We start from the raw sequence: 144,179 nt of genomic DNA on the forward strand, positions 1-144,179 counted from the left end.
TGGGATTGGAATGAAAACTGACCTTTTCCAGTCCTGTGGTCCTTGCTGAGTTACCTGCTGCTGCTGTTGCTGCTGCTAAGTCACTTCAGTCGTATCTGACCCTCTGTGACCCCCATAGACGGCAGCCCACCAGGCTCCCCCGTCCCTGGGATTCTCCAGGCAAGAACACTGGAGTGGGTTGCCACTTCAAAAAAAATGACTATTAACTTTTTAGTACTTTTCTTCCAGGCTTTTCCCTCCTAAATATGGTGTTTTTGTTTGGTATATATGGTTGAAATCATAGAACCTTAAAGCTTAAGAAAATTATTACAATTTGGGAAGCAAGCTTAAAAACAGAATAAGGATAAATGAAGATTTCAAGGTTTAGAAAAGCACCCAGTATAGAGTTAGGACTCCTTCCTAGCAAGCCATGGCACTCACTGTCTTATGACACTCCTTTTGGTGGCGTGTTCTTTCTTATCTGTCCACATGGAAATGTGCCGTTTGTCTAAATGCATAAACTCCAAGGACATGGCCACACATTATACTATTTTGTTTTTTCCTCCATGCCGTGTAGAGTGCTACAAACACAGTAGGTCCTCAGTAAAGAATTTCTGAATGCTTATTACTGATTTCAGACCATCTTCAAAGTTAACACTCCTCAGACTCTCCATTAAGGGTAATCTAACCCAGGACCTGCAGGACCCAGTCTTGTCAGGGATTTACATTCTGTGACCTTTGGTTCAGCAATCAAAGATAATTTAAAGTCATCTGGGAGGCTTCCCTGGTGGCTCAGTGGTGAAGAAACTGCCTGTCAATGCAGGAGACACGGGTTCGATCCATGGGATGGGAAAATCCCACATGCCTCAGAGCAACTAAGCCCATGCGCCACAACTAGTGAGCCCGTATTCTGGAGCCCAGCAACTGCAACTACTGAGCACTCACACCAGGACTCCTGAAGCCCACATGCCCTAGAACTCATTCTCCAGCAACAAAAGAAGGCACCACAATGACAATGTACTGGAACTAGAGTAGCCCCCACTCATAGCAACTAGAGAAAAGCCTATGTATCAGTGAAAACCCAGCACAGCCCATAAATAAAAAAATGATTAATTGATTTAAAATGAAAGTCATCTGAATCTTTACTTCCATTACTTGAATGCTATAGGAAATTCAACTTGTAACCCATAATAACACTTCTTAAAACCTCCTTTGCCCCATTCTCTTCACTTCAGTACATCTCAAGTCCATGGCTGATTTAAAGCCCCCGTCTCAAAATCTTCACCAAAAATTCTCTCTCAACCTCATCCCCTGTGGTTCTTGGTTTCACGTTTCTTCCTCTTTAACTTCAATTTCTTCTTTCTTTCAGCCAAAAATTACAGCCATTTATATCATTTTGGTGTTCTCTTATTTCTTTTCCCTACTCTTGTTTCTTCAGCTCAGCCCCTCTCTCCTCAGGCTCTGATTTTGCATCAGGAAAGCTCAGGAATGGAGCTGTACACTCAGCCCCTCTCTCGGAAGGAGACCCAGAAGTTAGGACCGGGGGACAAGGAGGCAGAGAAGGTGGGAGAAGCCATAAGTGTTTATAATGTACTGTCTTTTCTGTTATTCTCATCACATGATGAAATTCTCACATATTATTTACTTGGGGTGGACTACACGAAAGTTCTTTGGGAAAATATGTAGCATGTTGTAAAGGGAAAATGATGAAATTTTCTTTGATAAAGGAGGTCACTACCAACTCACCCTCTCCTCTTTAGGATGTCACCTTGAAAGTATATGATAGGCCTGAAAAGTAGGGTCTGATCTTTTGGTCTTAAAAAACAGTCACAGGATCTGATCCTTGAAACTGCAAACATTCCTCTGGGATTAGCTCAGAGGTCTCTCATGGGTATAATAGGGTAATTACAAGTTATATCATCTTGTCTCTCAGAGATAAGTTTTCATTTTTCTCTTTTCTACTTTCTGCATATACCTGTGTGAAAATCTCTCCAAACTTGGTATTCACTGTTGTGATATCTGATATGCATATTGTCTCTGATAATGCTTACTCAACAGTAAAATTACATTCTCTCTTCTTTACTGGCATAGAGCATGGGTTCCCAACCAGTGCCAGTCCCTGGCCTCTTAGGAACTAGGTCACACAGAAAGAGGCGAGCTGCAGACGACTGAGGGAAGCTTCATCCGTGTTTACAGCCACTCCCCACAGCTCCTTACTCACATTACTGCCTGAGTCCTGCCTCTCATAAGATCAGCATCAGATTCTCAGAGGAGCAAACCCTACTGCACTTGAATCATCCCCAAACCAACGCTCACTTCCCCACCTTTCATGGAAAAACTATCTTTCACAAAACTGGTGCTTGATGCCAAAAAGATTGGGGATTGCTGGTATGAAGAGGTCTTTTGTTGGAGTCTTTGCTACCTTTCCCCAGCACTACGATATAGCCCTCCAAACAACCATGATATCTATTTAACTATAATTCTTATTTGATCTCTTCCTCCAGTTCAGTTAATACCCAAAGTGCACTCTTGCCGAGTGAGAGCAAACTTAGGTAATACCCAACACTACTTGACATGAGTCAACAGGTACCAACAGATAATCACCAAAACTTTTTGGTCTCCCCAGCTATCTCTGTGTGCATTCTTGACAGAGTTTGCTATAAGACTCCAAAGGACAGGAGGACAGTAGAACCGAGTTCAGAAAGTGTGACTGAATATTCCAGGATAAGGGATATGGAGCTACCACTCATTTAGTTCTGAAGCCACAAAACTAGGATTCTGCCTTAGTTTTCTTTCCCTCAAACAAAACATCTGATCGACTCCACACTCAACCCACATGCCCAATGCATTCAGTTCTTCCATTTTCACTACTTCTACCCTCGTTCAAGGCACTATGCACTAGCCTTCTAACTGAACTTCCTATTTCTACTCTTGCTTGTCTCTACAGCAGCTGGTGTAACCATTTATAAAAATATAAGCCATAACATGCTATTGCTAACTTTTTAATGGTTTTTCATATTTAAATTAACCCCCAACTCCTCACCTGAAAAGCCCCAAGCCTAATCTTACATATTTTTGCTTCCGCCACACTTGCTTGCTTTCTGTTCCCCCAACGCACCAAGCTTGTCTAAAATGTACTTCCCCCTGGTTTTCACATGGTTCTTTTTAAGGACTCAGTTCAGTTCAGTTCAGTCACTCAGTCGTGTCCGACTCTTTGAGACCCCATGGACTGCAACATGCAGGCCTCCCTGTTTATCACCAACTCCCAGAGTTCACTCTAAGTCATGTCCATCGAGTCAGTGATGCCACCCAACCATCTCATTGAAGGACTCAGTTGAACTTTTACCTACTTAGAGAGGACTTACCTATTTATTTGAAAGTAAACGCCCAGTTGTTCTCCATCACAATGTTGTGTTTTGTCAGCATGACACTTTTCTAGTTGTTTCTTGAATATATGTGTGTGTTTTCAATTGCTCAAACTTTTGTTGAATGAATGAATGGTGAGCCTTACTCTTCTGTTTCCTAGATGGGAGAGGAAACACTGAGCAAGAATTAAGAGTCTAAGAATTTTATATCAGATTTTTCTTTAACTTCCTCACAACAGCTATTTTATCTACTTCAAATTCTCCATCATTATTGACCCTTACTACAGAATGGCCTGGGGATTTAGGCAACTAACTCCATATGAAGGTTTAAAGAAATAAAAACACCAAAGAATGGATACATGGCAGTGACTTTAAACAGGAAAGGAAAGTCTGCCAATTCCTATAGCTTCCTATAAAGAAGAAGCAGTCAAAGTAGGAGCTGATAAACAACCCGGGACTAACATTGGAAATGCCCATGGAACTCTCTGGTGCCCACCACCTGAAGTCTCTGAACTCAGACCTCACCTTCCTACTGCCTCACACAACATAATCCTGCTCACATCCGCGCTGAACAGTCTCCATCACCACCACTCTCTGAACCAAATCCTTCAGATTCAGACACAGCTCTCCAATTCCTTTTCTTTTCTTTTTCCTTTTCCCCCTTTGCTGGGAGGCAGTGGGGCATTGTGTCTTAGTTACTGTCTATGGGATCTAGTTCAGACTGAACCCAGGCCCCCTGCATTAGGAACTCAGAGTCTTGCCCACTGGACCACCAGGGAAGTCCCTCCAATTCCTTTTTGAGAAGTCAGTCCTTAAAACATTTAATCCACTAAGAACTTTCTTCTCTGACTTCCTTGTTTCAAAAGGAAAATCCAGTAGGAGTTCATTGGTCTTTCTTTGTTTTTCTTTACCATTACTTGTACATTTGGGTTTTGCTTTGTTTTGCTTTATTTTTACTTTTAAATATTCGTTGGAAGAATGGACGCTGAAGCTGAAGCTCCAATATTTTGGCCACCTGATGCGAAGAGCCAATTCACTGGAAAAACCCTGATGCCAGGAAAGATTGGGGGCAGGAGGAGAAGGGGATGACAGAAGATGAGATAATCAGATAGCATCATTGACACAATGGACATGGGTTTGCGCAAACGCCAGGAGATGGTGAAGGACAGGGAAGCCTGGTGCACTGCAGTCCATGGGGTGCAGAGAGTGAGACACAACTGATGAACTGAACTGCAACAATTTTTACTTTTACTCTTGTCTTAATCTTAGAACCCTATATAGCATCAAACACAAGATACCAGTAAGAGTTTTTGTTTTGGTTTGTTTGGATTAATTGAACAGATTCACATTCTGGCTGCAATTTGTACTCCGAAGGGAAAAAACATGAAGATAAAACTAAAAGGAGAGGGAAGAAGGAAGTGTGACAAGAAGAGGGGCTTGAATATATAAGGAAAGGAAGCAGGGGTAAAAAAGAGGAAAGAGACCCCCAAAATCAGCTTTCATTGTGAAGACTTGATCACAGTCTCTAACACATCATCAGTCTGCTAAAATGGAAGTTGACAGGAAATAGGCATCATCAGGGAAAGGGCCACAGACCAACTGACACTCCTGTGTTAAATTTTTCCACTGCTTTGCCTTATTTGCAGTTACCTCTCAGTCTTAAAGTCAAGCAGATTCTGATTTGTTCCTCATGCAAGTATGGCTTTCTCAACAGATTGATAGTAATAATCATCTGTGGACATCTAACCAGATGAGCCTTCCTCTCTCACCTCTTTCTTTTTACAAATAAAAATTTAGTGTGGGATATACATAAGTTTCGGAGAAGGCAATGGCACCCCACTCCAGTACTCTTGCCTGGAAAATCCCATGGGCGGAGGAGCCTGGTAGGCTGCAGTCCATGGGGTCGTGAAGAGTTGGACACGACTGAGCGACTTCACCTTCACTTTTCACTTTCATGCATTGGAGAAGGAAACGGCAACCCACTCCAATGTTCTTGCCTGGAGAATCCCAGGGATGGGGGAGCCTGGTAGGCTGCCATCTGTGGGGTGGCAGAGAGTCAGACACGACTGAAGCGACGCAGCAGCAGCAGCAGCATACATAAGTTTCGGTGGGAAAACATGAACTCTCAGTAACTTTCATATAGTCATAATAAAAGCAGTTTCTGTCATTCCTATCCAGAAATTAACTCACTCTGAAACCACTCACTGGGTCTATCATTTTATGTGACAGGTAGATCATGATTATTCACTGCTATTTCCTAGCACCTAGCGCAGTGTCTGGTACATGTCATGCATGTAGTAAGTTTTTGTATATTTTCTGATAGAGTAAAAGAATAAATGGTAGTTCTAATCTCTGGTACAGCCCTGGGTGATCTTAATCAAAGACACAGACATATGGGAAATACAGGATGGTGTTTTTGAAAAGGACATAAATAACTGAGGAAGAAGAGTACCAGAGATTTCCTGCTCTGTTTATCTAAAATTCATTCCATGAACAGAAACTGAATGCCTTCTATGTGACAGGAAGTGTGTTATACCCTGAGGTACAAATATAGACACAGACCCTGGCTCCAATGTGTGCATTTTCATTATCCCATCATAGCCTCTAATCACATTCTCTTAGATACTAGGCTGTAACTGTCACTATTTATGACCAACCTATATAGCATATTGAAAAGCAGAGACATTACTTTGCCAAAAAGGTCCGTTTAGTCAAGGCTATGGTTTTTCCAGTGGTCATGTATGGATGTGAGAGTTGGACTGTGAAGAAAGCTGAGCGCGGAAGAATTGATGCTTTTGAACTGTGGTGCTGGAGAAGACTCTTGAGAGTCCCTTGGGCTGCAAGGACATCCAACCAGTCCATTCTAAAGGAGATCAGCCCTGGGTGTTCTTTGGAAGGAATGATGCTAAAGCTGAAACTCCAGTACTTTGGCCACCTCATGAGAAGAGTTGACTCATTGGAAAAGACTCTGATGCTGGGAGGGATTGGGGGCAGGAGGAGAAGGGGACGACAGAGGACAAGATGGCTGGATGGCATCACCGACTCAATGGACGTGAGTCTGAGTGAACCCCGGGAGTTGGTGATGGACAGGGAGGCCTGGCGTGCAGTTCATGGGGTCGCAAAGAGTCGGACATGACTGAGCGACTGAACTGAACTGAACTGAACTGTCACTATATCTGTCTTGACACTATACTGAAAGTTCTGTTAGGAACCAGCCCATCACACAGCAAGCACTAAATAACAGCTGGTAAAGCATCTAATGGAGATTGTAGCTTCCCAAGGGAAAAGGACATAATTAACCATATAAAGTCAGGATTCTTAGTTGTGAGAAAGAAAAGCTGACTCTGTCTGAGAGAGCAGTAAAAGAGCATGTTGAAGATACTGGGTGGCTCTCAGAATTATCGGAGGGTAAAGAGAATCATAACAGAAGTTAGGCCTCCAGAAATGATGCACACAACCAGCAGAACCAGACCATTGAGGAAACCATTTCCATTGCAGCTCCCCATCAACACCACTTCTGCATCAGAAATTCAGTCTTGCAACCCTTGAGAAACTGCTGCTGCTGCCAGGGCTGCCAACAAAGTCAGCCACCTCTAGAGCTACTCTATCAAATGCCAAAGAACCAGAGAGCATCTCTTGTTCACAAAAAGGCAGGCTGAGCCTGGATTGTGAAATGCTTGGACAGATGGGCAGACATCAAAACAGCTTATTCCTAAACCAGATTCCCCAATTAAATGGGGGCAGTGTTAGTCACTGTCATGTTTGACACTTCGTGACCCCATGGACTGTAGCATGCCGGGCTCCTCTGTCCATGGAATTCTCCAGGCAAGAATACTAGAGTGGGTAGCCATTCCCTTCTCCAGATGATCTTCCCCACCCAGGGACTGAACCTGGGTCTCCCACATTGCAGGCAGATTCTTTACCACCTGAACCACCAGGGAAAACTAAATCTACAGTGCTTGCTTTTGGTATTTGCATATATGGTTGAACCAACAGATGAAAGTCTGTAAATTCAGAACAGATTGCCCCAGTTAACCTCTACGATTAGTCATGTCTACAGTTCAGTTAGTAGAGTCACTCAATCATGTCCAACTATTTGCGACCCCATTAACCACAGCACACCAGGCCTCCCTGTCCACCCTGTCCATCACCAACTCCCGGAGTTTACCCAAACTCATGTCCATTGAGTTGGTGATGCCATCCAAACATCTGATCCTCTGTCGTCCCCTTCTTCTCCTGCCCTCAATCTTTCCGAGCATCAGGGTCTTGTCCAATGAATTAGCTCTTCGCATGAGGTGGTCAAAGTTTTGGAATTTCAGCTTCAATATCAGTCCTTCCGATGAACACCCAAAACTGATCTCCTTTAGGATGGACGGGTTGGATCTCCTTGCAGTCCAAGGGACTCTCAAGAGTCTTCTCCAACACCACAGTTCAAAAGCATCAGTTCTTTGGAGCTCAGCTTTCTTTATACTCCAATGTTCACATCCACACATGACTAATGGAAAAACCATAGCCTTGACTAGATGGACCTTTCTTGACATAGTAATGTCTCTGCTTTTTAATATGCTGTCTAGGTTGGTCATAACTTTCCTTCCAAGGGGTAAGCATCTTTTAATTTCATGGCTGCAATCACCATCTGCAGTGATTTTGGAGCCCCCCCAAATAAAGTCAGCTACTGTTTCCATGGTTTCCCCAACTATTTGCCATGAAGTGATGGGACTGGATGCCATGATCTTCGTTTTCTGAATGTTGAGCTTTAAGCCAACTTTTTCACTCTCTTCTTTCACTTTCATCAAGAGGCTCTTTAGTTCTTCTTCACTTTCTGCCATAAGGGTGGTGTCATCTGCATATTTGAGGATATTGATATTTCTCTTGGTAGTCTTGATTCCAGCTTGTGCTTCCTCCACCTCAGCATTTCTCATGATGTACTCTGCATATAAGTTAAATAAGCAGGGTGACAATACAACCTTGCTGTACTCCTTTTCCTATTTGGAACCAGTCTGTTTTTCCATGTCCAGTTCTAACTGTTGCTTCCTGACCTGCATACAGATTTCTCAGGAGGCAGGTCAGGTGGTCTGGTATTCCCATCTCTTTCAGATTTTCCACAGCTTATTGTGATCCACACAGTCAAAGGCTTTGGCATAGTCAATAAAGCAGAATAGATGGTTTTCCAGAACTCTTTTGCTTTTTTGATGATCCAGCAGATTTTAGCAATTTGATCTCTGTTCCTCTGCCTTTTCTAAAACCAGCTTGAACATCTGGAAGTTCAGGGTTCATATATTGCTAAAGCCTGGCTTGGAGAATTTTGAGCATTACTTTATTAGCGTGTGAGATGAGTGCAATTGTGCGGTAGTTTGAGCATCCTTTGGCATTGCCTTTCTTTGGGATTGGAATGAAAACTGGTCTTTTCCAGTCCTGTGGCCACTGCTGAGTTTTCCAAATTTGCTGGCACATTGAGTGCAGCACTTTCACAGCATCATCTTTCAGTCTTTGAAATAGCTCAACTGGAATGACATCACCTCCACTAGCTTTGTTCACAGTGATGCTTTCTAAGGCCCACTTAACTTCACATTCCAAGATGTCTGGCTCTAGGTGAGTGATCACACCATTGTGATTATCCTGGTTGTGAAGATCTTTTTTGTACAGTTCTTCTGTGTATTCTTGCCACCTGTTCTTAATATCTTCTGCTTCTGTTAGGTCCATACCATTTCTGTCCTTTACTGAGCCCATCTTTGCATAAAATGTTCCCTTGGTATCTCTAATTTTCTTGAAGAAATCTCTAGTCTTTCCCATTCTATTGTTTTCCTCTATTTCTTTTCCTATTTTTTTTTTTTTTCCTATTTCCTCTCCACGTCCAAGGTAAGGAGTGGTGCCTCCACTTTACTGGAGCAGCCGTGAAGAGATACTCCACGTCCAAGGTAAGAGAAACCCAAGTAAGACAGTAGGCACTAAGAGCGGGAATCAGAGGGCACACAGACTGAAACCACAATCACAAAAAACTAGCCAATCTCATCACATGGTCCACAGCCTTGTCTAACTCATTGAAACTAAGCCATGCTGTGTGGGGCTACCCAAGGCAGATGAGTCATGGTGGAGAAGTCTGACAGGATGTGATCCACTGGAGAAGGGAATGGCAAACCACTTTGGTATTCTTGCCTTGAGAACCTCATGAACAGTATGAAAGGGCAAAAAGGTAGAAAACTGAAAGAGGAACTCCCCAGGTCGGCAGGTGCCTAATATGCTACTGGAGATCAGTGGAGAAATAACTCCAGAAAGAATGAAAGGATGGGGTCAAAGCAAAAACAACACCCAGTGGAGGATGTGACTGATGATAGAAGCAAGGTCCGATGCTGCAAAGAGCAATATTGCATAGGAACCTGGAATGTTAGGTCCATGAATCAAGGCAAATTGGAAGTGGTCAAACAGGAAATAGCAAGAGTGAACATTGACATTCTAGGAATCAGCAAACTAAAATGGACTGGAATGGGTGAATTTAACTCAGATGACCATTATATCTACTACTGTGGGCAGGAATCCCTTAGAAGAAATGGACTAGCCATATAATCAACAAAAGAGTCCAAAATTCAGTACTTGGATGCAATCTCCGTAACGACAGAATGATCCCTGTTCGTTTCCAGGGCAAACCATTCAGTTCAGTTCAGTCGCTCAGTCGTGTCTGACTCTTTGTGACCCCATGAACTGCAGCACGTCAGGCCTCCCTGTCCATCACCACCTTCTGGAGTTTACCCAAACCCATGTCCATTGAGTTGTTGATGCCATCCATTCATCTCATCCTCTGTCATCCCCTTCTCCTCCTGCCCTCAATCTTTCTCAGCATCAGGGTCTTTTCCAATGAGTTAGCTCTTGGCATCAGGTGACCAAAATATTGGAGTTTCAGCTTCAACATCAATCCTTCCAATGAATACCCAGGACTGATCTCCTTTAGGATGGACTGGTTGGATCTCCTTGCTGTCCAAGGGACTCTCAAGTCTTCTCCAACACCACAGTTCAATAGCATCAATTCTTCAGCGCTCAGCTTTCTTTATAGGCCAACTCTCACATCCATACATGACTACTGGAAAAACCATAGCCTTGACTAGACAGACCTTTGTTGACAAAGTAATGTCTCTGCTTTTTAATATGCTGTCTAGGTTGGTCATACTATCACGGTAATCCAAGTCTATGCCCTGACCAGTAATGCTGAAGAAGCTGAAGTTGAACAGTTCTTTGAAGATCTACAAGACCTTTTAGAACTAACACCCAACAAAAGATTTCCTTTTCATTATAGGGGACTGGAATGCAAAAGTAAGAAGACAAGAAACACCTGGAGTAAGAGGCAAATTGGGCCTTGGAGTACAGAATGAAGCAGGGCAAAGGCTGATAGAGTTTTGGCAAGCGAATGCACTGGTCATAGCAAATACCCTCTTCCAACAACACAAGAGACAACTCTACACATGGACATCACCAGATGGCCAACACCGAAATCAGATTGATTATATTCTTTGCAGCCAAAGATGGAGAAGCTCTATATAGTCAGCAAAAACAAGACCAGAACTGACTGTGGCTCAGATCATGAACTCCTTATTGCCAAATTCAGACTTAAATTGAAGAAAGTGGGGAAAACCACTAGACCATTCAAGTATGACCTAAATCAAATCCCTTATGATTATACAGTAGAAGTGAGAAATATATTTAAGGGACTAGCTCTGACAGAATGCCTGGTGAACTATGGACAGAGGTTTGTGACATTGTACAGGAGACAGGGATCAAGACCATCCCCAAGAAAAAGAAATGCAAAAAAGCAAAATGGCTGTCTGAAGAGGCCTTACAAATAGCTGTGAAAAGAACAGAAGCAAAAAGCAAAGGAGAAATGGAAAGATATACTCATTTGAATGCAGAGTTCCAACCCCAGGGTTAGTAGAAGGAAAGAAATCATAAAAATTAGGGGAGAAATAAATGCAAAAGAAACAAAAGAGACCATAGCAAAAATCAACAAAGCCAAAAGCTGGTTCTTTGAAAGGATAAATAAAATTGACAAACCATTAGCCAGATTCATCAAGAAACAAAGGGAGAAAAATCAAATCAATAAAATTAGAAATGAAAATGGAGAGATCACAACAGACAACACAGAAATACAAAGGATCACAAGAGGCTACTATCAGCATATATATGCCAATAAAATGGACAACGTGGAAGAAATGGACAAATTCTTAGAAAAGTACAACTTTCCAAAACTGAACCAGGAAGAAATAGAAAATCTTAACAGACCCATCACAAGCACGGAAATTGAAACTGTAATCAGAAATCTTCCAGCAAACAAAAGCCCAGGTCCAGATGACTTCACAGCTGAATTCTACCAAAAATTTCGAGAAGAGCTAACACCTATCCTACTGAAACTCTTCCAGAAAATTGCAGAGGAAGGTAAACTTCCAAACTCATTTTATGAGGCCACCATCACCCTAATACCAAAAGCTGACAAAGATGCCACAAAAAAAGAAAACTACAGGCCAATATCACTGATGAACATAGATGCAAAAATCCTTAACAAAATTCTAGCAATCAGAATCCAACAACACATTAAAAAGATCATACACCATAACTAAGTGGGCTTTATCCCAGGGATGCAAGGATTCTTCAATATCCGCAAATCAATCAATGTAATTCACCACATTAACAAATTGAAAAATAAAAGCCATATGATTATCTCAATAGGTGCAGAGAAGGCCTTTGACAAAATTCAACATCCATTTATGATAAAAACTCTCCAGAAAGCAGGAACAGAAGGAACATAGCTCAACATAATAAAAGCTATATATGACAAACCCACAGCAAACATTATCCTCAATGGTGAAAAATTGAAAGCATTTCCCCTAAAGTCAGGAACAAGACAAGGGTGCCCACTTTCACCACTACTATTCAACATAGTTCTGGAAGTTTTGGCCACAGCAATCAGAGCAGAAAAAGAAAGAAAAGGAATCCAGACTGGAAAAGAAGAAGTAAAACTCTCACTCTTTGCAGATGACATGATCCTCTACATAGAAAACCCTAAAGACTCCACCAGAAAATTACTAGAGCTAATCAATGAATATAGTAAAGTTGCAGGATATAAAATCAACACACAGAAATCCCTTGCGTTCCTATACACTAAATAATGAGAAAGTAGAAAAAGAAATTAAGGAAACAATTCCATTCACCATTGCAACGAAAAGAATAAAATACTTAGGAATATATCTACCTAAAGAAACTAAAGACCTATATATATAAAACTATAAAACACTGGTGAAAGAAATCAAAGAGGACACTAATAGATGGAGAAATATACCATGTTCATGGATTGGAAGAATCAATATAGTGAAAATGAGTATACTACCCAAAGCAATCTACAGATTCAATGCAATCACTATCAAGCTACCAGCGGTATTTTTCACAGAGCTAGAACAAATAATTTCACAATTCGTATGGAAATACAAAAAACCTCAAATAGCCAAAGCAATCTTGAGAAAGAAGAATGGAACTGGAGGAATCAACTTACCTGACTTCAGGCTCTACTACAAAGCCACAGTCATCAAGACAGTATGGTACTAGCACAAAGACAGACATATAGATCAATGGAACAAAATAGAAAGCCCAGAGGTAAATCCACACACCTATGGACACCTTTCTTCGACAAAGGAGGCAAGAATATACAATGGAGTAAAGACAATCTCTTTAACAAGTGGTGCTGGGAAAACTGGACCACTTGTAAAAGAATGAAACTAGAACACTTTCTAACACCATATACAAAAGTAAACTCAAAATGGATTAACGATCTAAACATAAGACCAGAAACTATAAAACTCCTAGAGGAGAACATAGGCAAAACACTTGCCGACATAAATCACAGCAGGATCCTCTATGACCCACCTCCCAGAATACTGGAAATAAAAGCAAAAATAAACAAATGGGACCTAATTAAAATTAAAAGCTTCTGCACAACAAAGGAAACTATAAGCAAGGTGAAAAGACAGCCTTCGGAATGGGAGAAAATAATAGCAAATGAAGCAACTGACAAACAACTAATCTCAGAAATATACAAGCAACTCCTGCAGCTCAATTCCAGAAAAATAAACGACCCAATCAAAAAATGGGCCAAAGAACTAAACAGATATTTCTCCAAGGAAGACATATGAATGGCTAACAAACACATGAAAAAGATGCTCAACATCACTCATTATCAGAGAAATGCAAATCAAAACCACAATGAGGTACCACTTCACACCAGTCAGAATGTCTGCGATCCAAAAATCTGCAAGCAATAAATGCTGGAGAGGGTGTGGAGAAAAGGGAACCCTCTTACACTGTTGGTGGGAATGCAGACTAGCACAGCCACTATGGAGAACAGTGTGGAGATTCCTTTAAAAACTGGAAATAGAGCTGCCTTATGACCCAGCAATCCCACTGCTGGGCATACACACCAAGGAAACCAGAATCAAAAGAGACACGTGTACCCCAATGTTCATCGCAACACTGTTTATAATAGCCAGGACATGGAAGCAACCTAGATGTCCATCAGCAGATGAATGGATAAGAAAGCTGTGGTACATATACACAATGGAGTATTACTCAGCCATTAAAAAGAATACATTTGAATCAGTTCTAATGAGGTGGATGAAACTGGAGCTGATTATACAGAGTGAAGCAAGCCAGAAAGAAAACACCAATACAGTATACTAACACATATATATGGAATTTAGAAAGATGTAATGATAACCCTGTATGCGAGGCAGCAAAAGAGACACAGATGTATAGAACAATCTTTTGGACTCTGTGGGAGAGGGCGAAGGTGGGATGATTTAGGAGAATGGCATTGAAACATGTATAATATCATATAAGAAACGAATCACCCTTCTAGGTTAGATGCAGGATACAGGATGCTTGGGGCTGGTGCACTGGGATGACCCAGAGAGATGGTATGGGGAGGGAGGTGGGACAGGGATTGGGAACACGTGTACATCCATGGCAGATTCATGTCAACGTATGGCAAAACCAATACAGTATTGTAAAGTAAAATAAAGAAAAAAAAATGAATGCAGAGTTCCAGAGAATAACAAGGAAAGATAAGAAACCCTTCCTCAGTGATCAATGCAAAGAAATAGAAGTCATGTCTACAATGATAGACTGAACCTGAGATCAGAAAGTATACAATCTCTTATAACATATTTTGGGCAATTTAACTGCAATATCAAGGCTTTTATGTCATGAAATCCGGTTCAGGTACCAAAAGAACCAAAAACATTTAGATCTGCAACATTTATAGTGTTGTGGTTGGGATGTGGCTGGATCTTATGTGCCCTGGATCCTTCTCAACTGAGGGTTTCCCACCCAAATCAGGACTCAATTTTTGTCATTCTCTTGCATTAGCCACGGGTTACTACAGGTTATTTCACAGTTCTTAGCAGAAACAAAATGCAGACTTTAGGAGTACTGCAAGTCAAAACACGTGAGTAGCACCAGCTCCTAAGGCTGAAGAGACACTTAGGCAAAAATTATTCAAAGCAGGTTATTCCATCCCAACTGGGACAGCAGACGCCTTCTCCAAAGAGAGAACGGACTAGGTTAGAAGGGTGCAAACTAGGTCTTGCTGGCTATACTTTCCTCTGAATAGCTACCAATTTTCCGTGTCTCCCTGCCGCCATCCCCTCCATCTCCGCCCCAGAGTCCACTTTAATAACCGTTTTAGGCACGGAAGTTGTCTAGAGAAGCCGGGAAACTGTGAAAGAAGATGGGGTATAATTTGGGGTATAGAGATCATGGATGTTTTACGTATAAATGAGTGAAGTCGCTCAGTCGTGTCCGACTCTTTGAGACCCCATGGACTCACCACGCTCCTCCATCCATGGAATTTTCTAGGCAAAAGTCCTGGAGTGGGTTGCCATTTCCTTCTCCAGGGGATCTTCCCGACCCAGGGATCGAACCCCGGTCTCTGGCATTGCGAGCAGACGCTTTACCGTCTGAGCTACCAGGGATTCATAAACGAATTTGTCTTTTCCACCCCTCGCCCCATCTTAGGCTAGATCACTCAGAAAAACAACAACAACAAAAAAAACCATCTGACGGCCCAGGACCCGTCAAAGGGGATTCCATCTACTCCAGCTTCTTTCCTGGACCTCCCTTTACGCCGCCCTCGCCCAAGGCGTCTCTCTGTCACTGGAAGCCGCAAGCATTCCCCGCACCCCACCAGAAAACTACTCTTCAAAGACTTCCTTCCGAGCCCAGAAAAGCCCGGTGCGCTCGCTATCAGGAGAGGCAGCAGGTGCTCGCTTTTTTCCAAAAAAACACGAACCTGCCATTTCCGGGGGGGGGGGGCGAAGGAACCTGATGAAGCGTTCTGGGGATCGTAGACGCGCGCGGGAAGGGGAGGGGGCGAGGAGAGCCCCGCGCGCCCAATCGCAAGCCCCGCCCTGTCCCCGCCCCTCTGCCTCGGCCCCGCCCCGGCGCCTCAGCCCCGTGCTGCGGCCCGCCGCCTCAGCCCGCCCCGCGACCTCAACCCCGCCCCGCCCCCACGCCTCGGCCCCGCCCCGCCCCACCTCCTGGGCCGGCACGCGACGCCCCCTCCCGGCCAGGTTCCAGCGCCCGATTTGGTGTTTGGGGGGAGGCGGCGGGAGGGGTGGTGTGCGCGGCGGAAGGGGAAGGGGAACAGGCTCTCAGCCGTGCCGCCGCCGCCCGGTGAGGAGCCGCGAGGCCTCGGTGTCCCGCCTCGGAACAATGGGACTCGGCGCGCGAGGTTTCCTGACGTTGCTGGCCCTGGGGGTCGTGCTGGGGGTGGCGCTGCTGAAGGTCTTCACGGACAGCGCGGACCCCGAGGGTGAGTGGCCGCGGGGCCGCCCCCGGCCCGCGAGCCTCCCGGCTGGCTGTGGCCTCGCGGAAAGTTGTGCGAGTGTGGGGACGAGCGCGCGGCGGCCGTGCGCGGGCCTGAGGCGGCGGGGGGCCGCCAGCTGAAGGGACGTCTGGCCCTCCGCTCAGCTCCGGGGTGCGCCGCGGTCGCGGCCGGAGGGCGGCGAGTCACCTGTTGCGCTACCGATGATCGGCCTGCAGCGCGGTTGTTACAGCCTTTCCCCAAAGTTAACGTTTCTCGGGGAGGTTAGAGTTCCTCTCAGGCTTCCTTTTGTAAACGGTTAGGGGGACTGGAAAATATGTCTACCGACTCCTGGAGCAGACGTGTTAGTTGCGAACCTTTCAGCGTTTTCCGGCGTTTCATCGCCTCGTGTAAAATCAAACCGGTTATGCATGTATAGTCTTAAGGACCCCAGACGCCTCAAGTTTGCACTTTGGGGCTCATGTGGCAGGTTGGGAGCTTCGGGGGCATGCGACCAGCCCTCCCGGGCGCAGGTGATGCTCGCGCCCTTGTGGATGGCCGCTCCCGCCCTTCGTGTACCGTAAACAGCGGCCGAGGCGCATCGACTCTGCGGCCTTGAACAGCTGCGCGGATGTTAGGAGTTCAGGATACCTCCAGTAGAGTCATGACAGAATGATTTTGACCTTTCGCTTCTAGGGGAAGGGAGGTGTCCCTTTAGGCCGTTGGCCTTTGGGGGACTTTTTCGATAAAGCGGCAAAAGCTGGGATTTCCTGTGTGAATTCTGTTTTCTCTTTTTCAACTCTAATAGAAGTCAGATCACTGGTTAATGATCAGTAAACCACAATAAGTTAATTTAAAGACCCAAGCTTTTCATGGCTTTTAAATTCTACCCACTGTATATTTAGTTTTACATTAGTTTTATCCAGCAGTTTGCAAAACCGGGTAATTCAGACACAACGCCTACTTTTGCTAGAATAATCTGGGTGAATTAGACAACGATTTTCTTTTGCTTTGCTGAATTATTTTGTTTGCTTTGCTGAATTGCACATGTGACAGACTAGCTTTGTAGACCGCATTTTGAGATCATTTAAGGAAAGAATGATCAATAAAAGCATGTCCATCATATTTTCAATATTATGAAGTGTTTGATTGTAAAAGTGATCTGTCTAGAGTTAAAGAGTATAACTTGGTGCTAATTTTATAACAATATTCATGTCAGTAGGTCTCCATTTTTTATTTTACTTTGTAAAAGTATGCCTTTTTATTGTTTCTCTGAAGAATTACTGAGTAGAGAAAAAGTGTCCTTGCTTTTCTTGTACCCTCATAACAGACTTTTTTGCCCTAATTTCATACTCACTGTTTGACAGTTCTGTTTATTACCTGATATCTCACTAGATGTTAATGCTATTTGAAAATTTTGGAATGCTCTACTATGTGAGAGCCTTGATTTCATGAACTGGTATAACCAATGTGAGCAGGAATCCATTTCTCCAGACTATAATGTCACCTTGAAACTAAATGAAGGTTCTATAAAGGACATCTCAAAAGAATGAGTAAATGTTGTCCTAGTGTTTATAGGTAATCTGTAATCCGTTTGAAGTGTCATTATGAAGTGCAGTGATTTTTCTTATACTAGAGTTCCGTAACTAATTTTTACTAGACACTTTCATCTCACTCTGTGAGCTTCTCACTCTGTGCTAATTGAGGTCCATACATCATCCCATTGGATCCTTCCAGTATTATCCCCATTTTACAAATGAGGAAATTGAGGATTAGAAGTTACCTAACTTGTGCAAAGTGAAACAACTAATAGATGTTTGATTTCAGAGGCCAGAATCAATCTTTCAACCATTTTCCACTAAGCTACATTGTGTGATGTTGACTCTTCAAGCAATACTGTCATTGCCCAGAATATTGTGGGAAAAGAAAAAAAGATTAGTGAAATTCTGCTTTTAAGATATTCTTCAGTCTGCTGCATAATTTCATAACTATTTTCAGCTGAAGGAGGAGGGATACTATGAACAAGTTAGCAAGCCAGCAAACAGGATAGAATGTGGTAGTACAATGAAAGATATCAGGGATGGGAAAGCTGTTACTCAGGACTGTTAGTAGTAGCAAGTGACAGAAACCCACCTTAAACAAGCATAGGGGAAAGGAGGGAATTTAATGACCATGAACTGAAAAGCCCAAGGATTGAGGTGGCTTCAGAAATGCTGCCTTCAAGATTCAAACAGGTTGCTAAGAGACAGCCATTTCTAATGCTCTAGATTGCATCTAAACTGACTGTGGCTCAGATCATGAACTCCTTATTGCCAAATTCAGACTTAAATGAAGAAAGTAGGGAAAACCACTAGACCATTCAGATATGACCTAAATCAAATCCCTTATGATTATACAGTGGAAGTGAGAAATAGATTTAAGGGACTGGATCTGATAGATAGAGTGCCTGATGAACTATGGAATGAGATTCGTGACATTGTACAGGAGACAGGGTTCAAGACCATCCCCATGGAAAAGAAATGCAAAAATGCAAAATGGCTGTCTTGGGAGGCCTTACAAATAGCTGTGAAAAGAAGAGAAGCGAAAAGCAAAGGAGAAAAGGAAAGACATAAACATCTGAATGCAGAGTTCCAAAGAACAGCAGGAAGAGATAAGAAAGCCTTCCTCAGCGACCAATGCAAAGAAATAGAGGGAAAGAACAGAATGGGAAAGACTAGAGATCTCTTCAAGAAGATACCAAGGGAACATTTCATGCAAAGATGGGCTCAACAAAGGACAGAAATGGTATGGACCTAACAGAAGCAGAAGATATTAAGAAAGATGGCAAGAGTACACAGAAGAACTGTACAAAAAAGATCTTCATGACCAGGATAATCACAATGGTATGATCACTCACCTAGAGCCAGACATCCTGGAATGTGAAGTCAAGTGGGCCTTAGGAATCATCACTATGAACAAAGCTAGCGGAGGTGATGTCATTCCAGTTGAGCTATTTCAAAGACTGAAAGATGATGCTGTGAAAGTGCTGCACTCAATATGCCAGCAAATTTGGAAAACTCAGCAGTGGCCACAGGTATGGAAAAGACCAGTTTTCATTCCAATCCCAAAGAAAGGCAATGCCAAAGGATGCTCAAACTACCGCACAGTTGCATTCATCTCATACACTAGTAAAGTAATGCTCAAAATTCTCCAAGCCAGGCTTCAAGAGTACGTGAACCATGAACGTCCAGATGTTCAAGCTGGTTTTAGAAAAGGCAGAGGAACAGAGATCAAATTGCCAACATCCACTGAATCATCGAAAAAGCAAGAAAGAGAGTTCCAGAAAAAACATATATTTCTGCTTTATTGACTATGCCAAAGCCTTTGACTGTGTGGATCACAATAAACCGGAAAATTCTGTGAGAGATGAGAATACCAGACCACCTGACCTGCCTCTTGAGAAACGTATATGCAGGTCAGGAAGCAGCAGTTAGAACTGGACATGGAACAACAGACTGGTTCCGAATAGGAAAAGGAGTATGTCAAGGCTGTATACTGTCACCCTGCTTATTTAACTTATATGCAGAGTATATCATGAGAAACACTGGGCTGGAAGAAGCACAAGCTGGAATCAAGATTGCTGGAAGAAACATCAGTAACTCAGATATGCAGATGACAGCACCCTTATGGCAGAAAGTGAAGAGGAACTAAAAGACCTCTTGATGAAAGTGAAAGAGGAGAGCGAAAAAGTTGGCTTAAAGCTCAACATTCAGAAAATGAAGATCATGGCATCTGGTCCCATCACTTCATGAGAAATAGATGGGGAAACAGTGGAAACAGTGTCAGACTTTATTTTGGGGGCTCCAAAATCACTGCAGATGGTGACTGCAGCCATGAGATAAAAAGACGCTTGCTCCTTGGAAGAAAAGTTATGACCAACCTAGACAGCCTATTAAAGCAGAGACATTACTTTGCCAAAAAAGGTCCGTCTAGTCAAGGCTATGGTTTTTCCAGTGCTCATGTATGGATGTGAGAGCTGGACTGTGAAGAAAGCTGAGCGCCGAAGAATTGATGCTTTTGAACTGTGGTGTTGAAGAAGACTCTTGAGAGTCCCTTGGACTGCAAGGAGATCCAACCAGTCTATCCTAAAGATTAGCCATGGGTGTTCTTTGGAAGGAATGATGCTAAAGCTGAAACTCCAATACTTTGGCACCTCATGTGAAGAGTTGACTCATTGGAAAAGACTTTGATGCTGGGAGGGATTGGGGGCAGGAGAAGAAGGGGACGACAGAGGACGAGATGCCTGGATGGCATCACCGACTTGATGGACGTGAGATTGAGTGAACTCCAGGAGATGGTGATGGACAGGGAGGCCTGGCATGCTGCAATTCATGGGTTTGCAAAGAGTCAGACATGACTGAGCAACTGAACTGAACTGAACTAAGGTTACATCTGTCAAACCTTAGGCAAGCACTGAAATGTTCTTAGCCTGCGGGGGGAATCCAAATAAGAGGAACTTTCTAAAGTGATTGAGTTAAGTTCAGTTCAGTTGCTCAGTCATGTCCGACTCTATGTGACCCCATGGATGCTAGGCCTCCCTGTCCATCACCAAGTCCTGGAGCCTACTCAAATTCATGTCCACCGAGTCAATGATGCCGTCCAACCATCTCATCCTCTATCGTCCCCTTCCCCTCCCACCTTCAATCTTTGCCAGCATCAAGGTCTTTTCAGATGAGTCAGTTCTTCGCATCAGCTGGCCAAAGTATTGGAGTTTAAGCTTCAGCGTCAGTCCTTCCAATGAATATTCAGGACTGATTTCCTTTAGGATGGACTGGTTGGATCTCCTTGCACTCCAAGGGACTCTCAAGAGTCTTCTCCAATGCTGAAGTTCAAAAGCATCAATTCTTTGGTGCTCAGCTTTCTTTGTAGTCCAACTCTCACATCCATGAAGGAGTACTGGAAAAACCATAGTTTTGACTAGACGGACCTATGTTGGCAAAGTGATGTCTCTGCTTTTTAATATACTGTCTAAAATGATTTCCACACTTCAAAAACCACCATAATGGGTAGCCAATTAGGAGATGAAATTAATCTTTAATGATTCTGGGCCATTTTATGAACTTAATTCCATTTAGAGTAGCATTGTGCTATAATACTTGAGTCTATTTTTGTCAAGTAAAGCATCCACCTCCTTGTACTTAGATTGTCCAAGACATTCTTTATTTCAGCTTGCACACAGTAGGTACTTCATAAGTATTTTTTGAAAAAAGGTGAAGAGTTTAGAAGATAGTTTCTGCCTTCTTCCTCAAGTCAAAAAAAAGAAAAAAGTAAAGCATCCATCATAAGAGTGACAACAGCAGGGAGAGAAAAAGAGGAGGCTCTTGTAATCTGGGCAAAAGATGAAGACATGGGGTAATGGGGATAAGAGGGTAGAGTCTAGATCTACTTGGGGTGTGGAACTGAAATCATTGCTAATGGATTGGATGGTGGAGTAAGGAAGAAGGAAGAATCAAAAGATAACTTCCTGGTGTTAGGGTTGAGCAATCAGCAATGCAACAACTGGGAACATGAGGGCAGAAACAGGTTTATTGTAGAAAATCAACACTTCCATTTGGCACTCATGTACGCACTTTGGAATCAAACAGCCTGGTCCACATCGGAGAATCCGCCGCTTACTGGCTCAGTGGCCAGAATCTGCCTGCAAGGCAGGAGACCCTGGTTTGATTCCTGAGTGGGAAAGATCCCCTAGAGAAAGGGATCAGCTACCCACTCCAGTATTCATGGGCTTCTCTGGTGGCTCAGATGGTAAAGAATCTGCCTGCAGTGCAGGAGACCTGGATTCCATCCCTTGGTTGGGAAGATCCCCTGGAGGAGGACTTGGCAAGTCACTCCAGTATTCTTACCTAGAGAATCGCTATGAACAGAGGTGCCTGGTGGGCTACAGTCCATGGGATCGCAAAGAGTTAGACACAACGGAGCAACTAAACACAGCTGGGTGGTCCCCTGTTGGTCTCCTGTGGGTCTTCTGTGGGACTTCTGTCACTGCCTAGCTGTGTTCCTGTCGCAAAATTGTTCTGGGGCTTAGATGGGCTAATGCAGGTTACATGCTCCCCACAAGACGTGGCAAGTAGTAAGCCCTTCGTAATATTGTCAGTTATTTGCTACCTGCTGGTAAATACATCTAAATACATAGCCTCCTAACCTTGATCTTTTTCAGGTTTAATCTTCACACCATAGTCTTTTGGGATAAATGGATTATGGTTCCAGCAAGAGAAAGAAATTTGCACATAGAGTAAAGATAGCTCCATCAGAATTGTTATTGCTTACTTTCTTTGTACTTGGGAGATTTTTGGGGTGGGGAGGGCCTTCTTTGGAAAAACACATAATAACATACTTGCTCGCCTCCCGTGTAATATATGTATTTAATCTTCCCTTATACAAAGATCCAAGGTGAATAATGCACCCTGAAAACTGGAGCATAGAATTCTTCCAAACTTTTTCCAAATTTTAAGGTACTAGTTAAAAATTCAAAGAATTATATTAAGAATGCTTCCAATTTTACATGAAAACCCTAAGCCACTTCATCTTCTCTCCATTGTATGAAGTTAGGCATGCTGGTGCACAAGACCTGGGGCACTGGTTAATAGTAAGGGTGGTCCACTCTCCTCAGAAGAGCGGAGTTGTCAGTACTAGAAATTCCTCATAAACACATGGCCTCATGTCCAAACTATTTTATCAGTGGCCGGCACATAGTAAGTACCTGGTAAGTATGTACATTAGCTACATGTTTTCTGTCTTAAAAAATCTAGTAGTATAGATCTAGATTTATGGACAGTTTCAAGGCATGCTTCATAGAAGCAGTGCAAAAGTAGAACTTCCTGTGGAACAATCTGCCCTCCACCCCTCAGGGGCTGAAAGAAACATATTGCCAGTACCCTTAGTTCAGTATTGATGGCCATTCTTCACAGGATATTTCTTTGTTTTTATAGAATCTACAAGCCAGAAGAATCCTTTGTCTGTAGAAAACTCCAATGATAACCAAGCAGGTGAGTTTTAAAAGGTCAGAAAACGGATTATCTGTCTAGCATACATAAACTAACATCAGCTAGTCCAGTACGTTGTAAGCTGGTATACTGACCTGTCTTAACCATGATTTGTGCGTTTGTGAATACTTAAAGCCTACCATCAGAGGCTTCCCTTAGTAGGCATCAGGAAATGATAGTTCACTGGATTCACCATCTTTCTCAGTTTAGCAAAGTTGTGAGTAAATTCTAGAACTATTAGTAAAAAAATGCTGGAATTTATTACTGAGTTTTGAAGCACATTTTTAGGTATGACACTTTGTGCTCTGCCTATGAATATGAACTAGAATTCATAAATATGCTGATCTTGCTGGTAGAAGAAATCATTTTAAACTGGTCAGCCATGGCAGCCTTAATTTACCTTGGTGGACTCTAAGGAGACCCTGCTTATATTTCACCCATCAGTTAGATTTCAATCCACCCCCTTTCTTCCTTATTGAAAAGGTAGATGACACTTTTTTCTTCTGCTTTTAGTTTAGGACAGATGGATTTCTTCCTTGATTTTCTGAATTAACATGGAAGGAGAGGAACCAGACTAACGTTATAATAATAGTGCCATCAACGCATGTTTCTTCTAAGTGATATTTAGTTTATCTTCTCACTGCCTTCATTAAGAGTGACAGAGGTAGAAACTTTAAAAAGGTACACAAATCCTATCACTGAACCCATTTTTTCTACTTTTATTCAACAAATATTTATTAAGTGTCTTTAATGTGTGGACACAGTACAAAAGGGACCAAGCTCTGACTTCTTGGAGTTTTTCTTTGTTTTTTGTGTTATTTTATTGTTGAAACATACACGTAAAATAAAATTCACAACGTTAGCCATTTTTCAGTGTAGAGGTGGCATTAAATACATTCACAATATTGTGCAATGTCATGTAGTTACTTTTATTAATTTTTTATTGAAGTACAGTTAATTTAGAATGTTGTTTTAATTTCTGCTGTACAGCAAAATGACTTAGTTACATACATGTATACATTCTTTTTTATTTTCTTTTCCATTGTGGTTTATTGCAGAATAGTAAACAGAGTTCCTGAGCACCGGTTGATTCTCAGTTCTATATGTAACAGTTTGCATCTACTAACCCCAGACTCCTAGTCCCTCCCTCCCGTTAGAAACCTTTGGGTTTCTTTGGAAACCCTATGTCTGTTCTGTATGTCTGTGAGTCTGTTTCTACTTCATAGATAGGTTCATTTGCGCCATATTATAGATTCCACATATAAGTGATTTGTTCTTCTTTAGTCACTAAGTCGTGTCTGACTCTGTGACCTCATGGACTGCAGCATGCCAAGCTTCCCTGTCCTTCACTATCTCCTGGAGTTTGTGCAAACTCATGTCCATTTATTTACATCACTGATTAATCAGTGATTAATCCACCCAGTCACCTCATCCTCTGTTGGCCCCTTCTTCTTTTACCTTCAGTCTTTCCCATTATTAGGGTCTTTTCCAATGAGTCAGTTCTTTGCATCAGATGGCCAAAGTATTGTAGCTTCAGCATCAGTCTTTCCAATGAATATAGAGGTTGATTTTCTTTAGGATTGAATGGTTTGATCTCCTTACTGTCCAAGGGACTCTTAAGAATCTTCTCCAGCACCGCATTCAAAAGCATCAAATCTTTGCGTTCAGCCTTCTTTATGGTCCGACTTACATCCATTCATGACTACTGGAAAAACCATAGCTGATGGACCTTTGTTTGCAAAATAATGTCTCTGCTCTTTAATATACTATCTATATGGTGATTCCCAGACTTCAAAAGCCACCATAATGGGTAACCAGTTAGGAGATGAAATTAATCTTTAATGAATCTGTGCCACTTTATGAACTTAATTCCATTTAGTGAAGTATTCTTCTGTAATACTTGGTGTCTTTTTGTCATGTAAAGTATCCTCCTCCTTGTACTTAGATTGTCCAAGACAGTTTTTATTTCAGTGCTTGCACACAGTAGGTACTTCCTAAGTATATTTTGAAAAACGGTGAAGAGGTCTTAAAACTATAAAGTGCTTAGAAAGAAGGCAGTTTCTGCCTTCTTCCTCAAACCAAAAAAAGAAAAAGGGAAAGCATCCGTCATAAGAGTGACAACAGCAGGGAGAGGAAAAAAGGAGGCTCTTGTAGTCTGGGCAAAAGATGAAGACATGGGTTAATGGGGATAAGTGGGTAGAGTCTACTTGGGGTGTGGAACTGAAATCATTGCTAATGGATTGGATGGTGGAGTGAGGAAGAAGGAAGAATCAAAAGATAACTTCCTGGTGTTAGGGTTGAACAGTCAGCAATGCAACAACTAGGGACGTGAGGGCAGAAGCAGGTTTATCGTAGAAAATCAACACTTCGATTTGGCACTCTCATGTACGCACTTTGGAATCAAACAGCCTGGTCCACATCTGAGAATCCGCCGCTTACTGGCTCGGTGGCCAGAATCACCTGCAAGGCAGGAAACCCTGGTTCAATTCCTGAGTGGGAAAGATCCCCTGGAGAAAGGGATCGGCTACCCACTCCAGTATTCATGGGCTTCCCTGGTGGCTCGGACGGTAAAGAATCCGCCTGCAGTGCAGGAGACCTGGATTCCATCCCTTGGTTGGGAAGATCCCCTGGAGGAGGACATGGCAACTCACTCCAGTATTCTTGCCTGAAGCATCTCCATGGACAGAGGTGCCTGGTGGGCAGCAGTCCACAGGATCAGAGTCAGACACAACGGAGCAACTAAACACAGCTGGGTGGTCCCCTGTGGGTATCCTGTGGGCCTTCCTGTAGTGTTCTGTCACTGCCTAGCTGTGTTCCTGTTGCAGAATTGTTTGGGTGTTAGATGGGCTAAGGCAGGTTACATGCTCCCCACAGGTCCTGGTATTGTTACGCCCTTCATAATATTGCCAGTTATTTGGTACCTGCTTCTAAATACATCTAAATATATAGTCTACTGACCTTGATCTTTTCCAGGTTTAATCTTCATACCATAGCTTTTTGGGAATAATGTACTATGGTTCCAGCAAGAGGAAGAAATTTTCTCACACAGTAAAGATAGCTCCATCAGAATTATTATTGCTTACTTTCTTTTTACTTGAAAGGTTTTTTTTTTTAGGGGAGGCCTTCTTTGTGAAAAGTACACAATAATACACTTGCTCGCCTCCCATGTAATATATGTCTTTAATCTTCCATTATATAAAGATCCAGGGTAAATAATGCACCCTGAAAAGTTCCTTAACTGAAGCATAGAATACTTCCAAACTTTTTCCAAATTTTAAGGTACTAGTTAAAAATTCCAGAGAAGGCGATGGCACCCCACTCGAGTACTCTTGCCTGGAAAATCCCATGGACGGAGGAGCCTGGTGGGCTGCAGTCCATGGGGTCACGAAGAGTTGGACCTGACTGAGCGACTTCACTTTCACTTTTCACTTTCCTGCATTGGAGAAGGAAATGGCAACCCACTCCAGTGTTCTTCCCTGGAGAATCCCAGGGATGAGGGAGCCTGGTGGGCTGCCATCCATGGGGTCGCACAGAGTTGGACACGACTGAAGCAACTTAGCAGCAGCAGGTAAAAATTCAAAGAATTATCTTGAGAAGGCTTCCAACTTTACGTGAAAACCCTAAGTGACTTCATCTTCTCTCCATTGTATGAAGTTAGGCATGCTGGTGTACAAGACCTGAGCACTCATTAATAGTAAGTGTGGTCTACTCTCCTCAGAAGAGCAGAGTTGTCAGTAATAGCAATTCCTCATAACCACATGGCCTCATGTCCAAACTATTTTATCAGTGGCTGGCACATAGTAAGTACTAGGTAAATGTGTACATTAGCTATATGTTTTCTGTCCTATATAATCCAGTAATAGATAGCTAGATTTATGAACAATTTCAAGGCATGTTTCATAGAAACAGTGCAAAAGTAGAACTTCCTGTGGAATAATCTACCCTCCCAACCCACATAGCCTGAAAGAAAAACATTGCCAGTACCCTTAGTTAAATATTGATGTCCTTTCTTCACAGAATATTTCTTTGCTTTTATAGGAAATACAAACAAGAATGATCCTAAGTCTGCAGAGAACTCCAATGATAACCAAGGAGGTGAGTTTAAAAAGGTCAGAAAATGGATTATCTGTCTAGCATACATAAAGTAATATCAGCTAGTCAAGTACATGTAAGCTGATAGACTGACCTGTCTTAACCATGATTTGTGCATTTGTGAATGCTTAAAGCCTACCATCAAAGGCTTCCCTTAGCAGGCATCAGAAAATGATAGTTCACTGGATTCACCATCTTTCTCAGTCTAGCAAAGTTGTGAGTAAATTCTAAAACTATTAATAAAAACATACGGGAATATATTATTGAATGTAGAAGCACATTTTTAGGTATGACATTTTGGGCTCTGCCTATGAATATGAACTAGAATTCATAAATCCGCTGATCTTGCTGGTGGAAGAAATCACTTTAAGCTGGTCAGCCAGGTCAGGCTTAATTTGCCTTCAATCCACCCCTTTGCTTCCCTATTGAAACAGTAGATGAGGCTCTTTTCTTGTGCCTTTAGTTTGGAACAGATGGATTTCTTCCTTGATTTTCTGAATTAACATGGAAGGATAGGAACAAGACTGATGTTATATAGTACCATCATCACATGTTTCTTCTAAGTAATATTTAGTTTATCTTCTCACTGCCTTTATTAAGAGTGACAGAGGTAGAAACTTAAAAAGGTAGAGAAATCCTATCACTTAACCATTTTCTCAACAAATATTTATTGAGTGTCTCTAATGTGTGGACATAATACAAAAGGGACCAAGCTCTGACTTCTTGGAGTTTTTGTTTGTTTTTTGTGATATTTTATTGTTGAAACATACACATAACTTAAAATTCACAGAGTTAGCCATTTTTAAGTGTTTAGTTCAGATCAGTTGTTCAGTCGTGTTCAACTCTTTGCAACCCCATGAACCGCAGCACACCAGGCCTCCCTCTTCATCACCAACTCCTGGAGTTCACCCAAACTCATGTGCATCAAGTCAATGATGCCATCCAGCCATCTCAGCCTCTGTCATCCCTTCTCCTCCTGCCCCCAATCTCTCCCAGCATCAGGGTCTTTTCCAATGAGTCAACTGTTCACATGAGGTGGCCAAAGTATTGGAGTTTCAGCCTCAGCATCAGTCCTTCCAATGAACACCCAGGACTGATCTCCTTTAGGAAGGACTGGTTAGATCTCCTTGCAGTCCAAGGGACTCTCAAGAGTCTTTTCCAACACCACAGTTCAAAAGCATCAATTCTTTGGCACTCAGCTTTCTTCACAGTCCAACACTCACATCCATACATGACCACTGGAAAAACCATAGCCTTGACTAGATGGACCTTTGTTGGCAGAGTAATATCTCTGCTTTTTAATATGCTGTCTAGCTTGGTCATAACTTTCTTTCCAAGGAGTAAGTGTCTTTTAATTTCATGGCTGCAATCACCATCTGCAGTGATTTTGGAGCCCCGCAAAATAAGTCTGTCACTGTTTCCACTGTTTCTCCATCTATTTCCCATGAAGTGATGGAACCAGATGCCACGATGTTAGTTTTCTGAATGTTGAGCTTTAAGCCAACTTTTTCATTCTCCTCCTTCACTTTTACAAGAGGCTTTTTAGTTCCTCTTCACTTTCTGCCATAAAGGTGGTGTCATCTGCATATCTGAGGTTATTGAGATTTCTTCCAGCAATCTTAATTCCAGTTTGTGCTTCTTCCAGCCCAGTGTTTCTCATAATGTACTCTGCATGTAAGTTAAATAAGCAGGGTGACAATATACAACCTTGACGTACTCCTTTTCCTATTTGGAACCAGTCTGTTGTTCCATGTCCAGTTCTAACTGTTGCTTCCTGACCAGCCTGTAGGTTTCTCAAGAGGCAGGTCAGGTGGTCTGGTTTTCCCATCTCTTGAAGAATTTTCCACAGTTTATTGTGATCCACACAGTGAAAGGCTTTGGCATAGTCAATAAACCAGAAATAAATCTTTTTCTGGAACGTGTGGGTGTTGGCAATTTCATCTCTGGTCCCTCTGCCTTTTCTAAAACCAGCTTGAACATCTGGAAGTTCATGGTTCACGTATTGCTGAAGCCTGGCTTGGAGGTTTTTGAGCATTATTTTACTAGACTGTGAGATGAGTGCAATTGTGCAATAGTTTAAGCATTTTTTGGCATTGCCTTTCTTTGATAATACACTTTCTTTTTAAGTGTACAGGTGGCATTAAATACATTAACAATGTTGTGCAGTGTTATGGAGATATTTTATGAAATTTTTATTGAAGTACAGTTAATTTGCAATGTTGTATTCATTTCTGCTGTATAGCAAAATGACTTAATTATATACATGTATACATTCTTTTTAATTTCTTTTCCATTGTGGTTTATTCCAGAATAGTAAATGGAGTTCCCTGAGCAACATTCTGGTTTCTCAGTTCTATATGTAACAATTTGCATCTACTAACCCCAGACTCCTAGTGCCTCCCTCCCCGACCCAGGCTCCCCCTTGGAAACCCTATGTCAGTTCTGTATGTCTGTGAGTCTCTTTCTACTTCATAGATAGTTTCATTTGTGTCATATTTTAGATTCCACATATAAGTGATTTGTTGTTGTTTAGTCACTAAGTCGTGTCTGTGACCCCATGGACTTGGACTGCAGTATGCCAAGCTTCCCGGTCCTTCATGTCTCCCAGAGTTTGCTCAAACTCTTGTCCATTTAACCAGGTCACTGATTAATCATTGATTAATCCATCCAATCACTTCATCCTCTGTTTCCTGCTTCTTCTTTTGCCTTCAATCTTTCCCAGCATCAGGGTCTTTTCCAATGAGTCAGCTATTCACATCAGGTGGCCAAAGTATTGTACCTTCAGCATCAGTCTTTCCAATGAACTTTGAGGGTTGTTTACTTTAGGATTGACTGCTTTGATTTCCTTGTAGTCCAAGGGACTCTCAAGAGTCTTCTTGCAACACCACAGTTAAACAGCATCAATTCTTTGGCACTCAGCTGTCTTTATAGTCCACCTCTCACACACATACATGACTACTGCAAAAACCATAGCTTTGACTAAACAGACTATTGTTTGCAAAGTAATGTCTCTGCTTTTTAATATGCTATCTATAAAGTGATTGCCAGACTTCAAAAGCCACCATAATGGGTAGCCAGTTAGGTGATGAAATTAATCTTTAATGAATCTGTGCCAATTTATGAACTTAACTTAATTCCATTTAGTGAAGTATTCTGCTATAATACTTGATCTTTATTTGTCATGTAAAGCACCTGCCTCCTTGTACTTAGAAAGTCCAAGATAGTCTTTATTTTAGTGCTTGACCACAGTAGGTACTTCCTAAGGATTTTTTGAAAAATGTGAAGAGGTATTAAAACTAGACAGAGCTTAAAAAGAAGACAGTTTCTGCATTCTTCCTCAAGCCAAAAAAAAAGAGAAAAGGAAAGCATCTGTCATAAGAGTGACAACAGCAGGGAGAGGAAAACAGGAGGCTTTTGTAATTTGGGCAAAAGATGAAGACATGGGATAATGGGGATAAGTGGGTAGAGTCTAGATCTACTTGGGGTGTGGAACTGAAATCGTTGTTAATGGATTGGATGGTAGAGTGAGGAAGATGGAAGATTCAAAAGATAACTTTCTGGTGTTAAAGTTGAGTAATCAGCAATGCAACAACTGGGAACATGCAAGCAGAAGCAGCTTTGTTGTAGAAAATCAGCACTTTGATTTGCCACTCTTCATATGCACTTTGGAATCAAACAGCCTGGTCCACATCTGAGAATCCGCCGCTTACTGGCTCGGTGGCCAGAATCTGCCTGCAAGGAAGGATACCCTGGTTCTATTCCTGGGTGGGAAAGATCCCCTGGAGAAAGGGATCGGCTACCCACTCTAATATTCATGGGCTTCCCTGGTGGCTCGGACGGTAAAGAATCCGCCTGCAGTGCAGGAGACCTGGATTCCATCCCTTGGTTGGGAAGATCCCCTGGAGGAGGACATGGCAACTCACTCCGGTATTCTTGCCTGGAGCATCTCCATGGACAGAGGTGCCTGGTGGGCAGCAGTCCACAGGATCACAGAGTCAGACACAGCGGAGCAACTAAACACAGCTGGGTGGTCTCCTGTGGGTCTCCTGTGGGTCTTCCTGTGGTGTTCTGTCACTGCCTAGCTGTGTTCCTGTTGCACAATTGTTTGGGGGTTAGATGGGCTACTGCAGGTTACATCTCCCCACAAGGTGTGGCATGTAGTAAGCCCTTCATAGTCTTGGCAGTTATTTGCTACCTGCTGCTAAATACAACTAAATACATAGCCTACTAACCTTGATCTTTTTCAGGTTTAATCTTCACACCATAGTCTTTTGGTATAAATGGATTATGGTTTGAGCAAGAGGAAGAAATTGGCAGAGAGTAAACATAGCTCCATCAGGATTGTTATTGCTTACTTTTTAGTACTTTGGAGTTTTTTGGGTTGGCGGAGGCATTCTTTGGGAAAGTACACAATAACATACTTGTTTGCCTCCCATGTAATATATGTGTTTTTTCTTCCATTATATAAAGATCCAAGGTGAATAATGCACCCTGAAAAGTTGCTTAACTGGCGCATAGAATGCTTCCATACTTTTTCTGCATTTTAAGGTACTAGTTAAAAATTCAAAGAATTATATCAAGAAAGCTGCCAAGTTTACGTGAAAACCCTAAGCCACTACATCTTCTCTCATTGTATGAAGTTAGGTGTGCTGGTGCACAAGACCTGGGGCATTCGTTACTAGTAAGGGTGGTCCACTCTCCTCAGAAGAGCAGAGTTGTCAGTACTAGAAATTCCTCATAACCACATGGCCTCATGTCCAAACTATTTTATCAGTGGCCGGCACATAGTAAGTACCTGGTAAGTGTTATATTAGCTACATGTTTTCTGTCTTAAAAAATCCAGTGATGCAGATCTAGATTTATGAACAGTTTCAAGGCATGTTTCATAGAAGCAGTGCCAAAGTAGAACTTTCTGTGGAATAGTCTACCCTGCCACCCCTCAGAGGCTGAAAGAAACATATTGCCAGTACCCTTAGTTCAATATTGATGGCCATTCTTAACAGGATATTTCTTTGTTTTTATAGAATCTTCAAGCCAGAATAATCCACAGTCTGGAGGTAACTCCAATGGTAAGAACCAAGCAGGTGAGTTTTAAAAGGTCAGAAAACTGATTATCTGGCTAGCATACATAAGTAATATCAGTCCAGTACAGGCCTGTCTTAACCATGATTTGTGCGTTTGTAAATACTTAAAGCCTACCATCAAAGGCTTCCCTTAGGAGGCATCAGGGAATGATAGTTCACTGGATTCACCACCTTTCTCAGTCTAGCAAAGTTGTGAGTAAATTCTAAAACTATTAATAAAAACATACTGGAATGTATTACTGTGTTTTCAAGCCCATTTTTCAGTGTGACATTGTGTGCTCTGCCTGTGGATATGAACTAGAATTCCTAAACCTGCTGATCTTGCTGGTGGAAGAAATCACTTTAAGCTGGTCAGCCATGGCAGCCTTAATTTGCCTTGGTGAAGACCCTTCTTATATTTCACCCATCAGTTAGATTTTAATCCACACCCTTGCTTCCTTATTGAAACAGTACATGAGGTTTTTTTGTTACGATTTTAGTTTGGGAGAGATGGATTTCTTCCTTGTTTTTGGAATTAACATGGATAGATAGGAACCTTACTGATGTTATAAATAATAGTACCATCAACTCATGTTTCTTCTAAGTGATACTTAGTTTATCTTCTCACTACCTTTATTAAGAGTGACAGAGGTGGAAACTTTAAAAAGGTATACAAATCCTATCAGTGGACCCATATTTTCTACTTTTATTCAACAAATATTTATTGATTATCATGGACATTTTTTATTAATTTTTTTTGAACCACAGTTATTTTATAATGTTGTGTTCATTTTTTGCTGTACAGCAGAATGATTTAGTGATATACATATATACATTCTTTTTTATTTTCTTTCCATTGTGGTTTATTGCAGAATAGTAAATGGAGTTCCCTGAGCACCGCTGTGGTTTCTCAGTTCTAAATATAACAGTTTGCATCTACTAACCCCAGACTCCTAGTTCCTCCCTCCCCGACCCAGGGAAAACCCTAAGTCTGTTCTTGATGTCTGTGAGTCTGTTTCTACTTCATAGATAGGTTCATTTGCTCCATATTTTAGATTCCACATATAAGTGATTTGTTGTTGTTTAGTCACTAAGTCGTGTCTGTGTCTGTGACCCCATGGACTTGGACTGCAGTATGCCAAGCTTCCCGGTCCTTCATGTCTCCCAGAGTTTGCTCAAACTCTTGTCCATTTAATCAGGTCACTGATTAATCATTGATTAATCCATCCAATCACTTCATCCTCTGTTGCCCCTTTCTTCTTTTGCCCTCAATCTTTCCCAGCATCAGGGTCTTTTCCAATGAGTCAGCTCTTTGCATCAGGTGGCCAAAGTATTGTAACTTCAGCATCAGTCTTTCCAATGAATATTGAGGTTGATGTTCTTTAGGATTGACTGGTTTGATCTCCTTGCTGTCCAAGGGACTCTTAAGAATCTTCTCCGGCACCACATTCAAAAGCATCAGTTCATTGTGTTCAGCCTTCTTTATGGTCTGACTCATATCTGTACCTGAATACTGTAAAAACCATAGCTTTGACTAGACGGACCTTTGATGGCAAAATAATATCTCTGCTTTTTAATAAGCCATGTATAAAGTGATTCCCAGACTTAAAAAGCCACCATAATGGGTAGCCACTTAGGAGATGAAATTAATCTAATGAATCTGAGCTACATTATGAACTTAATTAAGTCCATTTAGTGAAGTATTGTGCGCTAATACTTGGTCTTTTTTTGTCACGTGAAGCACCCACCTCCTTTTACTTAGATCGTCCAAGACATTCTTTATTTCAGTGCTTGCACACAGTAGGTACTTCCTAAGTATTTTTTGAAAAAGATGAAGAGGTCTTAAAGCTAGAAAGAGCTTAGAAAGAGGGCAGTTTCTTCCTTCTTCCTCAATCCAGAGGAAAGAAAAATGGAAAACATCTGTCGTAGGAGTGACAACAGCAGGGAGAGAAAAACAGGAGGCTCTTGTAATCTGTGCAAAAGATGAAGACATGGGGTAATGGGGATAAGAGGATAGAGTCTAGATCTACTTGGGGTGTGGAACTGAAATCATTGCTAATGGATTGGATGGTGGAGTGAGGAAGAAGGAAGAATCAAAAGATAACTTCCTGGTGTTAGGGTTCAGCAATCAGCAATGCAACATCTGGGAACATGAGAGCAGAAGCAGCTTTATTGTAGAAAATCAGCACTTCGGTTTGGCACTCTAATGTATGTGCTTTGGAATCAAACAGCCTGGTCCACATCTGAGAATCCGCTGCTTACTGGCTGGGTGGACAGAATCTGCCTGCAAGGCAGGAAACCCTGGTTCGATTCCTGGGTGGGAAAGATCCCCTGGAGAACGGGATCGGCTATGCACTCCAGTATTCATAGGCTTCCCTGGTGGCTCAGATGGTAAAGTGTCCGCCTGCAGTGGAGGAGACTTGTTCCATCCCTGGGTTGGGAAGATCGCTTAGAGGAAGACATGGCAACTAACTCCAGTATTCTTGCCTGGAGCATCTCCATGGACAGAGGTGCCTCATCGACTACAGTCCACGGGATCAGAGAGAGTCAGACACAGCGGAGCAACTAAACACAGCTGGGTGGTTCCCTGTGGGTCTCCTGTGGGTCTTCTGTGGTGTTCTGTCACTGCCTAGCTGTGTTCCTGTCGCAGAATTGTTTGGGGGTTAGATAGGCTAAGGCAGGTTACATACTCCCCACAAGGCGTGGCATGTAGTAAGCCCTTGGTAATATTGTCAATTATTTGCTGCTGTTGCTAAGTCGCTTCAGTCATGTCCGACTCTGTGCGACCCCATAGACAGAAGCCCACCAGGCTCCCCCATCCCAAGAATTCTCCAGGCAAGAACACTGGAGTGGGTTTCCATTTCCTTCTCCAATGCGTGAACGTGAAGTCCCTCAGTCGTGTCCGACTCTTAGCGACCCCGTGGACTGCAGCCTACCAGGCTCCTCCATCCATGGGATTTTCCAGGCAAGAGTACTGGAGTAGGGTGCCATTCCCTTCTCCGCAATTTTTGCTACCTGCTGCTAAATACATCTAAATACATGGTCTACTGACCTTGATCTTTTTCAGGTTTAATTTTCCCACCATATTCTTTTGGTATAAATGGATTATGGTTCCAGCAAGAGGAAGAAATTGGCAGACAGAGTAAACATAGCTTCTTCAGAATTGTTTCTGCCTACTTTCTTTGTACTTGGGAGGTTTTTGGGGTTGGGAGGGCCTTCTTTGGGAAAGTATACATTAACATACTTGCTCACCTCCCATGTAATATATGTGTTTAATCTTCCATTATATCAAATATCCAGTGTGAATAATGCACCCTGAAAAGTTGCTTAACTGGAGCATAGAATGCTTCCATACTTTTTCCACATTTTAAGGTACTAGTTAAAAATTCAACAAATTATATCAAGAAGGCTTCCAAGTTTATGTGGAAACTCTAAGCCACTTCATCTTCTCTCATTGTATGAAGTTAGGCGTGCTAGTGCACAAGACCTGGGGCACTCGTTAATAGTAAGAGTGGTCCACTCTCCTCAGAAGAGCGGAGTTGTCAGTACTAGGAATTCCTCATAACCACATGGCCTCATGTCCAAACTATTTTATCAGTGGCCGGCACATAGTAAATACCTGGTAAGTGTTACATTAGCTACATGTTTTCTGTCTTAAAAAATCCAGTGATGCAGATCTAGATTTATGAACAGTTTCAAGGCATGTTTCATAGAAGCAGTGCCAAAGTAGAACTTCCTGTGGAATAATCTACCTGCCACCCCTCAGAGGCTGAAAGAAACATATTGCCAGTACCCTTAGTTCAATATTGATGGCTGTTCTTCACAGGATATTTCTTTGTTTTTATAGAATCTTCAAGCCAGAATAATCCTCAGTCTGGAGGTAACTCCAATGGTAAGAACCAAGCAGGTGAGTTTTAAAAGGTCAGAAAACGGATTTTCTGCCTAGCATACATAAGTAATATCAGCTAGTCCAGTACATGTAAACCTGTACACAGGCCTGTCTTAACCATGATTTGTGCATTTGTGATGCCTTCTCTTCGTAGGCATCAGGAAATGATAGTTCACTGGATTTACCACCTTTCTCAGTCTAGCAAAGATGTGAGTAAATTCTAAAACTATTAATAAAAGCATACTGGTATTTATTACTGTGTTTTCAAGCCCATTTTTTGGTGTGACATTGTGCACTCTGCCTATGGATATGAACTAGAATTCGTAAATCTGCTGATCTTGCTGGAGGAAGAAATCACTTTAAGCTGGTCAGCCATGGCAGCCTTAATTTGCCTTGGTGGACTCTAAGGAGACCCTGCTTATATTTCGCTCAAGAGTTAAATTTCTATCCATGCCCTTGCTTCCTTATTGAAACAATAGATGAGGGTTTTTTGTGTGCTTTTAGTTTGGGAGAGATGGATTTCTTCCTTGATTTTCTCAATTAACATGTAAATTAGGAACCAGACAGATGTTATAAATAATAGTACCATCAACACATGTTTCTTCTAAGTGATATTTAGTTTATCTTCTCACTGCCTTTATTAAGAGTGACAGAAGTAGAAACTTAAAAAAGGTGCACAAATCCTATCAGTGGACCCATATTTTCTACTTTTATTCAACAAATATTTATTGAGCATCTTTAATGTGTGGACACAGTACAAAAGGGACAAAGCTCTGACTTCTTGGAGTTTTTCTTTGTTTTTTGTCTTATTTTATTGTTGAAACATACACATAACATAAAATTCACAATGTAGTCATTTTTCAGTGTAGAGGTGGCATTACATAAATACATTCACAATGTTGTGCAGTGTCATGGAGATTCTTTAGTAACTTTTTATTGAAGTACAGTTAATTTACAATGTTGTGTTCATTTCTGTTGTACAGCAAAATGACTTACTTATGTACCTGTATACATTCTTTTTCATTTTCTTTTCCATTATGATTTATTCTAGAATCGCAAATGGAGTTCGCTGTGTACTGTTGTGGTTTTTCAGTTCTATATGTTACAGTTTGCATTGACTAACCCCAAACTCCTAGTCCCCCCTTCCCCGACCCGTTTCCCCCTTGGACACCCAAAGTCTGTTCTGTATGTCTGTGAGTCTGTTTCTACTTCAAAGATAGGTTCATTTGCTCCATTTTTTGATTCCACATATAAGGGATTTGTCGTTGTTTAATCACTAAGTTGTGTCTGACTCTGTGACCCCATGGACTGCAGCATGCCAGGCTTCCATGTCCTTCATGTCTCCTGGACTTTATTCAAACTCATGTCCATTTAATCAGATCACTGATTAATCAGTGATTAATCCATCCAGTCACCTCATCCTCTGTTGCCCCCTCTGCTTTTGCCTTCAATCTTTCCCAGCATCAGGGTCTTTTCCATTGAGTCATCTCTTTGCATCAGGTGATCAAAGTATTGTGGTTTCAGCATCAGTCTTCCAATGAATATTGAGGGTTGATTTTTTTTTTAGGATTGACTGGTATGATCTCCTTGCAGTCCAGGAGACGTACGAATCTTCTCTGGCACCACATGGAAAAGCGTCAATTATTTTGTGTTGAGCCCTCTTTATGGTCCGACTCACATCTGTACACGACTACTGCAAAACCATAGCTTTGACTAGACAGACCTTTGTTGGACCTTTTTAATAAGCTAAGTATAAAGTGATTACTGGAGAAGGCAATGGCACCCTACTCCATTACTCTTGTCTGGAAAATCCCATGGATGGAAGAGCCTGGTAGACTGCAGTCCATGGGGTCACTAAGAGTCGGACACGACTGAGTGACTTCACTTTCACTTTTCACTATCATCCTTTGGAGAAGGACATGGCAACCCACTCCAATATTCTCGCCTAGAGAATCCCAGGCATGGGGGAGCCTGGTGGGCTGCCGTCTATGGGACCGCATAGAGTCAGACACAACTGAAGCACCTTAACAGCAGCAGCAGCAAAGTGATTACAGACTACAAAAGCCACCAGCCACCATAATGGGTAGAAATTAGGAGATGAAATTAATCTTTAATGAATCTGTGCCACTTCATGAACTTAAGTCCATTTAGTGAAGTATTCTGCTATAATACTTGGCTTTTTTGGTCAGGTAAAACACCCGCCTCCTTGAACTTAGATCATCTGAAACATTCTTTATTTCAGTGCTTGCAAACAGTAGGTACTTCTAAGTAGTTTTGAAAAAGGGTAAAGAGGTCTTAAAACTAGAAAGACCTTAGAAAGACAGCAGTTTCTGCCTTCTTCCTCAGGCCAGAAAAAAGGAAAACATCAATCATAAGAGTGACAAGAGTAGGGAGAGAAAAACAGGAGGCTCTTGTAATCGGGGCAAAAGATGAAGACATGGGGTAATGGGGATAAGAGGATAGAGTTTAGATCTACTTGGGGTGTGGAACTGAAATCATTGCTAATGGATTGGATGGTGGAGTGAGGAAGAAGGAAGAATCAAAAGATAACTTCCTGGTGTTAGGGTTCAGCAATCAGCAATGCAACAACTGTGAACGTACGGGCAGAAGCAAGTTTATCGTAAAAAATCAACCCTTTGATTTGGCACTCTCATGTACATGCTTTGGAATCAAACAGCCTGGTCCACATCTGAGAATCTGCCGCTTACTGGCTGGGTGGACAGAATCTGCCTGCAAGGCAGGAGACCCTGGTTCGATTCCTGGATGGGAAAGATCCCCTGGAGAAAGGGATTGGCTACCCACTCCAGTATTCATGTGCTTCCCTGATGGCTCAGATGGTAAAGTGTCCACCTGCACTGCAGGAGACCTAGATTCCATCCCTGGGTTGAGAAGATCCCCTGGAGGAGTGCCAGGAACCAGCACAGGAGATCCCACCATGACAAGGTCATGTGGAGAGACCTAATGGGCAAGGCGAGTTAGGTCTCAAGGGGTCCTCTGCCTGAGCATCTACCCCGAAACCAAAATCTGTCTGTTTACTGCCTGCTATACTATACTCTTCTGACATAACAGGGGGCTATACCCGAAAGAGTTAATTCAGAGCTCCGGTTAACAGTCCCCTGCATATAAAAAGAATGTCTCAGCTTAAAACCCCTTTGATGGCTTTCTAACTTACCTGACCAGTCTGCCCGGACTTTTACAATTTGTTAATTGTGTACAGCCCCCCAACCGCGAGAGGCACGAAGCTTAGAACATCTTAAAGATATAGAGCGTTTTAGAGTTAAGAATTAGTTTGGTGAAGAGTTTGTTGAGTTAATGTTTGCCACCAGGCCTCCATATCCTTTATCTTTTAGGCACCTGGGAGGATATTAATCAATGTAAACGGGATGCAGAAATAGGAATATAGTAGTTTTGATGTTATCAATACTAGACTTTTGAGTTAATTACTTTTCTCTTTGTTATAAATCACTGTACTCCTTTTCCTTGTTATAAATTGTTGTGTCCTTGCTATGTAAGAATGTAACTTTATTTAGTGCTTTCTGAGAGTGGCACCAGACTTTGGGAAGAACAACACTATTACCCTTATCAGGAAAGGGCTGTAAAATGCTAATTGGCCTTCTGGCCAGAAGATGATGTAAATCACCTAAGACTTGTGTATACAACTAGGTATGCAGAGAGAAAGCCTGGTCTCGATAAGAGTCAGGGCTGTTGACACTGCACAATTTTATATTATCCATTGATCTCTATGTACAAAAAAAGGTATAAAAAGCCTTTATGAACAATAAAGGAGGGACCAGTTTCTCAGACCAGCTTCTCAAACTGGTTTCTTGGAAATCTGGCTCCCCCCGTGTCAAATCTCTCTCTCTTTCTCCCTCTCCCTCTCTCTTTTTTTCAGGCTGAATTCCTATCTGGGGCATGGAGGCTCTCCGAGTCTAGTTATTTGCCCTGGCTTCTAAGACCCACGCGAGAGGGAGCCTAAGGCCAGGCACCCTCTGCTATTCAAGTGGGCGCCGGTGGCCTAACGTAGATGGTGCAAGATCCTTGTCTTGGAACTTTATTAGTTTTCCACGTAAACCAAGTTATTCAGCCTCTTTTCTCCACTAAATTTCCCACTATACTATTCTTTCCTAATCTCTCTTTTATATTTCTAAATAAGTAAGTTTTTCCTCGCCTACTCCGTCTCCCCTTCGAATTACCCTGGACCCACCAGGGCAGGACCCTGGCAGAGGAGGACATGGCAACTCACTCCAGTATTCTTGCCTGGAGCATCTCCATGGACAGAGGTGCCTGGTGGGCCACAGTCCGCGGGATCACAGAGTCAGACACAGCGGAGCAATTAAACACAGCTGGGTGGCCTCTTGTGTGTCTTCCTGTGGGTCTTCTGTCACGGCCTAGTTGTGTTCCTGTCGCAGATTTGTTTTGAGGGTTACATGGGCTAATGCAGGTTACATGCTCCCCACAAGGTGTGGCATGTAGTAAGCCCTTCATAATATTGTCAATTATTTCCTACCTGCTGCTCAATACCTCTAAATACATAGTCTGCTGACCTTCAGTTTTCACATTTAATGTTCACACCATAATCTTTTGGGATAAATGCACTATGGTTCTAGGAAGAGAAAGAAATTCGTACACAGAGTAAAAATAGTACCATCAAAATTGTTCTTGCTTACTTTCTTCGTACTTGGGAGGTTTTTGGTGTGGGGAGGGCCTTCTTTGGGAAAGTACACAATAACACACTTCTCGCCTCCCATGTAATATATGTGTTTTTTCTTCCATTTTATAAAGATCCAGGGTGAATAATGCACCCTGAAAAGTTGCGTAACTAGAGCATAGAATTCTTCCATACTTTTTCCACATTTTAAGATACTAGTTAAAAATTCAACAACTTATATCAAGAAGGCTTCTAGTTTATGTGAAAACCCTAAGCCACTTCATCTTCTCTCCATTGTATGAAGTTAGGCGTGCTAGTGCACAAGACCTGGCCACACATTAATAGTAAGGGTGGTCCACTCTCCTCAGAAAAGCGGAGTTGTCTGTAGCAATTCCTCATAAACACAAGGCCTCATGTCCAAACTATTTTATTAGTGGCTGGCACATAGTAGTACCTGGTAAGTGTTACATTACCTATATGTCTTCTGTCTGGAAAAATCCAGTGATGCAGATCTAGATTTATGAACAGTTTCAAGGCATGCTTCATAGAAGCAGTGCAAAAGTAGAACTTCCTGTGGAATAATCTACCTGCCACCCCTCAGAGGCTGAAAGAAACATATTGCCAGTACCCTTAGTTCAATATTGATGGCCATTCTTCACAGGATATTTCTTTGTTTTTATAGAATCTTCAGGCCAGAATAATGCTCAGTCTGGAGGTAACTCCAATGGTAACAACCAAGCAGGTGAGTTTTAAAAGGTCAGAAAATGGATTATCTGGCTAACATACATAAGTAATATCAGCTAGTCCAGTACAGGTAAGCCTGTACACAGGCCTGTCTTAACCATGATTTGTGCGTTTATAAATACTTAAAGCCTACCATCAAAGGCTTCGCTCAGTAGGCATCAGGAAATGATAGTTCACTGAATTCCCCACCTTTCTCAGTCTAGCAAAGTTGTGAGTAAATCCTAAAACTATTGATAAAAACATGCTGGAATTTATTACTGTGTTTTCAAGCCTATTTTTCGGTGTGACATTGTGTGCTCTGCCTATGGATATGAACTAGAATTCCTAAATCTGCTGATCTTGCTGGTGGAAGAAATCACTTTAAGCTGGTCAGCCATGGCAGCCTTAATTTGCCTTGGTGGACTAGTTGAAGACCCTTCTTATATTTCACCCATCAGTTAGATTTCAATCCACACCCTTGCTTCCTTATTGAAACAGTACATGAGGTTTTTTGCTTAAGATTATAGTTTGGGAGAGATGGATTTCTTCCTTGATTTTTGGAATTAACATGGATAGACAGGAACCTGACTGATGTTATAAATAATAGTACCATCAACGCATGTTTCTTCTAAGTGATACTTATTTTTTCTTCTCACTACCTTTATTAAGAGTGACAGGGGTGGAAACTTAAAAAAGGTATACAAATCCTATCAGTGGACCATATTTTCTACTTTTATTCAACAAATATTTATTGATTTTCATGGACATTTTTTATTAATTTTTTTTGAACTACAGTTATTTTACAATGTTGTGTTCATTTTTTGCTGTACAGCAAAATGATTTAGTTATATACATATATACATTCTTTTCTATTTTCTTTCCATTGTGGTTTATTGCAGAATAGTAAATGGAGTTCCCTGAGCACCGCTGTGGTTTCTCAGTTCTAAATATAACAGTTTGCATCTACTAACCCCAGACTCCTAGTTCCTCCCTCCCTGACCCAGGCTCTGCCTTGGAAACCCTAAGTCTGTTCTTGATGTCTGTGAGTCTGTTTCTACTTCATAGATAGGTTCATTTGCTCCATATTTTAGATTCCACATATAAGTGATTTGTTGTTGTTTAGTCACTAAGTCGTGTCTGTGTCTGTGACCCCATGGACTTGGACTGCAGTATGCCAAGCTTCCCGGTCCTTCATGTCTCCCAGAGTTTGCTCAAACTCTTGTCCATTTAATCAGGTCACTGATTAATCATTGATTAATCCATCCAATCACTTCATCCTCTGTTGCCCCTTTCTTCTTTTGCCCTCCATCTTTCCCAGCATCAGGGTCTTTTCCAATGAGTCAGCTCTTTGCATCATGTGGCCAAAGTATTGTAGCTTCAGCATCAGTCTTTCCAATGAATATTGAGGTTGATGTTCTTTAGGATTGACTGGTTTGATCTCCTTGCTGTCCAAGGGACTCTTAAGAATCTTCTCCGGCACCACATTCAAAAGCATCAATTCATTGTGTTCAGCCTTCTTTATGGTCTGACTCATATCTGTACCTGAATACTGTATAAAACCCAAGCTTTGACTAGACGGACCTTTGATGGCAAAATAATATCTCTGCTTTTTAATAAGCCATGTATAAAGTGATTCCCAGACTTAAAAAGCCACCATAATGGGTAGCCACTTAGGAGATGAAATTAATCTAATGAATCTGAGCCACTTTATGAACTTAATTAAGTCCATTTAATGAAGTATTGTGCTGTAATACTTGGTCTTTTGTTGTCACATGAAGCACTCACCCCCTTTTACTTAAATCGTCCAAGACATTCTTTATTTCAGTGCTTGCACACAGTAGGTACTTCCTAAGTATATTTTGAAAAAGGTGAAGAGGTCTTAAAGCTAGAAAGAGCTTAGAAAGAGGGCAGTTTCTGCCTTCTTCCTCAAGCCTGAGGAAAGAAAAATGGAAAACGTCTGTTGTAGGAGTGATAACAGCAAGGAGAGAAAAACAGGAGGCTCTTGTAATCTGGGCCAAAGATGAAGACATTGGGTAATGGGGATAAGAGGATAGAGTCTAGATATACTTGGGGTGTGAAACTGAAATCATTGCTATGGATTGGATGGTAGAGTAAGGAAGAAGGAAGAATCAAAAGATAACTTCCTGGTGTTAGGGTTCAGCAATCAGCAATGCAACAACTGGGAACATATGGGCAGAAGCAAGTTTATCACAGAAAATCAACCTCTCCATTTGGCACTCTCATGTACGTGCTTTGGAATCAAACAGCCTGGTCCACATCTGAGAATCTGCCGCTTACTGGCTGGGTGGACAGAATCTGCCTGCAAGGCAGGAGACCCTGGTTCGATTCCTGGATGGGAAAGATCCCCTGGAGAAAGGGATCGGCTACACACTCCAGTATTCATGGGCTTCCCTGGTAGCTCAGATGGTAAAGTGTCCGCCTGCAGTGCAGGAGACCTGGATTCCATCCCTGGGTTGAGAAGATCCCCTGGAGGAGTGCCAGGAGCCAGCACGGGAGATCCCACCATGACAAGGTCATGTCGAGAGACCTGATGGGCAAGGCGAGTTAGGTCTCAAGGGGTCCTCTGCCTGAGCATCTACCCCGAAACCAAAATCTGTCTGTTTACTGCCTGCTATACTATACTCTTCTGACATAACAGGGGGCTATACCTGAAAGAGTTAATTCAGAGCTCCAGTTAACAGTCTCCTGCATATAAAAAGAGTGTCTTAGCTTAAAACCCCTTTGATGGCTTTCTAACTTACCTGACCAGTCTGCCCGGACTTTTACAATTTGTTAATTGTTTACAGCCCCCCAACCGCGAGAGGCACAAAGCTTAAAACATCTTAAAGATATAGAGCCTTTTAGAGTTAAGAATTAGTTTGGTGAAGAGTTTGTTGAGTTAATGTTTGCTGCCAGGCCTCCATATCCTTTATCTTTTAGGCACCTGGGAGGATATTAATCAATGTAAATGGGATGCAGAAATAGGAATATAGTAGTTTTGATGTTATCAATACTAGACTTTTGAGTTAATAACTTTTCTCTTTGTTATAAATCACTGTACTCCTTTTCCTTGTTATAAATTGTTGTGTCCTTGCTATGTAAGAATGTAACTTTATTTAGTGCTTTCTGAGAGTGGCACCAGACTTTGGGAAGAACAACACTATTACCCTTATCAGAAAAGGGCTGTAAAATGCTAATTGGCCTTCTGGCCAGAAGATGATGTAAATCACCTAAGACTTGTGTATACAACTAGGTATGCAGAGAGAAAGCCTGGTCTCGATAAGAGTCAGGGCTGTTGACACTGCACAATTTTATATTATCCATTGATCTCTATGTACAAAAAAAGGTATAAAAAGCCTTTACGAACAATAAAGGATGGACCAGTTTCTCAGACCAGCTTCTCAAACTGGTTTCTTGGAAATCTGGCTCCCCCCGTGTCAAATCTCTCTCTCTTTCTCCCTCTCCCTCCCTCTTCTTTTCAGGCTGATTCCCATCTGGGGCATGGAGGCTCTCTGAGTCTACTTACTTGCCCTGGCTACTAAGACCCACGCGAGAGGGAGCCTAAGGCCAGGCACCCTCTGCTATTCAAGTGGGCGCCGGTGGCCTAACGTAGATGGTGCAAGATCCTTGTCTTGGAACTTTATTAGTTTTCCACGTAAACCAAGTTATTCAGCCTCTTTTCTCCACTAAATTTCCCACTATACTATTCTTTCCTAATCTCTCTTTTATATTTCTAAATAAGTAAGTTTTTCCTCGCCTACTCCGTCTCCCCTTCGAATTACCCTGGACCCACCAGGGCAGGACCCTGGCAGAGGAGGACATGGCAACTCACTCCAGTATTCTTGCCTGGAGCATCTCCATGGACAGAGGTGCCTGGTGGGCCACAGTCCGCGGGATCACAGAGTCAGACACAGCGGAGCAATTAAACACAGCTGGGTGGCCTCTTGTGTGTCTTCCTGTGGGTCTTCTGTCACGGCCTAGTTGTGTTCCTGTCGCAGATTTGTTTTGAGGGTTACATGGGCTAATGCAGGTTACATGCTCCCCACAAGATGTGGCATGTAGTAAGCCCTTCATAATATTGTCAATTATTTCCTACCTGCTGCTCAATACCTCTAAATACATAGTCTGCTGACCTTGAGTTTTCACATTTAATGTTCACTCCATAATCTTTTGGGATAAATGCATTATGGCTCTAGGAAGAGAAAGAAATTTGCACACAGAGTAAAAATAGTACCATCAGAATTGTTCTTGCTTGGTTTCTTCGTACTTGGGAGGTTTTTGGTGTGGGGAGGGCCTTCTTTGGGAAAGTACACAATAACACACTTCTCGCCTCCCATGTAATATATGTGTTTTTTCTTCCATTATATAAAGATCCAAGGTGAATAATGCACCCTGAAAAGTTGCGTAACTAGAGCATAGAATTCTTCCATACTTTTTCCAAATTTTAAGATACTAGTTAAAAATTCAACAAATTATATCAAGAAGGCTTCCAAGTTTATGTGAAAACCCTAAGCCACTTCATCTTCTCTCCATTGTATTAAGTTAGGCGTGCTAGTGCACAAGACCTGGCCACACATTAATAGTAAGGGTGGTCCACTCTCCTCAGAAGAGCAGAGTTGTCTGTAGAAATTCCTAATAAACACAAGGCCTCATGTCCAAACTATTTTATTACTGGCTGGCACATAGTGAGTACCTGGTAAATGTTACATTAGCTACATGTCTTCTGTCTGGAAAAATCCAGTGATTCAGATCTAGATTTATGAACAGTTTCAAGGCATGTTTCATAGAAATAGTGCAAAAGTAGAACTTCCTGTGGAATAATCTGCCCTCTCACCCCCTAAAGGCCAAAAGAAAAAAAAAAAAGATGCATATTGCCAGTTAAATATTGTTGGCTGTTCTTCACAGGATATTTCTTTGTATTTATAGGAACCTCAAACCAGAATAATCATCAGTCTGCAGGAAACTCCAATGATAACCAAGGAGGTGAGTTTAAAAATTTCAGAAAACCAGTTATCTGCCTAGCATACAGTAATATCATCTAGTCCAGTACATGTAAGCCTGTACACAAGCCTGTCTTAACCATGATTTGTGCATTTGTGAATACTTAAAGCCTACCATCAAAGGCTTCCATTAGTAGGCATCAGGAAATGATAGTTCACTGGATTCACCATCTTTCTCAGTCTAGCAAAGTTGTGAGTAAATTCTAAAACTATTAATAAAAACATACTGTTATTTATTACTGTGTTTTCAAGCCCATTTTTTGGTGTGACGTTATACACTCTGCCTGTGGATATGAACTAGAATTCATAAATCTGCTGATCTTGCAGGAGGAAGAAATCACTTTAAGCTGGTCAGCCATGGCAGCCTTATTTTGCCTTGATGGACTTTTAAGGAGATCTTGCTTATATTTCGCCCAAGAGTTAAATTTCTATCCATGTCCTTGCTTCCTTAATGAAACTATAGATGAGGCTTTTTTCTTGTGTTTTTAGTTTGGGACAGATGGATTTCTTCATAATTTTCTCAATTAACATGTAAAGATAGGAACCAGACTGATGTTATAAATAATAGTACCATCAATGCATGTTTCTTCTAAGTAATACTTAGCTTATCTTCTCACTGCCTTTATTAAGAGCAGCAGAGGTAGTAACTCTAAAAAGGTACATAAATCCTATCAGTGGACCCATATTTTCTACTTTTATTCAACAAATATTTATTGAGTGTTTTAATGTGTGGACACAGTACAAAAGGGACAAAGCTCTGACTTCTTGGAGTTTTTCTTTGTTTTTTTGTGTTATTTTATTGTTGAAACATACACATAACATAAAATTCACAATGTAGTCATTTTTCAGTGTAGAGGTGGCATTACATAAATACATTCACAATGTTGTACAGTGTCATGGAGATTTTTTAGTAATTCTTTTTTTTTGAAGTGCAGTTAATTTGCAGTGTTGTGTTCATTTTTGCTGTACAGCAAAATGACTTAGTTATATACATGTGTACATTCTTTTTTTATTTTCTTTTCCATTGTAGTTTATTGCAGAATAGTAAATGGAGTTCCCTGAGCACCGCTGTGGTTTCTCAGTTCTAAATATAACAGTTTGCATCTACTAACCCCTGGCTGCTAGTCCCTCCCTCCCCAACACAGGCTCCCCCTTGGAAACCCTATGTCTGTTCTGTATGTCTGTGAGTCTGTTTCTACTTCATAGATAGGTTCATTTGCTCCATATTTTAGATTCCACATATAAGTGATTTCTTGATGTTTAGTCACTAAGTCGTGTCTGTGTCTATGACCGCATGGACTGCAGCATGCCAACCTTCCCTGTCCTTCGTGTCTCCCAGACTTTGCTCAAACTCTTGTCCATTTAATAGATCATTGATTAATCATTGATTAATCCATCCAATCACTTCATCCTCTGTTGCCGCTTTCTTCTTTTGCCCTCAATCTTTCCCACCATCAGGGTCTTTTCCAATGAGTCAGCTCTTTGCATCAGGTGACCAAAGTATTGTAACTTCAGCATCAGTCTTTCCAATGAATATTGAGGTTGATATTCTTTAGGATTGACTGGTTTGATCTCCTTGCTTTCCAAGGGACTCTTAAGAATCTTCTCTGTTACCACATTCAAGATCATCAGTTCTTTTTGTTGAGCTTTCTTTATGGTCTGACTCACATCTGACCTGAATACTGTAAAAACCATAGCTTTGACTAGATGGACCTTTGATGGCAAAATAATATCTCTGCTTTTTAATAAGCTATGTATAAAGTAATTTCCAGACTTCAAAAGCCACCGTAATGGGTAGCCACTTAGGAGATTATATTAATCTAATGAATCTGAGCCACTATATGAACTTAATTAAGTCCATTTAGTGAAGTATTGTGCTGTAATACTTGGTCTTTTTTGTCACGTGAAGCACCCACCTCCTTTTACTTAGATCGTCCAAGACATTCTTTATTTCAGTGCTAGCACACAGTAGGTACTTCCTAAGTATTTTTTGAAAAAGGTGAAGAGGTCTTAAAGCTAGAAAGAGCTTAGAAAGAGGGCAGTTTCTGCCTTCTTCCTCAATCCAGAGAAAAGAAAATGGAAAACGTCCGTGGTAAGAGTGACAACAGTGAGAGAAAAACAGGAGGCTCTTGTAATCTGGGGCAAAGATGAAGACATTGGGTAATGGGGATAAGAGGATAGAGTCTAGATCTACTTGGGGTGTAGAACTGAAATCATTGCTAATGGATTGGATGGTGGAGTGAGGAAGAAGGAAGAATCAAAAGATAACTTCTGGTGTTAGGGTCGAGCAATCAGCAATGCAGCAACTGGGAACATGCGAACAGAAGCAGGTTTATTGTAGAAAACCAGCACTTTGATTTGGCATTCTCATGTATGCGCTTTGGAATCAAACAGCCTGGTCCACATCTGAGAATCCGCCGCTTACTGGCTGGGTGGCCAGAATCTGCCTGCAAGGCAGGAGACCCTGGTTCGATTCCTGGGTGGGAAAGATCCCCTGGAGAAAGGGATCGGCTACCCACTCCAGTATTCATGGGCTTACCTGGTGGCTGAGATGGTAAAGAATCCACTGCAGTGCAGGAGACTGGATTCGATACCTGAGTTGGGAAGATCCCCTGGAGGAGGACATGGCTACTCACTCCAGTATTCTTGCCTGGAGTATCTCCATGGACAGATGTGCCTCGTGGGCTACAGTCCTCGGGATCAAAATGAGTCAGACACAGTGGAGCAACTAAACACAGCTGGGTGGTCCCCTGTGGGTCTCCTGTGGGTCTTCCTGTGGTGTTCTGTCACTGCCTAGCTGTGTTCCTGTCGCAGAATTCTTTTGGGGGTTAGATGGGCTAATGCAGGATACCTACTCCCCACAAGGCATGGCATGTAGTAAGCCCTTGGTAATATTGTCAATTATTTGCTACCTGCTGCTAAATACATTTAAATACATAGTCTACTGACCTTGATCTTTTTCACCTTTAATGTTCACACCATAGTCTTTTGGGATCAATGGATTATGGTTCCAGCAAGAGGAAGAAATTGGCAGACAGTAAACATAGCTTCTCCAGAATTGTTTTTGCCTACTTTCTTTGTACTTGGGAGGTTTTTGGTGTGGGGCGGCCTTCTTTGGGAAAGTACACAATAACATACTTGCTTGCCTCCCATGTAATATATGTGTTTTTTCTCCCATTATATAAAGATCCAGGGTGAATAATGTACCCTGAAAAGCTGCTTAACTGGAGCATAGAATTCTTCTATACTTTTTCCACATTTTAAGGTACTAGTTAAAAATTCAAAGAATTATATCAAGAAACTTCCAAGTGTACGTGATAATCCTAAGCCACTTCATCTTCTCTCCATTGTATGAAGTTAGGTGTGCTGGTGCACAAGACCTGGGGCACACGTTAATAGTAAGGGTGGTCCACACTCCTCAGAAAAGTGGAGTTGTCTGTAGTAGAAATTCCTCATAACCACATGGCCTCATGTCCAAACTATTTTATCAGTGGCCAGCACATAGTAAGTACCTGGTAAGTGATACATTAGCTACATGTTTTCTGTTTTAAAAAATCCAGTGATGCAGATCTAGATTTATGAACAATTTCAAGGCATGTTTCATAGAAGTAGTGCAAAAGTAGAACCTCTTGTGGAATAATCTACCCTGCCACCCCTCAGAGGCTGAAAGAAATATATTGCCAAAAGCAGAGACATTACTTTGCTGACTAAGTTCCATCTAGTCAAGGCTATGGTTTTTCCAGTAGTCATGTATGGATGTGAGAGTTGGACTGTGAAGAAAGCTGAGCGCTGAAGAATTGATGCTTTTGAACTGTGGTGTTGGAGAAAACTCTTGAGAGTCCATTGGACTGCAAGGAGATCCAACCAGTCCATTCTAAAGGAGATCAGCCCTGGGATTTCTTTGGAAGGAATGATGCTAAAGCTGAAACTCCAGTACTTTGGCCACCTCATGCGAAGAGTTGACTCACTGGAAAAGACTCTGATGCTGGGAGGGATTGGGGGCAGGAGGAGAAGGGGACGACAGAGGATGAGATGGCTGGATGGCATGACTGACTCGATGGACATGAGTCTGAGTGAACTCCGGGAGTTGGTGATGGACAGGGAGGCCTGGCGTGCTGCGATTCGTGGGGTCACAAAGAGTCGGACACGACTTAGCGACTGAACTGAACTGAACTGAACCCTTAGTTCAATATTGACGGCTGTTCTTCACAGGATATTTCTTTGTTTTTATAGGATCTTCAAGCCAGAATAATTCTCAGTCTGGAGGTGACTCCAATGGTAAGAACCAAGCAGGTGAGTTTTAAAAGGTCAGAAAATGGATTATCTGCCTAGCATACGTAAAGTAATATCAGCTAGTCCAGTACATGTAAGCCTGTACACAGGCTGTCTTAACCATGATTTGTGCATTTATGAATACTTAAAGCCTACCATCAAAGGCTTCCCTTAGGAGGCATCAGGAAATGAAAGTCACTAGATTCACCATCTTTCTCAGTCTAGCAAAGTTGTGAGTAAATTCTAAAACTATTAATAGAAACATACTGGAATGTATTACTGAGTTTTCAAGCCCATTTTTTGGTGTGACATTTTGCACTCTGCCTATGGATATGAACTAGAATTCATAAATCTGCTGATCTTGCTGGTGGAAGAAATCACTTTAAGCTGGTCAGCCATGGCAGCCTTAATTTGCCTTGGTGGACTCTAAGGAGACCCTGCTTATATTTCACCCAAGAGTTAAATTTCTATCCATGCCCTTGCTTCCTTATTGAAACAATAGATAAGGCCTTTTTCTTGTGCTTTTAGTTTGGGAGAGATGGATTTCTTCCTTGATTTTCTCAATTAACATGTAAATTCGGAACCAGACTGATGTTATATATAATAGTACCATCAACGCATGTTTCTTCTAAGTGATATTTAGTTTATCTTCTCACTGCCTTTATTAAGAGTGACAGAGGTAGAAACTTAAAAAAGGTGCACAAATCCTATCAGTGGACCCATATTTTCTACTTTTATTCAACAAATATTTATTGAGCGTCTTTAATGTGTGGACACAGTACAAAAGGGACAAAGCTCTGACTTCTTGGAGTTTTTCTTTGTTTCTTTTGTGTTATTTTATTGTTGAAACATACACATAACATAAAATTCACAATGTAGTCATTTTTCAGTGTAGAGGTGACATTAAATACATTCACAATGTTGTGCAGTGTCATGGAGATGTTTTAGTAATTTTTTATTGAAGTGCAGTTAATTTACAATGTTGTGTTCATTTCTGCTGTACAGCAAAATGACTTAGTTATATACGTGTATACATTCTTTTTATTTTCTTTTCCATTATGATTTATTCCATAATAGTAAATGGAGTTCCCTGAGCACCACTGTGGTTTCTCAGTTCTAAATATAACAGTTTGCATCTACTAACCCCCAGCTGCTAGTCCCTCCCTCCGCGACCCAGGCTCCCCCTTGGAAACCCTATGTCAGTTCTGTATGTCTGTGAGTCTCTTTCTACTTCATAGATAATTTCATTTGTGTCATATTTTAGATTCCACATATAAGTGATTTGTTGTTGTTTAGTCACTAAGTCGTGTCTGACTCTTGACCCCATGGACTGCAGCATGCCAAGCTTCCCTGGCCTTCATGTCTCCCAGACTTTGCTCAAACTTTTGTCCATTTAATCAGATCACTGAATAATCAGTGATTAATTCATCCCGTCACTTCATCCTCTGTTGCCCCCTTCTTTTGCCCTCAATCTTTCCCAGCATCAGGGTCTTTTCCAATGAGTCAGCTCTTTGCATCAGGTGGCCAAAGTATTGTAGCTTCAGCATCAGTCTTTCCAATGAATACTGAGGTTGATGTTCTTTAGGATTGACTAGTTTGATTTCCTTGCTGTCCAAGGGACTCTTAAGAATCTTCTCTGTCACCTCATTCAAAAGCATCAATTCTTCGTGTGCAACCTTCTTTAAGGTCCGTCTCACATCCATACATGACTACTGAAAAAACCATAGCTTTGACTAGATGGACCTTGTGGCAAAATAATATCTCTGCTTTTTAATAAGCTATGTATACAGTGATTTCCAGACTTAAAAAGCCACCATAATGGGTAGCCACTTAGGAGATGAAATTAATCTAATGAATCTGTGCCACTTTATGAACTTAAGTCCATTTAGTGAAGTATTCTGTTGTAATACTTGGTCTTTTTTTGTCACGTAAAGCACCCACCTCCTTTTACTTAGATTGTTCAAGACATCCATTTCAGTGCTTGCACACAGTAGGTACTTGCTAATTGTTGTTTGAAAAAGGTGAAGAGGTCTTAAAACTGGAAAGAGAGAAAGAGGGCAGTTTCTGCCTTCTTCCTCAAGCCAGAAAAAAGGAAAATGGAAAACATCTGTCGTAAAAGTGACAACAGCAGGGAGAGAAAAACAGGAGGATGTTGTAATCTGGGCAAAAGATGAAGACATGGGGTAATGGGGATAAGAGGGTAGAGTCTAGATCTACTTGGGGTGTGGAACTGAAATCATTGCTAATGGATTGGATGGTGGAGTGAGGAAGAAGGAAGAATCAAAAGATAACTTCCTGGTGTTAATGTTGAGCAACCAGCAATGCAACAACTGGGAACATGCGGGCAGAAGCAGGTTTATTGTAGAAAATCAACACTTCCATTTGGCACTCTCATGTATGTGCTTTGGAATCAAACAGCCTGGTCTACATCTGAGAATCCACCTCTTACTGGCTGGGTGGCCAGAATCTGCCTGCAAGGCAGGAGACTGGTTCGATTCCTGGGTGGGAAAGGTCCCCTGGTGAAAGGGATTGGCTACCCACTCCAGTATTCATGGGCTTCCCTGGTGGCTCAGATGGTAAGGAATCCTCCTGCAGTGCGGGAGACCTGGATTCCATCCCTGGGTTGGGAAGATCCCATGGAGGAGGACATGGCAACTTACTCCAGTATTCTTGCCTGGAGCATCTCCATGAACAGAGGTGCCTGGTGGGCTACAGTCCATGGGATCGCAAAGATTTAGATACTGCGGAGGAACTAAACACAGCTGGGTGGTCCCCTGTGCATCTCCTGTGGGTCTCCTGTGGGTCTTCTGTCATTGCCTGACTGTGTTCCTGTCGCAAAATTGTTTTGGGGGTTAGATGGGCTAATGCAGGTTACCACAAGGCGTGGCATGTAGTAAGCCCTTGGTAATATTGTCAATTGTTTGCTACCTGCTGCTGCTGCTAAGTCGCTTCAGTCGTGTCCGACTCTGTGCGACCCCGTAGACAGCAGCTCACCAGGCTCCCCCGTCCCTGGGATTCTCCAGGCAAGAACACAGGAGTGGGTTGCCGTTTTCTTCTCCAATGCATGAAGGTGAAAAATGAAAGTGAAGTTGCTCCGTTGTGTCCAACTCGCAGCGACCCCATGGACTGCAGCCCACCAGGTTCCTCTGTCTGTGGGATTTTCCAGGCTAAATACATCTAAATACATAATCTACTGGCCTTGATCTTTTTCAGCTTTAAGGTTCACACCGTAGTCTTTTGGGATAAATGGATTATGGTTCCAGCAAGAGGAAGAAATTGGCAGACAGAGTAAACATAGCTTCTTCAGAATTGTTTTTGCCTACTTTCTTTGTACTTGGGAGGTTTTTGGTGTGGGGAGGGCCTTCTTTGGGAAAGTACACAATAACATACTTGCTTGCCTCCCATGTAATATATGTGTTTTTTCTTCCATTTTATAAAGATCCAGGGTGAATAATGCACCCTGAAAAGTTGCTTAACTGGAGCATAGAATTCTTCCATACTTTTTCCACATTTTAGGGTACTAGTTAAAAGTTCAAAGAATTATATCAAGAAACTTCCAAGTTTACATGAAAATCTAAGCCACTTCATCTTCTCTCCATTGTATGAAGTTAGGTGTGCTGGTGCACAAGACCTGGGGCATTCGTTAATAGTAAGGGTGGTCCACTCTCCTCAGAAGAGCAGAGTTATCAGTACTAGAAGTTCCTCATAACCACATGGCCTCATGTCCAAACTATTTTATCAGTGGCCGGCACATAGCAAGTACCTGGTAAGTGTTACATTAGCTACATGTCTTCTGTCTTAAAAAATCCAGTGATGCAAATCTAGATTTATGAACAGTTTCAAGGCATGTTTCATAGAAGCAGTGCCAAAGTAGAACTTCCTGTGGAATAATCTACCCTGCCACCCCTGAGAGGCCGAAAGAAACATATTGCCAGTACCCTTAGTTCAATATTGATGGCCGTTCTTCACAGGATATTTCTTTGTTTTTATAGGATCTTCAAGCCAGAATAATCCTCAGTCTGGAGGAAACTCCGATGGCAAGAACCAAGCAGGTGAGTTTTAAAAGGTCAGAAAACGGATTATCTGGCTAGCATACATAAGTAATATTAGCTAGTCCAGTACATGTAAGCTGGTACACTGACCTGTCTTAACCATGATTTGTGCGTTTATGAATACTTAAAGCCTACCATCAAAGGCTTCCCTTAGGAGGCATCAGGAAATGAAAGTCACTAGATTCACCATCTTTCTCAGTCTAGCAAAGTTGTGAGTAAATTCTAAAACTATTAATAAAAACATGCTGGAATTTATTACTGTGTTTTTAAGCCCATTTTTTGGTGTGACATTGTGCACTCTGCCTATGGATATGAACTAGAATTCATAAATCTGCTGATTTGCTAGTGGAAGAAATCACTTTAAGCTGGTCAGCCATGGCAGCCTTATTTTGCCTTGGTGGACTCTAAGGAGACCCTGCTTATATTTCACCCAAGAGTTAAATTTCTATCCATGCCCTTGCTTCCTTATTAAAACAATAGATGAGGCCTTTTTCTTGTGCTTTTAGTTTGGGACAGATGGATTTCTTCCTTGATTTTCTCAATTAACATGTAAATTCGGAACCAGACTGATGTTATAAATAATAGTACCATCAACACATTTTTCTTCTAAGTGATATTTAGTTTATCTTCTCACTGCCTTTATTAAGAGTGACAGAGATAGAAACTTAAAAAAGGTGCACAAATCCTATCAGTGGACCCATATTTTCTACTTTTATTCAACAAATATTTATTGAGTGTCTTTAATGTGTGGACATAGTACAAAAGGGACAAAGCTCTGACTTCTTGGAGTTTTTCTTTCTTTTTTGTGTTATTTTATTGTTGAAACATACACATAACATAAAATTCACAATGTAGTCATTTTTCAGTGTAGAGATGGCATATAATGCATTCATAAAGTTGTGCAATGTCATGGAGATTTTTACGAATTTTGTATTGAAGTACTGTTAATTTGCAGTGTTGTGTTCATTTCTGCTGTATAGCAAAATGACTTAGTTATATACATGTATACATTCTTTTTGTTTTCTTTTCCATTGTGGTTTATTGCAGAATAGTAAATGGAGTTCCCTTCTGTCACTGCCTAGCTGTGTTCCTGTCGCAGAATTGTTTTGTGGGTTAGATGGGCTAAGGCAGGTTACATGCTCCCCACAAGGCGTGGCATGTAGTAAGCCCTTGGTAATATTGTCAGTTATTTGCTACCTGCTGCGAAATACATCTAAATACATAGTCTACTAACCTTGATCTTTTACAGGTTTAATCTTCCCACCATAGTCTTTTGGTATAAATGGATTATGGTTCCAGCAAGAGGAAGAAATTGGCAGACAGAGTAAACATAGCTTCTTCAGAATTTTTTTTGCCTACTTTCTTTGTACTTGGGAGGTTTGTGGTGTGGGGCGGCCTTCTTTGGGAAAGTACACAATAACATACTTGCTCGCCTCCTATGTAATATATGTGTCTAATCTTCATTATATAAAGATCCAGGGTGAATAATGCACCCTGAAAAGTTGCTTAACTGGAGCATAGAATTCTTCTATACTTTTTCCACATTTTAAGGTACTAGTTAAAAATTCAAAGAATTATATCAAGAAACTTCCAAGTTTACGTGAAAATCTAAGCCACTTCATCTTCTCTCCATTGTATGAAATTAGGTGTGCTGGTGCACAAGACCTGGGGCACTCATTAATAGTAAGGGTGGTCCACTCTCCTCAGAAGAACAGAGTTGTCAGTAGTAGAAATTCCTCATAACCACAAGGCCTTATGTCCAAGCTATTTTATTGGTGGCTGGGACATAGTAAGTACCTGGTAATTGTTATATTAGCTATATGTCTTCTGTCTGAAAATATCCAGTGATGCAGATCTAGATTTATGAACATTTTCAAGGCATGTTTCATAGAAACAGTGCAAAAGTAGAATTTCCTGTGGAATAATCTACCCTCTCACCCATCAGAGGCTGATAGAAAAAGAAAAGCGAGGGAGAAGCATATTGCCAGTATCGTTAGTTAAGTATTGATGTCTGTTCTTCACAGAATATTTCTTTGTTTTTATAGGATCTCAAAACCAGGATAATACTCAGTCTGAAGAAAAGCCCAATGGTGACGAAAAAGGTGAGTTTAAAAAGGACAGAAAATGGATTATCTGGCTAGCATACATAAAGTAATATCAGCTAGTCCAGTACATGTAAGCTGGTACACTGACCTGTCTTAACCATGATTTGTGCGTTTGTGAATACTTAAAGCCTACCATCAAAGGCTTCCCTTAGGAGGCATCAGGAAATGATAGTTCACTGGATTCACCATCTTTCTCAGTCTAGCAAAGTTGTGAGTAAATTCTAAAACTATTAATAGAAACATACTGGAATGTATTACTGAGTTTTCAAGCCCGTTTTTTGGTGTGACATTGTGCACTCTGCCTATGGTTATGAACTAGAATTCATAAATCTGCTGATCTTGCTGGTAGAAAAAATCACTTAAAGCTGGTCAGCCGTGGCATCCTTATTTTGCCTTGGTGGACTCTAAGGAGACCCTGCTTATATTTCACCCAAGAGTTAAATTTCTATCCATGCCCTTGCTTCCTTATTGAAACAATAGATGAGGCCTTTTTCTTGTGCTTTTAGTTTGGGACAGATGTATTTCTTCCTTGATTTTCTCAATTAACATGTAAATTCGGAACCAGACTGATGTTATAAATAATAGTACCATCAACGCATGTTTCTTCTAAGTGATATTTAGTTTATCTTCTCACTGCCTTTATTAAGAGTGACAGAGGTAGAAACTTAAAAAAGGTGCACAAATCCTATCAGTGGACCCATATTTTCTACTTTTATTCAACAAATATTTATTGATTGTCATGGATATTTTTATTAAATTTTTATTGAAGTATAGTTATTTTACAATGTTGTGCTCATTTTTTGCTGTGCAGCAAAATAATTTAGTTATATACATATATACATTCTTTATTTTCTTTTCCACTGTGGTTTATTGCAGAATAATAAATGGAGTTCCCTGAGCACCGTTGTTGTTTCTCAGTTCTAAATATAACAGTTTGCATCTACTAACCCCAGACTCCCTAGTCCCTCCCTCCCCGACCCAGGCTCCCCCTTGGAAACCCTAAGTCTGTTCTTTATGTCTGTGAGTCTGTTTCTGCTTCATAGATAGGTTCATTTGCTCCATATTTTAGATTCCACATATAAGTGATTTGTTGTTGTTTAGTCACTAAGTCTTGTCTGTGTCTGTGACTCCATGGACTGCAGTATGCCAAGCTTCCCAGTCCTTCATGTCTCCCAGAGTTTGCTCAAACTCTTGTCCATTTAATCAGATCACTGATTAATCACTTTCACTTTTCACTTTCATGCATTGGAGAAGGAAATGGCAACCCACTCCAGTGTTCTTGCCTGGAGAATCCCAGGGACGGGGGAGCCTGGTGGGCTGCCGTCTATGGGGTCCGCACAGAGTCGGACACAACTGAAGCGACTTAGCAGCAATCCATCCAATCACTTCATCCTCTGTTGCCCCCTCTTCTTTTGCCCTCAATCTTTCCCAGCATCAGGGTCTTTTCCAATGAGTCAGCTCTCTGCATCAGGTGGCCAAAGTATTGTAGCTTCATTCAGCATCAGTCTTTCTAATGAATATTGAGGGTTGATTTTCTTTAGGATCAATTAGTTTGATTTCCTTGCTGTCCAAGGGACTCTTAAGAAGCTTCTCCAGCACCACATTGAAAAGCATCAAATCTTTTGCCTTCAGCCTTCTTTATGGTCCGACTCACATCCACCCATGACAAGTGGAAAAACCATAGCTTTGACTATGTGGACCTTTGTCAGTGGAAGGATGCCTCTGCTTTTCAATATGCTTTCTAGGTTTGTCATACCTTTTCTTCGAAGGAGCAAGCGTTTTTTCATTTCAAGGCTGCAGCCACCATCCTCAGTGATTTTGGAGTCCAAGAAAATAAAACGTCACTGTTTCTGCTTTCACCCCATCTATTAGCCAAGAAGTGATGGGACCAGATGCCATGATCTTCGTCTTTTTAATTTGGGTTTCAAGTCAGCTTTTTCCCTCTCCTCTTCCACTTTCATCAGGAGGCTCTTTATCTTTAGTTTTTCGCTTTCTGCCATAAGGACAGTGTCATGTGCATATCTGAGGTTATGGACATTTCTCCCAGAAATCTTGATTCCAGCTTATGCTTCATCCAGCTCAGTATTTCACATGATGTACTCTGCATAGAAGTTAAATAGGCAGGGTGACAATATACAGCCTTGGCATATTCTTTTCCCAGTTCTGAACAAATCTGTTGTTCCATGTCCAGTTCTAACTGTTGCTTCTTGACATGCATACAGGTTTCTCAGGAGGCAGGTAATGTGGTCTGGTATTCCCATCTCTTAAGAAATTTCCAGTTTGTTGTGATCCACACAGTCAACGACTTTAGCATAGTCAGTGAAACAGAACTAGATGTTTTTGGAATTCCCTTAACTTTTTCTATTATCCAGCAGATGTTGGTGATAAGAAATTGGTTACAGGGAAAAGCAAGGTATTTCCAGTATCACAAACAGATTGAAGTTTCTAATGACAGATCCAATGGTCAGAGAAGTTCCACGTTTTGCAGTAGTTTGGGAAATGCCGATAAGAGCATTGTCTTCCTAAGAATGAGAGAAAAAGGTATACTGGCCTGGTTCTGTCATCTTGGAAAAGCTGTCTCCTTCAGATGTCATCTGCTTCATTTCTTAGAAGTCTTTGTTTTCAAGTCACCAGTGCAAGTCCACTCTGGGTTTGATGCTTTCTTTATATGTGATGTGTTAATCCAAGAGTCTATTTCTTTTGGAATTTGATTACACAAGGTTGGTTAACAGTACCTGATTGAGGCCTTTTCAGTGGGACTGAAAGGAGTCTTTCTAGAGGTGAAATTTCCAGACTGCAGAGTGTGGTGTTTAAGGTTTCGTCTCCCAGGAATACACTATGAACAGATTACTGAAGTTGGTTATTTCTGTGACATACATTTTAAGGTACTAACTAGATTACGACTGATAACATCATACCAGGACATATCAGAATTTTATAAAATTTCTGGAACATTTATATATATTTTTTGGAACATTTATATTAATAACATTCACCATGCATTATAACCTAAGAAGGTTTATCATCACTTATTTAACAGTGCTTCCCATATAGTTTAACATGCCAAATGAGCCTAATTAGTTTGATTTCTCTTTTTGTAAAGAAAGAGAACAAATCTTTTGAGATATTGTAGGAGCCCTCTGGAAATGTCCAGTGTTACTTTCAGGTCAAAAAGACTTTATTTAGAATTTGATCTTGGGGAAGTTTGTCAAAAACATCAGAAGGGTTCAGATATCTGACTAAATATGATCACATATTATTATAAATCAATACTTTATTACCTAAGAAGGTTACATAGGTCTGAGCAAAATTTAGCTCTTTTAGAATTTAAAAAACTTTGTTTTCATAAGTAAAAACAAAGATCTGACTGAGATAACATGAAGCACACAAAAATAATTTTGGTAAAACACAAAATCTTCGCTTTCTAGACAAGAGTACTTAAAAGGTAAGAAAGAAAACTTTCATAGAATTTTGTCAGAAGCAGATCATAGTCCAAGCAAACTTTGGTCTTTCAGTAGATGATGAAAAATTAAGTTACAGTTTTACGTAAGTACACTATTGATATTAAAGCTTATTTTTTAAAAAACCTTACAACAAATTCTTTTGATCTTACCCAGCCTGATCACTCATAAAATTCCTTTCCCAGATTCTCTTTCCAAAATCCTACAACTTTCTTAATACCCCTTCAGATTTTATTCTGTGTTTTTCCTTTTTCCCTTTCTGAAATGATAAGCCTGCTTTAGGTCAGTTACTTTCTTTTATTTCAACAAAAATATATCTCTTATACCTCCTTAACCATCCTATTTTTCTTATATATGAAGATTTTTCACTTAATATTTCTTGTAGCTTTAATTACTTTTAATTAGCTTTATTTAATTAAATAAAGGATTAGAATTCTTAACCCTTGGTAACCTTGGTTACTAATAAAGCATTCTGTAGTCAATTTATGAATACACTTCATAATTTCTAGAATCATACTTTCTCATAGTACAGTTCTTTAGCATGGCACAGAACATGTTTACTAAGAAAACCAAATATCTTTAGTAACTGTCAAAGAAAGCCAAAACTGGATAAACCTATGTTTGGTATTTACTTTCTCAGTGTTTTTTCTTATTTGAAAATGATTCAGATATTCAGTGAATTTAACTCACTATTTAGCTGAACTTCACAAAATTTTAAGGTCTTAGGGTACCAGAAGATTTAAGGAAATTATTAAAAGTTTATCTAAAGGCTATACTGTGTACATCTATTTAATTTACTTGTTTCTTAAAAATTCTATTTAGATTAATTATGAAAGTCTGATCATACTGTTATTTTTCTTGCTGAATTATCATTAAAGCTCAGTGCAGTACTTTGAGAATAGCTTCAGGCTTGATCCTTGGGTTGGGAAGATACCCTGGATTAAGAAATGGCAATTCACTCCAATATTCTTGCTTGGAAAATTTCACAGACAGAGGAGCCTAGCAGATGGTAGTCCAGTGGGTCGCAAAGAGTCAGACACGACTGATCACACACGTACACACACGTTAGAGTCCATGAGATAACTTTAAATGCTCCTTCTAGCACAGGGTATTTATCTTGAGGGGGAAAAAGCGTTGCCTCAGATTTTTCCTGAAGAGCCCAGATAATACAGCCATTATAAAAATGTTTTGTTTATTGTGTAAGATTTTTGCATAACTGTTTTATCCCGTTGATATATGTCTGAAGCTTGAAGATCCTTATGTAACCTGTTGAATTTGTTTTTTTAATAGGACATAATGCTTAATATTTTGTTTCATTAGTAACATTTCTAATTATAGAAAAATTGTCATTTGAACATACTATTTACCAATTTATTGGGTGCAATTTAGTGCAGTTTATTTGGCACCTGTCCCTAAAAGAAAACAATACCTTTGAGAAATCCTGTATGATGTGTTCTCTAGGAATGTACTGTTGGCAAAAGAGGAGACTGCTAGCGGTACCGCTTACAACATGCATCTGTATCACTGTTACATTGGACTCACCACATTGAATTCAGCAAATCCAGTTGTTTTAGATTTTGTTTGTTTGTTTTTGGTCTTCCTCTGAGTTCTGTGAGTGCTTTCTATGATTTATTCATCTTGGCACCTAACACTATATGGAACCAAGTACATATTTTGTAGTTGCTGATTTACAAAGAACCACTGTATATGTTTTTCAGACTTGACTGGTCCATGCTCCAATCTTATCTGTTATTCTAGCTGGATTTTTTTGTTTATAGAGTAAGATAGACACTTGAGGTCAAAGAAACAGGAATTAAGGTTACTTTCTAACTGTACCACAGAGTTACATGTGATGGTTTTGTTTTTTAGTATGTTCTAATAATTATTTGAAGACAGACATACTTTTGACATTGTTTTGTACAGGGACTTGTTTGATACTTCATCTACTTAGAAAGAAAAGAATTTCCCCCATTTCATGTATAGTCTGAGAGAGAACATATTGTTTAGGGTCTGTGGATGGATAGATTTATCCTTTCTGTGCAAGAAAGGCACAGGCCCAGATTGTTTTTCATTACAGGGTTTGGGCAAGGAAATGAAACATAGTCTAGAATGGACAGTAGATAATCAGAACAATAGTTCAGTATCAGTCAGGATACAGGAGCATTCTTCTTGATCAGTTAGGATTAACGCTTCCCCCAAAAGGGGAGTCTCAGGTTCAAGGTACCACCATCCAGTCTGAAGCTCTTTTCTTGGGCATAATTTTACAAAGCTGTATTCAAAGCAGTTGACCTCCCTTAATGTTCTCACCATACATGATTGCTTGGTACAGTTGTTTGGTACATCCTTGGTACAGTTCCTTGGGCTACTCTAGTAGGGTTGGCTTTATCGACAGATCTGACAGGACCGTAGCATTTTTGAACAGATGCACCTGGTTTGAGTGTTAGATTTCTGCAGAAGAGGGTAGTAGAAATTTGGGAACAGCTTACTCAAATAATTATTCCAACTTTTACCCCCAGTGAAAAGAAGCCTTACTGATGTGGGAAGAATTCATCAGGTACATAATCTCAGAGTCCTCAGTACCTTCCTTTATTTCCTTTGGGTATAATGGTTTATGTATGAAAGAAACATTAGATGGAAACTTCCAGTTAGGTTGTAAGCTGCTATAAGACAGGAACCAGATGACCTGACAGGTTACCTCAGATGCAGATGGTGTTAGACAGACAGACAGAGATGTAGATATAGATATTATTTCTAACCAGAGAGTTGACGTAGAAAACAATTTCTCTGACTACTCCAAAGGTTACTGTATACTTGAGGAAGTGCTTCAACTCCTCAAAGACTTTATTTTGTTCAACACATGTTTATGAGATTGCATTTGAAAATTGCTGATAATTTTTAACATCATTAGATTTTGTAGGAATGTAAATTTCAAGGAATGTAGAGTGGGAAATCATTATATTCAGTTTCCGGCTGAGTCACTAAGTTGTGTCTGACTCTTGCGACCCTATGGACTATAGCCTGCCACGCTCCTCTGTCCATGGGGCTTCTCCAGGCAAGAATACTGGAGTGGGTAGTCATTCCCTTCTCCAGGGGATCTTCCCAACCCAGGGATCAAACCTGTGTCTCCTGCATTGCAGGCAGATTCTTTACCGACTGAGCTACGAGGGGTGGGGAGATACAGACTATGAGATAATCAACTGAAGGTGATTTCAGATCGTGATTTTTAGAAATAAACAGGATATTATATATGTGTGTGTGTGTGTGGTGGAGAATGACTGAGGAAGGGCTGCTTCAGACCGGGTGGTCTGGGAGGACCTCTCTGAGGTGGGGTCATCTGAGCTGAGCCCTGACTGACAGGAGGCAGCCGGCCCTGCACATACCAGCAGGAAGAGCATTGCAGGCAGAAGGAATAATTCGTGCAGGTGTGAAACAGGAGTGAACCTCTGTGTCATGTGGCTGGCATGCAGCCGTGGGTGTGCACTTATTACATACAGGAATTATGAAATGGGAATACAATGTTTTATATGTAAGAGTTGTATTTTGAAACATCAAAAACATAGTAGAGCACACTTCTGAAGAGGAGGCCAGAAATGTGGATTCTGGCTACTTCATTAACTTTTCTGGGTCTTTTTTGTTGTCATTCGAGTGGAGGTAGGTGTTAGTTCTTCCGGCATAAAATGTTATGGTTATTCTAAACCACAGTGCACCTTCATATTCTCTGTACTTTCAAGACAGCAGGTATAGTAATAAATTGGAACTGTTCTGGTGCTTTCTTTCCTGAAGTGTGTTGCTATCCCGAAGTTATAATTAGGAGCCAGATGAAAAGCTTCCAGTTCAGATCAACAACTGTTGCTTGTACTTGATTGTAATGTGAGTTTTAAAAGGGAACAGCAGATGTTTAACAGTTAAATCATTTTAAGGGTTAGAGGTATGGGGCTGGGTAACCAGCCTGCTGTATGAGTTCTGGGAAAACCCAGGAAATTGTGAATGTTAGCTTGGGTTTGTGAGGGCGGTGAGGTCATGATGAATGGAGGTTAGAGAGACGGTTCAGGATGCACATGCACTGAGAATTCAATGCAGAAATCCCAGAAATACCCAGAAATGCTAAACAGCAACAGAAATGAGAAAAATAAATGAGCAGTTTTTAATACTTTTGTTCCTTTTCACAGATGGTGTAGAAAATAAGCATAGGTGTCCTCTCCCCCAAAAGTAAACCTAGGGCAGAAAGCCAGCTACCGGACCCTCTGTTCCTATTGTCTTTCAGTATGCCCACGAGGGTCTGACACAGTGAGTGCCCAGTGGGTCCTTGCTGAATCTGAATTCTAGTTTGAATAGGACAATGGACTTATGTGGCATTGAATACATGACACTCATTTTTTTAGCTTGCTCTGGACTCTCATGTCATCTCTCAGACAAATATCATTGACTTATCTATTCAATCATGTACAGTAATACATAGAGATTGCCCAAGAATAACTTTCCCAGATGCATAGTATTAAAAAAAGAAAGACTTTGATGTACTAATTATAGAATTAAGCAGTAGTTGATATCAGGTAAAGCATCTGCCTGCAATGCAGGAGACCCAGGTTTGATCCCTGGGTTTGGAAGATCCCCTGGAGAAGGAAATGGCAACCCACTCCAGTACTTTTGCCTGGAAAATTCCATGGATGGAGGAGCCTAGAAGGCTACAGTCCATGGGGTCGCAAAGAGTTGGACATGACTGAGCGACTTCACTTTCACTTTCACTTTGGTATCAGGCATTCATCTTTTTGTTTGTCAGTATCTTCTTTTTCTCCTTAATATTTTAACTTTGTTTACAACTTATTATAAAGTATGAGTAATGCATGTACATAATTTGAAAGTTCAGAGAGTATTTGAAAATATAAAATACATAATACCTGCCTTCCTTTCTCTGTTGAGTCCCACTGACTCCTTTTCTCAGATGTCCTCTAATGGTCAAAAGCCAGACTCATTATTTCCATCCAAAGATCTGTATTTCGTGTCTCACTTGAATGACCAACCATTTGTATCTAAAGCAAGAAATTATTACCAGTTTTACATGTATTCTTCCAAGACACTTCAAAAGTGAAAGTGTTAGTTGCTCAGTCGTGTCCGACTCTTTGTGACCCAACGGTCCGTAGCTCACAGGGATCCTCTGTTCATGGAATTCACCATGCAAGACAGTTTAAGCCTAATCCATATATAGCATATGTGTTTTTTACGGACATAAATGGATAAGCACATAAATGTGTGAAGCACACCTTTCCCTGCTCAGCTGGTCTCACTTGTGCTCATCCTTCCTGGTGGCTACATGTATTCCACGGTACAGATGCAGCCCAGCTGATTCTCCCAGGCCCCCACTGAGGAGTGTGCAGGTTATTTTCAGTCTCTGCTCATTTAAGCAGTGCTGCAGGGAGCATCCCTCCTGTTCCGTAGGGCCCCTGTGATACTCCTTCCAAGTGGTGGAACTGGTGAATCAGATTGTGCATGTATTTTAACTGATGTTTTGCCAAATTTTCTTGCAAGGAGATTACACAAGTCTACTCCCACAGGCAGTAAAAGGGGCTTGTTTTCCACAGCCTCAACAGCACTGGGTAATAGCAAATATTTTAATATTTGCCAATCTAATATGGGATTAATGAAGTCTCCTTGTTGGGAGTTAGAGTGCTTTAAATAAGTTTAGAATATTTTCATATTGGTTTTGAAGGGGCTTGGTTCTTATTTTAAAAAACAGCTTTCAGTTCAGTTCAGTCGCTCAGTCGTGTCTGACTTTGCGACCCCATGAATCGCAGCACGCCAGGCCTCCTGTCCATCACCAACTCCCGGAGTTTACCCAGACTCACGTCCATCAAGTCAATGATGCCATCCAGCCATCTCATCCTTGGTCATCCCCTTCTCCTCCTGCCACCAATCCCTCCCACCATCAGGGTCTTTTCCAATGAGTCAACTCTTCGCATGAGGTGGCCAAAGTACGGGAGTTTCAGCTTTAGCATCATTCCTTCCAAAGAAATCCCAGGGTTGATCTCCTTCAGAATGGACTGGTTGGATCTCCTTGCAGTCCAAGGGACTCGCAAGAGTCTTCTCCAACACCACAGTTCAAAAGCATCAATTCTTTGGCGCTCAGCCTTCTTCACAGTCCAACTCTCACATCCATACATGACTACTGGAAAAACCATAGCCTTGACTCAACGGACCTTAGTCGGTAAAGTAATGTCTCTGCTTTTGAATATACTATCTAAGTCGGTCATAACTTTTCTTCCAAGGAGTAAGCGTCTTTTCATTTCATGGCTGCAATCACCATCTGCAGTGATTTTGGAGCCCAAAAAAATAAAGTCTGACACCGTTTCCACTGTTTCCCCATCTCTTTCCCATATAGTGATGGGACCAGATGCCATGATCTTCGTTTTCTGAATGTTGAGCTTTAAGCCAACTTTTTCACTCTCCTCTTTCACTTTCATCAGGAGGCTTTTGAGTTCCTCTTCACTTTCTGCCATAAGGGTGGTGTCATCTGCATATCTGAGGTTATTGATATTTCTTCCAGCAATCTTGATTCCAGCTTGTGTTTCTTCCAGTTCAGCATTCCTCATAATGTACTCTGCATATAAGTTAAATAAGCAGGGTGACAATATACAGCCTTGTCGTACTCCTTTCCCTGTTTGGAACCAGTCTGTTGTTCCATGTCCAGTTCTAACTGTTGCTTCCTGACCTGCATACAGATTTCTCAAGAGACAGGTCAGGTGGTCTGGTATTCTCATCTCTTGAAGAATTTTCCACAGTTCATTGTGATCCACACAGTCAAAGGCTTTGGCATAGTCAATAAAGCAGAAATAGATGTTTTTCTGGAACTCTCTTGCTTTTTCCATGATCCAGCAGATGTTGGCAATTTGATCTCTGGTTCCTCTGCCTTTTCTAAAACCAGCTTGAATATCAGGGAGTTCACGGTTCACGTATTGCTGAAGCCTGGCTTGGAGAATTTTGAGCAGTACTTTACTAGCATGTGAGATGAGTGCAATTGTGCAGTAGTTTGAGCATTCTTTGGCATTGCCTTTCTTTGAAATTGGAATGAAAACTGACCTTTTCCAGTCCTGTGGCCACTGCTGAGTTTTCCAAATTTGCTGGCATATTGAGTGCAGCACTTTCACAGCATCATCTTTCAGGATTTGAAACAACTCAACTGGAATTCCATCACCTCCACTAGCTTTGTTTGTAGTGATGCTTTCTAAGGCCCACTTGACTTCACATTCCAGGATGTCTGCTCTAGATGAGTGACAGCTTTACTGAGATATAAGTCACTCATTTCTGGTGTATTCAGTGGTGTTTTAGTATATTCAGGTATGTGCAACCATCACCAGTTAATTTTAGAATATTTTCATTGCCTCAAAAAGAAATTATGTGCCCTTTAGCCATCACCCCCCTTACCCCCATCTCACCCTGACCCCTCAGTCCCTAAGCAATCATTTATCTAGTTTCTATTTCTAGATTTCCTTATTTTGGACTTCCATATGAATGGAATCATTTTAGTATGTGGTCTTTGATGATTGACTTCTTTCACCTATGTTTTCAAGATAACGTGAGTTGTAGCAGGTTGTCAGCACTTCATTCCCTTTTATGGCTGAGTAATGTTCCATTGTACAGAGATACCATATAATGCTTATATATTCATCCCTTGGTGGACATTTAGGCTGCTTCAGCCTTTTGACTGTTATGAATAGTATTGCTATACAAAATTGATGGGTCATATGGCAACACTGTGCTTGATGAACTGCCAGGCTGTTTTCCTAAAAGGCTGTCCCATTTCACATTCCCACTAGTAGAGTACACTGTGTCAGGATTTTGATTTCTCTACATCCTTTTCAGCACCTTTAAACTTTTTGATTCTAGTCATCCTAGTAGGTATAAAATAGTATCTCATTGTGGTTTTGATTTGCATTTCTTTGTTGGCTAATGATGTTGCGCATCCTTCATGTGTTTATTAGTCATTTGCATATCTTCCTTGAAAAAATACCTGGTGTTTTTAGTTTGAAGTAGAGTTGATTTACAGTGTTGTGTGAACTACTGCTGTACAGCATAGTGATTCAGTTGTATTGTTGTTTAGTTGCTAAGTTGTGTTCAACTCTTTTTCAAGCCCATGGACTGTAGCCCACCAGGCTTTTCTGCCCATGGGATTTTCCAGGCAATACTGGGGTGGGTTGTCATTTCCTTCTCCAGGGGATCTCCCTGACTCAGAGACTGAACCTGTGTCTCCTGCACTGGCAGGCAGATTCTTTACCACTGAGCGATCCGGGAAGCCCTGATTCAGTTTTACACACATACATGTGCATTCTTCTTTTATATGTTCTTTTCTATTATGGCTTATCGTAGCATACTGAATATAGTTCTCTGTGCTACACAGTGGGACCTTGCTGTTTATCCATTCTGTATATAAAAGCTTACATCTGCTAACCCCAACCACCCATTTCAAAATATTTAAGTATTTTGCCCATTTTTAAATTAATAAGTTTTTTCTGATTATATAAATAGTTCTTGTGGAGATTTTGGAAACTATAGCAGAGTATTTTTTAATTATTCAAATTACTCCCACCAAGCACTTTTAGTTATTTTTAGACTCAGAGTTGATACATAGGCACAGTTTCTTAAATGGAAACTAACACTGTTCCACAAAACATTTTATTATGGTTCCAAGTTACAACATGAGAACAACTAGTTGAGAAGTGACACTTTTAGCCTATTACCTGTTACAATAATAACTTACTTATTGCTCAGTAAGCTTTGGTTTGACTACTTTTCTCACTCTGCAGTGAATTTGATTTGCCAGTTTTAGTGTTTTTCACCCCAGTGTGTGTGCCCTGTTGTATTTAGAGGAAGATACAAAGAGAAAGTAATTGTTTTGTTGTTCAGTGAACTTGGATTAGGTACTTAACCTCTCTGTGCTTCAGTTCCTTTTGTAAAAATAGAACTGATAAAATAATACAGATCTCCTAATGGGGTAAATTACAAGTAAAGCACCTGGCTTTAAAACAGTACCTGGCACAAATTAAAAACTAAATAAATGTGTTCCCCTTTGCTCTCCAGCCATGATGGTCCTTTTTTTTTTTTCATTGAAATATAATTAATTTAAAATGTTACGTTAGCTTCAGCAAGTGCTTAGCATAGTAATTTGGTATTCTTCTACATTAAGAAATGTTCACCATAGTAAGTCTAGTTATTGTCTGTCACTATACAAAGCGTTTACAATATTATTGATCATATTCACTGTGCTGTGCATTATCTCTTCACGACTTGCTTTATAACGAGAAGTCTGTGCCTCTTAGTCACCCATTTCACGCATTCCTCTGCTCCTCTTCCCTGTCACCGCCGGTTTGTCCTCTGCGCCTGTGAGAATGGACCTTTTTGATCCCCAGCTGTGCTCTCTGCCCCAGAACCTTGGCATAAGCTGCTCTCACTCCCTGGGTCACTCTCCCCTCCCGTCTCTGCTTCTGCCTGCTGAACACCCATTCCGCCCTCAGGGCTCTGCTCCGGCCTCACCTCCTCAGGGAGTAGTCCTTGACCTGTGCTTACAGGCGTCCCGAGGACCATATCTGTCTGTGTTAGGCTTTAGTGAAGACTGCCTTCTCAGCTGAAAAGTCATCTTCCTCAGCACCACATCGCCAGTGTCCAGCTCAGGCCTGACACATTTTTGTTGAAGCAAAGGACAAGTGAATGCTCTGGGAGGAGGAATCTTGTTTCTCTGCTTGCTACCCCAGCCTTACCTTCAAGGTTAGTTGGGAGTCCTTTGATCACAATAAATCACCATCTGCTCTCTACATACTTCTCTAACGGGATGCAGGGTTTTTCACTTTACAGTTGGGAAGGACAGGCTTACATGATGGTAGGACTATTGCCATAATTCTGTCACTGTGTTCCTGGGCAACTCCTGTCTTTGCTCTTGTTCCCATGAAGCGCCTCCAGCCAGGCCCTGATCCGTGAGGGGTGTGGGGAAGGGGGTGGACAGGGGCCTTCAGATCCATGAGGACAGAGCGGAGCTCGCCAGGCTTAGCAGGGCCACGCTGTGCTCAGTCTTCCTGACGAGTCGGGGGTGCTCAGGTCATTCAGCCCTGGTGACCTGCTGCAGGAGGGGACCATCTGTGCTTTGTGTGACGCAAGAGGTCATAGCGGTGGTGCAGGGAGGAGGCATTGGGTTTACTCATGTTGGGTGACGGGAGGGGTTGCCCAAGCCCCTTAGGGAGTATGGGTTTGACAGTAATGCCGTGGAAAGACATTGCAGAGTTTTAAACAGATTAGTTCAAATGGATGGTGGGCCTGGATGCTATGGTGGACATGAAGACAGATTTTGCTGATGGGCTGACTGTGGCAGGTGAGAGGAAGAGGGGGACTGGTGGCTGGGTATTTGAGTTTGAGTTCAGATGTTGTACTGGCCCAGGCAAACCCAACAGCTGGCTACCACGTGTCCAGGCAGTTACTACAGGGGAGGAGTTAAAAACGAGAATGGCTGAGAGATCCCAGCAGGCTGGATCTCTGTCCAAAGATGTGAGTGTCCAAAAGAGTGTCCAAAGATGGAGAGCCTTGTGATGAAAGACAGAGGGAAGAGCATGGACAAAGAAGTGGGGGATGAGGAGAACCCCACTTTGTGTGTTTCATTGTCTTTGAGAAAGTTGAGAGTTAGGGGTGACAGTGTGAGAATTAGGCAGTTTTAACTTCCTACATGAGCCAGTTTTGGGGGGTCTTTACAGGGTAAGTCTTAGAAATTGTCATCTAGTATTAATAGTTGTATTACTGCATTTTATTGTTTTAAATTATCAAACCTTAGAACTAGAAGTAACCTTTGAGCAGTTTTTCTCCTTATTAGTACCACATTCTAACCAACTGAGCAACCTGTCATTCCCTCAGTTGTATGATTTTTTTTCTTTTGGTTATTTAAACTGTTTGTACTGGGAACTATGATAATGCTTAGTTATGTGAAAATTATAAACCAAAAAGTACTATACAGTTCTAAAGTGAACATCTAAACTTAACCAGGGAGGAGAAAGTATTCAGTTTCTGACTTTTTCCAGTTGAGTTTAGCTAGTCAGTTTTCTTGTGAGTTGTATAATCCAAGTTTTGCCATGACTTATCTCTTCAATTCACAGAGTTTGTGTTTCACATAGTAGCCTTAAGATTCAGCAGTCTGCAATAACTGTGACACACCAAGGCTATTGCATGCTTACCACAGCATAATTGTTTTGATGAGATGACATGATATGTATAACAAATGTATGTGTGGCTGTCTCTGTAAAGAGGTTAATCTCTCTTTGTATTAAGTTTTTCTGAGGATGATTCTGTTTATAACTAGACTCTAGATCATGCTGACCCAGGATAAACTTTTTAGTCTAAGTGCTTTAAATGATGCTAAGTCTCTATAAGTTCAGTGAGTCTGGCTACATCTGGGATCCACACTAGTTTACCAGTGGAAGGTGCTATATATAAGACATAAAACTTCTGCTTAGTAGAATGCTATGATTTTAACAATTTACTTTAGAATCAATAGAGTCTAGTTGACTTGGTATAAGTAACATTGCAGCACACAGACACAGGAATTCATGTTCGTTAGCTTAGTCAGAAGTTCATAGAGGGGTGTGAAAATCTATTTCAAAAAGAAAAGTCTAATTTTAGAAGCTTCTACTTTACATACCAGAACTTTCGTTTCAGTAAATAGCTTGGGTAATTTTCCTTCTGGCACAAGTTGAAAAGTACATTCTGTTGGAAAGGAAAATAGAAAATAACCAGACAAGAAACTATAAGCCTGTTTATGAAGTGAAGGAACAGGAAGAAGAAAGTAAACATCACCACAGATTTAATTTTCATATTTCATATTTCCTGTTACATGTATTTGGTTGCAAACAACAAAAAGCAACTCCAGCTAAGCACTTAGGCAAACAAGAAATTGTTGGACACAGATGGGGTCACTCACAGAATCAAAGAGAAAACACTGAACAGCTAGACCTAGCACTAGGTATTTTAAGGAAAGGAGTGAACAGAAAGAATCTTCTGAGGAGTTGTCAAAATGACTTGTCAGCTCTTTTCCATTCTATTGTACGCTGCTTGAGTTTCAAATTCGTGGGAAGATCTGATTGACCTAATTTGAGTCATCGCCTACACACTGACAGTCCCTCCAAACTGCATGGAGGGCAAGACTGAGGGGTCTTTAAAGGATGAGTGAAAGCTGTTATGAAAAATGAGGACCTGGAGCTAGACCAGGGAAAAACTGAATGTTCATTACGCCCGCCGAGTAGCCACGGTCAGTAGTAGTGATTCTGCGCGACTAGAGTAAGTGCCAGATAGTTACTATCTTTCTCTTCAGAAACAGCTCTTGTCAGCTTTGTATTCATTAGTTAACTGTGGTGAAAATATTATGCCACTTTGAATTGGAGAGGGATCATTTCCCTTGAATTTCAGAATCTCTTTTTCATTTAGCTTTATAAATTGTCCAGATGACCAGTAATTTCTGATATGGAGTAAAAATAATCTAGAATCACTTTTCTTGTTTGCTTCAGTTTTTTTTCAGCAAGTTCTTATACTTGAAGTATGTATTGCCAGAAAGTTATCAAGATAATTCTCAGAAGGTAAATGTGTATTCTTCTTTTCTACATCTCCGTGTAGAGAGAATATTCTTTGTCTTCCTGAATAAACTGGTAGATTGTTTACATTTAAAGTCTATTTCCTAGGATTTCCCTGGTGGTCCAGTGGTTAAGAATCTGCCTGCCAGTGCAGGGAACACAGGTTCAATCCCTGGTCCAGGAAGCTCCACATGCCGTGGGCCAACTAAGCCCGCACTCCACAGCTGCTGCGCCTAAACTCTGGAGCCTGTGCTCCGCAGTAAGAGAAGCCACTGCGGTGAGAAGTCTGTGCACCGCAGCTGGAGAGTGGCTCCCCTTGCTACAACCAGAGAAAGCCCATGCAGTGCAGCGAAGACCCAGGGAAGCCCCAAGGAACAAATGAAGAATTGTGTTTTTTAAGGTCTGTTTCCTTAGAACTTATACCCACCCTCTTCTTGTCCTGCCGCTTCTACCTTTCTCCTTGTCCCTCATAGTTCTTGTCCCCTAGCTGGTCAGGTACTAAGGGACCTGGGGCAGCTTTTGTGAAACTCAAAACAATCAAAAAGCCCATGGAACAGGAATTAATTAAAATGTGTTGGGGTAACATTGTGCCATTAGCCTTGAAGAGCAGTGGCCACTGCTCAGTGCTGCCCCATGGCCATGAACTTGGCAAGCGCCCCAAGGTGGCCAGGTACGCTCGGTTTATGTGGGCCTGTCCCAGAGGTGCATGGTCTCACCCGGGGTGAGTGATTGTGCACACAGGGAACTGTTCAAGGTCTCTGAGCACAAGTGGGCCCTCCAGTCCATGAGGAAAAGGGTGGGGACCCCCACCGTGCCAAGAGGAAGAGGGAGGGCTGAGCAGCCCTAAGGAAACTGGCTGCAGAGAAGGACTGAGCCACCTTCCTCCCAGTGCACACCCAGACCTTTACAGGGACAGAGAGGCGGGTACTGCTTAGGACATTAAGCCAGCTGTGAATAACAGTGCTGGTCAGCACTCTAGCTTAATACAGGGTGTGGATAAGAGACATGTAGTAAGTTCCAACCACAGACTGAAGGTTGTGAAAAGAGAACCTACTAAAGACCAAACCCTTGCAGCTTAATTCTGCAAGTTAAAGCATTCCACAGTAGACAGTAACACATTCACAATTAGAAGACTTCCATTCGGCTTGGTGACATCCCAGCTATTCTAGACTAGCACGTAGCTGGTTGTATATGCCCAGACACAAAGCTGTTTATCCACAGCTGGCTATTCAGTTAATAAAAAGGTTTGTGACTAGGCATATACATCAGTTATTTGCTATTTATAGTAATCAGGATATCGCCAAACAAATACAAGTTTTCTAATTATAAATGTGCTAGCCAGATTTTAATCAATAAGTAGGGAATAAAACAGCCTTTGTAAACACTAGGCCACAGGCTCATTCAGTCTTTATCATCATACTCTAGTAAGTAATTTTGCTTTCAGTGTTAAACAATAACAACAAAAGGCATACCAAAATCCTCACATACCTTGGGTGTAGACTTCCCTGGGGTTTTCCATTATTAATGAAGTCAAAGACAAATTTTATAACTTTCTTGAGATAGCTAAAACTTACATGGCAATCTCTGTATGTAGGGATATTATAGTATTAGAGTATTAAAAGAAACTGACCTTCCATTATTTTCTACTCAAGACAGGGTTTTGGTTAAATGCAATTTTTGTTCTGTTTTAAAATCTCATATATGCTCTGCGCATCCCACTAGTTAGCTGCAAGACAGTTGACCTCACACAAAGTTAAGTCCTTCTGGAAGTTCATTGCCTAGAGATAGGGAGACAGTTTACTTGCTGTTGACACTGTTTAGTTAGAAATAAGTAAAAGTGTCTCAGTAGATCAGCGGAAATCAATTATGATAGTAGATTAAGAAGTAGAAACTTCTTTTACCTTGAGGAAAACATAAAGACTAATATCACTGAAATATGAATAGGAAAAGAGTGGAAAATGAAGCATAGAACTAATTCTAACCGACAGAAGTTTTATGGAGATTACTGAGGTAAACTATGAGGAGCTTTGCAACACTTAATAAATTCTCCTTACCCATTTTAGCTTTTTAAAATTGTTGGCTCCTGTTTTTACCGATCTGAGTTTTCATTAGTCTTCCTTTTTCTTACACAGTTAGAAGGAAAAGAATTGAAATTTTTGTGCCTCAGTTTTCTTCTAGCACTTCTTTCTAAGGTTGTTGTGAGGATTAAGTGAGTTGATACATGTAAAGGATTTAGAACAGTGCTTGGCACATCATAAATGCTATATATATATATATGAATTACTATTATTGTTAAGAATGATCCAGATGTTCAAGAGTGAGAAGTCAGAGTTCTAATAGAATGCTATAGTTACTTAGGGGCTTTCCAGATGGCTCAGTGGTAAAGAATCCACCTGCCAAGCAGGAGATGCAGGTTCGATCCCTGGGTCAGAAAGATCCCCAGGTTTGATTCCTGGGTCAGGAAGATACCTTGAAGAAGGAAATGGCAACCCACTCCAGTACTTTTGCCTGGAGAATCCCATGAACAGAGGAGCCTGCCAGGCTACAGTCCATGGGGTCTCAAAGAGACAAGATTTTGCAACTAAATAACCACATAGTTACTTAGACTCAAAGCTATAAAAACCTAGCTGACCTTTCTGTCAAGAGTTCAGTGATAATTCTGCTACATAAGCCTCTAATATTCTTTTCTTACATCCATTCATCAAAGGTTCCTTTTGAACCTAATATGTGTTAGGCAGTGTGCTCTGTGGGAGTTGTAGAGACCAACTGAATATAGACACTGTCTTTATGATAGTTGGAATTTACTTCCAAAAGTAATAAGAACCAAAATAGCTATAATCAAAAATGTGCTTAGTAGAAAAACACATTCGAAGGAGGGAGAGATTACTTTCAGTTAGGAAAACCTTGAAGGAAATAGCACTTGAACATGTCTGAGTGGATGTGGCATTCAAAAATGGAGTAAGGAAGCACAGATTTGTCATTGGAGGACACGATGTGAGGAAAGGTATGGGAAAGGGAATGGATCTGGGCTGGATGACGGTCCAGGCTGTCTTTAAATCATGTGTTCCCTGTTGTGAATTGAGGGAGAGGGTGGTGATGGTAACAATGGTAGCCTCTGGCTGCCAAGCATCATGTGGTTCTTCACCCTTGTTGAATTCTGCATGATAACCAGATGAGTTAAGTATTGTTTTCCCTATTTTAGAGATGAGGAAACGTTGTACACTTAGAAAATAATTGCATGACCGTTTGAGCACAGGAAGGAAAGTGAAAGTGTTAGCCACTCAGTCATGTCCAACGCTGTGCGACACCACAGACTGCAGCCTGCCAGGCTCCTCTGTCCGTGGGATTCTCCAGGCAAAGAGTACTGGAGTGGGTTGCCATGCTCTCCTCCAGGGGTCTTCCCGACCCGGGGATCAAACCTGGGTGTCTTGCATTGCAGGCAGATTCTTTACCATCTGAGCCACCCGGGAAGCCCAGGAGTTGGTTTGAAAATGAGGGGTTTCTTTCTGACATACCTGGCTGCCTCTTCAAAATCTCCAGGGATTGATTGACAGATAATTAGATACCTATTCTACCATCTTGAGAATACCAGTTGATACAGATTAGAATTTTCTTCATTACTACTTCTGAATTTTCAGCAGATTTTTCTGCCCCCGGTGTTTCCCTGAAACCTGATAAGATGGTTTGTCTGTCTTTCTCCAAGACCTTTTCTGAAAAGGTAGCAAGTGAGCGTGCAGTCTGTGCAGAGTTGGATGGTTGGAGGGAGCACTCATTCTGGCTGAAGTGACGGGGTCCTGCATCCACAAGGCTGACTCTGTCCCATTTCCGTATCAGATAAATAGCATTATCTGTGTAATCAAGTCCTAATTCAGAATGGAATTCAGGGTCTGTGTGCCTTGGCTCCATGCACTTCCTGGCTTTGTTTCCAGATCTGTAAAACATCAGTAAAAATACCTCTGTGTGCCTGGGTTCATTGTGGGGTAAAGTAAAAATCAGTACATGGAACAGTTCATAAGCTGCTCACTGCTTTATAAACATTGTTTCTATAATCATAGTCTTGTGAGGCAGTTATATCCTCAGAGGCTTCTAGATATATAGGGGTCTTTGTTCCTGCACTGTAGCGGCTTCAGACGGCTTATTTTAGCTTCTCCTTTTTTCTAACAGACTCAACTGTCATGTCTTTGTATTGGCATTATGCTTCCCCCTGATACCCACTCCTCCCTCTATTTGCTGCTTTTAATCAGCAGTCAACTAGAAAACCACAGAACAGAACTTGTTAGCAATATGTCTAAAATTAAAGTAATTTTGTTCTTCTTTTTCACAAGGGGTGAGAGGAAGTTTTTTTTAAATCTCAGTTGGTTTAAAATTTCATGTTTATTTTTGAAATCTTTTTTTAAGTTCTTAAGCATTTTTAGAAATTAATAATGCTTGTACTTAACCCTTCAAGCAGTGCCAAAGCATATAAGATAAAAAAAGATCTGATGCCTCCCTCCCTTTCCCTTCTCAATAACTCCCTAGAAATAATCACTATTTGTAGAATGAATATACAAAATAGGCTCATGATATTCTGCACCTCGTTTTTTTGACCAAACTATTAACCTTTTGGTATTAGTACATTATTGGTTATATGTACACGTGTCAAGTCACTTCAGTCGTGTCTGACTCTTTGTGACCCTGTGGACCATAGCCCACCAGGCTCCTCTGTCCATAGAACTCTCCAGGCAAGAATACTGGGGTGGGTTGCCATGCTGTCCAGGGGATCCTCTGGACCCAGGGATTGAACCGTGTCTCTTTATGTCTCCTGCATTGGCAGGCAGGTTCTTTACCACGACTGCCACCTAGGAGGCCCACATTATTGGTTATTGCTGTGTAAGAGAATCCCCAGGACTTAGTGGTTTGACTGTATATATTACCTCAGTTCCTCTGGGTAAAGAGTTCAGGAGTGGCTTAGCTGGGTACTTTGCTGAAGGTTTCAAGGTTTCCCTGATAGCTCAGTTGGTAAAGAATCCACCTGCAATGCAGGAGACCCCATTTCGTTTCCTGAGTCAGGAAGATCCACTGGAGAAGGGATAGGCTACCCACTCCAGTATTCTCGGGCTTCCGTTGTGGCTCAGCTGGTAAAGAATCTGCCTGCAATGTAGGAGACCTGGGTTCGATCCCTGGGTTGGGAAGGTCCCCTGGAAAAGGGAAAGGCTACCCACTCCAGTATTCTGGCCTGGAGAATTGCATGGACTGTATAGTCCATGAGGTTGCAAGGAGTCGAACACGACTGAGCAACTTTCACTTTTCACTGAAGGTGGATTTGAAGTTGCAGTACTGGAGGCTTGAGTGGGACTGAAGGCGCCACTCTAAGGTAAACTAACTCACAGCCAGGAGGTCTCAGTTCTTTCTCCATCGCGTTGCTTGAGCATCTTCACAGCCTGGTGGCAGGCTTCCCCAAGAGTGAGCTCTCTAGAGATTCACTGGATCCTAGAGAGAGCCACAGAGAAGGCAATGGTACCCCACTCCAGTACTCTTGCCTGGAAAATCCCATGGATGGAGGAGCCTAGTAGGCTGCAGTCCATGGGGTCGCTAACAATCGGACACGACTGAGCGACTTCCCTTTCACTTTTCACTTTCATGCATTGGAGAAGGAAATGGCAACCCACTCCAGTGTTCTTGCCTGGAGAATCCCAGGGACCGGGGAGCCTGGTGGGCTGCCATCTGTGGGGTCACACAGAGTCGGACACAACTGAAGCGACTGAGCAGCAGCAGCAGCAGAGAGAGCCAAGCAGAAGCTATTGTTTTATGACCTAACCTCAGAAGTTATAGTTTTGACATATTCTTTGCTAGAAACAAATTTCTAAGTTAGGTCCACCTAGAAGGAAAGTGAAATAGAAATAGTGTAGTGCTTAGAGATAGTGTAGGAAGTGCTTAGAAACAGTAAATTATAAAGAAATCTACAATAATTTCAGGATAATGGTTACTTTGAAGGCACTGCATTTGATGAAGGTGCACAATTGAGGGAATTTCTTAACTGACAATTTTATGTCTTTATCAGACATGAGAACACAGATGTTCTTAACCATGAGATGTTCTTAAACATACTGCTTAATGAAAATTTTGAGAGGCTCTCGATTTTTAAATTCTGACCTTATTTTAGCTTCAGCTTACATGTATACATTTGCTTATTGATGGTGATTTTAGTGCAGTGAAGATAGTCAATGGTAAAATTAGAACCTAAAGTAAATGCAGTAAGCTCTGGAATTCAGGAGGATTTCCATTAAGAGACAATGAGCAAACCAGTGGAAAGTTCACCAGGCTGGGAGAAGTCCAACAACCTGTGCTAGGGTCTATTCATCACCGTGTGTGACAGTGATTTGGAGCATTTACTTAACTGGAGTCAGTCTCATCAATAAATTGCAGGGAACAAGCCCACTTTTCATGCTGTTATACATATCACATGAAATTTTTTTAATTAAAAATATGAAATATTTAATTTTTAATATGAAATATATCCAGCTACTGGCACACAACAGATCCTCAGTATTTTCTTCCTACTTGCACAGATATTGCCTCTTGATTCTGATTCTGTGTCTAGCATTTTAGCAAGTGTGTATTTTTAGTAATTGCAAGTTTTGTATTTTTCGGTGTGCAAGAAAAAATGTTCAGTATTCAATACTAAATTTTCTAATGGCTTTATACAGTGAGCTAAAGTCATTTAATAGTGGATGTTAAACTGTACAATTGCCATCTCTAGGGATTTCTTTTTGCTGACATTTGAGCAGTTTTTCTGGCTGACTAAATATCTCTTTGTGGTGGTACTTTGAGCTCGTTAACAACCAAATTCTTATGTGGCAGCTGCATATTACACATGCTTATTCTCCGTGTTCAGACCATAAATCTTCTGTGACTGAGTGACAGCACCACCTGCATAGTCTTTTGAGGTTGCAGATATAGCTCTAATAATGTTATTTCAAAATAGCCAGATATGTTTTCTCGTACATTTTAGCACAACTGGGACAATGAAATGGTATTTCAGAGTATGAGAAACTATTGTTATTTTTGTGTGTATTTTATAGTGCAGACAGACGGTAGAATTTCCTGTATGTAGGATTGTATAACATGTAGAACATCCAGAGTGTTCGGCACATACCTAGCTGGGGGTTATTAAATACTGAAAGGAATTTTGAAAATGTTCATGTTGTTATTTTTTCTCCCTAAAATCTATTTTCTAGCTTATTCTTAGCAAAACACGTTGAATGAAGGTCATTAGGGCAATGATACAGTCACTCACTCATCCCGACAAAGCTTTTTGCTTTGATGGCACTACTTTCATGACTGGTAGCCAAACGCAGTGCTTGAAAACAGAGGCTCTTGGGCCAAACTGCCTCGGTTCACATCCTGGCTCTTCCCTTCCCGAATTTGTTCTCAAGTCACTGAGTCTCTCTGTTCCTCAGTTTCATCTATGAAATGGGGATGAGCATAACATCTGCCCCTTAAAGTAATATGAAAATTTCTAATGTTTACAAAATACTAAAGCAGTGTCTGGTTCATAATGAGGACTGTTCAAATGTTCATTAAGTAAGCACATTAAATAAGTACAGCAGACAGACAGCTGCAGAGCATAGAGCACACAGGACTGGGCTCAGCTCTGTGAGCTCATCCCAGATCAGATCAGTCCCCAAACAGTAAGACACTGTCCTTTCAGTCAGATTAGTCATACAAGCTCATAAGGATAAGGAGGAGTATAAATCATCAATGAATGATGATTTCCCTTTGGCTTAACCAAACCAGAAGCCTAGGGGGTCAGCCTGTGTCATTTTTCAGGGCAGAGGGCTGTTGCAACAGGAGTAGGGAGGGTATCTGAAGGGACAGACAGAAAATATCCATCACATTTTCTGAGACAGAGTGCATATTTATATATAATGCATATATAATATGTAGATATGTGCTATTTCTATATAAAATTTCCATCATCTTCCCATGTATTTTCTAACTCTCCACAGAAAGAAATTTGATCTCAGCATGAAAATCTCAGTCACTTAAAGCATATTTCAACATTACTATTCCCTGCCTAAAACAATGGAGGAACACAGTTCATTTTCTACTTAATCCAAAAAAAACATTCCAAGCCTGGTAGGAAATGTTGAAGAGCTGATAGAATTGATATTACTACCTCCTATGTAGAAATGCCAACAAAACTGTTTCTCAGTCTTTATACCAAATGCTTCTAATCTGCACCAGTAATTTCTGTTCATAAATAGAACAGAATTGAATCTGTTCATAAATTCAACAGAATATGTTGAATGAGGTTTTTAAAGTACTTTCTATGCCTAAATCAGTCATTTCATTTTTCTTCTACTAGAGCCCCATTGAGCTCACTCTGATGTTCATGTCTTCAGTAAAGGTAGGGAGGTAAAGGTGATATGCAGTATTCTGAATAACAAAAGTAGTTAATTGAACATTTCAAAAGCAATCACTATATAACAGACTGGACTCACAGTTGCCCTGGGGAATTGTGGTAGCTGGGAGATGACAAATGAGCAGGCTTTAATTCTCTCAGTGATTGTTCCTGGAGGACCATTTTAAATTTCTGCATTCTGGAGAAGGAAACTCACTTAACCTCACAGCATTGTGTTAATTCTGTGTTCAGGCACACAGGGGACATGATTAGCCTCGATTTGACAGTTAACATTTGGTCAATCAGTCATTTCCGCCTCTCAGTCGTGTCTGACTCTTTACAACCCCGTGGACTGCAGCACTCCAGGCTTCCCTGTCCCATCACCAACACCCAGAGCATCCTCAAACTCCAACCATCTTATGCAGTTGGACATTTGGTAGCTAATAAGTAATGATTCAGGGCATGAGGAAACACATTTTTGTAACACCCAGAATTATGTTTTACATAGGAGAACTTTAGCTTGCCTATGGCTGGGAGCCATTTTTCTTTTTGCCTGAGTTTGAACCTTTGAATTTAATGAGGGGTTGCTCACACTTTCTCTCATTCACCACCTAGGAATTTAGTTTTCTCATATTTGCAAAGCAGGATCAACTTTACTCCCAAAACACTGTGCAGTAGGCAGAATTCTAAGATGACCCTCCTGTGACCCTCTCCCTCTGTCTAATTCTCTCACTTGTGAATATCAGCCACCATTCCTATCATAGTCACAGAAAACTAACCAATCTGATCACATGGACCTCAGCCTTGTCTAAGTCAATGAAACTATGAGCCATGCCACGTAGGACCACCCAAGACAAACGGGTCATGGTGGAGAGTTCTGACTAAATGTGGTCCACTGGAGAAGGGAATGGCAAACCACTTCAGTATTCTTGCTTTGAGAACTCCATGAACAGTATGAAAAGGCAAAAAGATAGATAGGACACTGAAAGATGAACTTCCCAGGTCGGTAGGTACCCAATGTGCTACTGGAGATCAGTGGAGAAATGACTCCAGAAAGAATGAAGAGACGGAGCCAAAGCAAAAACATCACCCAATTGTGGATATGACTGGTGATGGAAGCAAGGGTCAATGCTGTAAAGATCAGTATTACATAGGAACCTGGAACGTTAGGTCCATGAATCAAGGCAAATTGGAAGTGGTCAAACAGGAGATGGCAAGTGTGAACGTCGACATTTTAGGAATCAGCAAACCAAAATGGACTGGAATGGTGAATTTAACTGAGATGACCATTATATCTACCACTGTGGGCAAGAAGCCCTTAGAAGAAATGGAGTAACCATCATAGTCAACAAAAGAGTCCTAAATGCAGTACCTAGATGCAGTCTCAAAAAGGACAGAATGATCTCTGTTCGTTTCTAAGGCAAACCATTCAGTATCACAGTAATCCAAGTCTATGCCCCAAGCAGTAATGCTGAAGATGCTGAAGTTGAATGGTTCTATGGAGACCTACAAGACCTTCTAGAACTAACACCCCCAAAAGATGTCCTTTTCATTATAGGGGACTGGAATGCAAAAGTAGGAAGGCAAAAAACACCTGGAGTAACCGGCAAATTTGGCCTTAGAGTACAGAATAAAGCAGGGCAAAGGCTAATAGAGTTTTGCCAAGAGAATGTACTGCTCATAGCAAACACCCTCTTCCAACAACACAAGAGAAGACTCTACACATGGACATCACCAGATGGTCAACACCGAAATCAGGTTGATTATATTCTTTGCAGGCAAATGTGGAGACACTGTATACAGTCAGCAAAAACAAGACCAGGAGTTGCCTGTGGTTTATTCTGATCATGAATTCTTATTGCCGAATTCAGACTTAAATTGAAGAAAGTATGGAAAACCACTAGACCATTCAGGTATGACCTTAATCAAATCCGTTACGATTATACAGTGGAAGTGAGAAATAGATTTAAGGGACTAGATCTGGTAAGAGTCCCTGATGAACTATGGATGGAGGTTCGTGACATTATACAGGAGACAGAAGTCAAGACCATCCCAAAGAAAAAAAATGCAAAAAGGCAAAATGGCTGTCTGGAGAGGCCTTACAAATAGCTGTGAAAAGAAGAGAAGCAAAAAGCAAAGGAGAAAAGGAAAGATATACCCATCTGAATGCAGAGTTCCAAGGAATAGCAAGGAGAAATAAGAAAGCCTTCCTCAGTGATCAGTGCAAAGAAATAGAGGAAAATAATAAAATGGGAAAAACTAGAGATCTCTTTAAGAAAATTAGAAATACCAAGGGAACATTTTATGCAAAGATGGGCTCTATAAAGGACAGAAATGATATGGACCTAACAGAAGCAAAAGATATTAAGAGGAGGTAGCGAGAATACACAGAAGAACTATATAAAAAAGATCTTCATGACCCAGATAACGACAATGGTGTGATCACTCACCTAGAGTCAGACAATGTGAAGTCAAGTGGACCTTAGGAAGCATCACTGCAAACAAACCTAGTGGAGGTGATGGAATTCCAGTTGAGCTATTTCAAATCCGAGAAGATGATGCTGTGAAAGTGCTACACTCAATATGCCAGCAAATTTGGAAAACTCAGCAGTGGCCACAGGACTGGAAAAGGTCAGTTTTCATTCCATTTCCAAAGAAAGGCAATGCCAAAGAATGCTCAGGCTACCACACAATTGCACTCCTCTCACATGCTAGCAAAGTAATGCTCATAACTTTCCAAGCCAGGCTTCAACAGTATGTGAACCAAGAAATTCCAGATATTCAAGCTGGTTTTAGAAAAGGCAGAGGAACCAGAGATCAAATTGCCAGCATCCGTTGGATCATAGAAAATGCAAGAGAGTTCCAGAAAAACATCTATCACTGCCTTATTGATTATGCCAAAGCCTTTGACTGTATAAATCACAGCAAACTGTAGAAAATTCTTCAAGAGATAGGAATACCAGACCACCTGACCTGCCTCCTGAGAAATCTGTTTGCAGGTCAAGAAGCAACAGTTAGTACCGGACATGGCACAACAGACTGGTTCCAAATTGGGAAAGGAGTCTGTCAAGGCTGTATATTGTCACCCTGCTTATTTAACTTCTATACAGAGTATATCATAAAAAATGCTAGGCTGGATGAAACGCAAGCTGGAATCAAGATTGTCAGGAGAAACATCAATAACCTCAGATACGCAGATGATACCACCCTTATGACAGAAAGTGAAGAGCAGCTAAAGAGCCTCTTGATGAAAGTGAAAGAGGAGAGTAAAAAGCTGGCTTAAAATTCAACATTCAAAAAATGAAGATCATGGCATCTGGTCCCATCACTTCATGGCAAATAGATGGGGAAACAATGGAGACAGTGACAGAATATTTTCTTGGGCTCCAAAATCACCGCAGATGGTGACTGCAGCCATGAAATTAAAAAGATGCATGCTTCTTGGAAGAAAAGCTATGACCAACCTAGACAGCATACTAAAAAGCAGAGACATTTCTTTGCCAACAAAGGTCCATCTAATCAAAGCTATGGTTTTTCCCATAGTCATATATGGATGTGAGAGTTGGACTATAAAGAAAAGTAAGCACCAAAGAATTGATGCTTTTGAACTGTGGTGTTGGAGAAGACTCTCAGAGTCCATTGGACTACAAGGAGATCCAGCCAGTCCATCCTAAAGGAAATCAGTCCTGAATATTCATTGGAAAGAGTGATGCTGAAGCTGAAACTCCAATACTTTGGCCACCCAGTGTGAAGAACTGACTCACTGGAAAATACCCTGATGCTGGAAAATTGAAGGCAGGAGGAGAAGGGGACGACAGAGGATGAGATGGTTGGATGGCATCACTGACTCAATGAACATGAGTTTGAGTAAGCTCCAGGAGTTGGTGATTGACAGGGAAGCCTGGCGTGCTGCAGTCCATGGGGTCACAAAGAGTCAGACACGACTGAGCGACTGAGCTGAACTGATGATTAGTGATGTTGAACACTTTTGATCTGGCCAACTCTGTCTTTTTTGGAAAAATGTCTATTCTGATTCTCTGTGTTTTAAATGAGATTATTGATTTTCTTGCTGTTGAGCTATATGACTTTATATAAATTGGATATTTACCTCTTAACATATATGATTTGCAAATATTTTCCTGCATTCAGTGGTCTGCCTTTTCATTTTGTCAATGGTTTTCTTTGCTGTGCTGAAGCATTTTAGTTTAATGTGGTCCCACCTGTTTATTTTTTGCTTTAGTTATCTCTGGTTTTGGTTTCAGATCTCAAAAACCATAGCCAAGCCGTATGTGAAGGACTTTATTACCTGTGTTTTCTCAGATGTTTTATAGTTTCAGGACTTGCATTAATTACTATCAAGTCTTTACTGCACTTTGGGTTAATTTTCTCTGTGTGGTATAAGATAGTGGTCTAGTTTCTTTCTGTTCCATATCATTATCCAGTTTTCCTATCACCACTATTGAAGAGATTGTCCTTTTCCCTTTGTATTGATATATTCTTGGCTTCTTCATCATAAATTAATTGGCCATATTTGTATGATTTCTAGGCTGTCACTTCTGTTGATATGTGTTTATTTTTATGCACATTTGATTACTGCAGCTTTGTAATTAGTTCAAATTTGGACAGTGTGGTGGCTCCAGCTTTATTGTTACTTCTCAGGATTGCTTTGGCTACTCAGGATCTTTTGTGATTCTATATAAATTTTAGCATTATTTATTCTGAGAAAAATACCATTGAAATTTTTATCAAGATTGCATGAAGTCTGTAGATTGCTTTGGATAGTGTGGATATTTTAACAATATTCTTCCAATTCATGATCGCAGAGTATTTTTCCATTTACTGGTATCTTCTTTAATTCTTTTCATCAATGTGTTATAGTTTTCAGTGTACAGGCCTATTACCTACTTGGTTAAATTTTTTCCTAGGTATTTTATCTCTTTCATGCAACTGTAAATTGGATTGGTTTTAGTTTCTTTATGTGATAGTTTGTTATTAGTGTATATAAATGCAATAGATTTTTATATATTTTATATTCTTGAACTTTACTGAAATTGTTTATTAGTTCTAACAGTTTTCTGTGGTGTCTGAAGGGTTTTCTGTTTATAATACCATATTATCTGCAAATAGTGACAGTTTTACTTCTTCCTCTCTAACTTGGATGCCTTTTATTTCTTTTTCTTGCCCATTTGCTCTGGCTAGGACTTCCAATACTGTGTTGAAAAAAGTGGTTAGAGTGGGCATCCTTGTCTTGTTCCTGATATTACAGGAGAAGTGTTCAGTGATGTGTACGTTAGCTATGGTCATGTCATTTATGGCCTCTATTATGTTGAGGCACATTATGGCCTCTCTTCTGTTGAGACACATCCATAAATGAATGCTGAATTTTCTTAAATTCTTTTTCTGCATCAAAGGCTACCTACTCCAGTATTCTGACCTAGAGAATTCTAGGCCACACTGTATGGTCCTTCGTGTCACAAAGAGTTGGACACAACTGAGCAACTTATACTTACTTGCTATTGAGATAATCATATGGTTTTTATCCTTCATTTTGTTAATGTGGTATATAACACTGATTGATTTGCAGATGTGGAACCATACTTGCATCCCTGGAATAAATCTCACTTGATTATAATGTATGATTCTTTTCATGTATTGTTGAATTCAGCTTGCTCATATTTTGTTGAGGATTTTTACATCCATTTTCATCAGTGATATGGGCCTGTTCTTTTGTTGTGGCATCTTTGTCTGATTTTGGTATCAGGGTAATTTTGACCTCTTCTCACTTTATTGACTGGAGATGTGTTAGTACATCTTCTGTTACCCAAACATTTATCAACCAGAGACTTATCACATATCAGTACATTTTTAGAGAGTGATACAGTTAACATCACTGTACGAAGTTGTTAGAGCTTAAAATTGATCAAGAATTCGTTATGATTATCATCAATAATCATACAACTTACGATTATTATCATTCACATTTTGTTCCATTAGCTTTTGGTTTCAACCTTGCATATGTTATAATAAACAAAAGATTTTCAAAAATGATGTAATGAAAAATTTTGAGTGAAGAATATTTCAGTAAATTTTATGCAGATACTTCCTCTGATTTTCTAAGTAACATATATACTAATGTCTCAGAAAATGGGAGTTCTTCAGAGAACAGTTCTGATTCACATATGATGAGTAGACCAACAAAAATACAGAAAACCTTACTGATTGATTCTGATATGGCAAGTGAAAATGAAATGGTGCTGGAGAATGCTCCATTGCTTCTACAGAAGAGTGGATTAGAGACAATATTTTACAACAATTAGGAGACTTTACAAGTGTGTCAGTTGTAACTATTGAGTGTAATAACCCACAAAGTGTTAGTGAAATGATGGACTTAATTTTTGGCCAGTCAAAATAAAAATCACTGACCACAGGTGTTAGTTTCTGCAAAAATCCCCCAGTCAACAATGAGTTAAAATTAGTTTATAAATCTTCTTATCTCTTCTGTTTTTTGGAAGGGTTTTAGAAGAATTGATGTTAATTCTTCTTGAATATTTGGCAGAATTCACCAGTGAAGCTGTCATGTCCTGGACTTTTGTTTGTTAGGAGGTTTTGATTACTGAATCAATGTCCGTATTAGTAATTGTTCTGTTCATATTTTCTATTTCTTCTTGAGTCAGTCTTGGAAGATTTTATGTTTCTAAGAATTTATCCGTTTTCTCTTGGTTGTCCAATTTGTTGGCATATAATTGTTCATAGTGGTCTCTGAAAATTCTTTGTATTTCTGTGGTATAAGTTTTGATGTCTCTCATTTCTGACTTAATGTTTGAGTCTTCTTTTTTCTTGGTGAGTCTAGCTAAGTGTGTCCATTTTTTGTTTATCTTCTCAAAGAGAGAAACAGCTCTTGATTTCAGTGATCTTTTCTGTTACCTTTTTAGTCTTTATTTCATTTTTCTACTTTGATCTTTGTTATTTTATTGCTTCTACTGACTTTGAGTTTAACATTTTTTTCTAGTTTCTTTAGGTGTAAATTTAGGTTGTTTATGTGAGTTTTGTTTTTTGTTTGTTTCTTGAGGTAGGCATTTATAGCTATGCATTTCACTGATAGAATTCTTTTACTGCATTCCATAAGGGGCTTCCCAGGTGGCACTAGAGGTAAAGAACCCACTTGCCAGTGCAGAAGACATAAGATATGCTTATTCGATTCCTGGTTCAGGAAGATCCCCTGGAAAAGGGCATGGCAATCCACTTCAGTATTCTTGCTTGGAGAATCCCATGGACAGAGGAGCCTAGCAGGTTACAGTCCATGGGGTCACAAAAAGTTGGATATGACTGAAGCAATTTAGCATACATGCATAAATTTTGGAATCCTATATTTCCATTTTCATATGTCTTAAGGTATTTTTTTGTTTCCTCTTTGACTCATCAGTTGTTCAGTAGCATGTTGTTTCATTTCCACATCTTTGTGCATTTTCCAGTTTTCTTCTGTAATTGAATTCTAGTTTCCTACCGTTGTTGTTGGAAAGGATACTTGATATTATTTTAGTCTTCTTACCTTTGTTAAGAACTTGTTTTCTGGTCTAATAATATGATTTATCCCATAGAATTTTCCATGTGCACTAAGAAGATTGTGTCTTCTGTTGCTTTTTGGATGGAATGTTCTGTACTAGTTTGTTAGGTCTTTTATGTTCTAACTTGTCATTTAAGGTCAGTGTTTCCTTATTGATAGTCTGTCTGATGGATGGTCTATCCATTAATTTAAGTGGGATATTAAAGTCCCTCTTGTTATTGTGTTGCTGTCTTATTTTTCCCTTTAAGTTTGTTAATGTTTGCTTTATATACTTAAGTGTTCCTACGTTGAGTGCATATATATTTGCTTATTTGGTTGACCCCTTTATCATTATGTAACGCCCTTCTTTGTCTCTTGTTACAGTCTTTGTTTTAAAGTTTACTTTGTCTCATATAAGTATAGCTACCCCAGCTTTCTTTATATTTCCATTTGCAGGGCATATCTTTCTCTGTTCCCTCTCCTTCAATCTCTCTGTGTCATTATACCTGAAGTGAGTCTCTTGTAGGCAGCATACAGATGGGTGTGTTTTTGTTTTTTTAAATCCATTCATCCACTCTGTCTATATCTTTCAATGGGAAAATTTAGTTCATTTACATTTAAAGTAATCATTGATAAATACGGACTTATTTCCATTTTGTCACCTATTTTCTGGCTCTTTTGCAGTTTCTCTATTTCTTTCTTCTTTTTATTCTCTTTTGTGGTTTGATGGCATACTTTAGTGGTATGCTTTGATTCCTTTCTGTTTATCTACTACAAGTATTTTTCTTTGTGGTTACCATGAAGCTTACATATAACAGCTTATTTATAACATTCCTATAAGTTTTCCCATAAGTCCCTTAAAATATCTTTATTTTTTTACTCTTTTTTTCTTTTTGCTGCTCTGATTAAGAGAGCCCCACTGTCCTGTCCTTGAGTTCACTGATCCTTTCTCTTGGTTTATCTATTCTGCTGTTAAACCTCTTTATTGTATCAGTTATTTTATTCTTCAGCTCTGTGTCATCTTGTTCACACTTTCTTACATTTTCTCTTTATTGAAGTGTGCTTATCCATTTTTCTCCCAAGTTCAGTGAGAATCTTTATGACAGTTATTTTGAACTTTCTATCAGGTAAATTTTTTATCTTTGTTTCATTGAAGTATTTTTCTAATGTTTTTTCTTGTTCTTAACTTTGGAACATATTCCTATTTCTTCCTTTTCCTTGACACTCTGTCATGGTTTCTATGCATTAGATAAAACAGCCATCTGGCCCAGACCTGAACGAGTGGATCCATGTAGGAGATGAACCTTGTTCAATCCTGCCCTAGCTCGTGGTTCTCTCTCAAACCTTTTTGATTGTTAAGTAGTCTGTTTGTTAACTAGATCTAGTCCCTTAAATCTATCATTACCTCCACTGCAAATTCATTCAGGTAGTGTTTTTCCCAGTTTTCTTTAGTTTAAGCCTGAATTTTGCTACAAGAAGCTGATGATCTGAACCACAGTCAGCTCCAGGTCTTGTTTTTGCTGACTATACAGCTTCTCCATCTTCAGCTACAATGAATGTAATCAATTTGATTTTGGTATTGACCATTTGGTGATTGTCCATGTGTAAAGTTGTTTCTTGGGTTGTTGAAAAACAGTATTTGCTATGACTAGTGCATTCTCTTGGCAGAATTCAGTTAGCCTTTGCCCTGCTTCGTTTTGTTCTGCAAGGCCAAGCTTGCCTGTGACTCCAGGTTTATCTTGATTTCCTACTTTTGCATTCCAATCCCTGATGATGAATAGAATATTTTTTTTAGGTGTTAGTTCTAGGAGGTCTTCTAGGTCTTCATAGAACTAACCTACTTCAGCTTCTTCAGCCATCAGTGGTGGGGCATAGACTTGGATTACTGTGATGTTGAATGGTTTGCCTTGGAAATGAGCTGAGATCGTTCTGTCATTTTCAAGGTTGCACCCAAGTACTGAATTTCAGACTCTTTCGTTGACTATGAGGGCTACACCATTTCTTCTAAGGGATTCTTGCTCACAGTAGTAGATGGTCATCTGAGTTAAATTCACCCATTCCCATCCATTTTAGTTTGCTGATTCCTAGGATGTCGGTGTCCAATCTTAGCATCTCCTGCTTGACCACTTCCAATTTTCCTTGATTCGTGGACTTAACATTCTATTCTAGGTTTCTGTGCAGTACTGTTCTTTGCAGCATTGGATTTTACTTTCATCAGCAGACACATCAACAGCTGAGTATCTTGCCGCTTTGGCCCAGCCACTTCATTCATTCTGGGGCTATTGGTAATTTCCTCTGCTCCTCCCCAGTAGCGTGTTGGACACCTTCAGGCCTGGGGGGACTCAGCTTTGGTGTCCTGTCTTTTTGGCCTTCTGTACAGTTCATGAGGTTCTCACGGCAAGTACACTGGGTGGTTTGCCATTCCCTCCTCTAGTGGATCATGCTTTGTCAGAATTCTCCGCTGTGACCCATCCATCTTGAGTGGCCCTGCACAGCATGGCTTGTAGCATCGTTGAGTTATGCAGGCTCCCTCGCCACAACAAGGCAATGATCCATGAAGGGGTATACAAAGGTAGTTGGAATAAATCCAGACTCTAAAGAGGATGAATACTTTTACTTGGTGCTAAAAAAACAGGCTGCTTCATAGTGTCCGTGGTCCTGCTGTGATAGAAGGTGGCTGGCTGGTGTTAGAAAAAGGGTTGGAGTATCCCTTTTTTCTTTTTTGGATGTTTGTATCAGTGAACTGAAAATATCTTCAATAGCATCCTCTTCACGTGCTGTGATTCCGGCGGCAGTGGTGCTAATCATGGAAGTAGGTCTGTTCCAAGCATCTCTGCAGCAGTGGCAGAACATCCCTCGTCACCACAGGTACCTTGTCCATCTCGTTCCTCTCCCTCTGAGCACAGCAGCTGCTGGCACGGAGGGCACATGGCGCCCTCACTGCCGGCCTTCGTCTCCTCTTCCTGTGATTGTTAGCTGAAACCAAGAGTTAAGGTGAGGACATTTTTATAGCTCTGACTGAAATCTATAGATGATGTCAGGTTTTACTTAAGCCAGTTCTGAGAGTGGTTTGACAAGTACTGACTCACTGGATTTGTCTCAAAGATCTGAGTTTCCAAGATCTGTGAAAGGAACCAGCTTAGCACAGCCACCAGCCAGCACCGTTGCCCAGAGACACATCTTGTTAGAAATGGAAGAACTATGATCCTGAGTGCATTGGTTTGCCAGGGCTACCACAGCAAAGGACCACTAACTGGGTGGCGCAAACAGCAGAGATGGATTGTCAGACTGTCGACAGACTGTCAGATTACATCCTCCTGAGGGCTGATGACAGAGGTCTGTTCCATGCCTGTTCCCTCGTTTCTGGTGTTTCACTAGCAATCTTTGGCTTTCCTTGGCCTATTGGAAGCACCACCCTGATCTCTGTCTTCATGTTCTCAGTGTTCCTCCTGTATGTTTGTCTGTCTCCAAATTTCCCACTTTACAAGGATACCAGGTACTTAAGCCTCATCCCAGTAATCTTATTAACCTCATTTTAACTTGATTATAATCCTCTGTGAAGATTCTATCTCCAAATAAGGCTACATCCTCAGGTACTGGGAATTAGGGCCTCACCCTATGAATTTTAAGGGGACACAGTTCAACATATAACACTAAATAAGTGTTGACGATTGTGTGCCCCCTGCACCCGGTCCCGCAGCTCCACCTGCATTCACTTCACTTCAGTTCAGTACAGTCACTCAGTCGTGTCCGACTCTTTGCTACCCAGTGAATTGCAGTGCGCCAGGCCTCCCTGTCCATCACCAACTCCCGGGGTTCACCCAAATTCATGTCCATCGAGTCAGTGATGCCGTCCAGCCATCTCATCCTCTGTCGTCCCCTCCTCCTCCTGCCCCCAATCCCTCCCAGCATCAGAGTCTTTTCCAGTGAGTCAACTCTTCGCATGAGGTGGCCAAAGTACTGGAGTTTCAGCTTTAGCATCTTCCAAAGAACAGTCTTCCAAAGAACACCAAGGGCTGATCTCCTTTAGAATGGACTGGCTGGATCTCCTTGCAGTCCAAGGGACTCTCAAGAGTCTTCTCCAACACCACAGTTCAAGAGCATCAATTCTTCAGCACTCAGCTTTCTTCACAGTCCAACTCTCACATCCATACATGACCACTGGAAAAACCATAGCCTTGACTAGACGGACCTTTGTTGACAAAATAATGTCTCTGCTTTTGAATATGCTATCTAGGTTGGTCATAACTTTCCTTCCAAGGAGTAAGCGTCTTTTAATTTCATGGCTGCAATCACCATCTGCAGTGATTTTGGAGCCCTGAAAAATAAAGTCTGACACTGTTTCCACTGTTTCCCCATCTATTTGCCATGAAGTAATGGGACCAGATGCCATGATCTTAGTTTTCTGAATGTTGAGCTTTAAGCCAACATTTTCACTCTCCTCTTCCACTTTCATCAAGAGGCTCTTTAGTTCTTCTTCACTTTCTGCCATAAAGGTGGTGTCATCTGCGTATCTGAGGTTATTGATATTTCTCCCAGCAATCTTGATTCCAGCTTGTGCTTCCTCCAGCCCAGCGTTTCTCATGATGTACTCTGCATATGTTAAACAAGCAGGGTGACAATATTCATATTCAGCCTTGAAGTACTCCTTTTCCTATTTGGAACCAGTCTGTTGTTCCATGTCCAGTTCTAACTGTTGCTTCCTGACCTGCATATAGGTTTCTAAAGAGGCAGGTTAGCTGAGGTATATATGCTCAGCTTGTTGAACGAGTTGTAGTTAGTAGGATGTCTGTCTTGTTCAGAATGAAACCAAAAGGAATAGCCCTGTGATGAGTGGGATTCCTCCCTCCGGCAGCCCAGGCCCTGCAGGGGGGCTGCAGTACAGCCCAGCCCCTGTCCTTGCCCCCCCTTCTCCCCTCACCTCTGCTGTTTTGACCTCATGGAAGCAGGCCTGAAGGGGCTTGGGGAGAAGCCCGCTGGGATGTTTTCAGTCGGTGGAGGTGTCCCTGGGTGGCAGATGTGGTTCTTGGGGAGCTTCTGGAGAGACCCTCAGCTGGTACTTACCCCGCCAGTCTCTGGATGCCCTAGGACCTTACCCCTACTGGTCCTCGTGTTCCACTCCCTTCAGTCCAGTTCAGTTCAGTCACTCAGTCATGTCCGACTCTCAGCAACCCCATGGACCACAGTATGCCAGGCCTCCCTGTCCATTGCCAACTCCCGGAGTTTACTCAGACTCATGGCCATTGAGTCAATGATGCCATTCTCGTGGCCCCCACTCTGCAAAGCTGTCGTTTAAAGCAGCCCCGTGCTGGCTGTGTTCCACGGGGCCTGATTTGGTTCATGGGAAGCAAGCACCTTTGTTGTCACTGGAATCAAGAATCGACTCCCAGAGTAGCCTTTTTAAACTCTGCTGACAGGTAGAGACAGCTCACCCACGGCCTCTCGCCTTTAAAGTTACTTTTCAGGCCGGAGTAAGATCTGTGTTTGTCCCTTCAGGTCCAGAGGATGCTGGGCCTGCTCTTCAGGTGATTCCCTTGAAGCCTTTCCAGCTTGCCTTGAGGGCGAGGGCTTGTGTTCCCCTCTTTTACTCTGTGGGCTGAGGTGGGGGTGGACAAAGAGCACACATCACACTTTCCAGTAACATACCCTCCTTGGGCCTTTGTACCTTCTTTTGTCTTGTTTTAACTTGATGTTTTTGTACTTTCTTAGATTGAAATACATAGTTGATATATAACACATTAGTTTCAGGTATATAACATAAGGATTTGATACTTGTCTATATTGCAAAATGATCATAATAAGAACATCTATCATAATATATATAAGAATTTATATAACATCTGTCATCATATTTAGTTACCTTTTTTTCTGATGAGAACTTTCCAGGTCTATTCTCTTAAAGACTCTCGAATACACAGTGTGATACGAACTAGAGTCACCATGTGGTTTCCATCACATCCCCATGACTGACTCAGTTTATAACTAGAGGTTGGTCCCTTTGACCCCCTTCGCTCATGTCACCCACCCTCCACATCCTTACAACTTCCGCTTCTCAGAGGCTGTGGAGACTGAAGGGCTAACACAGCAGAGCTTAACCCTTCCCAAGCCCTGCGTGCATGGTCTGTTCTTCCGACATCTCTGCAGGTGTTCACTGTGCCTCGCCATGGAGAACACTGGCCAGTCACTGAACAGTTATGGGAGAGGGAAGACACCCAGATGCCCATGGAGGGATGCTCTCATTTGTAGAGGAGCCCAGAGGACCATTCACTTATATTATAGACAGTGGGTGGGGGGAGTGACTCACTGAATGTGAGCTCTGACCTTGAAGAGAGCATCCTTGCATTGCAGCTAACACATTTAAACATCACAGAACACACCTTAACATGAAACTTATTTGCCTGTTTTGTCAGGCAAAATTTGTAGAAAATTTTAGCTGCTTAGTCATTTCTTTAACACATTTGGATTTTCTTAATGAACTAACCTGACAGGTCCCTGTTTTTGCCCATGTGACTTTGTATAGTATCTGTGAAGAATATCTTATTATGGCTGGGAGAAGAGAGTAGGCTGTGTGTGTGTGCGTATGTGTATAATCCAAAAGCAGCATTGTGTTCATTGTTCCACTCTGCAGAGATCATTCTGTTCTAAAGATATGATATAAACAATGGTTCTTTGCTGTATTTAACTTCACTATAATAGAATTCATTCAGTAGATTAAAATAATAGGTGATTATTTCAATGCTAAAGTATATTACTTATATCTGTAGCACATTTTAATTGATTTATAAAAGATTAGTTCAAGTTCATAGCATTTCTATCATCTACTTGAATGATTATAATTTATTAGTCTGTATAATACAAAAGTTTTGGTATTATCACCAATGCAGTGGACATGAACTTGGGCAAACTTCGGGAGATGGTGAGGGACAGGGGGGCCTGGCGTGCTGCAGTCCATGAGGTCACAAAGAGTCAGACACGAGTGGGCTACTGAACAACAACATAATATAGAAGTACTAATTCCTTTTGTCTTTTTTAAAAATCAGGTAATACTCAGTGGAAGAGATCACACAATAAAGACCCAGAGTTCAGAAAAGGTGATAGGAATTTAAATAGTAAAAGCTGATGGCCAGATAAGAAGCACTATTAAAACCAGTCTGTAAAGCTGAAAACAAATATTTGAATTCTTTGAATAAAAAGTACAGAATAATTGTGAAAGATAGGGTGATAGTACCTGAAGTCATAGCTTTTGGGTGTGACAGGGACCTTGAAGGCCTGATGCTGTTGTCCGTGGAGAAGGCAGGCCAGGGGCGAATTCTTTCCACTTTGGTTCTTGGCCAGAGAGAGTGAAATGAGAAAATGCAGGCAACATAGAAACTACTAAACCTGCAGAGACAAATAGATAAATTGCAACCAATCAGTCCTAAAGGAAATCAACCTTGAATATTCATTGGAAAGACTGATGCTGAAGCTGAAGCTCCAATACTTTGGCCACCTGATGCGAAGAGCTGACTCATTGGAAAAGACCCTGATGCTGGAAGAGATTGAGTGCAGAGGAGAAGGGGGCGGCAGATGATGAGATGGTTGGATAGTATTGCCAGCTCAGTGGACATAAGTTTGGTAAACTCAGGGAATAGTGGAAGACAGAGGAGCTGAACAATAACAATAGGGCAAAGAGAGATTTTTGATTCCTTGGATAGTATATAGTAAAATAGTATTTATTATGCTTCCTTTGTGGCTCAGACAGTAAAGAATCCACCTGCAGTGCGGGAGACCCAAGTTCGATCCCTGGATTGGGAAGATCCCCTGGAGAAGGGCATGGCTACCCACTCCAGTATTCTTGCCTGGAGAATCCCATCGACAGAGGAGCCTGGCAGGCTGCAGTCCATGGAATCACAAAGAGTCAGACACAACCGAGCAACTAACACACATTTATTTAGTAAATTATAAATAACTAAAGTATCTTTAGTTGTAAGTATCAGTTAGGTTATGATGTTACAATGAAGATAGAGTATGAAAAAAATATTAAGACAGAAATGTTTGCTTTTGGCCATAGGGCATTTTATCCATAGATATTTAGTATTTATTTTTTGATAATAGTACTTACTTATTTCCAGTTGTTTATTTTAAATTAACATGAATGGTTTCCCCTTATAAAACTGGCTTTTGCATATTTTAAGCTTTCCAAAATATTTTTCCAACGATGGAAAATTATTATCACCACTATGAGATTTCCAACCAACCATGTTCTGCAATGTTATTTCAATTCCTAATGTATCATGGGAAGTTGGTTTTACTCTTATAAAGAGTGTCCCGCTTATGCTCACAGCCACTTCAGGTGGTTAGAAGCATGTAGCTACTGTTTGTCCCCAAAGCCTTTTGAAAGAATGTGGCAGGGAAACTTTAAACTTTAAAAACCCTTTTTACATCCATTGGTTTAATAATCTTTTCAACTAATACGGTGACATAAAGTATGGCATATTCAGACAGAGGTGGTTAAGACACTGTCCCTGTACTGAAAGAGCTCCGTCTACTGGGTTGGATCTCCTTCCCCCTCCCCCCACACCCCACCCCACCATATGGTTACAAAAATTCCTAACTCTATGTAAATCCAGGCGTGGTTCCTTTTGAATATTTTCCTGTTTTGAGACATTTTATGGCTTATTGCTGTGTACTGCAGAGTATTAGTAGACTAAGTATCTTCATGCTGCTGTTTGTTAGACCTTTTCCTTTGTGTGACTGTGAAAGGCAGTGAAGTGGAAGCTTGATTATCTGAGTCACAGCCCTTGCTTTAATGTTTCTATATCTTCTCATAGACCCACAGGGACATCACGACCATAAAGGTGAATCTTCCAACCTCAGTGCAAAACCATCAACAGCTTCAGTTTCCCCAGTCTCAAAGAATGTAACCACTACTACCTTGAAACCCACAGGAAAATCATCATCAGAAACTAAAGATTCCTCAGCCTCAAATAATGGGACAGCCACCACCTTGAAACCCTTAACATCTAAAATGATAACACCAGCGGTCTCAACAAATATGACTTCTGCCACCTTAAAGTCTACACCCAAAATAACAAATGTTTCACAAAATACATCCCAGGTATCAGTATCCACAGTGACCACAGCCCACAATAGTTCTTCATCAGTAACAGGTATGTATAAAATGGACCTATTTTTTCCTATGCTGAAAAATAGTTGTTAAAATGCTGCATTTATATCATTCCATTCTGTAAAATGTAGAAATTTAGGCAATTATTTCTCATTTTCTGTATAAATTAGTTGTAGAGATCAGGAAAAGAGTTGATGTAGTAACTATCTTGTTCCTTTAAGAAATTAGCTTCCAACTTAATCATGACAAATAATGACTGTATAAGATCCATCTGTAAATAAATAAATTATCCTAACAGAATTTTATTTTTTTTGTACCTCACTCTAGAAGGGAATTAGGTAGGGTCAGTCTCCATGATTTCTAAACCTAAATCGGTTTTAATCCACTTGTACCATAAAGATATTTTTTAATGGTATTAGATATAGTCACATATATATTATTAGTCTCAGCACTCTTTTTCTTCATTTGTTTAAAATATAATGCCTGTGAAACCTGGAATTCAAAACCTTTAAATTCTCTTTTAAGTTATCCAAAGTTGAACTTCTGTTTAAAAGCTGTTGATTACATTTACCAGAACAAATATCAGATTTTATGATTTCTTTTTTGTGTTTTTATATACTTTTATTCTGAATAGTTTCTCTTCTTTATTACTACAATTTATGTATTGACTTCACAAAATTAAAATAGTAAAAATTCACAATTTGTTCAAAAGGAAAAATCTCAGTTAGAAACATTTATTCAAATTGGATCCAGTTTCAGGATTACAGCTGTTACCCAGACGTGTTTTGTTTAGGGCATGAACTCTTAAAGAGAATTCGTAAAAGAATTCCCCGACTCTTGCTGCCTTGGATGGTTTTGGTAGCCCATCTAAGTCCAGTCTCGCATTAAGATCTTGGGACTGCAGGCAGTGGGGGTTTCTTTAATAAGGGATGTGTTGGGTCAGCTGAAGAAAACTAAAGCCAGGCAGTCACTAGACACAAAACCAGCTGGAAAGCAACTTCATGTCCTTCTCGTCCCCAAGTCAGAGTGCTTACATGGAAATTCAAAATGTTTTAGTTGATTACAATGTATTTTAAAAGCACTAAAACCTATTTTTTGTTTTGTTTTCTTCTAGTCACAACAACTATTATTTCTAAGGAAAATAAAGGATCAAAATTTGATACTGGCAGCTTTGTTGGTGGTATTGTATTAACACTGGGAGTTTTATCTTTTCTTTACATTGGATGCAAAGTGTATTATTCAAGACGAGGCATTCGGTATAGAACCATGTAAGTTTTGATTGGCCAGGACTTTTATTATTATTATTATTAGTTCTTTATTTAAATATCATGACAAAATTTAAGAGTAGAGCCAGTGTTCATCTCGGTGATTAATAATTCACAGATTTATGAGTTATATTCCTATTAATCCTTTGTGCCTAAAGCAAATTGGGTACAAGCTCGTGATTATAACTATTTGCAAATGAAAATGGATGTATATACCTGTAAAAATGATTGTGTTTTATTAGTGTGCCATCCTTTTTCTAACTGGAGACCCAAGTTTAATCAGCCCTTTTCACATGCTTACACCTCTAATCACAAGAAATACCCTATCAGGTCTCCTAAGGCTGTTGACTTAGTGCTGCTGACAAATGTAAGATACACTAAAGTAGCATCCTTGATAAAAACATGATTTCTGCTTTCTGTGACAAAGAAAGTAAAGAAATTCTGACAGCCTCATTTTCCCTGATAATGAGTTGTTAGTATAATATATATTATCAGTTACTCTGTAGTAAAACCATCTTTTCAGGTGAGCTTTATCAACAAGTCCTCAACAACAAACCATGTCATTCTATAGAGCTGATGGTTTTTAGAGATATCATCTCCCAATTTTTGTTACTACAACAAAGTCCTTTTGGTTTTTCTTTTGAGTCTTATATGTACAAGAGTGAATTTATTCTTTTGATTGTTCAGTTCAGTCGCTCAGTCGTGTCCAACTCTTTGCAACCCCATGAACTGCAGCATGCCAGGCCTCCCTGTCCATCACCTACTCCCGGAGTTTACCCAAACCCATGTCCATTGAGTCGGTGATGCCATCCAACCATCTCATCCTCTGTCATCCCCTTCTCCTCCTGCCGTCAATCTTTCCCAGCATCAGTTAATGCATATTTAAAATAAATACCATAGAACAAATGGCATTTTCCAAAATGTAAGTTGTCATATGTCAATACATATATGTCCCATAGAATTTCCATGTCAGAAACATTCAGGAAATGCTGATTGAGCACAGTAAAATTGTGTAAGCCTTTAATATGTTGATGTACATTATGAATTTCTAGGAGGAAATTATAATATCAAAATAAGTCTCAGATTTTTCATTGAACTAAGAAAACCAGACTTTAAAAAATATTTAAATTGTAACTTACCTTCCATGTATAGTAGCCATCATATCAAACTTACTTTAAAAGAATATCAAGGTGGTGTCTTGTCAGATAAACGCACATTCAGAAACATTCATTCTTCCTCTTGTAGCTCAGCCTGTAAAAGAAGAAAAGAAAAAGGAAACTAACTAAATCAAGTTAATTCTAAAAATGCTTTAACATTTGGAAAAATTTTTTAAACCACTCTGTTCCTAGAAATATTTATCATCTGGCTTTTTTTTTTTTTTTTTAATTTCACCAGTTAAACAGAAGGCACATTTTGATTAAATTTAATACATCTCCTTTTTTATATCATCAATATTTATTGATACTCTTGAGACTATAAAACTATGAAGGAACTAAATTTAAGTGTGCTATTTTCATTTTAAAGAGCCTTAACTACGAAGTATGTAGTGTTAGCTTTACGGGCCAGCTTCTTTGTCACATGTACATGGCCACATAATGCTGCATGCCCTGTGGAAGGCGTCAGGTCCAGAGTCCCATAACTGAGGGGACTGTGAGGTGTATAGGGCAGTGTGACGCTAGAAGCAGTCTTATTCATATCACACCAGTAGCTGGTGAAACACCTTATTTCATTGAGTCTCAGAACACATTTTTGTTTTTATGTTTTTCCACATTTTAACCCCTCTGAAGTAGATGCATCTTACTTTCTATGGGATGAGAAAGCATTGTGTTGTAGTTTAATTGACCATGTTTTTCTTAGGGCTACACTTTTTTAAAGTGTTATTTTAAAGCCAGTTGTTCCTTTGAAGTTATAAATAATGACATTCCATAAATAAAGACTTACTATTTTCCCATTAAGGACACTGAGACCAGTATCTAGTAATTATGAGCATTTCTAATTTCCATTTATTGGATAATAACACTGATTAAAGTGTTAACTGCTGTGTTTCTTAGGGTTGCATGGATAGACGGTGGAGTGATGTGGTAAGAGGTGGGGTTGGGGCAGACAGACTTAAATGTGAGTCTGGTTCTACTGTTGACTAGCAGGGTGCCTGCCTACATTCATGTGCATGGTGCAGCAGTGTCTAGTAGTCAAGATGAGAGGCCACAGGCTTACATGCTTGCTTAGCTTCTGATCTTCTGCAAAATGGAATTGACTGATTAAATACCTACCATTATCCACACATACACACACACATATTTTTTTCAGCACCCTCCCTCTGCTTGGGGCTACTGTGATGACTGAATGAGATATGGGTGTAAAGTCTGTAGCAGAACACCTGGCACATAGTAGATGCTCATAAAATGATTGTTCTGGTTATTTTCTTTTTTAAAGAGGTTTATAATAGCTAATTGATGAAAAGTCACAGCTGCTGTAGAGCAGAGATTTGAGTGTAGATCCATTTTGCAACCTGAATACACTGCTTGAATCCTTAACCACTATAGTATACCAGGTACTTTTGCTTAAGAAAACACAAAGCAATGACAGTTTTGATTCTGAAGCTTGAAATTATTCATTACTTAAAAATATGAACTATAAGTATTTTGATACAAATATAAAACATCAAGTAATTTTAACTTTTGATTTATTACAGCGATGAACATGATGCCATCATTTAAGAGACTCCAAGAACCAATGGAAAGAAGAGTGATACAGCCTTATCACCTAATTTTGATTTATTACTTTAATACAGTATTCTCTTCTTGAAAATAGCATAAACAGGCCGTGCATATAATATACAGTGTATTATATAAATATGTAAAGATTCCTCATGATTATTAAAGGAAAAAGGTTTTGGTTTGGGGGTTTTTAATGAACATATGGAGCATATAGTTAGTGCAGTGGTATTATATTCAGTTTTAGAAAATACATAGTAAGACACACAAGTCTGGTCTTACTTTTCTGTGGCATTGGTCACATAGGCCAGTAATTGGAAAGCATCATCACTGAAGGGTATGATGCCATCTGGTCATTCAAATAAGGAGCTTGTCTCAGCACTAAGGATTTTGATGTCTTTGTTAGTCACACAAAGAATCTCAGTGCTAATAACAGCTGGATATATCCTAATTACCATTGCCACATAGCAGAAATTATATGAATAAGCCACATCTTAAGCATAATTTTAGTTTATTGTCTCTTCAGAAACCATCAATATTTTATATAGTTAAAGTTAGTTATTTTGTTTAGAACAAAATACATGCCCTCCCCCACCAAAAAAAAAAGAAAAATTAAAACTAGAAACAGTATCTAGGCTCATCCTTGTTAGAGAACCATTGGAGAGCCTGTATTTTTCTTTTGTGCTTTCAATAGCAGTTGATGTAACTGCCTTTTTTCTCCTCTGTAATTGCTGTTTAACATAATAATGTTTTAAAAACTTAGTTGTTAGTATTAAATAATTAGATTATTTGCTACTGTGAGAACACTGTCACCACTGGAAATTGCTTTATTTCATGTTCAGTTGTTAATTTTATATTTAGTGAATATTTTTAACAGATGTAGAACTGCTTTCAATGTTTAGAAATGGTTAACATAATGTAAACAGACTTAGCTTAAAAAAAAAATACCTTTAGATGATTTCCACAGCAACACTTAGCACTCTTTGGTCGAAATGAGAGAGAAGTGCTGTGTTTGCCAAGCTGTGGGGCTTCCCTCAGGCTGCTACTCCTATAGGTGCACTCCATCAGTGTCACTCAGAGATTTGGGGAAATAGCATTTTTACACTAAAACACCAACATATTTTGGAATAAATTCTTAGTTTTAAAACAGGAGTTTTTAAGACCGGACATTCCTGCTTCCGTATTTGGGTCTTCTCTCAACTTCTCCTCTTCTCCCCTGCTGAGGAGGAGGCACTTTCAGATGTATTATGTTAATGGAGAGAAAAAGCATAATATTATAAAGACAGCAGTATTAGCCAACATATTTTGGAGTGTTTTCAGCTTTACAGTTTATATTCCAGCACTCAAAACTCAGGGTCAAGTTTTAACAAAAGAGATACTTAGTCATACTACGTACTAACATACTGTTTCTTCTGTCTTAGACGGTCAAAGTAAATCACACCAATTTCTGACAGCCCAGAAATGAGCTAAGAAGTCCTAATAAATGTGTACGTTCATTTAAGAAGAATTAAATGTAACTTTTGTGCAGAGAATCAAGAATTCTGATATGAAAGGATCATTTCTACTCACTGTGTATTGTGGCCAACTGACATGATGAAGAATAAGAATTATGCAAAATCTGGATGTGACAGGACGGGTGGATGAGACCCATGCAGTGTGGAAGGCGTGCATGAAACACGTGTTTGCGTTAGTTTGGAAAGAGATCTGGGCTGATAGATGACTTGTATGTTACTAACTTATCCATGACTGGTCCTTTAACCACTGCTTTACTTCTTTGCAAAATATACTGAAGACATGTTTTATAGTAAAGAAGGCTTTTTAACCTTAACTTGTCTTCTGAATTCTTGGTATTTCAGTACTTCAAGTCAGTCAGAACTTTGTAGACAGGCCTGAAATTTTCTTGAATACTTGTTTCTTAGCACTTTGAAAATATAAAACCACTTTTTAAGTACTGAATGTCATTATTTGCCTTTAAAATTTCCTGTTCTTGGGGCTTGAAAAAATTTAGTTATGTCTTTTTCTGTATATAAGTTGTATAATTTGTTACTTTCAAATATCAGTAGTTCAATACAATCAGGTTTTGGGGTTTGGGAGCTTTTTGGTTATCTGCAAAAAATAAGGGAAACAACTATAAAACCAGTATTTCACTTTGGAGCACATTTCCTAAGTATAAATTTATCTTCCTCATTATGTTTACTTCAGCAAATGTTCAGTTTCATTTGCATTCTTTAAGAATGTATTTACTTGAAGATAAAACCAACTCAAATGTATGTTTAAATATTAGGTAGAATTCAACCTAAGATTTTTAAATTTCCTTGGATAGTCCATAGAATGAATAATTCAAATACAGTTAATGAGAGCTGGCAAAATTAGAGTGATAATTTTGTATTTTTCAGGAAAAAAATATAAAGCAAATTTCTGTTACATTTTTTCTTTTTATTATAAGGACCAACTTTTGGTATTTCCTTGTTACTGAGATCTATTTTTAGAATAAAATTCTGTTCTTTATCCAAGAGTAGTGTGTGGTTTTGCTTCATTTTTTATCAAACTCAGGAGAAACTAACAGAAAATGCCCAAAGTGAAAAGGCAGATTGTTGTGTGGTTGCCTGGCCCAGCAGCAGCCTCACGTGGAAGCTTGGTACAGTAGATCCCACCCCAGATCTCCTGAATCACAGTCTCTGGGGTGGAGCCCAGCAGTCATTTAGCAGTCCTGTCAGGTGATTCTGAACACCAGTCTGAGAGGCACTGCTCAAAGGACTTTCATTTAAAGCCACTTATTTTTATTCTTCTGGGTAGAACCTTTAAAACAAGTATATCTGTTGTAGAAATTTTACAATTACCGTTTCTGATATAAGTCAGCTGCAAATGTATTAACATATGGTTTTTCAACACTTTTTCTTTACAACTGGATATAATTTAGCTTTATTGAAAGAATGACTTGGCTTCCCAGGTGGTGCTAGTGGTAAAGAACCACCTTCCAATGCAGGAGACATAAGAGATGGGGGTTCCACCCCCAGGCGGGAAGGTCCCCTAGAGATGGGCATGGCAACCCAATCTAGTATTCTTACCTAGAGAATCACATGGACAGAGGAGCCTGGCGGGCTACAGTCCGTAGAGTCGCAGAGTCAGACAGGACTGAGTGACTTACCACACATGCAAGGAAGACTTAAATACATATTGTTACAGAGTAACCAAGGGGAAAAGGTGCAGTCTGCAGAAAATTCTTTATATAATAAAATGTACTCCTACAGTAATATTTGTACATAATTCTTCCTCCCTCCACATCATTACTTCAGCTTCACTCTGGGTAGTTATGCTCCCAGCAGCGTCAGGCTTGAATGTGTTTCTTATTTAGGTAAACAATGGTATGAGTATAGATAGAATAAACATCACATCTGTCGAGGAAAAAAATGCCCTTTTAAGGTTCAGCTAGTTATTCTTTAAAAATTGAAGTATCTTATACATAGAAAATGGAGAAGGCAATGGCACCCCACTCCAGTACTCTTGCCTGGAAAATCCCATGGATGGAGGAGCCTGGTAGGCTGCAGTCCATGGGGTTGCTAGGAGTCGGACACAACTGAGCGACTTCACTTTCCCTTTTCACTTTCATGCATTGGAGAAGGAAATGGCAACCCACTCCAGGTGTTCTTGCCTGGAGAATCCCAGGGACAGGGGAGCCTGGTGGGCTGCTGTCTGTGGGGTCACACAGAGTCGGACATGCCAGAAGTGACTTAGCAGCAGCAGCAGCATACATACCAAAAAAATGCCGTGTGTCATCACCAAGGTGGCAACATAGATTGTTCCTGACTTCCTCTCACCCCACTTACAAGAAGCACAGCTGACAACTATTGTGCACCGAGAGAAGCCTGGAACACAGGAGTGAGGCTGAAGCATCCCCTTGCACCACAGACACCAAGAAAGACCACATTTAAAGGTACAGAGGAGGGGCTACATGGTGACTCACTGCCCCTCCCCAGGCTAGCACCATAACATACCAAGAGGTTTCCCCTGAGCTTAGAGTTACCCCATTTGGAAGAGAGAGCCCAGAGTGGATATCCAGTTCCCCCAGCACTATAGGTCACTTCTTCGGAGCACCCACTCGTCTCACCCCCTGAGAACTGCAAGGAAATCTGGGGGGCTTGACCACTTGGAATCCAACAGAGAAAAGGAGAAAGCTTGCAGTAACCAGCACTCAGAACGTGGCAGGTGAAGTCCGACCAGCAACATGCAAGTGCTGTGGTCCCAGCAGCTTTGCTCATCTCCAGAATCAGAATCAATTTGGTGGCACAGTCTAACCTGGGAACTCAGTGAAGTGCAGGACTGCCTGATTTGGGTCCCCAAAGAGATTTGGCAGCCCTGGCCCATGGTCTACTCTCACCCCCAGAAGCTGAGGCATACCCTGTCCCACTGATGAAGTGGGAAAAATAGAAACATATAACCTGCCAAACTGACTCAGAAGAAATAGGACATTTGCACAGACCGTTTATTAATAAGGAGATTGAATGGGTAGTCAAAAATTCCCAGCACTAAAAATACCAGGACAAAACAGCTTCACTGGAGTATTTTATAAAACACTGAAAGAACTAAATCATTCTCAAAGCTCTTACCAAAAAAAAAGAGGAAGGAACATTCCCAAATTAGTTTTATGAGGCTCACATTACTGTAGTACCAGTCAGAAAAGGCCACTACCAGAAAAGAGAACTATAGGCCAATATCCCTGATGAATATAGTTGCAAAAATTCTTCATAGAATACTGGCAAACTGAATTCAGCCACACACACACACAAAGATCATTCACCATGATCAACTGGGACTTTTATTTCTAGGATGTAAGGATGGTTTCACCAGGCTTCCCTGGTGGCTCAGAGGGTAAAGCGTCTGCCTGCAATGCGGGGGACAGGGGTTCGATCCCTGGGTCAGGAAGATCCCCTGGAGAAGGAAATGGCACCCCACTCCAGTACTCTTGCCTGGAAAATCCCATAGACTGAGAAACCTGGTAGGCTACAGTCTATGGGGTCTCAAAGAGTCGTATAGGACTGAGCAACTTCACTTCAAGGATGGTTTAACATATGCAAATAACTCTGTGATACATCACATTAATATAATGAAAAAAATACCTCAGACACAGAAAAAGCATTTGAAAATTTTAACATCCGTTCATCTTAACATAATTAAAGGAATGTACCTCAACATACTGGATTTCCCTGGTGGCTCAGATGGTAAAGCGTCTGTCTGCAATGCAGGAGACCCAGGTTCGATCCCTGGGTTGGGAAGATACCCTGGAGAAGGAAATGGCATCCCACTCCAGTATTCTTGCCTGGAAAATCCCATGGACGGCGGAGCCTGGTAGGCTACCGTTCATGGGGTTGCAAAGAGTCGGACATGACTGAGCAACTTCACTTTCACTTTCACCTCAACATAATAAAAGTTATATATCACAGGCCCACAGCTAACATACTCATTAGTGAAAGGTTGAAAGCTTTCCCTCTAAGATAAGAACAAAACAAGAGGGAGGTCTCTGATGGTCAGGTGGATAAAATTCCATGCCCCCAACGCAGGGGGCCTGAGTTTGATCCCAGGTCAGGGAACTAGATCCCATATACCACAACTAACAGAGTTTGCAAGCTGCAACTAAACATTCTGCATGCCTCAATGAAGATTGGCAATCCTATGTGCTGCCACTAACACCTGGTGCAGCTAAATAAAAATTTTAAAACATATTTTTTTAAAAAAAAGAACAAGACATGAGTGCCCACCTTCACCACTCCTATTCAACAAAGTTCCAGAAGTCCTAGCCAGAGCAATCAGGCAAGAAAGAGAAAAGGCAACAAAATTGGAAAGGAGGAAGTAAAACTGTCCCAGTTTGCAGATGACATGATTTTATATATAAAAGAACTTAAAGACTCCACCAAAAAGCTTTTATTTTGTTAAATACAGACTATGGACAAAACATAAATATTTTTTAAAAGTATATTCTTCATTGCTCCATGCGGGCTTTATCTAGTTGAGGCAAGTGGGGGCTACACTCGAGGTGCAGTGCAGAAGCTTCTCATGGTGGTGGATTCTCTCTTTACGGAACACAGGCTCTCGGGCTTGCAGGCCTCAGTAGCTGCAGCACACGGGCTCAGCAGTTGTGGCACATGGACTTAGTCACCTCAGCATGCGGGACCCTCCCAGATCAGGAATTGAATCTCTGTCCCCTGATTAGGCAGGTAGATTCCTAACCACTGTGCCACCAGGGAAGCCCCACCAAAAAGCTTTTAGTTCTATTTAACAAACTCAACAAAGTTGCAGTTTACAAAATAACATTCAAAAACAGTAGTTTTCCTATACACCAATAATGAATTATTTGAAAAAGAGAAAAATTGTCCCACTTACAATAGCATCAACAACAAACAAATACCTAGGAATAGATTTAATCAGGAGATGAAAGATCTCCACTCTGAAATTATAAAACAGTGATGACAGAAACAGAAGACACAAGTAAATGGAAATATAGTCTGGGTTGGAAGAATTAATATTGTTAAAACATCAATACTACCAAAAGCCATTTAGAAATTCAGTGCAATCCCTACCAAGATTTAAATGGCATTTTTAACAGAGGTAAAAAACAATCCCCAAATTTAGATAGAACCACAAAGACTACAAAGAGCTAAAGCAATCCTGAGAAAGAAGCGGGGCAAAGGCTAATAGAGTTTTGTCAAGAGAACACACTGGTCATAGCACACACCCTCTTCCAACAACACAAGAGATAACTCTGCACAAGGACATCACCAGATGGTCAACACTGAAATCAGACTGATTTTATTCTTCACAGCTGAAGTTGGAGAAGCTCTATACAGTCAGCAAAAATAAGACTGGGAGCTGACTATGGTTCAGATCATAAGCTCCTTATTGCAAAATTCAGACTAAAATTGAAGAAAGTATGGAAAACCACTAGACCATTCAGGTATGACCTAAATAAAATCCTTTATGATTATACAGTGGAAATAGAAATAGATTCAAGGGATTAGATGTGATACACCAAGTGCCTGAAGAACTATGGACAGAGGTTTGTAACACTGTACAGGAAGCAGGGATCAAAACCATTCCAAAAAGAAAAAGAAATGCAAAAGGCAAAAAGGCTATCTGAGGAGTCCTTACAAATAGCTGAGAAAAGAAGTGAAAGGCAAAGGAGAAGGAGCAAGATATATCCAACTGGATGCAGAGTTCCAGAGACTAGCAAGTAGAGATAAGAAAGCCTTCCTAAGTGAACAGTGCAAAGAAATAGAGGAATGGGACAAATAGAATGGGAAAGACTAGAGATTTCTTCAAGAAAATTAAGAGATACCAAGAGAATATTTCATGCAAAGATGGGCACAATAAAGGACCGAAACAGTGAAGACCTAACAAAAGCAGAACAGATTAAGAAGAGGTGGCAAGAATACACAGAAGAACTGTATAAAAAAGGTCTTACTGATCCAGATAACCAGGATGGTGTGGTCACTTACCTAGAGCCAGACATCCTGGTGTATGAAGTCAAGTGGGCCTTAGGAAGCATTACTACAAACAAAACTAGTGGAGGTGATGGAATTCAACTGAGCTACTTAAAATTATAAAGGATTATGCTTTTAGAGTGCTGCATTCAGTATGCCAGCAATTTGGAAAACTCAGCAGTGTCCACAAGATCAGAAAAGGTCAATTTTCATTCCAACTCCAAAGAAGGGAAATGCCAAAGAATGTTCAAACTACCATACAATTGCATTCATTTCACACACTAGCAAGGTAAAGCTCAAAATCCTTTAAGCTAGGCTTCAACAATAAATAAACAGAAAACTTCCAGATGTACAAGCTGGATTTAGAAAAGGCAAAGGAACCAGAGATCAAATTGCCAACATCCACTGGATCATGGAAAAAGCAAGAGAAATCCAGAAAACATCTACTTCTGCTTCATTGACTACACTAAAGTCTTTGACTGTGTGGATCACAACAAACTGGAAAATTTTTTAAGAGATTGGAATACCAGACCACCTTACCCACCTCCTGAGAATGTATGGAAGTCAAGAATCAACAGTTAGAACAAGACACGGAACAATGGACTGGTTCCAAACTGGGAAAGGAGTCTGTCAAGGCTGTATACTGTTACCTTGCTTATTTAACTTATATGCAGAGTACATCATGCGAAATGCTAGGCTGGTTGAATCACAAACTGGAATCAAGATTGCCAGGAGAAATATCAATAACCTCAGATATGCAGATGAATCACCCATATGGCAGAAAACAAAAAAGAACTAAAGAGCCTCTGGATGAAAGTGAAAGATAAGAGTGAAAAAGTTGGGTTAAAACTCAACATTCATAAAACTAACATCATGGCATCTGGTCCCATCACTTCATGGCAAATAGATGGGGAAACAGTGGAAACAGTGACAGACTTTATTTTTATGGGCTCCAGAATCACTGCAGATGGTGACTGAAGCCATAAAATTAAAAGATGTTTGCTCCCTGGAAGAAAAGCTATGACAGACCTAGATGATATATTAAAAAGCAGAGACATCACTTTGCAAACAATGGTCCCTATAGTCAAAGCTGTGTTTTTTCCAGTCATGTACAGATATGAGAGTTGGACCATAATGAAGACTGAGCACTGAAGAATTGATGCTTTTGAACTGTGCTGTTGAAGACTCTTGAGAGTCCCTTGGACTGCAAGGAGATCAAACCAGTCCATCCTAAAGGAAATCAGTCCTGAATATTCATTGGAAGGACTGATGCTGAAGTTTCAACACTTTGGCCACCTGATGTGAAGAATTGACTCATTTGAAAAGACCCTGATACTGGGAAAGATTGAAGGCAAAAGGAGAATGGGATAACAGAGGATGAGATGGTTGGATGGCATCATTGACTCAATGGGCATGACTTTGAGCAACCTTCAGGAGATAGTGAAGGACAGGGAAGCCTGGGGTGCTGCAGTCCATGGTGTTGCAAAGAGTCAGACATGACTGAGCGACTGAACGACAAATATGGCAAAATAATATTCGACAAAGGAGCCAAGAATTCTCAATGGAAGTGTGTCAGTCTTCAATAAATGGTGCTAGGAAATTTGGACATTCACATGTAAAAGAGTGAAATTAGATCCCTATCTTAACACTCCTCACAAAAATTAACTCAAATGGATTAAAGACTTAATATAAGACCTGAAACCATAAAACTCCTAGAAGAAAATATAGGAAAGAACTTCTTTGACATGAGTCTTGGCAATGATTTTTTTTAATATACCACAAAGCAAAAGCAACAAAATAAAAAATAAACTGGTGGGACTACTTCAAACTAAAAAGCGTCTGCATAAGAAATGATCAACAAAATGAAAAGACAACCTATCGAAAATGTAAAAGTATTTGCAAACCACATATGTAACAAGGGTTAATATCCATAATGTATAAAGAACTCTTGGAATAGCAGCAAAAAAAAAATTAATTGGAAAGGAAGTGAACAATATAGAGGTTCCTGAAAAAATTAAAAATAGAACTATCATGTGATCTAGCAATTGCATTTCTGGGAATGTATCCAATGGAAATAAAAACACTATGTTGAAGAGATATCTGCACCCCCATGTTCATCAGCAGCATTATTTACAATAGCCAAAATGTAGAAACAATCTAAGTGACCACTAATGAGTGAATGGATAAAAAAGCTTGTGGTGTGTGTGTATATATATATATACACACACAACAACATACATGGACTTTGACGACATTATGCTAAGTGAAATAATTGGACAGAGAAAGACAAATGGATATATCACATATATGCAGAATCTAGAAAACAATAACCCAAACTCATAGAAAAAGAGAGCCAATTTGTGGTTATCATAAGTGAGGTGTGGGGGGAGGGGCATTTGGATAAAAGGTCAAAATGTACAAACTTCAGGTTATAAGGTAAATATATACTAGGCATATAATTACAACATGATGACTATGGTTTATCACTGTTCTATGATATGTAAGAAAGTTGTTCACAGTAAATCCTAAGAATTCTCATTACAAGGGAAAAAAATTTTATTTTGTGTCTATATGAGATGGTGGATGTTAACTAAACTTACTGTGGTAATCATTTCACAGTGTATGTAAGTCAAATAATTATTCTGTAAACTTTAAACATATAGTGTCATATATCAACTATATCTCTATAAAACTGTATCAGTTCAGTTCAGTTGCTCAGTGGTGTCCAACTCTTTGTGACCCCATGAATCGCAGCACGCCAGGCCTCCCTGTCCATCACCAACTCCCAGAGTTCACTCAAACACATGCCCATTGAGTCAGTGATGCCATCCAGCCATCTCATCCTCTATCGTCCCCTTCTCCTCCCGCCTTCAATCTTTCCCAGCATCAAGGTCTTTTCAAATGAGTCAGCTCTTTGCATCAGGTGGCCAAAGTATTGGAGTTTCAGCCTCAGCATCAGTCCTTCCAATGAGCAACCAGGACTGATCTCCTTTAGGATGGACTGGATGGATCTCCTTGCAGTCCAAGGGACTCTCAAGAGTCTTCTCCAACACCACAGTTAAAAAGCATCAATTCTTCAATGCTCAGCTTTCTTCACAGTGCAACTCTCACATCCATACATGACCACAGGAAAAACCATAGCCTGGACTAAATGGACCTTTGTTGGCAAAGTAATGTCTCTGCTTTTTAATATGCTATCTAGGTTGGTCATACCTTTCCTTCCAAGGAGTAAACGTCTTTTAATTTCATGGCTGCAATCACCATCTGCAGTGATTTTGGAGCCCCAAAAAATAAAGTCTGACACTGTTTCCACTGTTTCCCCATCTATTTCCCATGAAGTGTTAGGACCGGATGCCATGATCTTAGTTTTCTGAATGTTGAGCTTTAAGTCAACTTTTTCACTCTCCTCTTTCACTTTCAAGAAGCTTATTAGTTCCTCTTCACTTTCTGCCATAAGGCTGGTGTCATCTGCATATCTGAGGTTATTCATATTTCTCCCAGCAATCTTGTGCTTCCTCCAGCCCAGCGTTTCTCATGATGTACTCTGCATACAAGTTAAATAAGCAGGGTGACAATATACAGCCTTGACGTACTCCTTTTTCTGTTTGAAACCAGTCTGTTGTTCCATGTCCAGTTCTAACTGTTGCTTCCTGACCAGCATATAGGTTTCTCAAGAGGCAGATCAGGTAGTCTGGTATTCCCATCTCTCTCAGAATTTTCCAGTTTATTGTGATTCACACAGTCAAAGGCTTTGGCACAGTCAATAAAGCAGAAATAGATGTTTTTCTGGAACTCTCTTGCTTTTTCCATGATCCAGAGGATGTTGGCAATTTGATCTCTGGTTCCTCTGCCTTTTCTAAAACCAGCCTGAACATCTGAAAGTTCACGGTTCACGTACTCTCGAAGCCTGGCTTGGAAAATTTTAAGCATTACTTTGCTAGTGTGTGAGATGAGTGCAATTGTGTGGTAATTTGAGCATTCTTTGGCATTGCCTTTCTTTTGGATTAGAATGAAAACTGACATTTTCCATCCCTGTGGCCACTGCTGAGTTTTCCAAATTTGCTGGCATATTGAGTGGGGCACTTTCACAGCATCATTGTTCAGGATTTGAAATAGCTCAACTGGAATTCCGTCATCTCCACTAGCTTTGTTCGCAGTGATGCTTACTAAGGCCCACTTGACTTCACATTCCAGGATGTCTGGCTCTAGGTGAGTGATCACACCATCAGGATTATCTTGGTCGTGAAGACCTTTTTTGTATAGTTCTTCTGTATATTCTTGCCACCTCTTCTTAATATCTTCTGCTTCTGTTAGGTCCATACCATTTCTGTCCTTGATCGAGCCCATCTCTGCATGAAATGTTCCCTTGATATCTCTAATTTTCTTGAAGAGATCTCTAGTCTTTCCCATTCTGTTGTTTTCCTCTGTTTCTTTGCACTGATTGCTGAGGAAGGCTTTCTTATCTCTCCTTGCTATTCTTTGGAACTCTGCATTCAGATGCTTATATCTTTCCTTTTCTCCTTTGCTTTTCGCTTCTCTTCTTTTCACAGCTATTTGTAAGGCTTCCTCAGACAGCCAGTTTGCTTTTTTGCATTTCTTTTCCATGGGGGTGGTCTTGATCCCTGTCTCCTGTACAATGTCAGGAACCTCCGTCCATAGTTCATCAGGCACTCTGTTTATCAGATCTAGTCCCTTAAATCTATTTCTCACTTCCACTGTATAATCGTAAGAGATTTGATTTAGGTCCTTCCTGAATGGTCTAGTGGTTTTCCCTACTTTCTTCAATATAAGTCTGAATTTGGCAATAAGGAGTTCATGATCTGAGCCACAGTCAGCTCCTGGTCTTGTTTTTGCTGACTGTATAGAGCTTTTCCATCTTTGGCTGCAAAGAATATAATCAATCTGATTTCGCTGTTGACCCTCTGGTGATGTCCCTGTGTAGAGTCTTCTCTTGTGTACATAAATATACAGCACAATGAATAATCATAAACTGAACAGACCTCTTTAACCCCCACCCAGATCAGAGACAAGAATATTACCAATGCTTTGGAAGTCCCTCTTTCACCCCTTCCCAACCTCACTTCCTTCCTTCTCCTCTGAGGTTAACAAGTGCTTGACTTTTAGCATCATAGACTAGTATTGCCTGTTTTAGAATTTCGTGTGATAGAATCATGCTTCTTTTCATCTAGATTCTTTCAGTCAACGTTTGTGAGATTCATTCATATTACTTACTGTAAATAGTCACTAATTTATGTTCATTGCTGTTTAGTATTCCATTTTGAGCATACTGATTTGTTCATCTACTGTATGTTTGGGTCTTCAGAATTTGGCTGATACAAATAACATGGGTATGAACTATATGTACATGGCTATTGATGCAAATTTGTAAGCATTTCATTTAGGTATATACCCAGGACAGGAATTGCTGGGTCAGAAGGTTTGTGAGTATAACTGAGCTGCAATAGAAAATGCTAAACAGTTTTCAAGGTGGCTCCATCAGTTTGCAGCCCCATGGTAGCCTAAGAGTTCTTATTGTCTCATGTTTTTGATTTATCAGGCCTGAATTTCAGTCATCCTGGCAGGTGACAGTATCCCACTGCGAGTGTACTTTGCATTTCTCTGATAACTACTGATACAAGATTGCACACCTTTTCATTTGTTTGTTGGCCATTTGGCTGTACTCTTAGGATGTGCCGATTTGAGTCTCTTGCCCATTTTTTGATAGGTTTTCTTATTTATAATTTTCTATATGTCCTTTTTCTGTTTTTTAAAAATTTTATTGGAATATAGTTACCTTACAATGTTGCATTATACACTATACAGCAAAGTGAATCAGCCATACATATCCTCTCTGTTTTGTTTTCCTTCCAACCTAGGGCACCACAGAGCATTTAGGAGAGTTCCCTTTACTGTACAGTAGGTTTATATGTTCTTGATGAAAGTTTCAGTCAGTAATACATTTACAAATGTATCTCTCCAAATCCATTTAATAAATATAGGAAAACTAAATTTTTGTTCTATGCAAAGTATATAATTCAAAGAACAAAGAGCATATTTTCATTAAATATGTTTCTGGCAAAAGAGATATTTGTTATTATCCCTGAAATTGTTCTGTATTAGAGTGCAGTAACTGACAACTTCCTAAGAAGTAATGCATAATATTATAAAAAGAAACATTTGATAAATATGAACATTTTATATCTGCTCCGCTGTTGTGTGATCATAGATGCACAGGTTCATTACTAAGTTTGTAGCAAACAGGAGAACACAATAGATATCTCTGGATATAAATAGCGGATAACTAAGAAGAAAATGAGTTGGAGATCTGAGATGAACTCCTAGAAGATTCTCACTGAGTAGAGAGTGCTCAGCTTCCTCCACTTCTCCTGTAGCGGCACCACTGCACCTACCATCTGCCCCCTCACACATCCATCCATCCTAACCCTTTTCCATTTCATTTGAAGAAGAGATAGACTTCTGCTCAAAATACCAACACATATCACTTCCCAGCTACTCAAAGGCCTTGTCTATTTTTATTAATAAAATATCATAATCATTATTTACTAATCTCTTAAGAGCCAGTTAAAGTGCCACCTCTTTTATGCAGAACTTTTCCCATGCCCCCAAGCCTGCTCTTTTTCTTCTGTCATGTGTCTTCTGATATTGATGCTTCAAAGTGTTGACAGGACGGCACGCAGCAAAAGGATTCTCAAAACATGTCATCTTCTGCTACTTTTACTGCAGGATTAGGAAGGAAATTTCTATCTAGGAACTACAAAATGCTCTGCACCAAAGGAAGTTAGGAAAAAATCAACTGAGCTACAACACTTCCTAACTCATTCTGTGAATGAGTATCAAATGGTGTCATTATCCTGATATCAAAGCCAGACAAACTCACCACAAGAAAACTACAAACCAATATCCCTTATGAATATAAAGGCAAAAATCAACAAAATATTAGCAAACTGAATCCAACAATATATTAAAAAGGTTATACACCACAATCAAATGGGATTTATCTCATGAATACAAGGATGTTTCAACATAACGAAATCAATCGATGTAACACCACATTAATAGAACAAACGTGGAGGGGATCATGTGACCATCTCAGTGAAGAAAAAGTATTTGTTAATAGCCAACATCTTTTATAACACTCAGATAACTAGAAGTGACTTCATCGACCTGGCAAATGTCATCTATTTAAAAAATAGATAAAAAGAGCTAATGTACCCAATAGTAAAAGATTGAAAGCTTTCCCTATAAGGAAGTCCACTTTCATCACTGATGTTCAACATCGTGTTGAAAATTCTAACCAAAGCAATTAGGTAAGAGAAAAAGCTTCAAAACTGGAAATGAAGACAATCCCTATTTATAAATGTCATGATTCTATATATGAAAATTCCCAACAAATAAACAAGGAATATACAGCTATTAAATTCACAAAGTTGTAAGGGTATGAGACCAATACACAAAAATCAGTTGTGTCTCTCCATACTAACAATAAACAGTTCAAAATGACATTAAGAAAACAGCAACCAAGAGAATAAAACACCAAGAAAGGGAAAGTCTTGTACACTTTTCAAAAACTTTGCTGATATTAAAGACCTAAATAATGGGGAAAAATCCCCATGTTCATGGATGAGAAGATTTAATATTGTAAAGATGGCAACACTACCGAAGGCAATCCACAGGTTCAATGCAATCTGTATTGAAATTCCTGGATCACAGGGGGCCACAAATATCCAAAACAACCTTGAAAAATAAGAACTAAGTTTGAGGATCATACTTCCCAATTTAAAAACTTACTAGGAGGCTACAGTAATTAAAACAGTGTGGTACTGGCACAGGATAGACATATCAGTATCAGTTTAGGTGCTCAGTCATGTCTGACTCTTTGCAACATGGTAGACTGCAGCAAGCCAGGCTTCCCTGTCCATCACCAACTCCTGGAGTTTTACTCGAACTCATGTCCATAGACTCAGTGATGCCATCCAACCATCTCATCCTCTGTTGTCCCCTCCTCCTCCTGCCTTCAATCTTTCCCAGCATCAGGATCTTTTCCAAGGAGTCAGTTCTTCACATCAGGTAGTCAAAGTATTGGCTTCAGCATCAGTCCTTCTAATGAATATTCAGGACTGATTTCCTTTAGGGTGGACTGATTGGATCTCCTTGCAGTCCAAGGGACCCCCAAGAGTCTTCTCCAACACCACAGTTCAAAAGCATCAATTCTTCAGCACTCAGCTTTCTTTATAGTCCAACTCTCACCTTCATACATGACTACTGGAAAAACAATAGCTTTTAAAAAAACTAGACAGACGTTTGTTGGCAAAGTAATGTCTCTGCTTTTTAATATACTGTCTAGGTTGGTCATAGATTTTCTTCCAAGGAGCAAGCGTCTTTTAATTTCATGGCCGCAGTCATCATCTGCAATGATTTGGGAGCACCCTCAAATATAAAGTCTGTCACTGTTCCCATTGTTTCCCCAACTATTTGCCATGAAGTGATGGGACTGGATGCCATGATCTTAGTTTTTTGAATGCTGAGTTTTAAGCCAGCTTTTTCACTCTCTTCTTTCACTTTCAAGAGGCTCTTTAGTTCTTCGCTTTGTGCCATAAGGGTGGTGTCATCTGCATATCTCAGGTTATTATTATTTCTCCCGGCAATCTTGATTCCAGCTTGTGCTTCATCCAGCCCAGTGTTTCTCATGATGTACTCTGCATAGAAGTTAAATAAGCAGGGTGGCAATATACAGCCTTGATAGATTTCTATCCCAATTTGAAACCAGTCTGTTGTTCCATGTCTGGTTCTAACTGTTGCTTCTTGATCTGCATACAGGTTTCTCAAGAGGCAGGTCAGGTGGTCTGGTATTCCCATCTCTTTTAAGAATTTTCTAGTTTGTTGTGATCCACACAGTCAAATGCTTTGGCATAGTCAATAAAACAAAAGTAGATGTTTTCCTTGAATTCTCTTGCTTTTTCCGTGATCCAGAGGAGGTTGGCAATTTGATCTCTGGTTCCTCTGCCTTTTCTAAATCCAGCTTGAATATCTGGAAGTCCATGGTTCACATACTGTTGATGCCTGGCTTGGAGAATTTTGAGCATTACTTGGCTGGCATATAAGATGAGAGCAATTGTGTGGTAGTTTGAACACTTTTGGCATTGCCTTTCTTTGGGATTGGAATGAAAACTGACCTTTTCCAGGACAGACATAAACACCAATATAATTGAATTAAACATCAGGAATAAACCCCTAATCTATGGGCAATTAAGATGTGTGTGTGTGTGCTCTGTGCCCTTGAGAGCAAGTGCCCATTTTAAAAAATTTTATATTTTAAATAAAAATATATTTACTATGTAATTTTTATGAGAACCCAATTCTATTCTCTTTGCAAATTTTCATTACTCAGTACAATATTATTAACTATAATAACTATAGTCATTATGCTGTACATTGTATCTCTGTATTCATCCAAAATAACTGCAATTTTGTGCTCTTGACCAGCATCTCCCCAATTCCCCCGCTTCCTTCTTCCTAGTATCCAAAATTATATTACTTCTATTTATCTGACTTTTTTAGATTCCACATACAAGCGAGATCATGTTTTGTATTTTCTATGTCTGGCTTATTTCACTTAGCCTAATGTTACCCAGGTTCATTCATGTTGTTGCAAATAGCAGGATCTCTTTCTTTTTCAAGACTGAAGTATATTATGTATATAAAATCTCTCACAATTTTTAAATCCATTCTTTGTTGAATGGACGCTTAGGTTGTTTCCACATCTAGCCTATTATTTATAATACCATAATATATGGGAGAGCAGATAACTCTTCAAGGTACTGATTTCATTTCCATTGTTGATATACCCAGAAGTGGGATTGCAGGGTCATGATAACTTTATTTGTGGTTTTTTGAGAAAACTTCATACTGTTTTCCACAATGACTATACAATTTACAGTCCCACCAAGAGTGTACAAGGGTTCCCTTCACATTCTCACCAACACTTGTGTTGTCTTTTTGATAGCAACCATCCTAACAGGGGTGTGTTGTTATCTCATTGTGGCTTTGATTTGCATTTCTGATGATTAGTCATGCTGAGCACCTGTTCATTTACATATTGGGTATTTGTATGTCTTCTCTGGAAAAAGTCTGTTCAGTTTCTCTGCCCATTTTTAATTGATAGGTTTGCTTTTTGCTAGTTGTATAAATTCCTTATATATTTTGGACACTATCAGATATATGGTTTACAAATATTTTTCCCTCTTCATTTTGTTGATTGTTTCCTTTGCTATGAAGTAGCATTTTAGTTTGATGTTGTCTCACTTGTTTTTCTTTGTCTGAATTTTAGATGTCATACACAAAACATTATAGCCAAGAATAGTGTCAAGAAGCTTTTTCCCTACTTTTTTTTTCCATTCAGAAGTTTTACAGTTTCAGGTATCATGTTTAAGTCTTTGATACCTTTTGAGTTATTTTTGTTAAGGTGTATGATATGGATCCAATTTTATTATTTTGTATGTTGATATCATTTTCCCTATATCTTTTATTGAAGACTGTCTTTTTCCCATTGTGTATTCTTCACACCCTTGTCAAAAATTAGTTGACTGTGTTTGTATATGCTAAGTCGTTTCAGTTGTGTCTGATTCTGCGACCCTGTGGACTATAGCTGCCAGCCTCCTCGGCCTTTGGATTTGCTAGGCAAGAATACTGGAGTGGGTTGCCATGAACTCCTCCAGGGGATCTTCCCAACCTAGGGATTGAACCTGCACCTCTTATATCTCCTGCATGGAAAGGCATGTTCTTTAGCACTAGATCCATGCTTTGGTTTATTTCAAAGCTCTCTACTCTCTTCTACAGGTCTATGGGTCTGTTTTTATGCCAGTATCATATTCTTTTGATTACTATAGGTTTGCAATATAACTTGAAATCAGGAAATGTGATGCCCCCAATTCTCATCTTCATTCTGAAGATGGCTTTAGCAAATTAAGGGTTTGGGTTTTGTTTTATTTTGTTTTTGTGGTTCCATACAAGTTTTAGAATTTTTTTCTATTTCTATGAAAAATGTCACAGGAATTTTGATAGATATTGTATTGAATCCATACATGTCTTTGGGTGGTATGAACATTTTAACAATATTAATTCTTCCAATTCATGTACACAAGATATATTTTCATTTATTTTTTTAAGTTTTTTCCTTAGACAAGGGTTCCCGGGGCATTCAATGGGGGAAATAATAGTCTCTTCAACAAATATCCAGTTGTCCCTGTTCAAAATTGCAAAAGAATGGAGTTGGACCTTCACCTCATACCATATAGAAAAAATCATTCAAAATGAATCAACAATTTAAATATAAAAGCCAAACCTTAAAACAGGAATATCTCTTATGACCCTGAATTTGGTAACGAATTCTTAAATTAACATCAAAATCATGAGCAACCAAAGGAAAACTAGATAAATTAAACCTCATCAAAATTAAAAACCAGGGGAGTTCCCTGGTGGTCCAGTGGTAAAGAATCCACTTTGCAATGCAGAGGATGCAAGTTTGATCCCTCATCTGGGAACTAATACCCACGTGCTGCAAGGCAACTAAGCCCACACACCACAGCTACTGAGCCCATGAACTCAAGAGCCCACGCTCCACATGAGAAACCCATGTACCACAACAAAGAGCCCTCACATTGCAGTGAAGACCCAGGGTAGTCAAATAAATAAAAATCAATTCAAAATATATCACTGAGTTAAACATAAAACAAAAATATATAAAACATTAAAAATTAAAAACCACTCACCACTACTATTCAACATAGTTTTAGAAGTTTTGGCCACAGCAATCAGAGCAGAAAAAGAAATAAAAGGAATCCAGATTGGAAAAGAAGAAGTAAAACTCTCACTGTTTGCAGATGACATGATCCTCTACATAGAAAACCCTAAAGACTCCACCAGAAAATTACTAGAGCTAATCAATGAATATAGTAAATTTGCAGGATATAAAATCAACACACAGAAATCCCTTGCATTCCTATACACTAAATAATGAGAAAGTAGAAAAAGAAATTAAGGAAACAATTCCATTCACCATTGCAATGAAAAGAATAAAATACTTAGGAATATATCTACCTAAAGAAACTAAAGACCTATATATATAAAACTATAAAACACTGGTGAAAGAAATCAAAGAGGACACTAATAGATGGAGAAATATACCATGTTCATGGATCAGAAGAATCAATATAGTGAAAATGAGTATACTACTCAAAGGAATCTACAGATTCAATGCAATCTTGATAGGGATTGCATTGAATCCCTATCAAGCTACCAATGGTATTTTTCACAGAGCTAGAACAAATAAGCTCACAATTTGTATGGAAATACAAAAAAAACCTCGAATATCCAAAGCAATCTTGAGAAAGAAGAATGGAACTGGAGGAATCAACCTGCCTGACTTCAGGCTCTACTACAAAGCCACAGTCATCAAGACAGTATGGTACTGGCACAAAGACAGAAATATAAATCAATGGAACAAAATAAAAAGCCCAGAGATAAATCCACACACCTGTGGACAAGAATATACATTGGATTAAAGACAATCTCTTTAACAAGTGGTGCTGGGAAAACTGGTCAACCACTTATAAAGGAATGAAACTAGGACACTTTCTAACACCATACACAAAAATAAACTCAAAATGGATTAAAAATCTAAACATAAGACTAGAAACTATAAAACTAGAGGAAAACAAAGGCAAAACACTTTCCGACATAAATCAGAGCATGATCCTCTATGACCCGCCTCCCAGATATTGGAAATAAAAGCAAATATAAACAAATGGTACCTAATTAAACTTAAAAGCTTTTGCACAACAAAGGAAAATATAAGCAAGGTGAAAAGACAGCCTTCAGAATGGGAGAAAATAATAGCAAATGAAGCAACTGACAAAGAATTAATCTCAAAAATATACAAGCAGCTCCTGCAGCTCAATTCCAGAAAAATAAACGACCCAGTCAAAAAATGGGCCAAAGAACTAAATAGACATTTCTCCAAAGAAGACATACAGATGGCTAACAAACACATGAAAAGATGCTCAACATCATTCATTATCAGAGAAATGCAAATCAAAACCACAATGAGGTACCATCTCACGCCAGTCAGAATGGCTGCTATCCAAAAGTCCACAAACAATGAATGCTGGAGAGGGTGGGAGAAAAGGGAACCCTCTTACACTGTTGGTGGGAATGCAAACTAGTACAGCCACTATGGAGAACAGTGTGGAGATTCCTTAAAAAACTGAAAATAGAACCGCCATATGACCCAGCAATCCCACTGCTGGGCATACACACTGAGGAAACCAGAATCAAAAGAGACACGTGTACCCCAATGTTCATCACAGCACTGTTTGTACCACCAGGGCATGGAAGCAACCTAGATGTCCATCAGCAGATGAATGGATAAGTTTGGTACATATACACAATGGAAAATTATTCAGCCATTAAAAAGATTACATTTGAATCAGTTCTAATGAGGTGGATGAAACTGGAGCCTATTATACAGACTGAATTAAACCAGAAAGGAAAACACCAATACAGTATACTAACGCATATATATGGAATCCAGAAAGATGGTAACAATGACCCTGTATGCGAGACAGCAAAAGAGACACAGATGTATAGAACAGTTTTTTGGACTCTGTGGGAGAGGGTGAGGGTGGGATGATTGGGGAGAATGGCATTGAAACATGTGTATTATCACATGTGAAAGGGATCGCCAGTCCAGGTTCAATGCATGAGACAGGGTGCTCAGGGCTGGTGCACTGTGATGACCCAGAGGGATGGTATGGGGAGGGAGGTGGGAGGGGGGTTCAGGATGGGGAACACATGTACACCCGTGGTGGATCCATGTCAATGTATGGCAAAAACCACTATGATATTGTAAAGTAATCAACCTCCAATTAAAATAAATAAATTTATATTTTAAAAACCCAAAAAACAAAAATTTCATTGTCCTTATTTTGAGTTGTGAAAAAAAAAATTAAAAACCAAACTTTTACACCAAGCATATTAGCAAGAAAGTAAAAAAGATAACCTATAGAACACAAGAAAATATTTGCAGTCATAGTTCCAAAAAGGGTCTCTGACGCTTTGTGACCCCATGGACCGTAGCCTACCAGGCTCCTCCGTCCATGAGATTACCCAGGCAAGAATACTGGAGTGGGTTGCCATTTCTTTCTCCAGGGGAGCTTCACAACCCAGGGATTGAACCCTGGTTTCCCGCATTGGAGGCAGACGCCTTAACCTCTGAGCCACCAGGGAAGCCCTCAAAAGGGTCTGCTGCTGCTGCTGCTAAGTCGCTTCAGTCGTGTCTGACTCTGTGCGACCCCATAGACGGCAGCCCACCAGGCTCCCCCGTCCCTGGGATTCTCCAGGAAAGAACACTGGAGTGGGTTGCCATTTCCTTCTCCAATTCATGAAACTGAAAAGTGAAAGTGACGTCGCTCAGTTGTGTCCGACTCTTAGCGACCCCATGGACTGCAGCCCACCAGGCTCCTCCATCCACGGGATTTTCCAGGCAAGAGTACTGGAGTGGGGTGCCATTGCCTTCTCCAAAAAGGGTCTAGTATACAACATATATTATATAAAGAACCCCTCAACAAAAACACAAGCAACCCAACTGAAAAGTGGACAAAGAGCTTGAATAGACATTTCTCCAAACATATATATTAGCCATCAGGAAAATGCAAATAAAAACCATAATATGAACCAATTCCACATTCATGAGGACAGCTATAAAACAGAGAAAGAAAATCGAAAATACCAAGTGTTGCAGGGAATGTAGAGAAATGGGATCCCTTGTGTATTGCCTGCTTGTGGGAATGTTAAATGAATGGTGCAGCTGCTGTTAAAAATAGCCTGGCAGTTCCTAAATAAGTTAAACCTATTCCAGGTACATAACCAAAAGACCTGAAAATAGGTATCCAAACAAATCCTTGTAGAATATTCATAGCAGCACTACTCACTGTAGCCAAAAAGTAGAAAGTACTCCAAGTCCATCATTAGGTGTATGGATAAACAAAATGGTATATATGTTCAATGTAGTATTCAGTTCAGTTCAGTTGCTCAGTCATGTCTGACTCTGCGACCCCATGAACCACAACATGCCAGGCCTCCATCACCAACTCCCAGAGTCCACCCAAACCCATGTCCATCGAGTGGTTGATGTCACTCAACCATGTCATCCTCTGTCATCCCCTTCTCCTCCTGCCCTCAATCTTTCCCAGCATGAGGGTCTTTTCCAATGAATCAGTTTTTCACATCAGGTGGCCAAAGTATTGGGAGTTTCAGCTTCAACATCAGTACTTCCAATGAATATTCAGGGTTGATTTCCTTCAGGATGGACTGGTTGGATCTCCTTGCAGTCCAAGGGACTCTCAAGAGTCTTCTACAACACCACATTTCAAAAGCATCAATTCTTTGGTGCTCAGCTTTCTTTATAGTCCAACTCTCACATCCATACATGACCACTAGAAAAACCATAGCCTTGACTAGACAGACCTTTGTTGGCAAAGTAATGTCTCTGCTTTTCAATATGCTGTCTAGGTTGGTCATAATTTTCTTTCCAAGGAGTAAGCGTCTTTTACTTATCTATAAAAAGGAATGAAGCACTGATACACACTATAATGTGATGAACCTCAAAAACATTACACAAAGTGAAAGAAGCCAGGCACAAAAAGCCACATATTGACTTCATTTATATGAAATATCCAAAATAGATAAATGCAGAGACAAAAAGCAAATTGTTTGCCAGGACAATGGGGAAGAGGGTATGGAGACTGACAGCTTCAAGAGGACAAGATGCTCTTTTGGCTTTAGTCATCTACATAAGTTGCAACCCCCTTCTCCATTTTTTAGCACAAATATTATCTTTTATATTATTTATGGTATTTATGAATTGAACTTCAAGTCCCACCAACTAGCCTTCCCAAACTCCTTTAAATTCAATTCTGCCACTATATTATTCTTTATAAAGCTATAATCACAGAACTACTCTGCTGAGAAACCAATAGCTCTTCATCACCGTTAGAATGATGTCTAGACAGCAAAGCTCAATATCTGTATCTTTTTAAATCTGGTTCCCACCCTAACTTTTGAAACTTGTTTCCCATTATTTATTCTCATTGACCTATAACTACTCACTTTTTCCAAAAAAATACTTCATGCATTTTTATCTTTTTTTGGATTTTTCCCTCTGCCTGGAAAATACTTCCCAACACCTCTGTTCTCCAAATTTATATACTTTAATCCTATTTAATCTTCAATACCCAATTGATTACTACCCTAATTAAGATTCTTCTTAAAAATCCCCAGAGCACTTTATCTGAACCTCTCTTACAGCAGTTATTTTCTACTTTGAATTAAAATGTATTTCTCAGGGCCTCAGTGCCTCTGTCTTCTTCCTTTGCACTTCTGTGCTTTACATATGCCGAACCGGTCACCAGTCTCCATGCCTGCCCCCAGGCTTCTTCGCCTTTGGTATCTGCATATATCCTAATTATTCCAAATTACATTGTTCTACAAATTACCTTCTCAATCGCAATAGCTTCAAAATGAATGTTTCAAGAGACAGTGAGTTCTGGTGGAAACAGAGATTGTCTATGTAATCACCTTAAGTGTTATCAAGATTATATATACCAGATACTGAAAGTGAAAGTCTTAGTCGCTCAGCTGTGTCTGACTCTTTGTGACCCCATGGACTGTAGCCCACCAGGCTTCTATGTCCATGGAATTCTCCAGGCAAGAATACTGGAGTGGGTAGCCATTCTCTTCTCCACGGGTTCTTCCCAACCCAGGGACTGAACCTGGGTCTCTGTCATTGCAGGAAGACTCTTTACAGTCTGAGCCACCAGGGAAGCCCCAAATACAAAATAAGGACCAAGAAAACCTTTAGTTTCCTTGTAACTTTGAAACCAAGATTGATTTCTGTTTGCACAGAAAAATCATGGAGTATGTACCTACGGACTTGGAAAAGTAGGGAAAAGTAAAGATCTTCAAGGCATATTCAAATGAAAAAAAAAAAACCTGAAGAATCTCATACTATCTGTGCACATATACATATGCACAACCACACACATTAAATACATCGCAAATTTAAAGGTGACTAGCCCTGTAAAGAAGATTGAAAGTAGCAGTAAGGAGAAATTGAGGACTTGTGCATTTTACTTTATATACTTTGAATTTTTTACAAGTATCTATTCAAGTATTCAGTTCAGTTCAGTTGCTCAGTCGTGTCCGACTCTTTGTGACCCCATGCACCACAGCATGCCAGGCCTTCTGTCTGGATTTCCTCAAACTCATGTCCACTGAGTCGGTGATGCCATCCAACCATCTCATCCTGTCGTCCCCTTCTCCTCCCACCCTCAATCTTTCCCAGCATCTGGGTCTTTTCAAATGAGCCAGCTCTTTGCATCAGGTGGCCAAATTATTGGAGTCTCAGCTTCAGCATCAGCCTTTCCAATGAATATTCAGGACTGATTTCCTTTAGGATGGACTCATGGATCTCCTTGCAGTCCAAGGGACTCTCAGGAGTCTTCCCCAACACCACAGTTCAAAAGCATCAATTCTTCAGCACTCAGCTTTCTTTCAGTCCAACTCTCACATCCATACATGACTACTGGAAAAACCATACCTTACACTAGATGGTCCTTTGTTGGGGAAGTAATGTCTCTGCTTTTTAATATGCTGTCTAGGTTGGTCATAACTTTCCAAGGAGTAAGTGTCTTTTAATTTCATGGCTGCAGTCACCACCTGAAGTGATTTTGGAGCCCCCCAAAAATAAAGTCTGTCATTGTTTACATTGTTTCCTCAACTATTTGCCATGAAGTGATGGGACCATATGCCATCATCTTAGTTTTCTGAATTGCTGGGAGCCAGCGTGAGGAATTCCACCCATGACAAGGTCATGCGGCAGACCTCTGATGGCAAGGCTAATCAGACCTCAGGTCTTCCCCCTGAAATTTCCTGAGCACCCACCCCCCCCCCAAAAAAAAAATAAGAATCTGCCTGCTTTTTCACTCTTCTGATATTCTCTGGAAAGTCAAATCAGGGCTTTAGTCTTCTGCATTTGAAAGGGATGTTTCAGCTCAAACCCCCTCTGATAGCTCTCTAGCTTGCCTAACAGGTTCCCCAGACCTCTTATAGCTTGTGAATTGCTTGCAGCCCCCAACCGCGAGAGGCACAAAGCTTAAAATCATCTTAAAGATACAGAGCCTTTTCTAAAGAGCTAAAAATCATATTGGTGACAGGATTTCACTGTTGACTCAATGATTGCTGCCAGGCCTCCATATTCTTTATCGGCTTCCATATTCTTAATCTTTTAGGCACCTGGGAGGATGTTAATCAATGTAAACTGGATAGGGAAAAATATATAATAGTTTTGATGTTAGCAACACTAGACTTTTGAGCTAATTACTTTTCTCTTTGTTATATATCACTGCACTCCTCTTTTGTTCTTGCTATGTAAGAATGTAACTTTATTTAGTGCTTTCTGAGCGGCACCGGACTTTGGGAAGATCAACACAAATAAGTCTTCTGGTTGACAAACTCTTATCAGAAAAAAGGCTGTAAAATGTTAATTGTCCCTTATGGCCGGAAGATGATGTAAATTACCTAAGACTTGTGTATACAACTAGGTATGCAGAGAGAAAAGCCTGGTTTTGATAAGATTCTGGGCTGCTAACGCTGCGTAACTTTGTGTTACCCATTGATCTCTATGTATAATCAAAAAGTATAAAAGGCCTTCTGAACAATAGCGGACGGGGCCAGTCGCTGGACTGGTTTCCCCATCTCCTCTTTACTCTAATTTCAGGCTGAATTCCCATCTGGGGCGTGGAGTCTCACCATGTCTACTTACTTGTCCTGGCTTTTAAGATCCACACGAGGTGGAGCCCAAGGTGGGGCACCCCCCGAAATTTAAGAGGATGCCGGTGACCTAAAGTAGATGGTGCAAGCTCCTTGTCTGGAACTTTATTGGCTTCCCATGTAAACCAAGTTATTCGGCCTTCTTTCTCCACTTAATTTTCCTACTACACTATTTTTCCCTAATCTAATCTTATATTTCTATATTAATAAATAAATAAGTTCTCCTCGCCAATGCCATCCCCGCTTCGAATTTCCCTGGATCCACCAGGGCTGGACCCCAGCACTGAATGTTGAGTTTAAAGTCCTTTTTTTCACTCTCCTCTTTCACTTTCATAAAGAGGCTCTTTTGCTCTTCTTTGCTTTATAAGGGTGGTGTCATCTGCATATCTGAGGTTATTGATATTTCTCCCTGCAATCTTAATTTCAGCTTGTGCTTCATCCAGCCTAGCATTTCGCATGATGTACTCTGCATATAAGTTAAATAAGCAGGGTGACAATGTACAGCCTTGACAGATTCCTTTCCCAATTTGGAACCAGTTTGTTGTTCCATGTCCAGTTCTTGAGCTGCACACAGATTTCTCAGGAGGCACGTCAGGTGGTCTGGTAGTCCCATCTCTTGAAGAATTTTTCAGTTTGTGGTGATCCACACAGTCAAAGGCTTTGGCATAGTCAATAAAGCAGATGTTTTTCTGGAATTCTTTTTTTTTGATGATCCCACGGATGGTGGCAATTTGATCTCTGGCTCCTCTGCCTTTTCTAAATCCAGCTTGAATATCTGGAAGTTCACAATTCATGTAGTGTTGAAGCCTGGCTTGGAGAATTTTGAGGATTACTTTGCTAGCATGTGAGATGAGTGTGATTGTGTGGTAGTTTGAACATTCTTTGGGATTGGAATGAAAACCAACCTTTTCCAGTCCTGTGGCCACTGGTGAGTTTTCCAAATTTGTTGGCATATTGAGTACAGCACTTTCATAGCATCATCTCTTAGGATTGAAATAGCTCAGCTAGAATTCAAGTATTACTTGGCCTTTGAAAAACAGAGTGCAACAAAAAACACTGAATGGAGCCCAATGCTATGACTCAGTTTCTCTGGGTCTGATGTCAAAGGAGATGATTGCCACTTAGGGATGAGACCAGCGACACTGTCATCAGCACTGCCTGCTAATAGAGAACACAGAAGTTCTTATGTGTAGCCCCACATTAGACTCCAATATAACCTTGTGAGGAATAAGGAAGGCAGAAACTGACCCTCAAAGAAAAGCCAAGGATCAAATAGAGTTATAAAGGGCTGTCTAAGAACCCTGTTTAATGGTAGAACTGAGCTTAGAGGTAAAGTCTTCAGATTTGAAATTCTAGGCTCTTTTCACAATACCACAATATATGGTCACTTGGCTCACAAGGTAATTATCCAATTATCTTGGATAATTATACAATTTTACCTTATGTCATCAGAACTGCTAAGGATTAAAAGTACCAAGGATTCACTGGTTAAAACCTGTTGGACACAATTATACCATAATATAACAGTATGTCTCCTAATTATCTACTATTAGCATGGTTTTTTCTATTTCTACTGAGTTAATCATGTCTTTCCCAACTGACCACCCAAGAAATACTATCTGTTGTGGGTTGCTGGCGACAGAATGAAACACCAACACTGCGGAGTGGTTTAAATCTTTTTATTTTAACACTTGCTTCTTACAGCTGCTTTATTTTATATCCCTTGCACAACCACCTACAGGGCAAGCTGCCAAGCACTATGATTCAGAGACTATACAGTGCACAGGCACAGCGCGAGATAACCTTTACCTTGACTTATTTACTGCAGCTAAGACTTTGTTTTGGGGAACTTCCTTATCAACTTAGAATCCGTTTTGTCCCAGGGTCTGTTCCTTTTGAGGAATCAGAGAAACATCCTTGTGTGCAAGAAATGTTCTTTTCCCATGGGAACAAACAGGATTCTTAGCTGAACATCTCGTCTGCAAGAATGTTCAGCCCTGGTTGAGAGTCTCGTTTGCAAGCACTTCTCAACCTTCCTTAAACCTAGTTCCCTACACTGGGCAGAACATCTCGTTTGCAAGAATGTTCAGCCCTGGTTGAGAGTCTCGTTTGCAAGCACTTCTCAACCTTCTTTATACCTTGTTCCCTACAGTGGGTTTGTGGAGCCCAGTAATAAAAAATACCTCTTTTACCCAAGTGCAGAAACAATAAAAGGTAAAGAAGTGATCATACATAGATTTGCTGTTGTTCAATCACTCAGTAGTGTCCATCTCTTTGCGACCCCATGGACTGCAGTATGCAAGTCTTCCCTGTCCTTCAGCATATCCCTGAATTTGCTCAAACTCATGTCCATTGAGTCGGTGATGCCATCCAACCATCTCATCCTCTGTTGTCCCCTTTATTCCTGCCTTCAATCTTTCCCAGCATCAGGGTCTCTTCTAATGAGTCAGCTCTTCGCATCAGGTGGCCAATGTATTGGAGTTTCAGCCTCAGCATCAGTCCTTCCAATGAATATTCAGGGTTGATTTCCTTCAGGATTGACTGGTCTGATTTCCTTGCAGTCCAAGGGTCTCTCAAGAGGCTTCTCCAACACCACAGTTCAAAAGCATCAATTCTTCAATGCTCAGCCTTCTTTATGGTCCAACACTCACATCCATACATGACTACTGGAAAACCATAGCTGTAACAAGATGGACTTTTGTCAGCAAAACAATGTCTCAGCTTTTTAAATATGCTGCCTTGGTTGGTCATAGATTTTCTTCCAAGGAGCAAGCGTCTTTTAATTTCATGGCTGCAGTCACTACCTGCAGTGATTTTTGGAGCCCAAGAAAATAAAGTCTGCCACTGTTTCCATTGTTTCCCCATCTATTTGCCATGAAATGATGAGACTGGATGCCATGATCTTATTTTTTTCAATGTTGAGTTGTAAGCCAGCTTTTTCCCTCTCCTCTTTCACCTTCATCAAGAGGCTCGTTAGTTCCTCTTCGTTTTCTACCGTAAGGGTGGTGGTATCTGCATATCTGAGGTTATTGATGTTTCTCCAGCAATCTTGATTTCAGCTTGTGCTTCATCCAGCCCAGCATTTCTCATAATGTATTCTGCATATAAATTAAATAAGCAGGGTGACAATATACAGCCTTGACAGATTCCTTTCCCAATGTGGAACCAGTCTGTTGTTCCAGTCTGTTGCTTTTTGACCTGCATACAGATTTCTCAGGAGGCAGATAAGGCGGTCTGCTATTCTCATCTCTTGAAGAATTTTCCACAGTGCCTGGTACACAGTGGATACTGAGTACTATGTTTTACTATAGTACAGTTTCAAAAATGATCTAGTTCCCTCTTTAAAGTCCTTCTATAATGGCAGGGAGAATCTTTCTCTTACTGACATAGGTCTTGCACCTAGAAGTATGCGTTCAGACTTACACCAATGCACCAGCACATCACGATGAATGAAGGCAACAGGCTGGCTGGTGGACCACACTCTCCTGGCCTTGCCACACGCACTGCCACCATTCAGTCCCTCTCCTACCTCATGGAACACTTGCTGCAGCTCCCTGACAGACACAGAGCCTCAGATTCCTCCCAGGGCCAGACCTGGGCCCACAGATGTGTCATGGAGCCTGCAGGGCTGCTCTCTGCCCAGCAGAGGACTCAGGCTTTCTGGAGACCCAGGCCTAGGCCAAGTGATGAGTGTCCCACAACTCACAGGAGAAAGGGGCTGTGCCATGGGCAGGCCGGTACAGGGCCTGCCTCCATGGCCCTTAAGAGTGCATGCCAGGGCCCTGCAGATATGTTTCCTACAGAATTCCTGCCTATTTTCACTTAACTATCATTAAACATCACCTATTAAGTCTGACTTTAAAAAAAAGGATAGAGAAATTTTTTCTTCCTACTATACTCTTTACTTGAAAGAATCTAATGGAGTTTGGGGATAAGAATTTTTTATACTAGACCTCCTTTTCATTTGGCCTCAGAAGTCTGTCAAAGACCCAGATCTGGGAAAGGTCAAATATGACTGGGCCCCAAAGAACATACTTACCATTGGCTGTATTCAACCTCCCACGAACACTTCTACAACAAAATGATGACACTATTTTCTTAAATCCAAATGAAGATTTGCATAATTTTGTTAAGAATGTTTGATATGGATTTTTAATTCAAATAGTATCTATAATATACAAACCAACTAGACAGATACTGTCATCTGAAAGAAATTCTCATAAATTTCACTTTTTAAAAAAACATTTTTTGGTAATTTGTTTTATGAATTCAATTTTTTAATAATTAGCATTTGAACTGCTTACAATGTGACAAGTATATGAAAGTTTATGGAAATTATAAAGCAGAACAACAACAACAAACTGGTGTGAAATGATGTAGTCTTTTTAAAGACCTTTTATTCAGATGTTTCTCACAAACTGGGCAAAAACTTTTATACCACTAAGAGAAAAATCCTTATGTTACAACACAACTGAAAAAGAACCAATGAGAATTTGGAAATGTAACTGTGATAAACTCCAGAGTTCCTGGTTTCCAGTTCTTTTCAACAATACTCTAAAGTAGTACTCAAGGCTTTCAGAAAGAATACCAGATCCAGTCACTCCTAAAATGATACATAACAGCATTAACACTGCTCTTTTAACTTCTCCTGTGTACACATATGTACACTAACACAGCTCAAACATAAATCTTACTTTTCATATAAACAGAGATTAAGATTAAATATTATATGTGACACCATTTTTTTTTTTTTTTTTGCTGACAAAGCAAGAGATTTTATCAGCAAGGGGCACCCAGGTGGAAAGCAGTAGGGTGAGGGAACCCAGGAGAACTGCTCTGGCAGTGTTGGGTTTTACAGTGATGGGATTAGTTTCCGGGTTGTCTTTAGACAATCATTCTGACTCAGAGTCCTTCCTGGTGGTGCACGCCTTGTTCAGCCAAGATGGATGCCAGAGGTGAGAATTCTGGGAGGTGGTTGGACATGTGTTGTCTCATTTTGAGCTTTCCTAAGCTCTCCTGGTTGGTGGTGGCTTATTAGTTCCATGTTCCATACCAGGACCTCCTGTCATAAAACAACTCTTGCAAATGGTTACTATGGTGCCGGGCCAGGGTGGGCGGTTTCAGTCAGTGTGCTTCCCCTAACAACTCCCTGCTGGGAGACTTCAAACTCAAGATCCTTCTTGGGAACTGGAGTGGAAGTCTCTTTCTTCTATAACTTCTTCCTGCTGTGCATGGGCGTAGGCCTGCCTAGCAAAGCAGAAGTCTCTCTCTACCTGATCTAAGTTGAGGTATTCTGTGCTTGAAACCAGCATTCACCTTGTAGTAACAGCAATTTAGTTTGCAACTGTTGGCTCCTCTCAGAAATGAAATAGACAGGGGCCAAACACGAAACTTAACAGGATGGTCATCACTGGTCCCCAGAAACAGGAGGCAACATTTGGGATGAGGGCTTCAGGGTGTGTGACTTTTTCCTGATTGGTTACTGGTGAGGCAACAGAGCGGTGCTCCAGAAATCTTGTGTTCAGCCTCAAGTTACCATCCTCCACCTGGGTGGGGGCCCCAGTTCTGTGGAACTCAAAGACATTGTTATGCATATTTTTTTTGAGTAGGAACCAGGACCCTGTCTCAACGCTGTACCACTATTTGAAAAAGAACACAACTGAAAAAGAACCAGTGAGCATCTGGCAATATAACTGTGATAAACTCCAGAGTTCCTGGTTTCCAGTTCTTTTCAACTGTACTTTAAAGTAGTACTCAATGCTTTCAGAAAGAATACCAGATCCAGTCACTCCTAAAATAATACATAATAGCATTAACACTGCTCTTTTAACTTCTTCTGTGTGTGCATATGTACACTAACACAGCTCAAACATAAATCTTACTTTTCATATAAACAGAGATTAAGATTAAATATTATATGTGACACCATTTTTTTTGAAACACGAGTACTAGTACCAAAGAAAGCAGAGAATACAAATGTTACTAATTAAGGAGTCAGTAATTCCTTTTTTTACTTCAAACAACATTTTAAAGATTTTTATATATAAGCCAACATACAGCTTATTTTTCTTTTATGAGAGAAATGTACGAACAGTACCCTTAATTATACCTCTGCAAATAGGGCATTTTCTTAGAGAAGGGGCACATTCCTGGCATACTACCAGATGACCACAAGGAATGAATACAATAGAAACTTCTTTGTCCATACACACTTTACAAGTTCTTTCTTCTTGCAGCCTTCTCAACTGTTCTTCCAGGGACAGACCTATAACAACAAAAACCTCAGTGAAATTCAGTTTCTACTTTACCTTCCATTAAAAAAATAAAAGGGTAGGGGCTTCCCTGGTGCTCAGTGGTGAAGAAATCTGCCTGCCAACGCAGGAGACACAAGTTCAATCCCTGATCCAGGAAGATCCCACATGCCGTGGAGCAACTAAGCCTGTGCACCACAACTACTGAGCCCATGCTCTAGAGCCCAGGAGCCACAGCTATTGAGCCCACGCACTGCAACTACTGAAGCCGGTGCTCTGGAGCCCAGGAACCGCAACTACTGAGCCTGTGCTCTAGAACCCGGGGACCACAACTACTGAGCCTGTGCTCTAGAGCCTGGGAACCACAGCTATTGAGCCCACGCACTGCGATTACTGAAGCCGGTGCTCTGGAGGCCGGGAACCCCAACTACTGAGCCTGTGCTCTGGAGCCCGGGAACCACAATTACTGAGCCTGTGCTCTAGAGCCTGGGAAACACAGCTATTGAGCCCACGCACTGCGACTACTGAAGCCAGTGCTCTGGAGCCCAGGAACCGCAACTACTGAGCCTGTGCTCTGGAGCCTGGGAACCACAACTACTGAGCCTGTGCTCTAGAGCCTGGGAACCACAGCTATTGAGCCCACACACTGCAACTACTGAAGCCGGTGCTCTATAACCCAGGAACCACAACTACTGAGCCTGTGCTCTGGAGCCCGGGAACCGCAACTACTGAGCCTGTGCTCTAGAGCCTGGGAACCACAGCTATTGAGCCCACACACCATGACTACTGAAGCCTGTGCACCCCAGAACCTGTGCTCTGCAACAGAAGCCACCATAATGAAAAGCCTGTGCACTACAATGGAAGAGCAGCCTTCACACACTGCAACTAGAGAAAGCCTGTGCAGGAACAAAGACCCAGCACAGCCAAAAATAATAAATAAATAAATAAATAATTTTTTTTTAAGGGTAATATTTTATGTTGGTCCCAAGTCTTAATTTTGTTTTACCTGAAACATCTGTTGGAATATACTTCATATTCTTTTCCACTGAGAAAAGAAAAACATACAAAAAACATCACTCTAACATTCAGCCACAGAAATAAAATTTTGTCACATGCAACAACACAGATGGGACCAGGAGTGTATTGTGCTTAGTGAAATAAGTCACTAAGACTTATTTCTATTACACAGAGAAACACTATGTTACCATGTATATGCGGAATCTAAAACATAAAACCAGTGAACATGACATAAAAGACACAGACATAGATATAGAGAACAAACTAGTGGCAGCACTACTTCCAGTGGGGGTGGGCAAAACAGGGGTAGGAAGATTAGGAGGTACAAACCACTGTGTATAAAATAGACAAGCTACAAGGTCCACTGTATAGCACAGAGAAAATAGCCAATATTTTACAATAACTATAAATGGAATATAATCTAAAAAATTTTAAATAACTGTTGTATACCTGGAACTAACACAATATAGTAAACCACCTACACCTCAATTAAAAAAAATTTTTTAAAGCATTACTCTACCAAATACAAGACTGCTTTGCCTACTACATATTATTTTTCCCATACTATGTGTTGAATACATAGATTTTAGTTGTATATCATAGGGTATTATTTAGCCAAGCTATTCGGGCAATAAAAGACTTCACTTTTTTAGAACAAGTTAAATGTACACAGTTTGCTAACTGGATTCAATTTATTTATCAAACACAAACATGAACACAATTCTAAAAATAACTGTACAACAAACTCACCAAACAAGTTCTTATACAATGTAGGGTCAATTTCCTTAAGACAGTTTTTGAAGATGTTGGCAGCACTATTTCCTTTAACTAAAACAGTATCAATCAGTTCTCTTGCTTGTAAAGGTATCTGTGTTTTTTGCTTAATAATATCATGCTCCTGTTTATTAATTACATTGGCCTTTAAAAGATTATCCAGGATAGGAAGCACACACGTCAACTGTTGAAAGAGAGCCATTCTATTCCTCCGAAGTAATGACAAATCATCTTCAATGTTAAAAAAAAAAAAGAAAAGATGTATTAGATTATAAACTGCTCCAACCACACTCATAGTCACTAACAACCAACCCAATGCACAATTATGACACTAAATAGGAGCTAGAAAAAAAGAACAAAATTACTTGTCTGCATCTTAATGTCTGTCATTTGGAAAACTTTCAGAAGATTTGGTATGTATATAGTATACATACTATACTATGGCATAGTATGTAGTATACACATGGCCTCTGTTTTTGTAACCTACTTAAGTCTATATATTGGGTTGGCCAAAAACTTGCTTTGGGTTTTTCTGTAACATTTTATCTTTTAACATATCTTAGAATCCTGCTTTATCCTGCAGAAAGTAGGAAGACAATTTTAGAGGATAGTATAAAGGTGCCACCTCTATACTTTGCCCCAGTGAAATACTGACTTTTCTTTGCATTATATCGCATTGTTTATAAGCATTTTCATATGAATTGTCTCATTAGATAAAAAGATCCTATCAATTAAACAAGTCAGTTATGAATGTTTCTTATTTTCAGATAGGGTAAGAAAGACTCAGGAGGAATGAGTGAACTGTCCAATGTCACAGGAAGAAACAGTTGTAGAATCAAGTCTCCTACTCTCTTCAACTTCATGTTTAAGAAGTAGTAAACAGGATTTCCCGGCTGGTCCACTGATTAAGAATCTACCTGCCAATGCAAGGGACATGGGTTTGATCCCTGGTCCAGGAAGGTTCCACATGTTACAACTAAGCCTGTGCTCCCCAACTGCTGAGCCTGCACCCTAGAGCTCTGCACCTACTGAGCTCATGCAGCACAACCTCTGAAGCCCACAGGCCTAGAGCCAGTGTTCTGCGCCAAGAGAAGACAGCGCAGTGAGAAGCCCACACTCCGCAACAGAGAGCAGCTCCTATTCGCTGCAACTAGGGAACAGCCTGCAATCAGCAACAAAGACCCAGAGTTGGGGGGTTGGGGTGGGGAATAAAAGCAGTAAGCAGTGCTGAAGGGTTTGAGCTGCAGAGTTAGGACAGACCTAGCTGCCCACACAGGCACAGCCACTTAGTAGCTATGTGCCGTAACCTTCATACACGTCAGTTTCCTCATCTGTAAAATGTAGATAATAATAGTACCTTTCTCAAAGAGTTGTAAGGATTAAATGAGATATATGTGAAGTATTTATCACAGTATCTGGCACATAGTTGGCTACCAATATTTTATAAATGTCTAGGTTTATAGCAATCTAAAAAGAATGCATATGAATCAAGCCTAGTTTTGTTTTTAAAGTAATGTTTTCTCCTTTAACCTTAAACCACACAAAATCCATAAATTCCTGAAGTATTTTTCAAAAACTTCCTCTTTTGATGCCCCAATCACCAATATTTAATTGCCTTCTTTCAGCTTTAAAAAAAAAGTTGCTGTTCAGTCCTTCCAATAAATACTCAGGGTTGATTTCTTTTTGGACTAAATGCTTTGATCTGTCTAAGGGACTCTCAGGAGTCTTCTCCAGCACCACAGTTCAAAGGCATCAATTCTTTGGTGCTCTGCCTTCTTTATGGTCCAGCTCTCCCAACCGTACATGACCACCATAGCTTTGACTATACGGACCTTTGTCGGCAGAATGCTGTCTCTGTTTTCAACATACTGTCTAGGTTTGTCATAGCTTTCCTGCCAAGAAGCAATCATCTTCTGATTTCATGGCTGCAGTAACCATCTGCAATGATTTTAAAGTCCAAGAAGAGGAAATGTGTCACTATTTTCACCTTTTCCCTTTCTATTTGCCATGAAGTAATGGGGCCAGATGCCATGATCTTAGTTTTTTTAATATTTAATCTTAAGCCACCCTTTTCATTCTTCTCCTTCATCATCATCAAGAGGTTCTTTAGTTCCTCTTTCCTTTCTGCCATTAGAGTGGTTTCATCCACATATCTGAGGTTGTTGATATTTCTCCCGCCTATCTTGACTCCAGCTTGTAACTCATCCAGCCTGGCATTTCTCACGATGTGCTCAGGGTATAGGTTAAATAAACAGGGTGACAACAGACACCCTTTCTCAATCCTGAACCAATCAGTCATGCTTCTTGACTCGTATACAGGTTTCTCGGGAGACAGGTAAGATGGTCTGGTATTCCCCTCTCTTTAAAAGTTTTCCACAGCTTGCTATGATCCACACAGTCAAAGGCTTTAGCATTTTGTACATCTCTATATTGATAAGTTTAATGAAAAATAAAGAAGTCTATTGTAAAGTTGTTTAAAAAAAAAGACCATTTCCTTGGGGTTGCAAAGAGTTGGACATGACTGAGTGACTGAACAACAACCAAGAAGTGAAACACACTACTCATCTCAAAATTATAAAAGTCCCTTCTCTGCCCACAACTTATATCCTTCTGCCTTAATAATTCACCTTACTACTAACAGATTTGTTCTTCACCTGATGCTGTAGCTCTATGTCATTTCCAAGCCTATTAACAAGAGTTGTCTCCTGGCTTTGCTTCTGTCCCATTCTAATCTATGTATCAGTCAGGTGTTTTAATTATCTTCTCTTATTAGCATCCTAAACTCTTCCTCTCTATTCTTTTTTTGATTATTAAGAAACAATTTCAAGCTGTAATTCAAGACTTTTCTCTGAACCTTACAAAGTACAAGAAAGTCACAAAACTATGGTGCCCAAGTTTATTAGAGTGATTTCATTTAACCTGTATTTTATTGTTGTTGTCATTCAGCTGGTCAGTCATGTCCGACTCTTTGCGACCCCATGAACTCCAGCACTCCAAGAGTCCATCACTATCTCCCAGAATTTGCTCAAACTCAAGTCTCCTAGTCAGTGAGGCCATCCAACCATCTCATCTTCTGTCCTCCCCTTCTCCTCCTGCCCTCTGGTTAATAATCTCACTATCCCTGGGCCCTTTCTTGCACGAAGACCCTCCCACTTCCCAAGACAATCTACTTAAAAAAAATTTTGATGTGCTAGGTAAAGGCGCTAAACTGTTTTACTTGTAACATCTCATTTAATTCCTATAGCTGCCCCATGCAATTTGTACTACTATCATCCCTGTTTTACAGGTGAGAAAACAAGAGTTCTGGTTAAATTAATCGCCAAGCTGGTAACTGACAGAGCCAGGATTTAAACACAAATTTGTCTCAACTAGAAATCAGACCTTAAACATTTTGCTACACAGCCAAATGATACAGTTCTCAAACTATTCCTATCATGACTTACAAGCTTAAAGAGAAAAAGTGTTTTCCAATCCGACAGTCAAATTTACACTATGTATGCAACCTTCACCTCTACTGGCCCTGTAACCCTATCTTTTTGCATACTAGTTTCCACAGCTAGTCTCTAAGCTCCTTGAAAGTAAGCCCCATGAGAAGCACAGTACTTGGTACAGGTGATCATTTTCAGTTAGTATTTGTTAAAGGAATGATTACTCAGAAGACTTGTTGTGGAAGTCTGAAGCTTCACACAATATAGATGAATACCAAAATCAATTCCCTACGATCTTTGGGTTGGGGAGGTGCTTCTTATCAAATCCTAGAATTTCATCATGGATTTTATTTTTTCTATAAGGATCACTAAGCTAGGATTAGACAGTAAAATACCATGTTAAAAATATGATTTAAAGGAACTTTAAAAAAATAAGTAGAAATGAGACAGGCCCCCAGCTTTAAAATCTTACTTTTAACAGTTTAAATCTGTTAATGTAAGAGGGAGAAAGGCAATATAGCTCAAGAAAGAAATTATGACAAAATCCTCTGATTAGCATAAATCAGGGATCTTCTTGGGGAGAAAAAAAATATTCAGAAAGAAAAAAAACTGTAGTCAGTGATTCTCAACTAAGGTAATACATTGCTCACAGTGAAGGGGATGTGAGGTTTGGAAATGACTGCTGGCTGCCACCAGTTAGTGGAGAGACAGGGATACTCACTGTGCTGCAACACGTGAGACAATCGTATGAGACCTCAATGGAAATAATCCAGGGGACTAACATTCCCAAATACCTGATGCTGTTTCTTCAGTTTGTCTTTCCTTCTCTTCCTCCTCTTCTTCTTCTCTTTTCTCATCTTCAGCATTGAGAAGTGCTGACACAATATCATTAACTGTTTTGTAATTCTCTCCAGTTGTTAGGATTTTACTCTGAACTGTCCGTTTTACCAGGCTTCTACTAAAGCCCATTTCCAAGGCAGCTTTAACCACGGGTGTATTCATCATGACTGCATCGTCTGAAGAACTTTCTCCAGGTCCAAACTGAACAACTATTTTAAAAGATATATATTTGGGTAAATTCCATAAATATAAAAATATGGGGAACAATAATGACTCTGATATAATCTTTACTCTAGGGGTGATTATGTCCTGGTAATGGAGATAAGCTGTATGCACAAGTTACCTATAACTTTAACCAAAGTCTGAACCTGATAAGGATCAAATGAGAGTGCAGTTACAGGCTGCTCTTATTGTTGTTCAGTTGCTAAGTTGTGTCTGACTCTTCTGTGACCCCATGGACGATAGCCCACCAAGCTCCTCTGCCCATAGGAATTCCCAGGCAAAAATACTGGAGAGGGCTGCCATTTCCTTCTCCAGGGGATATTCCCAACCCAGGGATCGAACCCATGACTCCTGCATTGGCAGGCAGGTTCTTTACCACTGAGCCACCAAGGAAGCCCAGTAACAGGCTGTACTCTAAAAAAATACCAATTCCCACATCTTAGACCTACTTAGTTAAGAGTCTTTAGGGATGGAACATATGAATATCCTAAAAATTCCTCAAATGACTCTGTTGTACAGTTATTTTTGGAAACTGAGATGCTACACAAATTTAGAAGTGAGAATAATCTCAATTCAGCTAGGAAAGTGGGAGAAATCAACAAAGACTTAATGAAAAAGATCACACAAGAGTCTGAACCTGAAGGATAGACAGGACCTGAAGAGGTGGATATATGAAGCAGAAAAAACAGAGATGGGAAGAACAGTAAAGTGGAAGACTAATTCACACAGAACACATCTAAAAACGTGACTTTAAAAAATGTGATTAAAGAATTAAAATAATATGACTTCAGATAGCAACACATATTCTGAAGAAAATAAAGCAGAATAAGGTGTTAAGACAAACTAGGAAGCAGCAGGAGGACATTCAGGGTGATCAGAGAGGCATTTTCTGATAACAGGGTCTATGCCAGCCAATATGGCACTTCTGTGAAAATTATAAAAAGACATCTTTCTTCAAGATACTTTACTGCCATCTGCTGGAAAACCGTTGTATAATAAACGTAAATATACACTGTGTGTGTGCTCCCTTGCTCAAATGTATGTGGAACCCTGTCTGAATGGGTAACAGCAGAGCAAACAACTCTATGATAAGGAATGAGTGTGAGACTATCTGAAAGAAGTCTTTCAGGCAAAGAGAAGAGCGAGTATAAAAGCCTCAAGTCAAGAGGAAAGCTTGATATTATTCAAGAAATTGTAAGGCAGTGCAGAGTCAGAGAGTAGGTCAGAGAGTAGGGTGAGGCCTAGATCATGTAGAGCCGTGTGAGGAGTTTATATTTTAAGTCTGCTAGAATATTCTAGGACTGATAAAACTTGATTTGTTTTTTTCAAAAAATGATTCTGGCAGCTCTGTGATAAACTTTAGTGAGGCAAAATGGAATCAGGGAGACCTGTTAGGATTTTATGACAAAAGGTGATAGAAGCTTGAATCAGGTTAACAGTGGTGACGATGAAGAGAAGTGGTAAGATTTGGGACATATTATAAAGACAGAGATGAAAGGACTTTTAATAGCTTAAATATACAAAGTAAAAGGAGGAATCAGGGATGATGTCTAACTTAAGTCAACCTCAGCAAGTGCAGACCATTAACTGAGCAGGGAAGATCAGAGAAGAAGCACATCTGAGGTACGAAGGGCAGGGAGACAATGTTTGCTCTGGTCCTATTAACTCTGAGAAATCCATTATAAACAAGCAGAGATTTAAACAGGTGGTTGAACATGCTAGTCTGCAGCTCAGGAAATGGAGAACTACCTTTGGGCTGAATGTTGAGGGGCACTCCATCACTTAAGAGATTTGAAAAAGGAGTACCCACCAAAGGAAATTGTTCATGATCAACCAGGGAAACGGGAAAATCAACAACGTGGTGTCCAGGAAGCCAAGTGAGCACGATACCTTAAGAAGGATACAAGAGAGTAATGATAGCAAGATTGCTAATTAAGATGTCTCCCATCTGGATCCCTACTCAACAACAATTTGGAATCCATCCAAGGATCAAAGTGCCTTTGTGAGAGGCTCTGTGATTGAGATATAAGATTCTGAAAGCCTTGTGTATTCCAAAACCAAGGAGAGAGATTTTGAGAAGACTGGCTTGTACCCAGGTGCTTGAATTCCTGACTATGGTCCCAGCGACAGACCCCAAAACAGCTCTGTATCCATCAAAATTGACAGAAGAAGGGCCTCACCTGGCAAGACCAATCAGTAAAAACTGGAAATGGTGTTTGCTCCCTCAAATGTACAGATACTATGGCCAGGCTACATATAGCATATAAATATATAAATCAGGCACATACAACACCATCAAAAGAAACTAATAAACATCCAGACTGACCTCAAAGAAACGAAGATTTATGATTTGTCTCACAATGAACTCAACAGTCACCTTAAAGAAACTCAATAAAATTCAAGAGAACAACGGTAAACAACTAAATGAAATGAAAATAACAATGCATGAACAAAATCAGAAGTTTAAACAAGAAATAGAAACCAAAATCAGAAGTTTAATCAAAAGAAAGAAAAAAGAATCAAACAGAAAACCTGGAGCTGAAGAATAAAAGCACAGAACTGAAAATCAATAGAGAAATTCAACAGACTTGATCATGCAGAAAAAAAGAATGAGAACCCAAACGGAGATCATTTGAAATTAGCCAGTTATAGGAACAAAAAGAGAATAAAAAAGAGTGACGGAAGACCACATGAATTACAGGGCACCACCAAGCAGATGAACATCACAGGAATCCCAGAAGACAGAAAAAAGGGGTAGAAAGTTTACTTCAAGAAATAATAGCTTAAAACTTCAGTTCCCAAATCTTGGGAGACATACGGATATCCAGAAATAGCAAGTACAGAGAACCCCAAGCAAGATCAGGCCAGAGATTATTCCAAGACACATTATAGTCAAAATATTAAAAATAAAAAGACAAAGAAAGCATTCTGAAAGCAGCAAGGAAAAAATGAATTATTACATACAAGGGAACCCCCTAAGGCTATCAGCACATTTCTCTGCAGAAACCTTCCAGGCTAGGAGAGAAAGACTTAATATATCCAAGTGCTAAAAGAAAAACAAATGCCAACCAAGAACACTGGGAAATTAAAAATGAAGGTAGTCTTGTTCAGGCTTCAGAAGTAGGGGAGCATACCTCTAACCGACTTCTGACCTTG

General features: G+C 40.3%; 2 protein-coding genes and 1 non-coding gene across 4 annotated transcripts in view; 2 read left to right on the forward strand and 1 right to left on the reverse strand.

Moving 5' to 3' along the window:
* The first annotated feature begins 15,701 nt into the window (after window positions 1-15,701).
* On the forward strand, window positions 15,702-102,722 carry TMEM123 (transmembrane protein 123). The gene is made up of 14 exons (XM_068988825.1): window positions 15,702-16,188; window positions 23,148-23,204; window positions 27,240-27,296; window positions 32,318-32,377; window positions 36,204-36,263; window positions 41,576-41,635; window positions 46,543-46,599; window positions 50,850-50,909; window positions 54,881-54,940; window positions 56,986-57,042; window positions 97,836-97,862; window positions 97,953-98,174; window positions 99,246-99,399; window positions 102,089-102,722. Exons 1-14 carry the CDS (start codon window positions 15,702-15,704, stop codon window positions 102,111-102,113), a joined length of 1,443 nt encoding a protein of 480 aa, XP_068844926.1. The 3' UTR covers window positions 102,114-102,722.
* Window positions 102,723-107,311: 4,589 nt separating this feature from the next.
* On the forward strand, window positions 107,312-107,383 carry TRNAC-GCA (transfer RNA cysteine (anticodon GCA)). Its single transcript has one exon. It is a non-coding gene; the product is annotated as a tRNA-Cys (tRNA).
* A 25,516-nt stretch (window positions 107,384-132,899) lies between these two features.
* BIRC2 (baculoviral IAP repeat containing 2) overlaps window positions 132,900-144,179 on the reverse strand; it is a 21,877-nt gene continuing 10,597 nt past the window's right edge. Inside the window, exons 5-8 of one of the 2 annotated variants that reach the window (XM_068988152.1) lie at window positions 140,756-141,010; window positions 136,510-136,764; window positions 135,749-135,787; window positions 132,900-134,756 (exon numbers count right to left, since the gene is read on the reverse strand). In XM_068988152.1, the coding sequence (XP_068844253.1) occupies window positions 134,563-134,756; window positions 135,749-135,787; window positions 136,510-136,764; window positions 140,756-141,010 (743 nt within the window). In that variant the 3' untranslated portion in view covers window positions 132,900-134,562. The remainder of the gene's footprint in view (window positions 134,757-135,748; window positions 135,788-136,509; window positions 136,765-140,755; window positions 141,011-144,179) is intronic. The other variant, XM_068988153.1, reaches the window with a different exon arrangement.

This window comes from Capricornis sumatraensis, chromosome 16 (assembly GCF_032405125.1).
Source record: "Capricornis sumatraensis isolate serow.1 chromosome 16, serow.2, whole genome shotgun sequence".
NCBI lineage: Eukaryota > Metazoa > Chordata > Mammalia > Artiodactyla > Bovidae > Capricornis > Capricornis sumatraensis.

Coding starts and splice junctions, on each gene's coding strand:
- TMEM123 (XM_068988825.1), top strand. CDS start 15,702: ATGAAGCGTTCTGGGGATCGTAGACGCGCGCGGGAAGGGGAGGGGGCG. Junction 27,297..32,317: donor CTCCAATGATAACCAAGGAG/GTGAGTTTAAAA, acceptor TTGTTTTTATAG/AATCTTCAAGCCAGAATAAT. Junction 98,175..99,245: donor TAGTTCTTCATCAGTAACAG/GTATGTATAAAA, acceptor GTTTTCTTCTAG/TCACAACAACTATTATTTCT.